The 140,886-nt window shown below is 39.1% G+C and overlaps 10 protein-coding genes across 21 annotated transcripts in view; 3 read left to right on the top strand and 7 right to left on the bottom strand.

The window, feature by feature from the left end:
* SSB (small RNA binding exonuclease protection factor La) overlaps positions 1-10,337 on the bottom strand; it is a 12,610-nt gene extending 2,273 nt beyond the window's left edge. Inside the window, exons 1-9 of one of the 4 annotated variants that reach the window (XM_018072497.1) lie at positions 6,379-6,431; positions 5,600-5,656; positions 3,361-3,435; positions 1,764-1,867; positions 1,420-1,594; positions 1,163-1,270; positions 962-1,062; positions 646-717; positions 519-561 (exon numbers count right to left, since the gene is read on the bottom strand). In XM_018072497.1, the coding sequence (XP_017927986.1) occupies positions 519-561; positions 646-717; positions 962-1,062; positions 1,163-1,270; positions 1,420-1,594; positions 1,764-1,867; positions 3,361-3,426 (669 nt within the window). In that variant the 5' untranslated portion in view covers positions 3,427-3,435; positions 5,600-5,656; positions 6,379-6,431. Of the gene's footprint in view, positions 1-518; positions 562-645; positions 718-961; positions 1,063-1,162; positions 1,271-1,419; positions 1,595-1,763; positions 1,868-3,360; positions 3,436-5,599; positions 5,657-5,959; positions 5,981-6,378; positions 6,432-10,318 lie in introns of those variants that run through there. The other 3 variants (XM_018072500.1, XM_018072498.1, XM_018072502.1) reach the window with 3 other exon arrangements.
* On the bottom strand, positions 6,721-13,025 carry KLHL23 (kelch like family member 23). The gene is made up of 3 exons (XM_018072495.2): positions 11,813-13,025; positions 10,319-10,471; positions 6,721-9,765 (listed from the first exon to the last, which is right to left on the bottom strand). Exons 1-3 carry the CDS (start codon positions 13,023-13,025, stop codon positions 9,455-9,457), a joined length of 1,677 nt encoding a protein of 558 aa, XP_017927984.1. The 3' UTR covers positions 6,721-9,454.
* A 4,257-nt stretch (positions 13,026-17,282) lies between these two features.
* Positions 17,283-27,590, bottom strand: PHOSPHO2 (phosphatase, orphan 2). Of its 5 annotated transcripts, none has more exons than XM_018072505.2 (2): positions 27,551-27,590; positions 17,283-18,577 (listed from the first exon to the last, which is right to left on the bottom strand). In XM_018072505.2, exon 2 carries the CDS (start codon positions 18,573-18,575, stop codon positions 17,850-17,852), a length of 726 nt encoding a protein of 241 aa, XP_017927994.1. In that variant the 5' UTR covers positions 18,576-18,577; positions 27,551-27,590; the 3' UTR covers positions 17,283-17,849. The 5 variants fall into 5 exon arrangements, 4 of the variants coding, with proteins under 4 accessions (XP_017927994.1, XP_029815710.1, XP_017927995.1 ...); XM_029959850.1 differs by lacking the exon at positions 27,551-27,590 and adding an exon at positions 27,256-27,336; XM_018072506.2 differs by lacking the exon at positions 27,551-27,590 and adding an exon at positions 22,281-22,373.
* On the top strand, positions 19,600-25,993 carry CCDC173 (coiled-coil domain containing 173). Its single transcript, XM_018072496.2, is given in 10 exon segments — positions 19,600-19,702; positions 20,546-20,748; positions 21,007-21,180; positions 21,275-21,471; positions 22,396-22,552; positions 23,555-23,694; positions 24,500-24,692; positions 25,015-25,179; positions 25,686-25,884; positions 25,887-25,993. Coding segments are annotated over 10 exon segments (1,545 nt in total). The 5' UTR covers positions 19,600-19,677; the 3' UTR covers positions 25,979-25,993.
* A 1,789-nt stretch (positions 27,591-29,379) lies between the features above and the next one.
* LOC108639648 (coiled-coil domain-containing protein 173-like) lies at positions 29,380-33,050 on the top strand. Its single transcript, XM_018072591.1, has 5 exons — positions 29,380-30,056; positions 30,329-30,521; positions 30,845-31,009; positions 31,690-31,792; positions 32,651-33,050. The coding sequence occupies exons 3-5, from the start codon at positions 30,851-30,853 to the stop codon at positions 32,671-32,673; spliced, it is 285 nt and encodes a 94-aa protein (XP_017928080.1). The 5' UTR covers positions 29,380-30,056; positions 30,329-30,521; positions 30,845-30,850; the 3' UTR covers positions 32,674-33,050.
* A 5,943-nt stretch (positions 33,051-38,993) lies between these two features.
* PPIG (peptidylprolyl isomerase G) lies at positions 38,994-58,864 on the bottom strand. The gene is made up of 13 exons (XM_008931014.3): positions 58,845-58,864; positions 55,949-56,028; positions 55,762-55,836; positions 53,533-53,640; positions 53,181-53,225; positions 51,210-51,297; positions 50,083-50,112; positions 49,850-49,989; positions 43,306-43,510; positions 42,107-42,274; positions 41,507-41,591; positions 40,568-40,704; positions 38,994-40,269 (listed from the first exon to the last, which is right to left on the bottom strand). The coding sequence occupies exons 2-13, from the start codon at positions 56,007-56,009 to the stop codon at positions 39,150-39,152; spliced, it is 2,262 nt and encodes a 753-aa protein (XP_008929262.1). The 5' UTR covers positions 56,010-56,028; positions 58,845-58,864; the 3' UTR covers positions 38,994-39,149.
* A 7,454-nt stretch (positions 58,865-66,318) lies between these two features.
* FASTKD1 (FAST kinase domains 1) lies at positions 66,319-83,802 on the top strand. Of its 5 annotated transcripts, none has more exons than XM_018072551.1 (16): positions 66,319-66,366; positions 67,984-68,064; positions 69,261-69,321; positions 69,697-69,765; positions 70,643-70,768; positions 71,978-72,376; positions 73,499-73,609; positions 74,632-74,763; positions 75,735-76,221; positions 76,985-77,090; positions 77,597-77,725; positions 78,473-78,604; positions 79,585-79,698; positions 79,946-80,087; positions 81,115-81,232; positions 82,196-83,802. In XM_018072551.1, exons 3-16 carry the CDS (start codon positions 69,278-69,280, stop codon positions 82,283-82,285), a joined length of 2,199 nt encoding a protein of 732 aa, XP_017928040.1. In that variant the 5' UTR covers positions 66,319-66,366; positions 67,984-68,064; positions 69,261-69,277; the 3' UTR covers positions 82,286-83,802. The 5 variants fall into 5 exon arrangements, with proteins under 5 accessions (XP_017928040.1, XP_017928036.1, XP_017928037.1 ...); XM_018072547.1 differs by lacking the exon at positions 69,261-69,321 and adding an exon at positions 68,817-68,972; XM_018072548.2 differs by lacking the exons at positions 66,319-66,366; positions 69,261-69,321 and adding exons at positions 67,087-67,219; positions 68,817-68,972.
* A 501-nt stretch (positions 83,803-84,303) lies between these two features.
* Positions 84,304-93,292, bottom strand: KLHL41 (kelch like family member 41). Its single transcript, XM_018072552.2, has 6 exons — positions 92,105-93,292; positions 89,269-89,426; positions 89,072-89,179; positions 88,036-88,221; positions 86,158-86,304; positions 84,304-85,333 (listed from the first exon to the last, which is right to left on the bottom strand). Exons 1-6 carry the CDS (start codon positions 93,212-93,214, stop codon positions 85,222-85,224), a joined length of 1,821 nt encoding a protein of 606 aa, XP_017928041.1. The 5' UTR covers positions 93,215-93,292; the 3' UTR covers positions 84,304-85,221.
* A 737-nt stretch (positions 93,293-94,029) lies between these two features.
* Positions 94,030-104,514, bottom strand: BBS5 (Bardet-Biedl syndrome 5). Its single transcript, XM_029959913.1, has 12 exons — positions 104,377-104,514; positions 103,706-103,811; positions 102,840-102,905; positions 101,984-102,033; positions 101,192-101,319; positions 100,189-100,324; positions 99,119-99,214; positions 98,538-98,600; positions 97,676-97,810; positions 97,485-97,568; positions 95,775-95,798; positions 94,030-95,659 (listed from the first exon to the last, which is right to left on the bottom strand). Exons 1-12 carry the CDS (start codon positions 104,512-104,514, stop codon positions 95,558-95,560), a joined length of 1,128 nt encoding a protein of 375 aa, XP_029815773.1. The 3' UTR covers positions 94,030-95,557.
* Positions 104,515-105,872: 1,358 nt separating this feature from the next.
* COL28A1 (collagen type XXVIII alpha 1 chain) lies at positions 105,873-140,146 on the bottom strand. Its single transcript, XM_018072475.2, has 35 exons — positions 139,990-140,146; positions 138,638-139,206; positions 136,968-136,988; positions 135,451-135,510; positions 134,201-134,254; positions 133,871-133,915; positions 133,011-133,037; positions 132,682-132,726; positions 132,040-132,084; positions 131,325-131,378; positions 130,465-130,533; positions 129,757-129,825; positions 127,966-128,034; positions 125,823-125,891; positions 125,324-125,392; positions 125,164-125,232; positions 123,923-123,991; positions 122,659-122,730; positions 122,014-122,082; positions 121,249-121,320; positions 120,304-120,372; positions 119,831-119,899; positions 118,059-118,127; positions 117,512-117,580; positions 116,695-116,763; positions 115,250-115,318; positions 114,478-114,546; positions 113,624-113,704; positions 112,136-112,171; positions 110,981-111,017; positions 110,296-110,853; positions 109,397-109,638; positions 108,705-108,792; positions 106,962-107,144; positions 105,873-105,916 (listed from the first exon to the last, which is right to left on the bottom strand). Exons 1-35 carry the CDS (start codon positions 140,144-140,146, stop codon positions 105,873-105,875), a joined length of 3,525 nt encoding a protein of 1,174 aa, XP_017927964.2.
* Between the last annotated feature and the right edge of the window lie 740 nt (positions 140,147-140,886).

Below are 140,886 nucleotides of genomic sequence, written 5' to 3'. Positions count from 1 at the left end.
GTGTCCCCCCTCCTTTTTTGAATTTTCTTTGCTTACTAGGATACACTTATGTGGAACTTAGGACTTCTTTTCCATAAGAGAGTTACACTCTTTAAATTCTACAAAACAGTTTTCTGAAGGCTGATACCTTGGGTAGAAAAAATATAATACTGATTAAATTCTTAATTAATCCTTTAAATACTACAAGAGAACAATCATCTCAACGGTGCTTTCAGGATCACATCTGAACCAGTAAACAAGCCTAATAATTTAAATTTAGGACATGAGCCTTCAAACAAAATAAATCTATTGAAAATAAGATCAAACATCATGACAAAACAGTCTTACTGTAGGTTAGTTGGAAAAGCTGAAGTGATTTTCTAGAAAGTGCTCTATGTTATAGAATTTCAGAAAGAATATCCCATGTTAGCTTTACAAAACGTAGATACAGGACCATGTTGTGCATGGATTGAAAATACATACAAAAGCAAGCATTGCATAGTTTCCAGGTATAGAGATTTAAGAAAAGAAACCCATACCATTTCAGCATCTGCTGCTTGTTTCTGTTTCTCTTCTTTTTCCCTGCAGAAAAGTTAAATTAGTTATGAGTCAGTTCAGGTGTGGTCAGGCAAGCAAAATCAGGCACTTCAGTTGATAATGACTTACTGCTTAGCTCTTGCTTTTGCTTCTACTTTGTTTTGTTTCCTTTCTTCATTCTTCTTTGTACAGTACTCCTCCCTTCAATTGAATATAAGCTAAGTTAATATAATTTAAGGTATTCTGTTATAATTACTTTATAAGACAGCAGTAGACAAGAAACCGTTGAAATGATTTTTCCGAGTTGAGGTGCTAGTCTCCAACAGGTACAGCTATCAATACCTGTACAACAGTTTAGAAACTTACACTTCTCAGGTCAAGCCAGGCTCTTGCCTAAATCTACCCTTTACCATTATTAGTTCATATATCAGTTAAGAGGACTTACTTGAAAAGTACTATCAGCTCTGTGTCTTTGTACTTTTGATTTGGTATCTCTGTGAACTTCTTAGCAGATTCAACACTATCAAAAACTGCAAATATTGAGCCCTGTTAAATTGCAAGAGACATTGAATGTTAGAGTAATTGAACAGAATGCTGTCCAGGGAGGATCCCTGCCCCAGGTCTAAATGTTCATTGCAAGAGTTACCTTAAATGTTCTCTGCAATGTTCTCCTCATCTGAATGTTTTCAACTGGACCTTTATCTTCAAGCCATTCTTTGATATCATCAAGAGTAGCATCTAGTGGAAAGCCTTTCTGCAAGATAGCAATGAGCTTCAATTATATTCCACAAACTGACTCAGAAATTACAACCTATTTGGTATGAGTTAATTCAAGCTTTACTCAGATGGCTTTCAGTCAAAGTCATGCAGAACAGCACAGAGTAAAGGAAGAAATTTACTTACAACATATACAGATCTGTTTTTAATTGCAGCCTTATACTGGTCATTTAATTCAGGAAGGGGTTTATTTGGAGATCTTCTGATTTTAGTTTTGTCTTCATTTATTTCCATTAAACCAGTCTTGGATTTTCTTAGTGCTTCTACAATAACACTAAAATCTTTTGAAAGGCGACTTAACCTATTGAGTAAGCAAACACAGGTTATTACAAATACACAGGCAAAGCTGAAGCCAGATGTTAAAACAGTGTTAAAACAGTGTTAAAACAACACCAGGAACACTTGGCTACAAACAGAGATAAGTAGCTAAAAGTTACTTTTCTATCCACATTAATTGTACTTTGTTTTACCTGTTGAATTTGATCATTACTTCTAAAGGTACCCAGCCATCATCTAGTTTGATCTGTTCTTTTAGGAACTTGTCTCTTGGTAGATTGTGATTGCCAAAATAGTACTGCAGAAAAGAAGGGAGAGGAAGAGGAAAAAGAGATTTGTCCTGAAATATTCAGCCTTAAAAGCTCATTTTCATCTGACTGCTTACTGCAGTCGATTGAGACATACCAAAAGTAATTACTCTGAATAATTAAGAATTCTGAAATTATTACTTCCTGCTTTAATGTGATACTTTGCCAAAAGTTAGCTGCAAGATGGAAGCTGTAAAAACAAACAAACACACAATCTCCCCACAGAAACAAAAGCCACAGCAAACCAGTGCTTCATCCAATGAGACTAATGGGGCAAAGGTAGACTGCAGTTTTGTTTAGGAAAGGAATGAAGCTTATTCTGTTAACATCATAAGCATCTATCACCCAGATCAGGCTCTGCAGAGTCAAAAGTCAAATTTGTCACCAACAGATTCAGGTTTTACTCCTTAATGAAGGAATGTACAAGCAAGAATATGGTATTTTCACACTGAAAAATCATATACATAAACTGGACTTTCTAGGTCTCATTCAACAAAACACCAAAAGATTAAAAAATTGTTATTTTAAATTTAATCTTTATTTTTAATTTTATTTAGTTACTGTGTCCTTATTTTGATCTTGTCCAGCATGGGAAGACAATTCAGTTCAAGGCAGACAGGCTAATCAGATTCTTCTGCCATCTAGCAGTCATCTAACTAGTGTCAAATACTTGAAGCCGTAGGATAAGTTGAAATGTTTCCACCAATATCATAGTGCCTTAAAACGTCAGTGCAGGCTTTATAACAATACCTCTCCCTCTAGTGTACCTCAAATTCACATTACTAGAAGTCTAGTTTTGTCAACTACCTTTTCTCAGTCTCTGTGTTTTGTTTGTTATGTATAAATAATGGCTTCATAGGGGATTGGGCATTCATGTGCAGCTATACTTTTATCCTTCAGAAAAACAGTTTTGTTCTAGATGTTAAGTGATGGCCTCAGTTTTTTTGTTGGAGGGTAACCCTCCAAGCCTCTAGAGAGAGAAATAGTTAATCCAAAGCAGGCATGTAAGTTTAGTTGTAATTTTTAGCAATAAATTACAAAGCAGTAAATCACAATAGCAAGTTATGCAATGTGTGAATATTTTGACTGGCACAGATTCTTGAGTAGGAGGATTTTACCCCCCAAAAAATTAAGGCATATAGAATTAAAATTCAACCTTCTCCTATTTGCATAGATAGAATAACCCCAGCAATGTGGTTATAAATTGTTTAATGATACATTCACTTGCTATAACAACTAAAATGCTAGCAAGTGTGGTCTTACAAGCAACTGTAGACAAGTATAACTTACAATTTAAACTACTATTACAACTACCTTAAAGTATTAAATACCTGTCATAGACCTGTGACAGACATTTTTTTATAGAGCTGAAGATTCGAGTCTAACTCACCATAAAGTCAACTTCCCATTAGCCAAGTCCCTGCCAATTAATGCCTCCAAAACCACACCTCAGTCCAGATCCCAAACTATAAATTGAACTTACCTCAATTTGCTGACAGATTTTGCTTTCCAAGATAGACATGTTTTCACCGTTTCCATTTTCAGCCATTTTCACCAGCTGTGTTGAAGAGAATACAGAGCAAAAGCACTTACTGAATAGTACTTTCTACAGACTTATATTCCTGTATATTCCTTATATTCTATATTATAGAGCATTGCATTTCACTGCAGCCTCATCTAAACACAGTAACAGTCAAGTTCTTTAGCCATACATTTATGCCTGTGAAGCAACTATAAACATCACTGCAAACCCCAAGGGCAAACTATGAAACAAGTGGGGAAAAAACCCACAAGTAAAATACTTTGGTTGTTAAGGCACCATTTGGCATTCTGTATTCAAGATAAATTTTAAAAAAAGCTGGCACTTCACAGCTTTATTTATTTACCTTTTTCTAGGCACAGATCCTCAGTTTGTGCCTAAGAGCAGCAACAAAGCTGAGAGCCAAAAACATTTGTTCTTTAAGTCAAATCCAACCTCTCACCACTAGGCAAAACATCAGTAACAAAAACTGTTTAATTCCTACATAGGTATAATGACAAATATTTCTGAAGTTTGTCTCTTGTCTAATCTTTGAAAGTTGACGGAACTTACTGGAGGAAAGAATAAAAATATCTGCATTTATTAATACATCCTAAAAATCTCTAGTTCTTTCCTTTAAAAATCTGTCTTCAGTGGAGTTTTGCTTGAATACTGAATCAAGTATCTTTGATAACAGATAAGATGTTTTACCTTGGAAGCAACTTCTTCACTTAACTGGCAGCAAGGATATAATCCCAGTACATCAGCTGCAGTCACTAAGAAAGCAGCTACTGACCAGAAAATTAACTGGGATCCAAAAATGTCTGTCTAGTTGCTCTTAAGATAAGGATATAAAACGTGAAGACGCCCCTGTCATGGGGAATTATGTTCTTCATCTGAACACCCGCCTGGCACCCCATCTTCTTATTCTAGTAGTTTAATTCCTCAGTCACTGTTCACCCTACTGCATTCTGCAGTGTTTCCATTTCCTCATCTTCCTGATCTGGAAACTGCGTTGCATCCTTGGACTTACTTGTACTTCTTTGGCACTTACAGACTTAAAATATGCACCCCAGTCTCTACTATTGTGCTTCCACCTGTACCTAACACTCTTAATGCTCTTTAAAGCCTGATTTCAGCAAGTGTTAGTTGACAGCGATGTTCAGCATGTGATCCATTTGTCTGTGAAGCACTTTACAAATCCCAGGCCAGAGTACCCAAGCTGACAAATGCAGTTACTTCAGAGATGTCTCACATGAGCCACCCTGACTACAGGAGACTGACAGTTCACCACCACGTTCGGGTGCTGGTACTGTCTAACATTCCCCTGTGCTGTTGTCCCCTACACCCAACTTGTAAGAGAAACCAGTGTTCTTTTTCACATTATACCCAATTTGGTGCAATTTAATGGCAGCCTATGGAGCAGTCACAGCTTTCTCCAAGAGATCAACTAATTGACCACTATCCCAGCCTGCCTCAGCTCAGGTACCAAAATGCCCAGAACCAGCATTTTCACATAAGGCTCAGCTCCAGTGCTAAAAAGAGAAAAAACCCCAAAGCCTACTTCCTTAGCAGTATTTTCAAGGTCAATACCAAAAAGTGTAAAACAACACAAGACCTGACACAGGTCCTTTAGATTAAGTCTTACACCTGGAGAAGTTTTTCTAAAAAGCATCCCTGCAGCTGTGAGTAACAACAAACTGTAGGCAAAACTAAGAAAGACTCAAGCTTGCCATGCATGGAATTCAGTTCAGACAGTGATTAAGCTCTAACCTATTTAGAACAAAAGCAGAAGCAGCCTAATTTAAGAGAAATTCTAGTCTTGTCTGCACATGCTCACTTCAGACTCTTTAGCTCAGTCGTTTGGCACAAGACAACCTCCAGATCAATAGTTTTCAGGTGCTTTGCAGCAGTTAAGACTGATAATAAACTGCACTGAACAGCAATCACAGCCTGAACTGCATGCAAAATCCTACAACATTTTATTGTAAGGGCTTTCTTAGCAGACCACACTAACTTGTTCCTTCTGTGTGCCAACAGTTTGCATCAGTACCACACAAAATGAAAACAAAGTAATGCAAGTAGTCATTAGATTTAAATTACAAGCAAAAAAAGACAGTCAGGCCCTTTAACAAGAAGTTAGATCCCACACTGTATTAGCCAGAGTATCCTACTAGAACTCTCAAGTGGATTTTCATCTTACCAGCCATTTAGTGTCAAGGTCTGGACAAAGCTTAGTTGCAGGCTGGTTCTACCATTACTGTAACAGTGAAAAGCCTTTTTTAAATAAGAAAGTTTCCCCAATAAAGTAACATGGAACTGTTACTCATACCATACCTGTTCAGGAACCCCTGTGTCAGAGGTCGGAGCCTTCTGACAGGATTCTTGCCTCAAAATATAGTTTTTTATTTAAGGTATGGGTTAACTGCTACCACACGTTTTCACAGACGATACTATGGCTTGTGGTTTGTTTTTTGGGGTTTTTTTTTGAGCAGAATTAGAAGTTTCTTATAAGAAGTTTCTTATAAGAAGTAATTAAGTAATTGAAATATGGCCCCCTAACCTGTGCCAGGAGACCATCAGTTTGCTTGATGACACTTTCACACGCCCGCAGCGCCTACGCCCCCCCTTCCGACACCCAGGCCCGGCAGCAGCGGGAGCGCGTCCCTCGGCCCGGGCCGGGCCCCGCGGCGGGAGTGCGGGCCGCCGGCGCCGCCTCACTGGCAGCGCCCCAGCCCCGCAGCGCTTCGGGTAGCGCTGCCGGCGGGGAGGGCCCGGGCGGCTTCCCCGCCCCGCCGGCACGCCAGGCCCGCTCCCGCAACTCCGCCGGAACAGGCGGCACGTGCTCCCCACGCCGGGAACCGCCCTGCCCTCCCGCCCGGCCCGGCCGCCCAAGGCCCGCCGCCAGCCCTGCCCCGGCACGGCCCGGCCCATCGCTTCCTCAGCGGGGCCGGGCTGGGGGGGCCGAGGCCCCGCACGAACCTGCACGTCCGGCCGCGCTCCGGTCCCCGCTCCGCGCTCCAGAGACCGCGAGTCGGCGCCGCGGCCCCAGCAGCCCCGCGGCCCCGCCCGCCCCGCGCGTGCGCCCACTTCCGGGCGGGGGAGGCGCTGCTCGTGCTCCGGCCCCGCGCCGGCCCCGCCCACTCCCGCGCGGCCCTTCCCGCCGGGGGTGCCGATCGTGTGGGGAGGCGGCGCGGGCAGGGCCGGGCAATGCAGGGCCGCGGGAACAGCCCTCAGCGCCCTCCGCGGCCACCCCTCCGGGCGCGCCGGGGGCCTGGTTTTGAGCACTGAACAGAAAAAGTAACTTAAAAGCTTGTATTTGTACAGTGGTAGTATATTTACATTTATTAAATACTGCAAACATTCACTGAAGTACTGAGGATGTACTGTGGACATCTATGGTGCTACAAACACGGCCTTTACAAGTTATTTGATTTCTGTATTAGTTAATTTTCTAGTTTAAAAGTAAAACAATAAAACTGTCTAACGAAATACAGGTCTGATAGCACAATAATTCAGTGTTTACATTCAACTATTATTAAAAACATACCATACAGATGGCTAAAAGATTCCCTGTTCTGAGCTTCCCACCTGCTGTAGGTCGCTGACCAGAAGGCAGAATCCCTATTCCTCTTGCTGAATTCATATTCCTGCCTGTGTCCAAGACCTGATGGCAGCACACCTTGGGATATTCTATGGACATAAGCTAATTTAAAAGAGCACTGTAGATTATTGTGAAAAACGGCGCCAGTTGAAATTTAACCACGAGTCTGAACTTCTTCTGATCTCCATTTATTCTAATGCATTCAAAGTCTCTGAAAAATTAGAATTTATCAGACGTCCTAGGCAGTAATCTCATTGACTTTTGTTTGTGCCAGACCAGCACATGCTCTCCTGGCATGGAAGAACTAAAGGCTTTTTTCCACTTAGCACTGAGGCCAAAAAGCAGCAAATTGCTTACCTGCAGAGTGCCCACAGGGACAAAGCAGATCTAGCTTCCAATGCCTGTGCTCCTGCCCTGGAACAGTACTGTCTTTCACAAAGGAACGCTAAGCATCTAGTTTAGAAGCAGTGGCCAAGTGGACACTGGTGGTTTTGTTTTGTTAGTCCTCACCTTGTTCTTAGATCATTTCCTCAACCCATGAGTGTCAGTGACAGGATATGGGCCAGAATGAACCTCAGGGCCAGCCATAAGCAGCTGTTCTATGCTCATGTTTTTCAACAAACATGAAGCTTCACGGGTACATAATTTGCACTGAAAAATTACATATGTTGAGTTCACTGTGGTTTTGTTCAATACAAAGATCACCTTCATGCTTTTGCAATGTTGTCCTTTACTGCTCTACCTGTCTTTGAACAATTTCTCAGCTGTGAAGATTTCCAGGAGAAACAAATTCATGTTATTTCTTTTGCCCACCTGCCTGGCCAACGCATTTCAAACAGCATTAGAGTTCAATTCCCCACACCGCTTTAAACAAATTACATTGGATCCTTAAATAGCTCCCAGTGGGATGTGTAATGAAGCAAAACACTGAACCCATGCACACATGAGCTTCTGACACAGTTAGGTGACACACAAAGACATCAAAACAAGAACTATATATATACACACCACAGAACTTCACATCAAAGCTCAGAGTTCAGTGCTGCCTGCTACCAGCAGTCAAATGCAAGTCAGAAAAAGCATAAAAATGGGAAAGAACAAAAAAAATGTTGAAAATGCTTATAATCAAGAAAAAGAAATACTATAAACTCAGGGCTTACTTGCTTGGGAAGTTCCTTTCATTGAATCTGATAAATCCAATAAAATCAAAATTTCATTTTAGGTGACAGTGCTGGTGCAGGAAGTTCCCACTACACCCTTCAGCAGCCCTGTGTTGCCCCTGTCTCTCTCACCAATGTCTAATAGCTCTTTTTGCAGTCATTTTATAAGCTGGATTGGGGAACTGATCTGTGCTAAAAAAGCCTCTCTGCTCCCCAAGGCATTTTTTTATTTAAATCACTGCTATCACGCCAATCAGAGTGTGATCCATTTGTCTACAAATCATTTTACAAAAATCTGCTTTCTACACAGAATTTGAAGATCTCGTATTATGTTTTGAGAGAAATAATAAATAAATCAATCTTGTGGACCACTTAGCATTCAATCTCTCCATGAATAACATATTTTGACAAGTTTCTTCAGTTGTCACCTTTGCTCAAGTCACAGTTCAGCACTTTTAGCAAAGATCAAATGGTATTAAACAAAATAGAGAAGTTTGTATCGCAGGGGGACATTAGCAGCTTTCCAATCTCTCTCATTTCATCCTTCCATTCCACACAGACACCTATCTTGAATTTGATATTAAAAAAGAGTTACCAAGTCAAGGCTTTTCTCTGAAAAAAACCAACCAACCAACCAACCAAAAAAACCCTCACAAATATCTGTGCATCAGCCAAAGAGTCCATTGCAAAGCCTTGCAGAGTCTTTTTTCATTTCTTATGGGCAATGTCAAAGTGAGTGTAAGAATGGCAGAGACTACTTTTCTCAAACGCCCTTGTACTTCAGAGCACTGCTCTTCTGGAAAACTAGTGCACACTTTTGGCTTGTGCTCTGAGGCTACTGCCTGACATTTCCTCCCTCATTCCCCATTGGGGCAATGATCCATTTCTATAGCTACCTTCAGAATACAAAGATTTCCTCTGAAGCCCAGTAGCCCTTAGAAATGTAAAGTATTTAGTTTGGCTTTAGTCATCTTAGCACCAGATCATAGTTTCCCACAGTGATTTCCCACAAAAACAAATCTCTTTTTCACAGTAGTTTCTATGTAGCTGCATAAAGTATTATAAGAGAGTCATTTGAGAACTTTCATGACGAAAAATGATTGGACAGAAAAATATATGGAAATCTTGTTACCATGTCTATATTTCTGAGTTGTTCAAAATGAGAAAAAATTATACCTGATTTTCAACAATATGTGCTAAGAGATTGTATCAGACAACTCAGTCATGAGGTAATCAGTACTTTATGAATACTGCATCTGCCATTTGCTGTAACAGCAAGATGAAAATTAAATGTTTACACATTATACACACAGACACAGCCATGTGACCGCATGGCACTGGGAAGACTTCCTACTGCTTCCCATTTATTCAGTTCAGGGTCATATTTCTCAATGCTCTGCAGATACGTTCCTTTTGAATAGGAATATCCTCCTGTTACATAGATGCATCCGTTCATGACCACTGTGCCACACTCCATCCTTCTCTCCATCATGTGAGCCATCTGCTTCCACTCATTTTGCTCTGGGTCATAGCAGTCCGTGATCGTGGTCTGTCCACCCACAAAATAGATCTTGTTTTGTAATGTAATTGAACACAATCCGTATTCTTCAGAAAGAAAAGAATACAGTACAACTCAGCATGATAACCTTAACTTAAAGTGCAACTACATGACAAACACTGGGCACCACTGAGAGCAGCTGAGTTTCTTCACTGGGCTTAGGAGACACCTCAAGTTTCTGCTACACTTAGTAAAAGAAAGCTGAAGGCATTACAGAAGATAAAGACTCGAGCAGCAGTAGTTAGTGAGAATTGCTTAAAAAACTTACTGTTACCAGGTGTAGAACATGGAGAAAACCCTTCTAAAATGAATATAAATTATTTTTGCCAAATGTCTATGAATAGATTTTATAGAAAGTTATATTATTTAATAGAATGTGGACATTCCTTAATTCTGTATTTGTATAGCAATTTCTATACAACAGATGCTTGAAGAAGGTCTTCTCTTTCCCTCTCAGAGTCTGGAAATGGCCCTTGGTGCCCTACAGACATTTCTTTTTTTTAATTAGGAATATGCCAAAAACTCTTAACTGGGCTGAAGAACTCCCAGGTACAAGTCATCAAATCAAGCTCTACATTCGTTACAGAAATTATTATTTACCTGGATGTGGACTTGTGGTGACTATACTCCACTCATTGCTACCTGAATGGTATCTCTGGATTTTATCGTAGGTACAGCTTCCCCTGTACCCATAGTGACCTCCAGTTACGTAGATGGCTTCGTGCAGGGCACAGGCAGTGGCATTTCCAACCCCTGTACACAGTAGGAAAGTTCAGACTGAATGTGAGTAAAACAGACTTGTCAAGACACTTTATCAGTGTAAGTCAAGAACAACAAAATAAAACTGCAGTAACCAATACATATTGCATATAATATGATAGTTCACAGCATTTTTAGGCAGCAATTAAAATCACACTGTCACATTGGTTTTGGAGTAGGGAATTAGGTTCAATATTCCACTAAGTTAAAGAGATGTTAAAAAATCAGTTATATGGGAAGGACAAAGACAATGGGAATTGAGATTGTTCAGTGTCTTTTCTAATAATTTTAGTCGTTCTCATGGTATTACTAATTATGGTATTGTATAAACAAGGACATAAATAGAACGGAGCCAGAATGAACCTCTGTTAAATCTGTCTCTAGAACAACAAAATGAAATAAAACAAGGGGAGAATTGAGCACATCAGATGTTCCATGCAGAAAACTGGACAAAACAACTGCACAGAATATGCAACTGCTTATAATATTAGCATAACATTTCTATTTTTGAAGCAAATAAAAAGAGAATAGCAGCAATATTTGAGGAAAATATACAAACAGTGGAGAAAGTTGTAGAAACATGGTTTTTTTCCTGTTACAGATACCTCCAAAAACTCTATGTAAGTAGTAAAATACTGTGTTGCATCAACTTACACTAAATTATTATAATGAATTGTAAATATTTGCATTAATTTATAAAAATGTATGATGAAACTGATAACTGCTTATCAATTTTATAACAAAATTATACCCTTTAGTTTGGCTATGATTCATATCTTTTTAATACATCACTATTTTGGCTGCTAGAAACAGGTATTAGTGCTTTTCATTATCCTCACACTAATGATTAAACTAAGGATCCTGAACAGATGATACACAGAAATAGAAGGAAACTGCATGCAAGAAGTTCTAAATGATGACACCTTTATAAATGATTGCTCAGAAAATCTCAGTAATCTGGCCTTCCATTAAAATAATACAATCCCTTTATTGGAGGTTGTTCTTTGACCATCTACTGAATCGACTCTAATCCCAGGTGGTTTTCTGATTTCTTTCTATTCTGACAGAAATCTTACTCTGAAAGAAGGCAAAACTATACAAGACTACCACTTGCTTTTCTACCCTAGTGTTCCATGCACAGCCTAGCATAGCGTTTAGATGTTTGCAGTCTTTTGGCTTGTGAAGACCTGAAGCAAAGCCCACCAACATTAACAGGAGATTCCTGTTGACTTCTCTAGAACTTGGATCAAGCTCTAAATGTGTCCATGGCACTTAAAAGTGACAAATACAAAAGGATCAGCACTGGAGGCAGACACCATAAAAAAGTTTACCTACCTTTGATCATGTTTGCAATAGGAAGCCATTTCTGTATTAAAGGATCATAGAACTCAGCTTCTTGCACAGGAGCTCCCTTTCGATACCCCCCCAGCGCGTAGACACAGCCACTCAAGGAAACTGCACAGTGGTAATACCTTGCGTCGAGCATGGGGCAGCCTTCTGTCCACTCATCCCTCTCACTGTTATATATCCACACGGTGTCAAGGGCTTCAATGCTCTCCGTTCTGTAACCTCCTGTCACATATATGTCTGGTCCCAAGCTAGTGACCCCATAGCTCTCTCTGGTGTGATCCGGCATCTCTGTTCCCTGGACCCACGCGTTGGTTAAAGGATCCCAAACATGCACTTCTGATAAGGGGTGCCAATAATATCCTCCAATCACGTACATGGCTGCTGTGGGTCTTCTGGAAAGACTCTTGGGTTTGAGGTCGAGGGCCTTGTATATGAGTGACCTTATCTTACGGCCATTGAGTCGGCATTTTTTTTGTAGGCTTAAAGCTGACTTCAAATACATGTTATCTAAGTCTACTCTGATGCAGTTCAGCAGTTCATAGACGTCTTCAATTCTTTCTTCCACATTGTGTGCAACCCAGTTAACGACAGCTTCAATGGCTGCCTCTTCTTTCCGAACATTGAGATTCTCTCTCGAAAGAATATAAGAGAGCTTCTCCTTGCCAATGTCCAGAAACTCTTCCTGCTTCCACACTTCTTCAAACTGCCATAACAATATCCTCCTGGACTCCTTCTCTAGTTCCGAGCAATCATGATATTCGGCAAAGGAGTGCATCCCTATGCAGTTGTCAGTGTCTAAATGCCTCACCAGAAACTGCTCACAGGCTTTCTTTACTGACACGAACTGGAGCAGGTCTGCAGCCTGGAGTAGGCTTTGGACATTTCTCTTTGTTATCTGGATCTGTGATGTGTATGCATAATTCACGAGGGCTTCCAGTACCGCATGGCTGAGCCCGGGAAGACTGATCTGGTTTTTGGATTTCTCTTTCATATCGGCTGTGAACATGGCTTTGAAATAACTGCTGCAGGCTGCCAGGGCGGCTCTGTGGCAGTGGAAGATGACCCCCGAAGCGCACTGCAGGGTGATGTCGGTGAACAGCCCGTCCAGGTAGAACGCCCGGAACGCCTCCAGGAAGCCGGCGGGATGCCCGGAGTCCTTGTATAGGTACGCGTACTCCTCCTGCGCGACCGCGGCCATCGCCGCGCCCGCAGCTCCGCGCCGCTTTGTCCGCGGTGCTCAGCGCAGCCCGGCCCGCCCGACCCGCCCGGCGCGGCGCTTACGCCCGTGCGGAGCGCGGCCGCGGCCAGGGGCGCTCCCAGCCGCGATGGCCCCGGGATGGCCTTTGGAAGAGCAGCTGCCGGCAAGAGCGGCGGGGGCCGCAGCAGCAGCAGCTCCTATTTTGGTGTCCCGGCCGCCCCCACCCACCCTCCGCACCCCTCCGCACCCCTCCGCACCCCTCCGCGAGGTCGCGGCCCCGACGCCCCGCCCGGCCCCTCCCGCCCCGCTCGCCTCGGGAAAGGTCCGGCCCGAAGCGCTGCCGCCGCCGCCCGAGCGCTCCCACCCCGGGGCAGGGGTTAAAGGCTGTCCGCGCTGGTGACAGACGGCCCGGCCGTATTAGGGACAGGAGCAGATGCCTGGGGAGCGTCACCAGCTCGGTGTCACTCAGCCACACAACAAAGCGAGGGGCCTCGGCTGCCGCTGACAGCGACCTGAAGCCGCCTCTGGTGGAGGCATCCCTCGCTCCCAGGAGCGACACTGGGAAGGGCAGCAAGAACCAGGGGCTCTCCCATTGACTGAGAGCAGGAGTCGAAAGGAGGCGGCCAGAGCTCTCCCCATACACCCGAACCTGGCAGGGTGCAAAGGATAGTCACAATTTTTGCCGACAGACTCCAGCTAGAAGTAAATAATTCAGGAAGAAGGCTATATTGGCTTTTACAACTTCTAAAAATGTGGTTCACAATTTAAGAAGTCTTTCTCTTCTCCACTAGCAAAAGGTTTTCTGCAATGGACACCTTTATTTGAAACACAGCATCCTCTGGGTTCAAGCAGCTGTGGTCCTCCCTCATCTGCAGAAGAGTTTGGATCCAGCCAGGCTCTGCTGGGTTGAAGGGACTGGCAATGGTTTCTCCTACCAAAAGGAGGTGGGTATTTGTTATTGTGCCAGCAATACTCAAAAGGAGAAATTAGGAGAGCTCCTGCTCTACACAGATGAAAAAGCATCATATTTTTCTTTCAATTACTAGTGGTTCTTCCTCCACAATGTCCACCAGAAGCACAAACTAAAGAAATCCAGACAGGAACATGTATGTGGACATACCTCTCTGCCATCCTTCTTCCTGTACTAACTATGCAACAGGACTCAAACTTGCTCCTGGCCTTTATACAGTAACATGAGACAAAAATAAACTCATCCAAACAAACAAAAACCCCCCACAAAACCAAAAAGTACACCTTCACACTTCTTTACCTTCTGTTTCTTCAACCCCTCTTGATGCATCGCTAGCCCAGAGAATTGGAGTTTTGCAGTGTAACCCAGGAATTAGCAACAGTCTCTGCCATGAGACTATTCCTCAGCTACATTACCCCATTTCTTTCTCTGGAGCATTCCCTTGTACAGCCCTAAGTCTGTTTATGCATCCCCACGTCAAGAGATTTGTTTTGCTGTGGTTTTGCATTTTCCATTTCATCAGCTTCCTACAGACAAGCAGGAACTTCTTCCAAGTCTTGGCCATCCTAATAGCACACAATACTAAGTACTCTCCATAGTAGCTGGTGTATGGTGGCAGACCTGTACCATACAGAGTTTCCCAAACACAGATGCCTTCCATTATGCATTTCTTTACATAACATTTTACCCAAGCCATCTCCCTCCCAGACAGCACGTAGATTTAAACTGTCAGCAAGTCTGGAGGTCAGCAACACTTAGTACTGAACATACATCCCCTTCAAGGAGCTTCTCCCTTTCTCGTTTGGCTGGATTACCAGCTCAAACCACCTTCACCTTTTGGAGATACTCATCTCCCCTCCATGATAACCAAATGTGGAAAAATTTGGTAATTGTGATGCTTCAGAAAAGTCCTCTCTTCTCTTTTATTAAGAGGGGGAAGGAAAAACCCAAACAAGACTTGGTTAACAGCTTAATGGTCTGCCTACTGGAATTCAAAAATTTTTTCTGTCTCCAACATGCACTTTGTCTAGCAAATAGCATCAGCTCTACCCTCTACTAGAAGTAATTAGATCATAATTGCTAATATTTCAAGAAGTCTATTTTACTTAATCTGCTCTCAACTCCTGCTTCAGTATTTTCATCAAAACCAGAAAAAGAACCCCTTTTTGAGTGTGAAGATTAATTTCTCACCCAATCTCACTCTCACAACAAACTATGAGATAGGTTCCTTAAGGCCAAAAGAGCAATAATTAACGTAAGTGGCAAAAAAAAGCTGAGTAATTACTGACATACTACTTTTTTGGGTTTTTTAAGTAAGCAGTATCTGAGATCTGTGGACAAACTGAAAGCAAGCTATACCACAACTAAGTTCTAAAATCACAGAAGAGATCAGCACAGAACATGGAACATTCAGTAGTACATCTAGAATTAAAGACACACACAACTGTCCTGCTTTCAGCTGGTATAGAGTTAATTTTCTTCTTAGTAGCTGGTTCACTGCTGTGTTTTGGGTTTACTATGGGAATCATGCTGACAACACACTGATGTTTTGGATGTTGCTAAGTGGCGCTTACCCTAAGTCAAGGACTTTTCAGTTTCCCATGCTCTGCCAGTGAGGAGCTGCAGAAGGAACTGCAGGGAACATGGCCAGGACAGCTGACCCCAAGTGGCCAAAGGGATATTCCATAGCATAGGATGTCACACTCAGTACACAAACTGGGGGGAGTTGGCTGGGAGGGGCCGATCACTGCTTGGGGGTGGGCTGGGCACTGGTCAGCAGGTGGTGAGCAACCGTATTGGGCATCACTTTTTTCTCCTGGACTTCTTTCCTTTATCTCTCCTTTTCATTACAATTATCATAATAATTTAGTACTATATGTAGCAGAATACTGTATTGAATTTTGTTTCAATTATTAAACTGTTCTTATCAAACCACGAGGTTTAATTTTTTCCCCAATTCTCCTCCCCAAAGAGGGGGGCATGGAGTGAGCAAGCCACTCCGCGATACTTAGTTGCCAGCTGGGGTTAAACCACAGCAACAACTTAAAACCCCAAGTAACATACAAAAGTGTCCTATGCAAAAGCCATTACTGTCTTTTGTGTGACCTGTAAATCAGAGAATTTAAACCTGTAAAAACTTGAGACCTACCAGTTCATCAGATATTCTCTTCATGCCCCTGTGCAAGACAATAGGGCAAGATCCCTAATATGAACATCTCAGATACCTATCAAATATCCATCAATAAAGCAAAGCTCCTGAGAACTCAAGTATATTACTCTGGACATCTTGGACAACAGATTGTTCAAAGCAGCCTTCTACAATTCATTAAAATAGGTGAAGCAAAGAAGGAACTATGCAACAGAAATCTTTATTTATATACACTATCAGCCTGAAAATAGGCAAGACCACTCCTAAAAATCATCAATTAATAAAAAAGAAGGTAGTGACAACATCTAGTGTCTGTAAGAAAATGAGAACAATGCTGCACAGAAAACAAAAGAAGACAAATATGGCAACTTCAGGCTGTTGAGTTACACCTCAGACATCGGTAACTGAGATGCTGTGAAACTGGACTAATTTATCAGCTATTAAAGCACTTAAGCTAAAACTGACTTCAGTTTAATAGCAGATGACATCATCCTTCTGAACCTTTTGTGGGACTACAAGAAGAAAAACATTTGGCATGGAAATACGTTATTTGATTTTAAGGAGACTTATTTTTAATATCTTTATAAGCATAGCCAAACTCTTGAGACTCATCACACTGTCAGTGGTGAAGAGACTGAATGTTCACAAATGATTCCTTAAACTATTTAAAGACAGAACAATTCTGTTTAAAAGTTAAAATGGACATAGATGTTTCCTTTCCTTTCCAGAGAGGATTGTACTACAGATATGGATGAGAGTGAATAAGTAAAATCAGTGTAAACATGTATATATACACACCTTTCTGTAGGCCTGTGCATTGCAGCAGAAACCAGGCAAGGAAAAGGCACCCAGCTGACTCAGAGCTGTCGCCATGGATGGTCAAACCCGTGTTAGCTCTACAGAGAGTGGCAGCAGCCACCGTTGGGGCAGTAGCTGGAATGGGAGAGAGACTTTTCTTTAAACAGAACAGCAACATCCTGCCTGCCTGCCAGAAGAGAAAGGGCCTGACTGGCAAAATAAATGAAGGTGTTAGCCAAAGGCTGACACCTACACTTGTGCTCGCTCTCTCCAGGCCCTGACAAGAACAGGTGCCTGATGACACACAGACCAGCAGAATACATGACATAAACTGCACATGTCAGTGATAGCAACTTTTATTGTCTTTACAATACAAGATAATACAAACTATTAAAAAGTCATTTTGTCTGGTAAAATATTTAGTAGATTGAAAATAGAGATGCTTCTTCAGATGAAAGAAGATCACAAGCATACCAAATAATTTACAATCAGATCAAAGAAGTATAAAAGCCAACAGTTCCAGAACCATGCTTCTGTCACCTAATGTTTTTTAAGTAAACAATGTCATTCTTTTTTGCACTAATCCTACTTCTTCCCCCAAGTATGTGGGACAGCAAAGGTCAGTTATATAGTTGGTAAAGGCTTGGTGGGGAGGGAGTAGACTAAGAATAATGACAAGTCCTCTCAAAATCCCCCTCCTCCACTTAGGTTGGAATGTGTACTATGTTAGAAGGCCTTTTTTACTTCACTTTCCTAATATTGCCAAGATTGAACATAAACAGCTTTATACTGTGTTTAAAAAAAGTCAATTCAGATATTAGCCCAAATTTCCAATTTTGTGCTTCTATATACATGCAGTTTTTCTCTCCCAGGAAGTTAATATATCAGTTTACTTTTATCATTTGAATTATTCCTTTATAAGGAGTTTCAGGTAAGACATAATGTCAGTAGCAGATGACCAAACCAGAACAGAACACTGTACAGGACTGAGATCTTGAGCCAGTTGAGAAATCTTTTTCTCCAAGGTATACCCCTGCCTGGGCATAGCAATATCATTCTTCTTCAAAAACATTACTGGACATAAGTCATTCCCACCATCACCAATATACATAATTTGTGTATAACTAACTCCTCGCTCCAACTGTTTATCTAGAAATTCTTTTAAAACTTTCCTTTTGCAAAGGTTTTTTGGGCACTTTGCACAATGGTGAGCATGGAAGTTCTGAACAGTAAGATAGCCAGTACTGCTGAATGCTGCAGGGTTTGTAAACACTTCATCAAAAACCTCATGGAAGTCAGCAGCTTTCAAAATCCAGTCAATAAATACTGTATTAGAATCTGAAACAATAATGCAATCAAACAACTCTTTGTTCTCGCCAATAAACCCCAGAAGATCTACCATTCCCGCAGTGAAAGGAATTGTTGTCATAGTTCTTTTCATTTCATCTTCTTTGACACCATTGTCTCCCAAGTAGGCAAAGACTCTGCCCATATATTCTGTCCAGTGTCCTGGTTGGTAGGAGTTCCTTAATCCATTAGGAAGTTTTCTCTCTGGAGCACATTTCACAATCCAGGTATCACTATTTTCATCTATGATTGTATGGTCAAAATCAAAAACCAACAGCAATTTCATAGCTGTGAGAAAACAAGTTTCCAAAACAAACAAAAAAGAAAATTATTTATATAAACACAAGCACAGTATTCCTAACCTGATCTTGTGCTCAGATGAGAAAAATTCTGCAGGAAAATATCTAAACAAAGTAAACTATTTATGGCCACTACAGCTATGGGAAGTTGTGCTGAAGCTAAAAATGCAGTCTGTAAAGGTCAAAGTTCAGTGTCCAACTTCTGTTTAAAATAGCTACTGTGACAGGATCTGAACTGGTGCTCCAGTTACTAATACTTGCTAACACAGAGTCAATCTTCCCGTACTCACGCACCACCAGTTCGACCACAGGTTCCAAATTTCTCTATCAGCATTTGCCAACGCAAACAAACCGGGATTCTCCTGGCAAAACGCCTCAAGAGGGATTTCAAAAGGAAACGTGTACTCAGCACCTGGAACCACTGCCTTCAACGAGGACGCGCCAAATCAAAGCAGCCCACGGAAAGAAACGCAGCCCTTTGTGAAGCTGAATCTGCTCCCCTCACGGGCAGGTCCCCGGGCCCGCCGCGCAGCCCGTGCCCCGCGCAGGACTCGGGCCGCCCCCTCCCAGCCGCCGCCGGGGCTAAAGCAGCGCAGCTTCGCCGGGGGGAGCACGGCGGCGCCCGAAGGGCTGGGCGAGGGGGGCGGCCGTGCGGGGAAAGGGCAGGGACCCGCGGTGAAGGGCAGCGCCACGCGGGGAGGGAAGGGAGGAGGCCCGCGGGGAAGAGGCAGCGGGGCCGACACCGGGGCCGACACCGGGACCGACACCGGGCCGACACCCGCGGGCCGGCCCCCGCTCCGCCCCCGCGCTTACGCCACCGCGCGCCGCCGGGTCGCCAACGGCCCCGGCGTCCGCGGAAAGGCGGCGGGGCCCGCGGCGGGGCGGGGCGGCGGCCGGCGGGCGGCCCGAGCGCCCGTGAGTGCGGTCCCCCGCGGGCACCGGGACCGGCGGGGGGGCAGCGCACGGCCCCGGGAGGCTGTGGGGGTGCCCAGCGCGACTGCCCCCAAAGCCCCCCCAGCTGTAGACAGCAGGACGGGGCAGTTTCGGCCCAAGAACTGCCTGAACCCAGCGCAGGTCCCGTGAACTCCCATGGCAGCAGCTGGGGAAGAACGAGGTGCCACCTCAGTGCACCTTTACTTTACTTTTGGCAAGGCTGCCTTCACCTGGGACAGGGAGAGAGGCTCACGCCCTATCATGAGACAAACAGATTAGCAACACGGCATCTGGGAAATAGCCTTTGACATCGGTGTCAGTGTAAGAGAAAGCCTCCTTACACCTCGGACACAGCGTGTCAGTCTGCAGCAGATCAGACAAACGGAGAATTTCTACAGGACGCCACTCCATGCAGTGTGCCATTGCCTCCAGAAATGGTGGTGACACTTGAAAGAGCGTTTCAGAAAACCTAGCGATCATCCAGAAAATCTGCCTTTATGTATGCACATGTGTATGTGAGCCTAAAGCAATGAAGAAATGCTAGTCTTGCCAACAAATCAAGAAAATGTTCTATAACTGATCTATTTCAGTAAATACAATGAGCGTGCAGGACAAGAGTAGTAAGGCACAGCCTGTGCTCAAACTGCTGCCTCATTCAGCCAGTGGAATGGCTTTACCAATATTTTCCCTTTCCTTTTGGGAATGGTCCCTCGTCCCTGCTGTTCTCAGAATCATGCCCAAGTACTGCCTGGAAAATGTGAGTTGCTACAAGCCAAACCTGTACATACACACAGACAGGCAAAGTGACATACAAACAGATCAGTCAGTCAGTGCCACAGTCCAAGTACATGCACTGGCCATAGTTAGACTACAGATACAGGTACCCTGTCTTAGCTTTGGGGTATGGGGATGAAGAGAGTAACTTAGTATTGTTACTATGTGAGAATTCAAATTCTGATACACGTTTGAATATTGGATTTTCTGATATCAAGTAGCCTCAGTAATTTTTTTTCCCTCTGCACAGCACCACATCATTTGGAAGAAAATAATGTTCCAGATGGGTATTTCCTTCCAAATGAAGCAGATCTTCGTCAGGTAATTGTATTTCCAAAAGCAGAATGGGAAAGGATTCAGAACAGCACTAAAGAAGCAGCACACATCCTCGATGAGAAGAAAGAACAGGAAGAAATTCACTTAGGCTCCAAAGCTGCTGCCAATGCCACTGTGGTAAGTACAAGATACATTTGTAAACAAGAGTAGTCATTTTCATATATACCAAAACACTCGTAGTAACATTTCTAGCTGTACTCTCTTTGTTTAGCATTTACTTTTGAATATGTATATTAACTAAACTCCATTTAAATATGTTTACTATCTAACATAAACATTTATTTTTTTTAATTAAAGCTAAAATGCAAAATTAAACAAAAAAACACCCCACTACCCAAAATTCAAATGTGATTTCTGATTTTGTCCGCACTACAGAGCCTAGCACAAGAGAAACTTAAAGCCAAAAAATTACGTGAAGAAAGGGAAGAGGAAGAAAGAAAGTTACTTGATTTGGAAGAAGCAAAGTTCCGAGCAGCAAAACGGAAGGAGATTATCGATCATGCAAAAACCTACCTATCCTATCAGAACGACAGAATGAAACAGTTCCACGTTTGTTGACAACTTACAATTTTTAAATTCAAATTGTACTGAATGTCTTTAAAGACTTCTGAACACACAAATTACTTTAAATGTTCTCTTGCAGAGTGCACTTCTACTTACTGAGGTCCTAAAAGAAAGAGATGCTCAAGTTGAATTTCAAAAGTTGAAGTCAGTTGTTAACAAAAAGAAGGAACGTGAAGAAGAGGAACGTCAATTTAAAGAATACATTCTCAGAGAGCAAGAAAAGGAACAGCAGCATTATATGAAGGAGCAAGCACTACGCAAATATCAGCTGGAACAGTAAGTAATAATTAAAAGCAACCCTACTTTATTCTTTACTTAAACTTTTTATCACAAATTTATTCTACAAGGTTTTTACAGAAACCTACTAATAATTTGATTCACAAATGCCACACTTTAAAAGAAAAATTCAAACTGCCACAAAAGATCTTGCCCAAAAGAGAAAAGCTGTTGCCATTTTTAGTTGCCAGCAGTCTGCATGCAAAATCATCTTTGGCAGGCATCAATAGGTTTTAGTCGAATCACTGTTCTAATGCTGTTACTTAAATTTAACTGTGTTTAACTCAGTTTTGGTTCCAGAGAAGGAAAAGGTTAAACCAGAATTTCCATTTGCTCATAACTAGTTTCCACAATGCCCATCAAGAGAACGCATTACTGTCACTTCTTATTCTTGCTCTCAGCTCTTCCAGAAATCTTATGGAGGGGTCCCCAGTGGTATTTATACGACTGACCCTGGTGCTCTGAAAGAAGGAATCAAATTTCCCAAGGCAGGGGAAGGGTTCAAAGTCTGGTCTCACACATTCCAGGCCCAACATATAAATACATAAAACATTACCAGCTTAAGCTGCTGTCTGCGTGCCCAGAAGGAGAAGCACAGGTACGGTGGGTCTCACTGGGGAAATCTTGTCCTCTGAGGATGTTGTAGAGCTACGCCATGAATGCAATGGTTTTAATGAGTCATCCAGCTAAAACTTGTTACCATGAGACTGCAAACTGTGAGCATACCATGTAGCTCATTTCTGGCTAGAGGACCGAGGGCTACCATTACAGACAATCATGCTGTTTTTCACCTCTGACATTCTACCTACCTTCAACTCAAAGTGTCACATTCTTCAGTTTAAGGTACTATGGTTATGCAGAATATATATCTGTTCATTACTTTATGCAGTTCCTAGCCCATTTATTCACCTTTTTCCAATTCAGAATAAAGGAGCACGAGCATCAGGAAGATCTGGCCAAGATAGAAATCAAAAGAGAAGCAGAAGAAATAGAGAGATTGAATCAACTGTACCAACTGGAAATTCAGAGAAAAAAGGAAAAGGAACAGGAGGAAAGAGCTGAACGCCGGAGGCTGTATCATGTAAGCAACAGGAAAGCAGACAGTTCAAAATGCTTGTTTCACCTTGGCTGTAATGGTTGCACTCAGCCCACAAATAAATGGGCCCACTGGCAAGAGTTTGCCAACAGCTTCAGTAACAGGGGATCAAATGCCTCCCCTGCCAGTTGCAGGCCATGTCTTCACTCTGCGCTTTTGAGAAAAGCCTCTTGGAGGCTTTTCTCTTCTTTGTCTGAAGGGACGTTTGCACCTTGTTGGCACGATGTTTTGACTTGTCTGTGATTAAGGATTCGGCTGTAGATATGAAGAAATATTCTTCCTGATTTGAGAACCGGATTTAAGTTTCACATTCCTGCTGTTTTAAGCCCATTTTTCTTTGTTAGAAAGAGGGAATAGCCTGAGACAGAACATATCTTTTTAATTTGACTTTCTGCTTATGATTGGAGATATTTAGAAATTTAGTCAAGACCTGCTGCCTTTTCATTTCATCTTAAACAGCATCTTGCTAAGTACAAACTAGGAAGTGCTTTAGAATGGTTTTGACCAGAATGCAAAAGACAGTTAGTTTTTTACATAAAAGTATAGAAAACTCCTTTTCAGCTATGTTTTGGATTAAGCTCTTAGACTGGGATAGTTTTGGAAGAGATGGGCCAGGAGAAGTATGGTCTGTGTGGCTGTTGGTGGGGGTTGGACAGTCCCATGCCTCCCACTGTCCCACTCTCCCATGTCTGTGAATGGGAGCATGGGATAATGCTCTCTGTATTGCACAGCAATTTGTTTGTGCAATATGCTGGAGAAGCACGTGTTTGATGTTCAGTTCCCCTTCCACTTCCTCACATCTGCTGTCTCCTCTTCATGCATGTTTGAATAGGGAGTAAGTGGAAGTCCTGAAAAGTCTTTCCTCTCTTCTCTCTTGGAAAGAAATATGAGAAGATAGAACAGGGAGTGATCCTTGTCAAGTTGCTACCCTAGGCCCAGATATTCTAAACTTTATCTGTTACATCAGGGACTGTTTTGACCATACAGGAATACATAGCTGACCAGAAAATAATCAAAGCAATAGAGGAACAAAAACAAATGGAAGAAGATGATCGGATCAAAGCTCATTTTAAAGCAAAGCAAACTATTGCCCGGATGAGAAAAACGAAAGAAGCTGAAATGCGTAGGTGGGTACAAAGCTAGAGGATAAACTGTAAATAAACTAAAAATTATACTGTAGACAGAGCTTTCAGACCAATGACGTAACACAATCAACAATTTACTGATAGAGAGAGTATGGAATTCAGGAGAATAAGGAAATTCTTTCACGGGTTCCTTAGTACTAAGTGTGCTAGGGAGCAATCTCTCCACCCTTCAAAGTACAAAGGCTTATGGAAGTACAAAGCTTTACACCAGTGTATTGGGAACAGTGGTTTTCCTGTGTCCTGCCAAGCCTCCAGCCTCCTCAACAATTAAAGACAGTTAAGATCCTTGATGAAAATATTTTTGATTGTAAGCTAAATTTCTCTGAGTCAGATCAAGAAAAATTATTTGACTTCTTAACTAAGCACATATATTAATCAATTACATTGGGTTCTTATTAAGGGGAGATGGTTTATCAATTTAACATTGAAGGTACAACATGATGATACCACTGAGTCAATCTAAGAGTTTCCTTCTCTTCCTGCTTTTATCTAATACTCCCAAAATTTCTCTTATGATGGCAAGGTGCTAGGTGGACTCCTCACTGAGCTCATTATTGTAACAGAAAGCCAGTGTTACATGAATACAGGGAACATTTATTTGCTAAACAAGATAATATTAAAAAAAAACAAACAGGAGGAACGCAAGGAGATCATTGAGTTGGGTGGGTGGGCCAGCCTCTGTGGCAAGAGAAGAGAAGACTAGAAGCAGGATTGCTGAGTTTGGTAGCTTCAGGTAGACCCAGGTGTGTTACCCTGGTATGTTATAGCAGCTCATGTTCTTCTGCAGAAAAACACAGGAACAACAGGACAGAATCGTTAATCAATTAGCTAAACAACTGAGTGAGGCATTAAAGATGGAAGATGATCGACTGGCTAGAGATGCTGCAAAAATAGAAGCTGCAGAAGAAAATAAACGCAAAGAGAAAGAAGCAAGACAGAAGGCTGCCATTGAATCTATTGCTGAATACAGAGCCACTGTGGTAAGAAACCTGGGCTGATCTTACTGCTGCTTACTCCAGCCGAGGAGCGTGGCCCAGATCACAGCTGGCTCTGGTGCCATGCCTCAGCAGGCTTCATCAAGTCCGCTGACATCTTTCCTGGGGTCCCCTCTCCCTTTCCCACTTCCATGTTGGGTGCACATCTGCCAGGGCTGCTGAAAACCCTGGGCTTGGAGACTGGCCAGCCACAATGACAGTGCTTCTCAGAGTGTTGATACAGGGCTGCTTCTGCTGAGAGAGATGACTTTCAGCTTAGCAGGACACCTCCTTTGTTAACTTTTTGTGTGTGTTTTGTAAACTACAGATTAAGATGAAAGAGGAAAAGGAGAGACAGGAAAAAGAAGAGGCTGAAAAAGAACGTGATGTGTTAATGGAAAATGCCCGCATCCACCAGGAAATGGAAAAAGCCAAGAAAGAAGGACGACATGGCACAAACAAGGAAGTACAGAAAATTCAGATCCAGCAAATAGTAAGTAGAGAGCTGTACCCTGTCAACCTTTTCAGAAAGAAACACTCATCTAAACCAACAGCACTAGTTCATGCGGAGAGGAAGAAATGAAGCTTGGTGGGTATTTTGGGTTTTTTTGTTTGTTGGGTGTTGTTTTTCTTTAAATCACGTGTGTTCTGCATATGCTGGTGTTGGAGAGCAGCCTCCTCAGAGCATTGGTGCAAGTCAAGGCTGGTTTGCAATGACAGATCACATCCTGTTCTGTGCCATGATGTTCTACTACTACTCTCCTGTATCTTCTGGGCAGGTCACCAAAGAGCAGTAGCTAATGCTGATGTTCACTCATCTGTTTAATGTACCCTTCTGGGGGCATACGGCAGGGGAGAGAAGTGGGGAGGGATGACAAGTGCCAAGTATCAATTAACAGTGCCACAGATCTCCTGTAAGCTTTTACCCTCCCTATGCTTTACAAGATAGTGATGTTGAAAACAAAATACTAAGCTTTGTTATTCCCTTTTCTTCATCAGGCTGAAAAGCAGGCAAAACGAGAGCAGGAAAAACAAGCAGACTTGGACTATGAAGCTGAGAAAGAAGCTATTGCACGTGGTAAAGAGCGTGAATTTCAGAGCTATGCAAAGCAAGTAATTGAATCAGAGTCCAAGACTACACATCATCTTTACCCTCTTCTCAAAGCATGCAAAGATGGAAGAGGACTGGGACATGGGCCATTTTTCTGAAAAGAGAAGAAATAAATACTACTTTCCAAGCATATGATGTTGCTGGGACCCTGTTATCTTGTTGTAGCTGTAATATCACTTGAGAAGTTAAAAACATGAAATAATATTTAAACTATCCAGCAAGGAAAGGCAGAAGCTGTTTTCAAGTTAAAAAAATACCTTTTTGTACTGTACAGGCAGAGTTAAACTGTAAATGATTTATATCAAATTCAACTATGAATCTCTAAGTTCATTTGGAAAAAAAAACAAAACCTGCCATATAACTGGCTATATTCTCAAAAATCCCCAGCTTATATTTCATGAATGTTAGTTTACTAACTTAAGACAAGAATGCATGTTATATAATTAACTGTCATTGTAACACAAAGAGAAAGAAGCAAAAGCTCACTATTACTGCTATATTTTTAATATTAATTGTTCTAAAAATTCAGTGTCCCAGGTTTTTCAGGTCTGTGATATGAATTCCTAGTGTAAAAGGTCACAGTTTTCTCCAGCCTACTTCCAGTTAAGAATTCCCCATAATAGAAAAGACCAAACCAAAACAACTACAGGGGAAGAAAAAAGAGAACATACGTGAAAGTTAGAATAGCTATGGTATGCAGGTTTTGTAGTATTTTGCAACTACCTCTATAAAACAAATATCATGCTATAAATTAGTTTTATTTCATGAAAATATTAATGTGATTTGTTCACAGCCCTTAAAAGGTCACATAGGAGGCAAACAGATCCCAATATAGCTGTAAATAGCAACTACAAAAGGAGCATGTAAACAGGAGACAACATAGTTGGGCTAGTCTTTCAAAAAGCCTAAGAGTGATTCAATCTACAGTAAATAGATCCGATGTAAATTTGTTTCTCAGATTCCTCAACAGATTTCTCTCTAACACCCAAGCCACTGACACATCCCCCTCCTTAAGCTTAGTTTCTTTGCTGAACTGTTAACATCACTTTCTTGCCTTGGACAGTTAGGCTTTCCAGTAATGACTTCCTCCACAAGTACCCTAGGCTTTAAACCCTATCCTGGTTTCCGCTGGAAACAAAGTCCAAGAAACTTGAAGCTTTGCTGTGTTGCACACAACCTTGTGTTCCAGCCCTGCAGCCGCGAGTCTCTGTTGGCCAGACTACAAAATTATGCAAATCCTAAAAAAACCCCTAAGCCTAAATTAGAAGAGTTTTATACAAAGGACGCTCGCCAATATTTTAGTTTGGAAAATAGGTCTTTTGTGTGTCCTCGAATTTCGGAGTCTGGCTTCCTAAAGCAACAGGCCCTGCAGAAAGCAGGACACTTGGGAAAGATGCGGGGCCACCCCGGAGGCGAGGTCCCTCCTGCAAGCTGAGGACCAAGCAGAACTGGTTTTACCTCCCCTACAGTGTAAAAATCCCCGGGTGCAGCAGTCACCTCCTCGAGGAGTCTCTTCCAGGCAGGGCAAGGGAAGAACTTCTGGAAGGAGAGGGAGGGCCGACCTCCTCACCCAGCTCCCAGGGCCACCAAGGGCCCCCAGCCCGAGCTACAGGCAGGCCTGGCGGGGTGAAGGTGGTGCGAGACGCGGCAGCGCCCGGAGCCCGGCCGGGCCCCATCGCCGCAGCCCCGGCGGGGAGCGGGCGCCGCGGGCCGGAGCACAGGACAGAGGCGGGGGACGTTTCAGCTAGCTTACCGAGGGCAAACGAGTAGCTCACGAGCGGCTTCGGAGAGAGTCCTGCAGCAGGTCGGCCTTGCTTTCCTCCTCCCTCCCTCTCTCCCGACGGAGCGGACGGCGCCGCCGCGCGGCTCCGTGGCGGGCGGGCGGGGGGCGGTGCCGCCCAGGGCCCCTCACGCCGCGCCACCCGCCTGCTCCAGCGCCTGCGGCTGCGCGCTCGGAACGGGGGGGCGCCGCGCCTTTGTGCGGGGCGGGAGAAGGAGCCCCACTCCTCGGGACAGCCGGGGCACCGGTGGGATCCCTCGTTCTCCTCGGCAGTTTCCCGGAGAAGGGAAGGGGCCGACGATGGACCTCGATGGGCCGGACGCCGCCCGCCGGGAGGCAGAGCTGGAGAGCGCGGCCGCTGCTTGAGCCGCCGGGCCGTGGCCCAGGAGCAGCTGGCGCATGTAGTCCGGCGGCGGGGCCCGGGGAGGGGGCGGGTTTGGGTCATAAACTTCCCGCGCCAGCCGCCCGCGCGCGGGCGGGCCCCGGGAGCTGGTTCGGCGCTAAACCCGGGTCGGCGGAGCTGCCCCGCGCGCCCAGCGGTGCCGTACCCAGGGCTGCCTGACTCACTGCTCTCCAACAACGCTGTCACATCATCCTCGATCCGTGGTCAGGCTGAAAATTCGTCACCTCTCCTCACCCTCTGGTTCCTCCGTGACTCTGTTCTCCAGCTTCAGAAACGTCTCTTGCTGTCGTCAGGGGCTATGTCTATCCTAATAAATTAAACAAGACTCTAAATTCTGGCACTGAGACCAAGGGGCAAAATCCTTTGTTATTGCTGCCTCCCCCAGCCCAGAAGCCTTCACATATCTAGCTAGCATGGGCAGCATGGCCATGCCTTGCACAGTGCTGTGGCACTGCTTGGAAGACAGATAGATGGCAAAGGCCCAGGTTGTACAGAGAGCGGGCTAACAATTAAACAGGCTAATCAAATTCAATATAATATTTGAGTCCATATTCTGGTCGTGTTTGCTTTTGCTAGTATAGACCAGCACCCTCTAGGACCAGCACCAGACCAGGACTGAGCTTTGGCCAAAGAATTTGGAGCTAGCTTATAAAAACTGTGATTCTAGTTTTGATCTCTGACATTCTACTTTCACTTCAAAGTATGTTAAAGTACCTGTAGATGTGCAGAATCTGTATCTGTTCATTATTACTTCACACAGTCCGTAGCTTGTTTATTCACTTCCCTTTTCCAATTTAGAATAAAGGAGCACAAGGATCAGGCATATCTGGCCAAGCTAGAAAACAAAAGAGAAGGGGAACAAATACAGAGATTGACCCAATTGTACCAACTGGAAATTCAGAGAGGAAAAGAAAAGGAACAGGAGGAAAAAGTTGAATGGCAGAGGCTGCATCATGTAAGTAACAGGAAAGCAGACAGTCCAAAATGCTTGTTTCACCTTGGCTGTGATGGTTGCACTCAGCCCACAAATCAAGTGGCCTGCAGGCAACAGGGACTGTGCTGGCACCTTCAGCAGTGTGGGATCAAATGCATCCTTTGTGCTTTTCAGAAAGGCCTCTTGGAAGCTGTTATGTGGCACCTGAGCTTTGACTGGTCTACAATGGAAAAAGTCTGCTAGAGACAGCAAGGAGATTGTCCTTGATTTGAGAACTGGATTTAGGTTCCATGTAATTGCTCTGTTTTAAGCCCACTTTTCTTTGTTAGGAAGAGGGAATAGCCTGACTATGACAGTATTTTTTAAACTTGTCTTTCCATTTATGATTGGTGATGTCCTACTTACCATGCCTACTGTTTCCCTGCCTGTGCCTGCTTGAGCAAGGAGACTGAAGTGGAGGTACTGAGATGATTGATTCACATGTGAGAGAGTAAGAGGAGAGAATTCTTGCTAAAACCCTACTTGCTTTTTATCCCCCCATACTCCTCACCCCAAATATACAAATTTTATCCCATTTCCCCCAACCTTGTATATGCAATAAAAGCCATACATACTGCCAAGCTATACAACTGCCATCACAAAATGCTTTGCATTTTGATGGTTCTATGGACTCTTACTGTTTGAGCCCTTCAGAATCTGCACTGTGTGAATGATATATGGGATGGAAATAATACAGTTGGATCTGCTGGGGAAGTAGAGGAAAGAATATAAAGATACTGTGGTTGGGGCTGCAACCACACACTAATTTTGCTTTTGTTGTAGTTTGTCATAAGTAGGTCATGAGAATTCTCTTCCATCTCTGGGTTTCTATCTTCTATAGCTTCTCCACTGATACAAAGAACTCATCATTATAGACGAGGCCTGAAGTCTTTGTTAGAACTTTTTTTCAGTTCATGTTTCCAAAATCTTGTTCTACATGAAAATAAAAGTAGTTTTCCATTTAAACAGGAATATGTAGCTGAACAGAAAGTAATTAAAGCTGAAGAGAAACAAAAAGAAGACAAAGATGATGACTGGATTAAGGCTTATATTAAAGAAATGATGGCTGATCTGGCAAGAGAAAAAGATGCAGATACTAACAGGTGGGTCTAGGGATACAGTTTTCAGTGTTAAGATTCAAACTTGCAATTAAATTATGTTAAAAATGTTACTCTCAATTGTTATATCAGCAAAATCAGAAGTTCGATGCAAGCAATTTTTCTGTAATTCAAACTTGAAGGAGAAAGTGCAGAAAAAATGCCTACCAGTTCCAGCAGGAATTGGTGCTGTTGGGGTGGAGGTGGGGTTGCTAGTGTTGTTAGGACCAGTGCCTCAGGTATCCTGGTGTGTTACAGTAGCTCGTGTTCTCCTGCAGGCTGATGCAGAAGCATACAGACAAAGCTTTTGAAAAACTATCTGCACAGATGAACAAGGCATTTAAGATTGAAGATGATTGCCTTGTGAGAGGAGCTGCAGAGGTAGAAGCTGAATACCAAATGAAAAACTAGGAGAAAGAAGCAAAACAGAAGGCTGCCATTGAATCTATTGCTGAATACAGAGCCACTGTGGTAAGAAACCTGGGCTGATCTTACTGCTGCTTACTCCAGCCGAGGAGCGTGGCCCAGATCACAGCTGGCTCTGGTGCCGTGCCTCAGCAGGCTTCATCAAGTCCGCTGACATCTTTCCTGGGGTCCCCTCTCCCTTTCCCACTTCCATGTTGGGTGCACATCTGCCAGGGCTGCTGAAAACCCTGGGCTTGGAGACTGGCCAGCCACAATGACAGTGCTTCTCAGAGTGTTGATACAGGGCTGCTTCTGCTGAGAGAGATGACTTTCAGCTTAGCAGGACACCTCCTTGGTTAACTTTTTGTGTGTGTTTTGTAAAACTACAGATTAAGATGAAAGAGGAAAAGGAGAGACAGGAAAAAGAAAAGGATGAGAGGGATCGTAATCAGTGGATGACAGAAGACAGCATCTACCAGGAAATGGAAAAAGCCAAGAAACAAAGACAGTGTGATGCAAACATGGAAGTACAGAAAATTCAGATCCAGCAAATGGTAAATAGAAGAGCTGTACCCTGTCAACCCCTTCAGAAAGAAGCATGCTTCTGAACCCATAGTACTAGATCTTGGGTGGGAAAGAGAGAAGCAGCTTGCTGTGGGTGTGATGTGCATGTTTTGTTTGGTTTTTACCTGTATGCACTGCAGCTGCTGATGTTGGAGAGATGACTGACTCTGTATCCATCCATAGCATGGCCCACAAGGGGCTTGTTTGTGGAATGAGGAAGCTGCTGCTCAGAACTTAACAACGATGATGCACATGTTTCAGAGGTTTATGAGCCTCCTCTTAGAGCAGTAGAACAGAAGCCTCTTCCAGGCTGACTTGGCCCTGCTGGTCAGGGAGGACTATTAGCTGCCAGGGCTGCTAATAAGAGATCAACAATGACAGACCACATCCTGTCCTCCTGTGCCATTGTGCCATTTTTTCAACCATGCACTGCTGTCCTCTCATATCTTCTGGGCAGGCCACCAAAAAGCAGCAAATGCTGATGTTCACTCATCTGTTTAATGTACCCTTTTTGTGGGGAGTACATTAGGGGAGAGAAGGGGGAGTGATGATACTTGCAAAGTATCAACTAACACCACTGTAGGTCTCCCATAAGCTTTTACTCTCTCTAAGCTTTACAGGATAGTGATGTTGAGAACAAAATACTAAGTTTTGTTATTCCCTTCTCCAGGCTGAAAAGCAGGCAAAAACCCAGCAGGAACAGCAAGCAGACTTGGATTACGATGCTCAGAAACTGCTTTTCATCAGGATCAAGCATTTTGGAGATAAAGACAGTGAGTAACTGAATCAGTGCCATTACTAATGTAATTTTTATTCTCTTCAAGCATCCAAGGAAGGAACAAGATGTGTCCTAACTAGGACAACTGCAAGAGTAGTGGAATGGATACATATGCAGTATTAAAAAAAGCAATGGGGGGAGCAAGGAAAGATGGTTGATGTAATGCTGTCCATTTTTTTCCTGCCACATGTCTATGAGCCCCCAGCTTGCTCCAGACTGAGCAAACACTTGGCATTGTGCAGGAGTATTAGAGCCTGCTTTGCCCCTCACAGCCCTGCCTAAAGTGCAGGGCCAAGAACTCTCCTCAGGGCCAACACAGACCCTTGTCTTGGTCAGTCCTGCTGCAGTCTGGGCTGCTGCACTCTTTGGACAGCAGAACATGGCTGGGTGGAGCTCACTGACTCTGTACCCATGTCAGTTAGCATGGCCCATTATTCTGTGATGTGAACCAAAGCACAGTAAGTAGGAATAATCAAGAGACTTGTTTCAAAACCTCACTTGTGACCTAAAGTAAAATAGTAACATTTCTGCACTATCAACTAGAAGTCACAGAGAGTTCTCTCCTCTTATCTTGAAGTAATTAATTTTGGAAATTCTATATTAAAAAAGAGACATGACAATTAGCTAGTGACAGTCAGAAAAAAGCAACATGTACTGGAAGAAGCAAGCATTACTGGGCAGACCAGTAAAAATCCAGCAACTGGTACAGTGGACAAGGGCAAAATTAGACTATCTTTGGTAAAGCTTACAGGACAAGTATTTCTGCATTAGTTTCAGTTACAAGCTATCACTGTGTATACAGTTAAGAGTAGCTACTAATTATACACCTAAACTCTGTTTCTTTTTTCTTCAGAAATATATTTGACTACTATCTAAGTATCTACAAAGGAAAAGGAACCTTGCCATTCTCTCCTTCCAAGTTCTATATGCCTGCAAAACCTATCAGTGCCCAATAGCTGAAGCTAACTCTGGAGCAAGTTACAAAACATGCTGTTTGCCAAAACCTGCCTATACTCAACTTCAGCTCAAGAAACAAGTGCCATAGTTCACAACTGTACTTTAACTAGTCTAATTTTATTATGGAACAAAGCAGTAGATTCACTTTTTACAAAGTCAAGAGGTAACAACCACAGGTAAACTATCAGTACTGTACTCCTAGAGTATTGCTGGGCCTCCAGCCTTAGTTCAAACCTTACGTTTTGGCCTAAAAAAAAAAGTCTTACTGAGCAAACAATAAAATTGAGTAAGCTGTTTAAAACATCTGCGTTTTAAAACATCCGTGTTGACTGTGTCTTTTATTCGTGACAGTTTTCTACTCACTTTTACTTAGGAGAACATATTGGAAGGTAGAAATACTATCTTGAGAAGTTGTGGCACTGGCTGAGTCTTTAATCCTTTATGGGAAAGAAATGTCTGCAGTAAGACTGTGTGTATCTAGTACTCCAGCTAAGCTAACTGTAGGGCATGGGAAAAACACTTCCCTGCTTTCTCCTAAACACTCTGCTCTCAGCTTAGCCAGGATGCCAGGCTGACATACTGCTGTAGGTGACTTTTTGATCAAAAGTTGTTCTTCCACTCGGTTCTAAACTGACTGTAAGCTGTTCTACCACTCCATTTACATTCACATCGAACAAGCAGTTCTTCTGTAACTAGTGAAAACTATTCTGCTTCACACACGCACACAGATTTGCATTTGTGCAAGTACAAGATCAAAGCTGGCAACAGGCAGAGTTTGCAATTCAGACACAAGATCAGCTTCACTGCATGGCTGCATTTTTATATGTTACAATATATAGATAGTGAATAGGCTGTCATTTGCCATTCCGTAGTAGAAGCTCTTAATTGCACCTACTATTAACACTGTCATCCAGTTCAACATGGAATAAAAATCTAACTTCACACTTCCAGTAAAAACATACAGATCTTGGTTTAACTGAAGAGGTCCTGACATCAAATCACTATGGCCTGTAAATCTGTACTAACAGTACTGCCACTCAAAAGGCTGGAGATTGGACTCTCAGAAGCACATTTAGCCTGAGATCAGCTCAGCTGGTTACAGCACGGTGCTAATAATGACAAGGTTGTGGTTTGATCCCTGCTTGGGTCAATGATCCTTATGGGTCCCTTCCAACTCAGAATATTCCGTGAATTTGCATGCACTTAGAAGTGAGTATTTCTCTAAATGCAGAAGATGCTAATACTGTGAGAAGCACACGTGGCAGACATGGAATACACTAACAAATATGCAAAAAAGTATTTATTTCTGAGAAGTACTTTAGTGCACAAGTTGTACAATTTGTATCAAGAACTCATTCTCCCAGCTGACAACTGGATCATCTTCCCTGTTAGGGAGTATAAATTACAAAAGACTAAGAATAATTACAAAATACTCTGATAAATGCTACATGCACAATACTGCCAGTATAACCAACAATTATTTTAGCTGAAGGAACCCAGCTATCACCTAGTTCCTCCTACCACTGTTCATAAATTAATATTTCTAAATTTTCCAACCCTTCCAACCATTCTTTTCATTAGCAGCTATGGCTAAAGCCACACACAGACTTCATTTTATAATGGGGATATGTCTAACTTTCTGCCAAAAATAGCAAGTTTCCTTAAGTGCTTTACATGTTGCAAAATTTAAATTCAGAGTTAGGGTGCTGCATTAATTCAGTTTATTTATTTAGTCTTTTTAACGTGTTAGTACTTCTATGAATACAAATATAAATTTTAAACTAATCATACGCATATACAGCAGTTCAAGACCTCTCTTCTGAACATACTCATGTTAACTGCCCTATTAGTTTTATTTGAGCAATGACTTTATGATTAAGGAAAGACACTAATTTAATTCTTTAACAAAATGTACCTTTATGTAGTTTTGCTATCTAAACTCATCACTTTTATTGTATTTTTTACTGCTGTTCCTTTTGTGAAATTTCATACTAAAACTGGAAAACATTTTCACATATCTTAAAAAAAAAGGCAGGTGAAGATTACTTTTGGGTTTTGTGCAACAAAGTTTTGTTAGAACAGTGTTGCTAATTACATGAATTTTTCAAGGGTAAGAAGTAAGAATTATACTAAAAGTACATATGCTGTCAAAATGGAAGGTTAGTTTTATGCTAGGTAACTACAAAACTGTACCAAATTAAAATTTTGCAAAATGCTGAGTTCACAGATTCTTGATATGCATTTTCTTTGATAATTTAGCTAAATACTGCATTAGGAAAATTACTATTTTCAGCAAAAGAAGGAAAGTACATGTAACAGTTATTTACATTTCCATTACATTGACTCTAAAAGTGTGAAGATTAATTTTGTCACTGGTATCCTCCAGTTTAAGTTGAACATTAACAACTACAACAAACCCCCTCACCAAACAAACAAAAAGAAAAAACAATAAAACCCACAAAAAACACCCTAAAACCACAAAAACCAAAAACCCCAAACAAAACAAACAACCCCTCAAAAAGACTTTCGTGGCTGCTGCTTTGATAAAATATAGTACATATATCTTTAGATTTTCTATTAGAAGGAAAGTCCTAAAAGCAGGAATATACATTTTTGTCTATCAGAAAAGCAATAAGTCTACTATGCCCCTAGAGGTGTGTCCAAAAATACTTTATTTGCTTCAATAAATCAACAGTTCCAGAAAAGGCAGCTAAAGGACTGCTTTGTTTGTGTTTACATTAATCTAAAATCCACTTGCCAGACTGACACTATTACAAATCAGACTTTGTTAGGGGATCACTGCAAAGTCTTCAGGGCATATGACAAAGAACACTGCAATAAAAGCCCGTAGTGTGGGATTTCATGTACAAAGCGCAAAGTTTCAGGCTAAAATTCTAACCACCAGATAGAACAGAGGGTTAAAATGTAACCATTGCCTTTTTTCTTTCTAAATAACAACCAACCCAAACAAACAGGGCAACAACTGAAACACTGTGTCTGTGTTAAGGAATTAGCAGACACCAACACATTTTTTACAGGTAATAGTGTCTACACAACCTTAAATTCTATCTACCCTCCTCAGTAAGAATTTCTGCCTCTGAGTTGGTGGCAGTACCCAGAAATTCTAGCATCAAACAGTCTCTTTTTGATGAAGTTTGTAAAGCTACTGCCAATACTAATTTCAGCATTTCGTGTATATACAGGCTGTATGGTATTAGTAAAATGTCGGTATCTATTGTCAGTACAACAGAGAATGCATGTCTAGCCTTTGGAAGTTATTTCAAGCCTGTATGTACACCTAAACACATGCTCACAAAGCTAGTCCAGTAATCCTTGCCCTCATTTTACCTTGTGTCTTAGGGTTCACAAATTCTCTGGAGTAGGATGAGTTCTGGGGTACAGCAGAAAAACTGTATTCTGCAAGTACTACTTTTTTCTGCATTCACAAGGAAAGACCATGAACTTTCCCCCCTGCCCCCCTCTGGTACACTTACATATTGCTTTAAAATACACTTCCAGATCAGTTCTCTGAGGCACTGAGCTAAACTGTGACTACAGCACCAGTGGTTACTGTGAGGCTGAGAACAGGAAAGCTCTGCCATTGAAAGAGGAAACAGCTCAAGGACTGCAAGAGCAGAAGTCAGTGCCTCCTTATCTGGCAGCAAGAACTGACTGGTGCTTGAAGACATCTTGCTGTCCCTGGGATTGTGCTTCGGTCCCACCAAATTTTTAATCAACATTCTCAGTTTCCAGTTTGATAAAGAAATGCATGAATCTGGCAAACCCTCCCTCGTACAAGACTGCAGTTGTGTTTCAGTTTAAACAAAGTGATCAGCACTACACCAATTTACCATCAAATATGATATACAGGCAAGGTATGCACTCATCAAAAGATCAAGTGTATCCCACCATGTGCAATTTAATGTAACCAGCTTTTAAAAAAAACATACATTAGAAACAAGAAAATGAGCTTTGTGCCACCAACTCAGATGAATTTTTGAAGTGCTATGGAAGAATTAGAGTTCCTTTAATTTGTACAAATAATTTTCTGAATTGTAACAAAGAAAAAAGTCCACATGAAAGGGTACAGAAGTGCATATTTTGAAATAACTAGTTACAACTGCAAGCTATAACTGGATATAATCTCCATTTTGAGATTTTAAATTAAAGACTGTTGTTTTGGTTTTTTTTAACAATTTCTATGTATTACTGTATTGCTGACTGCTTGCATTTCCTCCCTTCTACAGCAGTCATTATAGTTGCAGACTGTTTTGTTTGCATGCTTATACGAGCTTTAGTGGTATTGGCAAGAATATTCTCATTAGTGCAAACATACTTTTTCAGCAACAGCTTGTGTCTCAGCTCCATTAAAAATAACGAAAGAACACTGCAAACAGATTTTAAATGAGACTTTGAAGCACATGGCATGCATAGCACAGTATAAATGCACCAAGGAAGGCTTTGTTTGGGCTGCCACACAATTTCCGAAGCTTAACTTCCTACCTTTTTCTTACTACAGTCCCCCAAAATAGGACTACAACTTCTCCAAAGTCCTCCAAAGTTCAGACAGAATAGGTCCACTACACAGGTCTTTGGTTCACTCCTAAGTTCTCTTAAGTAACAGCTGTATCATCCAACCACATGTGGACTTGGGAACATTTTTAAACATTCTGCATAAAATGACCACTCCTCTGCAAAATTCATACTAAAACATAGGGGAAAAGCACTTGATAGCCAAAGCAGCTCCACTAACTATTATGCTAGAAAGTAACTCAACATACTTCTAGTTTTCTTCCTTTAAAAATGCTGCTTAAGTTGTTCATAATCCTCTGTTTTCTTTTGCTTTCAAGACAAAACTTTTTTCCTTTGGAGTAACAACTGCTGGATCACAATGTAAAGCCAAGTTTCAGCAATTCTGCTAATCTGCTGTAAACATACACTGTTTACACACTGATCATAAACTGGCTTATAGAGTGAAAATGTTGACAAGCTCATAACAAAGACAGTAAAAACAAATTATGTCACACGGTGAAAGATTTGGCAAAAATTTCAACTATTACAATATTGTCTTGCTTTGACACAGCTTAACATTAATGCCTGTCACTTCTCTTCAGGATTTTAAAGATTTGCCAGCCTTTGGTGTGAATAGTTCAAAGGACTGGAAGGAGTGTTGGTGTTTGTACCAAATCTCTCCTCCTGTTGGCCCACTGTGTTAAGTCACCACACACCAGCTGCTCTTTGGGGACGCACACACTGGGACACTCCTGCAGCAACACAAGCCAAACTCTTTCTCTTTGACATGAAGGCCTGGTGGTGAAATAGAAACTGGGGTGGGACCTACAGGCAGGAGAGGAAAGCAGAAAAGGGAGGGAATTGGTTTAAGGGACACATGCATGTAGTAGAGAATGAGATGGAATTCACAGTACGGTCTTTAGAATGAAGGGAAACAGGGAGGAAAGCAAATTTCAGTTTAAAAACAAAATAAATATTAAGAGCCTGTCTTAAAACATTACTTGAAATTCCGTTTCAACTATTCCAAAAACCAATACTGGCGAACAGCAATAGTTTTGTCTTAGACTTAAGGAGCAAGAGTTGAAAGGATTTCCTAATTCCTTACTCTAACACCCACTGTAAATTCTGGCAATCTGTTTCCTCTCTGTGGATCCACTAGTCAGCAACTGAGACAGAGTACTCTGAAGCCTCCAAGCTGAATTTTCTGCAGTAGACAAACACAAAAGCATGGAACAGAAAAAGGTTACGGGGAAGAAAGTTACACTGATGAGCATTTAAAAATATTTTTTAGGACAAGCAAATAACTCCCAAACAGATGACTGCCTTACAATATGAATGAATTCTACTATTGGCAGTGACAGAAATACAAACAATGAAGATTTACTTAAATTAAGTCACTTTGTGATTAAAATAAAACTAGCATAATTTACCTCTATAAATAAATTTCCTTAGGATTTATACCTACTGAAATACAGATGCAGCAACACTGGAGCAATGGACACCTTGCAACAGACTCCTAGCTTTAAGATGACATGTAGTATATCTGCAGCTTTCTTCTTCACATATGGAACAAGCCTCTTCACAGGCAGCCATTGCTTGCACTGAACTATGTTCATCAGGTAAAAAATAAATGTGGCATAGAAGTTACCTTTCTAGCTGACAACATATAAGAAGGATACAAATTCAATGAAATACTTAAAACACAGCACACTGTATTACACATATAATTTGTTTTTCATTTCAAGTTTATTAAAACTTTAGCAGTACAAATGATCCAGGTTTTAGATTATCAAAAGACCAAACTGAAGTCTGCATCTTTAAAAAAGGCGTTCCCCAAAATGTCTCTAAAACTTTGAGACGATGGAAACATTAAGTCCACAAACTCATCCATGCCTGTCGTCATCTGTTCCAGGACTTGTTTCATGATCAGACTTTTTATCCTTACTAGGGGCATGATCTCTTTCCTGACTCTTTGATTTTTGGTTTATTTCTTTTTCTGCTGAGGATCTGGTCTTTTCCTTTTCTTTACTGCTGCGTGAATATGACTTTTTTGATTCTCTCTCTTTGCTACTTGGTCTCTTTTTTGAGTCTGGACTTCTATCCTGATCTCTACTAGACTTCTTATCTTTGCTGGATTCAGGACTACTACTTTCACGGCTTTTTGAACGCCTCTTCCTTTGGCTTTCACTATCATTCCTCTTATATGAGCTTCTACTTTCCCTATTTGAATACCTGTCTCTGTTTCTGCTTTGACTTTCATCCCTCTCTGAACTCCTTGAGTCTCTCCTCCTCCTGTTTTCTCTTCCTCTGTATCTATCTGGTGTACCTCTCCTTTCTCTGCTTCTTGATCTTCCTCTTCTTCTTGTTTCCCTATCTCTATTCCTTGAATAGTCTTTACTTCTACTACGATCCCTGTCCCTGCTTCTTGATCTTCCTCTCCTACTCCTATCTCGACTTTTGCTTCGATCCCTTGTTCTGCTGCTGGAACTATGTTTTCCTCTAGCATGCTCACGCTCTTTGCTTCTTGACTTACGTCTCTCCCTGTCTCTGCTCTTCCTATGCTCTTGTTCATTACTTCTTGAGCCTGCCCTTTTACTTCTCTCCTTGCTCCTACTTCTCTCTTTATCTCTCCCTCTAGAATCATAGCGCTTTTCTTTTTCTCGGCCTTTCTCATGGTCTCTCTCTTTGCTTCTTGATCTCATTCTCTTTTCATCATGTCTACTGTGCTTGGAGTCTCTTTCTTTACTTTTTGATTTCTCTCGGCTTTTACTATGGCTTCTAGATTTAGCTCTCTTCTTGGCCTTGCTTTTGTTATGCTTATCATCTTTATCTGAATTCCTTCTTGTCTCCCTGTCTTTGCTGCTGGATTTGTGATCTTTTTTCTTCTCTTTTTCCCCTCTTCGGCTTGGACTTTCAGAAACTTGTCTGTGGTCTGATATTTTTCTCTCTCTTCCTCTTCCTGGGCTCTTTTGATTATCTTTCTTGGTTTCATTTATTTCACTCCTTGGAGAGAGAAAGATAAAGTTTTTTAAACTTTTTAAATCCCCTCCACTCTGAAAAAATTAAATCAGAAGTGAGACAGCCTCACAACTGAAACTGAAATCACATCAGGTCTAACTATGTATTTATAGTAGCAGTAGCATCAGTAAAATCAGACACTGTTAAGTAATAGGATAACCAAGTCAGCACCCTGTTTTTTTTGAAAGTAACTGTAACTGAAAATCCAAGATGACGTATTACTTTTAAATATATATATAAAAAAAAAATTCAGTGCATATATTCCAGAAAGAAATAATCTTACTTGTCCCCTTTTATCCATCTTTCTCCACTAGACACTCTCATTCTTTGAGCTCTTTGCATTTCTTGCCTCCAATGTGGAGGAGTTTCACTGCGTCGGAAACGATCTCTTGACCTGGATCTGGAAGGTGTCCGGTAACGCTTGAAGGCAAAGAGAGGAGACTGGGTGTAAGTTTGAATTTCACATGCTGTGATATCTAAGCAAGATTGTTATCCCTGGCAGTCAGTTCTACATCGCACCTGCCATGACACTTCACGTGTATATACCAAGTTACTAACTTACTGACAAATAAATCTCACGTTCAGCTAAAGCAGGAATACAAAATGTCTGATCAAAAACTACTTTTAAGGTGACTTCTACTTCAAGATTTTTGTAGTTTGATGAGAGGTTTTCTATTGCTTTTAATTACCGCAAATGCAAGTCTCTTTTCCAACAATTAAAATTCTTATCTTTGACAAGCAACACAAAAACAATACTTCAAAATTTCTAAGGATTTTACTAAAAATTTGAGGGATAGAGACTTCAGTTACTAAAAACATTTAATACAAGCAGCACACAGCACATGGCTTCACAATATTAGAAAACCTAGTCTGACTGCTGCCCCCCCAAAAAGAAGAGAAGTCTTCCCCGCATTCCTGGCACTGATGATGTACTGGTTCTGTGTTTACTACAACCCTTTTTGACCTAATTCCAAGAATACCACAGTAAAACAAATAAAGCATTTTTAAGTTTTCCTCTCACCCCCTCCTTCAAAAAGACTCAGTATGCAAACAGGTAATTAATCTAATTTTCCTTCCTGTCTTCCTTCAAGCCTCAGTCCCCAAATCAATTATGCTGCACTTTTTTTTAAATCAACTATCCTAATGAAAAGGGTTACTAACACCAGCAGTGAGGCTGTGCTACCACCTTCTAAATTTTGGAGAACACATTGTAAACATTTACCCTTGGTCCTCTTCCTTTTATTTTCCTTCCAGATCTGGTCACTAACAGTCTCCTCTGGTACATTGACTGGGAATTCGACAGATTACTAAAAATAATTAACAAAGAGTGATATTGTTTATAACAGTAAGAAAGAAGGAAAGAGAAAAATTTTAAAACCTCTTCAGAAAATTAAACTAAATGAAAACACATAATTTTATTTTACTGCAGACAGTAATAAACACACAGTAAAATTTCAGATTTTGTGAGCACAGAATATTTTAGAAAATTTCCACGTTTTCCCATTTTTGAAAGAAGAATAAATTATAGATTCAGATTGGACAGTTCCAATAAATTCTAAATGAAATTGCAATGCATTTTACTTTGCTTTTCTTGAATCAGTCATTATAAATTTTTTATTCACTAAAACCATTTTCAAAGACTAAGCCTTTGTTCTAGGACAAAGACAATAGTTGCCAGTAAAGGGAGAAATCCATTTTTCATCAAGCACTGCTCACAACATGGAACTGCTTAACAGGGAAAAGATTCAACATTAGAGTTCTAAAACAGAAATGTGACCAGACCACTGTCAGCACATAATCAGACTTAAAACAGATATATTACCTTTCTCTTTCCTTTTCTCTGCTTTTCCTCTCTTTTTCTTTGTCGTCTACTTTAGGAGGACTTTTCCTCATCAGGAACCGGTTTTCAGGTACAGGAGGAATTTCTTCAGGACGGACAGTAGATAACGGCTGTGCTTCAGTGTTTTCATCTTCACTTTCACTGGAAGAGCTTTATTTTTGTATAAAAAACATGTAATAATTTGAGTTATGTGGATGAGGGAAGACCTTTCAATCTATTTAAATAATTCAGAAATTCTCTTAATACACAAGGATACCACAAGAATCTCAGAAACAAAGCTATTTCAGAAGCAACTTTTTTTCCCCCTATAATATCTTTGCTCCAAAATATACAACTGCAGTAGATTTCTGACTAACATCTTCTATCTCTGAATTTCAATGGTGCAACACTGAATATACACTTACTATTGAGATACAGCTTTTTCTGTTGGTTTAATTTCTTTTCTTTTAAAAACACAATCAGAAGTAAATTTCAGATTTTACACTAGCATATATAACTGCCTACAGACTATTGTAACTCCAAGCAGTTTACAAACTTAAGTGAAATGAGCTTAGGCTCACAGAAACAGTGTTTAGGCAGCATTGCTCTAAGTGACCATTTCTTAAATTTTACTGCTAGCTTAGAAAGATGTGACTTGCACCAACACAACTTGTATCTCACACTGAACTGTAACAAAACTATCAGATCAAAAAGAACATTCTTGGAAGCAAGAGCGCTTTCTAAGTTTTATTATCTTCCAGCAAAACTGCAAGAATTTTGGCATATCAAATAGAAGAAATGTTAAGAATGTTAATTTATTTATTAATATTTATTAATATTGTTTAATTTTGCTTTTATTTGTGCACACTGAAGTCCCACTGCATATAATTTAAACTGAACTGTACAGAAGCGAATTTAGAGAAACCAGCTATCACCATTCATTTCAAACCAAGCATTTCTGCAATGTTTCAAGCCAAATAAGCCTAGTCCATTCCTTCACTGCATTACAAGCTGCAGCACATACAGAAAGGAAAACTACCCTTTGCCATCATATCAGAAAATTTATGCTTCTATATCGAAACTGACTGCCTCTTAAACTTCAAAAACCTACTTTGCTAGTTTACAGAATACTATTCTGTAGTTATAAGAAAAGGATACTGTATGGTGTACATGTAACAAAACAAAAAAATCTCAATATTGACCTTTTCTTGCTTTTCTTTCTCTTTTTCTTTTCTTTCTTATGTTTCTTGGAATTTTTTTTGTGTTTCTTTTTTCGTTTTTTAGATTTCTCTTCCGAAGCACTCTCAGAATCCGATGAGGAATCAGAAGATGATTCTGAATCACTTGAACTTTCAGAGTCACTGGATGAGGAAGACGACTTGTGTCTTTTCTTTTCTTCTTTCTTGGCTTTAAATAAGAATAGCAAAGATACTTTAATATCAAACACTTCTAAACTAATCTCAGAAAAATCAACTTACCTACTACCTGTCTCAGCTTCTTAGAATTGTGCCATGAGAGACTACTTCATCAAATTATTTAAATTGAAATTATGGAGAAAACACTGTTTCTCCAAAGTATAATAAAGGGTATGTCTAGAAATATGTAACACATTTCCAAAATCTGTATTTATGAAATTTTAAGTATAAAATTTGTACTATCAAGAATATGTAGAGCCATATAAGTTTTCCAATTATGTTTTATACAACATAAGCTATATACAAGAAATTATTTAAAATTTATTTACAAAGTGTTTATAAAAAAATTTCTTTGGCTTCAGCTTTAATCTGAATTCATATAAAATCTACTCAAATCACTAATGAGAAATTCTGAAATAGAAGATAAGTGGCACAGACTAAACTGAGTACTCATTGAATTGAGCTCAGTATCTTATTCTGTCAGGTCTCACATTCAAAATGCAGTGATACATACAGTGGTGAAAGATTTCCTCTTCACAGTGATGCAGAACACCCACTTCCAAAAGAACTGGCTGAGATAAAACAACTGGATTACAACAAGGGGCTTAATTCAGGTAACTGCATCAGATACGTGGTACATATCTCAACAATCCCAAACTCTCTTTTATGGTCGTACTCTTTACGGATACTTTTTTCCCCCACCTTCTAATGTTACTGAATCCCCACAGTGGCAGAGTGGATGAAGTTCAGTCCCATTGCTCTAAATCTCATTCAGTTTTCAGGTTAGCACCACAGACAAGTCATACCTGTATGACTTATACATAGTGTTTTCCATGTGTTTATTCGCAAGTCTCATTTGATACAGACCAACAAAAGCCTGACAACCAACTGAAAAACAACCTCTGTACTTCAGAGAGTACGAGTCTTCCAGGTCATTTCTGGGGGCAGTATAAACTAGCAAGTAGTATTACCAGTTTAGGACAGCTTGCTGATTGAAATTGGCTGGTTCCCATCAGATGTTTTTAGGGCTTCTTGCAAAATGCTTCCAAAAGACAGATCTAATTATATTTCTTACTTCTCTTGTAGGTACAGACCAAGATAATTGCTGTCTTTTCTCAAACTTTTGCTCAACATCCTTATTAAAGCACTATATTTAATAAAAAATATCTGTAATATTTTATATCAGTTTCAGATTGTCTAAATATATATACATTCACAGAATGTAATATGTACATATTTAAAAAAGAAAACCGAACATTTTTCAAATTAATTTCAATCAAAGAAGCCTAGTGTCACACAGGCTGAGTGACAACAAATCAAAAAAGAGAAATCTCACCTGACCTCTAAATACTAAAAATACAGAAAGTATTTAAAAAGTTAAATGTTTCTTGTCTATTCAAACCTTTCAGGTTTGGCCCACTCAAAGGAAAATTATACTGTTTCCTACATGCCTTCAGGTAAAACAATATGTCTCCAAGCTCAATTTCAGAAATGTCTGAATAAGGCATTAATAAATGCAGTGATTTCCTGTATTTTCTCCCTCCTTCATATGTTTCAATTGTGCCAAAAACTATCTGTGACAGTTTTATCTGCATTCTTGTAACAAGTTCAGGTATGTTAAAGTTAATACTTTAAAATGAGTAAGTAATACATAAAAATAGAGGCTGAGCTGAGCAACTACCTCAACAAATATAATGTGTTTCTTAACACGCAGCAAATAACATTAGATGTATTTGAGAAATCATGTGGCAGGTAGGGAGTGAAATGACAAGGGCAAAAAAACCCTCCAAACCTCAAACAAAAGTAAAAAGCCCAGAACTATTTACACAGCAAAGACAGAGTATCCAGTAAGAGAGTTTGGATATACTTTCTGGTGACATCTAACTATCTGGTCCAGCAGCAAATGCTGTTTTGACTACTGAATCAACCTGGTGCTGGCCAATTACAGATCATAACAAATGAGACCAATCCTGCAGCATGAAGGTCATTGAGAAACAGACTTCTATTTACAGTCCAACTGTTCCAGCTCATTACCTTCAGGATCGGGTTTCAACTTATGACCACATCTGAAATAGATATATCACTTCCTACTCCATTCACTGTCACGTACAGCATTTGCCTGACTTTGGGAATTACATGATCATGCTGCACGACACAATCAAGTATTCTCTGCATTTCAGCTTGTTAGGGACTGTAGCAAGTCTTACATTAGCCCCATGAGTTGAAATTAAAAAACTACCTAGCCAGAAAACAGTCGGGTTCAGCCACAAAAGTCAGAACAAATCATGTCATCTTGTAATTCACAGCAGTGACAACCAAATAGTTACCTTATATCAAATCAGATAACCTGTGCTGGATCACAGCAGTCTTCAGAAAAAGGGTGCCTTTATTTCAGGACATTTAGACAGTTATTTTCTCAGGTAATTTTCTCCAGTGTTCAGTTGCCTGCTGTTCAGTGTATCAGATCTTTTTTTCTATTTTGCCTTCATTATTTGACATGAATTCCTGTTACATCTTTCACTCCTTGTTGAAGAATCAACTGTTTCTCACAATGAAAATTATACACATTAGTCAAGTCCTCAGGGTAGGCATTAGGGAACACTACCACACTTGATTCTTGTTGATCAGATGACATGTTCACTGTGAGGAATCCTGTATCCCAAGTGCTTCTGGAATAGATGTCTTTGCAGACAAACAACCTACCACACTGCAACAGCAGAGGAAGGGTTAATAAAAAAAGCCAAAAAAAGCCACCTCCAGCTTCACTTGAAACAGTCAACAGAGTTTGTACCTAGTGGCCAGCTCACTAGGGAAAAAAAAAATCTGGAACAGAGAAGCCTGAAACAACTGTTCACAGCAACCAGCTTGTGCAAAGGGGGCTAACAATGATGTGCGACAAGCCTGCAGAAGAAATGAATGCTCAAGGGTTTGAATGGATAAGTAAAGAGAAAGGGAGGATATGCAAATCAGAAGTCCAGGTAAGACATGACTTGCCAGAATCACCACTTTCTGTGACTGTTCTTATTTCAAAGATATTTCATAATTCCTAAATGAGTAACTTTGTACTCTGTTTCAGTGGTTGATAATTTGTACTGATACTTTCTTTTGTTCTGATAGAATTACCTAATTACAGTATTGTTCCTTGATGAATTATGAATGCAGCCATAATGTGCCTTAATTGCAAAAAGCACACTTCTACAAGCAGTGATTCTATGACATCAACAAAGATCATGAATCAAGCCTAGCACTGCCCTGTGCAGAATCCCCTAGAAAATCAGTTATTGTGAGAAATCTTCATTAGAGGCTCTTGTTAAAAACAGCCCACTGCACAAAGCCATTTTTTTTCAGTTTTGAATCAGAATGTCAGTGCCTGACATTCTTGAAAACGTCAGATATACCTTTGATGAACCAAAGTCATGACCTCAATACAGTCAGGCTTGTTAACTAGGCCCTCTTCTTTGTCACCTGGTATCAAAATCTCACCTGTCCTTAAGAAAATTAATACTACTTTTTTGTTCCACAGTTTTTCCTGTGAAATATATTAGCTTAGCTAGTCTATAATGACCTTTCCAAATACTAGGTTAATACTTTCTTCCTTTTTTTTTTCTAACCAGATCTCAGGATTTTCCCTGGAACTTGAAGATCTTCTAAAAATTATACCACTTGGCCAGAGAGATTCTTCTTTTATAATTTAACTTCTCTCATTCGTTTTCTCTAATTCTTCTAACTTTAAGGAATTAAAAAAAAAAAAAGAAAAACAAAGGAAAATATGACAAACATTTTACTTTTCTAGGTGATCATCCTCTCAAATCCCAGGTAAAAACTTCATACAGGCCTCTGCAATATTGTAGTTGTGACTGCCGTACCATTCAATTCATAGCACCCAGTAAGGCAGCTCAGTCATCATACACTTATCCCTAAATAAATCCAATTCTTATATACAAAGGGACGATTTGCATCATTCATAAAGCACTTCACCTGGCTATTCATCGTGACACCCAAAAATCAGACCACCTTTCCTCAACTTTAACCTAAGAGAAAAACATTCATACCAAGCACCTAACTTCTACTGTGATTCCTTCTGCTAGTGCCACCTTGGCTTTCCTGTTAAACTCAAGTACCAGTTCTATTTTCATTTCATAAAGACCATCTAATTCCTTTCTTTGTGTTGCCTACCAGACAAGTTCATGTAATAAATATTTAAGGCTCCCTTGCTATCCTAATGTACCCTCCCACAGAAATTTCATCATTATAGTTCCCTAACAGGTAACCTCCCTATTCCTTTGTCTTAACAGCAAATTCTTAGAAGCAGTCTCCCCTGGTAACTGCCTCATATTTCACAGAATCCGTTCCCTTTTGCCTCCCATAGTACTGTACTAAAACCAGTTCCACTGTTAGATGACTCTGTGTCAATCATCTTCCATGACACTGATTGTGTCCCAGAAACAGCTCCTTCTATAGAGATTCCCTGGCCTACCTCTATTCACTGACAAGTCCAAGGGCCTCTCCTCTTCCACTTGTGATCTCTGGACAGCAGTTTGGCAAATTTACTTCAGCTGATGGGTTTCAAACTGTTCCTCCTACTTCTGCTGCCCCAGGCCAGCACAGCTCGTCAGTGGTTCCATGTTGTGCATTCAACTAACAGCTCCATCTCTCACAGCAGTGGCTCATTTCCCGCTGCAGGTCCTACACACAGCCTTTCCCTTTCATAAGCAGGATTCTCCATTCACTAGGATTTCCACCATGGTCTGTCACGCAGCATCTTCACCAGGCTGGCTCTGCATTAGTGCCCATCAGGGCCTTTGTCTCACCCCACCCTCAACTCTGCCCTCCAACAGCCTGATCCTGGTGCCTAAGGCTTCTTGTTCTCCAAACACTCCTACTGCCCACCATCACCTAATACTGAGCCTTACAGAGTGGGCTATCCCACTCTATCTTGGCATCAATTTCCCTCCATGGCACACCACGCCAGCTACAGGAACCAGTTGCCAGGAATGCAGCAGGACTGACAAGGACACACACAAATGGGTAGGGTAAGACTGTCAGATCTTTCCAGAAGCCCGTTCTCTTTTAGGAGAAGTAAAAGAGAAAAACCCATTTTTTTGTATTTATTTCATTCACTCTTTTGATGACAAGTACTTCAAAGCCCTGCCTAATGGCTTTAAGTCATCAAACTGCTCAGTGCCATTTAGTCATTCAACTGTTCTAGACTGGACTAAAAAGGGAGTGTGGCAATCCAGTTAAGACATATATAGTGTGTATCTCATCCACCAGCTTCACCCATCCCATATCTGTACTGTTTTATTTTCTAATTACACCACCTGTGCATTTCCCAAGAGATACTATGCTTCTGAGCACTGTCCAGAAAAAACATAATTGTGTCCTCACACACAGGCTGACTTAGAACCTTTGAGAAGTCAGGAGCCATAATACAACTTTGTTTGGAATTCTGAGGTATTGATGAGGTAACTTCAGACTCCAAAGTCATAGTGTCAGATACCACAACATATGATACCACAACAGAACTGTATCAAAAAGTAGGGGAAAACCCCAGGAGCTCCAGTTCGAATGCTTGCATGTTCCTTAGGCCAAACAAGCAATTATTCTTGTGTTGTGCTTCAATATCCTTGGTGCAACCCTGCACAGTATCAACAGAAGGTGCTACAAATGAAATAGCATGATGATCCCCCCCATAGTTCCTACAAAGCAAGCATCCTGGGTTTCCACTAAGGAGATTCTCCCACTGGGACAGCAACATCTTAGATTCTGCTTCTCTTACAAAATAAGGCTCAATCCAAGCTCTCATACCATGTTCAGTTCTGAAACAGCAGAGCAGGCCATCCCTTCCAGAAAGGACAGGTTCTGTCATATTCCTCTTTAAGAATATAGTTTATGGTAAATCAAAGTGTAAGAGCTAAAGAGCCAATTCCAGACTTTTCTAATCTAAGGGCCTGTTTTGAAGATTTACCTTAAAGAAAACTGAAACAAGTTTGCTACCTTCCAAAAAGAGTGTTATGCTTAACACAGCACTCTACTTGCTATGACAAGAGCTTGCCAGCTTTGTACTAAAATTTAGCTAATATAAGAAAATCTAAGACAGGAGAAGCTTCGAAGAAAGCATATATGATTGTTCTTTAGTGTCTTTTGCATCAACAACTTTTAAGGTATTTACAGGACAAACTGCTCTGCAATGTTATTCACCTTTTCACCAATTGCCCCATCATCCATCACAAGTAAGTGTCTAAATACTTTTATAAGTAACCAACATGGAAGAAAATGAGCAAAATTACCTCTCAGTTTGCATCTGTAAAAATGTACAGGTCAACTTTACCTTTGGATTTTGGAATTAACTCTCCACAACTCAGTATGCGTACTTCAGCATATGGTTTACTAGATGCATCTGTTTTCTGGTTTTCTATTTCTCTCACAACTTCCTGACCTGAGATGACTTGTCCAAAAACAACATGATGCCTGAAGAATTTAAATAAAAATAAGAACTCTTAGTACTTAATTTTCTCAAGGTAGTTCCCAAACAAATGTAAGAAGAGGAAAAGAGATACTTACCCATCTAAATGAGGTGTAGGTTTAGTTGTTCTGTTGTTTCCAGATTTTAATTTAAAAGAGAAAAACAAAGCCAGTGTCAGTGAAAAGCAGTCAGCATTTGAAGCCATGTCATCTACACATATGAAGGTGAACATTATTTTGAGTGCACTAATAATATTTAACAAAACAAATATACATCATTCTGTGCACGGTTAAAAGTATTTAACGTCTTCTATATTAAACTACCTATTCAATATTTTGATTAAACATTTTACCGAAAAAAACCACAAAATTGCACATAAATTTTTAGACAGCATTCTCATATAGGATATAACAAGGTTCTACTTATTAACTTATATAAATACTACCAGGAACAGATACAAAAATCCTGTCTCACAGCATGAAAACTGCAAATAACCTTCTACACATCTGAAAAGAATCAGAAAACACAGGAAAAAATAAATATTTGTATGTACAGATTATTCGACACAGAAGTAGAACTAACTTTCTCTCAGCTTTCCCCTCTACTAGCTTTACTACAGATGTCAGTCATGGCAGAGCAGAAAACTGGGATGATTGCAGTAATGATCACGCAGAAATCCCAAAATAAGGGTTAAATCATAGATGACATCCTTAACTCATTATATTAACTAAAGCCATGAAACACGGATAAGAGTGACGTATTTTGAGAATGTTTTAATATTTAAGAAGAGTCGACTGCAATGTATTTTAAGAATTTAAGTTTCAACTATAAATGAAACCGTATTGGAAAGTTATTTCACGACTGAAAAAAAGCCCTCTACTACTTTTGAAAGCTCCCAGAGCTGTTTTGCTTCCTTCCAGACAGCAGTTATTAGTTAAAGTTATAAGAGTTCTACAAGGAGCTAACAGGTTTGCTTTACTGGCCAAGTTAGAACACAGCTACTGAGAACCACCAAGAGCCCTTTTGCACAGACAATAAACACTAAACACAAAAGGGATAAAACCAGACAGGATCCCTAATCGGCACATTGGGTAAATGACTACTTTCATACAACTTTGTGAAACACCATCAACTTTGGTTTTGCATAGCAGCTAGTCTTCAATATTTAAAAGGATTACCTTTACAGCTTACAAATGGCAAACCACACACACATTTCAATACTTACATAAAGAATTGTGAACCATTTGTATCTTTCCCTCGGTTGGCCATTGAAAGGAGAAATTCTTTGTTGTGCTTTACAGCAAAACTTTCATCTAAAGAAAGATTTTTCAGTTACTTTAAATATACCATATATGCTTGGGTAAATGCTATCATCTAAGTAAATTCATCCTTATTAAATAAATCTGCTAGTCACTTAAGTGAGAAGTTGTCTTAAAAATAGATTAAAAAGTATGAATCAGTGGTTTATAGCCTGAGGGGGAAAAAATTTTAGTATTCTTGCTCAAAAGATTTGTCTCCTCAGACCATATAATTCTAAGTTTTTGCTCTTTCTATTTGGCACATACTGCACACTCTTTCTTTGGAGCAGAAGTTGTTTTTTTGGCTGTGCATTAACTCTTAAGAAGCCCCTCAATTTCAGGTATTTTGTTATTTTATTATTTTTTAATACACATGGATATCCAGTTTGACAGCAATCCCAAACAACTTCTGTTTGTCTCTCAGACACACAGATGAATTTGTTAACTTGGCCAGGAAGAAAATCAGTTTAACTTGAACGAATCCTACTTCTTAAGAGCAAATACTTGTCAACAGTTCAAACTAAATCCCAATGAAACTGAAATTTAAGAAGTTCAAAATGTACTCATTACTCTTCATTTAAGACACCTGTAAGAGACAACCATCTCCCTCCTTTCTCAAAACAGCAAAAAGGCTGTTGGGGGATGCAAACTGTTCAGACAGAGCACATTTGTTCAATACTATTTGGAGAGATGCAGCAGGAGCAAGCAAGAAAAATATACCATATTTGTAATGCTATGTTTTTACATCACACTGTCACTGGCCATGAAAGGGACAGTCCCATCCACCCCCCAGTCACTGTACAAAGGCTAACTGGCACAGCATCAGACGTCAGTCTAATCCTATGGTGAGTTGCTTAAGTGAGGCACAAGAGCAAAACTTCCCATGAATTCAGTTTCACACTGTGACCGAGTTGAACAGCCAATTTGCAACTGCCAGAATGTAAGTGAGGGTTGTGCTCATTCTTTCATCTCCCCCAGCCATACATTTCCTCAAACCCTGCTACTACTCATTAGTGTTTGTCCTGACACTTGCCAAATTATTTCATTGGATCCATTCAATAATACAGAAATTTTTTTCCTGCAAAAATCTTTGGGCATTTTAGCAAGCTGAATCAGCTGGCAGTTTTATTGGACAGTGTCAGTGCAAGGTAAGGCCTCCTCCCTCTTTCAGCAGTGGCAAACTGTTGATTACACTCAAGGTCTGATATAAAATTGCACCTGGCCCTACTACAACAGTGAATAATTCTTTCAATTGTGTGCTGCAAGCTTGGACAAGAACCAATGTTAAAGGAAGTGTGTCTGGGAGGAGAGAGGAGCATAACCTCGCCTGCTGGTAGCAGCTGCCCATCATGTAGGCCTAGGTGTAATACAAAAACTGCTCCAAGGAACAGACATGCTCCACTATATTCTGGACAAACACAGGCTGAGAAACACAGCAAGTGCAACGTCTGCAACACTGGCTGAAAAAGAACCACGACTGCGAGAAAACAGATGGCTCTATCATTAATTCATCTTGGGCTTAGAAAAGCAGGGCTTTATGCATTCTTTTAAATAAATATTTGCTTCACGCCTTTCTCCTTTTCACTTGAAAAAAAAAAAGACAATCCCCAACTTTTAGCTAGGTGGTCAAGCCAAAAGTAAATGTTTAAAAAAACAGAAATCTGGCAAGAGGGACAAATACAAAGAAGTTCAGTTTTAATTTTTCATTCATTAAAAAGGTTCATATCTTAAAAGTAAAATAAAATAACAGAAACTGGAGAGTCAAAGGCCTCTAAGGCCAGATGAAAGCTTAAAAAACACCAACAATAGAGTTCAGGTTTACAGAACAGAGACTACAGAATGTAAAAGGTGATTGATTATCATAACATCAAAATAGAGCAGACTGATAAAACTCTTACCTTCAAAAAAGCCACCATAAATGGATTCTCCTCCCCTGCCATTTCCTTGAAAGAGGAAAAGTGACAGTAAAAACAAAGCAGTGATTAAAGAGTCACGTTATGTGGAAGGTGCTTTGTAATACAAAATGTTGATGCAACTGCATCCAAGTCACTGACATTATTCTTCAAGATATGCAAACACGACCAAGATGCATCTTTGTAGTCCAAAAGCAAACTTGGATTTATGCAGAAGAAAGGGAAAAAAGCAGTGATATCAAAGAATAATTAATATAAGTAAATGACACTACAGAGAACTTCTGCAAATGTTTTATTCCATAAGCATTCAAGTTTTCTTCAAAGATTCACGTCATACCTTCACTGAAGTCACCTCCTTGGATCATAAAGTCTTTCACAACCCTGTGAAACAGACAACTTTTGTAATGCAATGGCTTTTGGGTGGACTTTCCTGTACCCTTTTCACCTAAAGGAGAAGAGAATGAACAAAACCAAAAATTACTGTCTATGTCTGTAGAATCTCCACCACAAAAAAGTGCTACATAAGCACTTAATCAAAATCACCTACTAAGCTATGAAAAACTGGCTTGTGAGGCAGACACCTACCTGTCATACCTGTAACTTAAACTGGCATTTAAGAAAGCAGAGCAGAAACTACTTTCTGTCTCTACAGTTATACCAGAACTCCTTACTGACATTAGTATACAACTGCTCTCTTTCATGCAGATTGACTGAAATTAAACATTCAGTTTAGGTTTATTATAAGTGACATTACTCAGAAACATGCATGAAACACTCAGATCTTCAGTTACAACACGGCAAGGTTAAGGTAACATAAAAGCTCGTAACAAAACCAGAGAGGTGGGGGAAGGAGGAGGACTCTGGTTCCCTCCCCTGCTCATGATTAAAAACTGCCATCTTCCCCCCTCACATGAGCTCTGTGCTTAAGCAGACTCTCTGCTTCAGCTACAACATTATCTCCCTTCCCTGCTACCCTCAAATAGACAAGGTCTCTGCTGAGTTAGCAAGATGAATGGCTCATGGTGGGTCCTGTGCATGGTACAGCCAACCTCAAGGTAACAGCAGTCAGTGGGAGATCCCTTCTCAGGGAAGATCTCTTCCTCTCAGTGCTGGCAAACCACTAGACTGTATCTTCCTATAACCTTATCCTGAGCTACTAAATTGGCAGCTTTTGTCAAGGGCAGTTACCTCTGAACTTACTGTAACAGAGTGGTGCCTCCACATGGATTTGTATAGCTAGGAAAAAACCATTTTTGATAGGAACTCTGATAAATGTGAAGTTGTATATGTTCCACTAACTTAGCATATGCCTAACGCAGGTATGCCAGGAAAACATGGAGCTGTTGGACCCTGTTTTACAAAGAGAGCATACACTTCTCAAAATTGTCAGAAAAAAAGATGAGTAAGGAAAACAAATAAAATAAAAAACCTGAATTAATTTGCTGATGATTAGTATCATAATCATTCTGCCCATATATTTTTCTCACTATTCTTACATGTTAAAGCAACAAAACAGTTTGGGATCTGAATTTGATTATAGATGTCAGTAACGAAGTATGAACTTAGTAGTACTTAAGGCAGTAGCAGGGAATAACACCTTTATGCAATAATCTGACTTTTAGGCAGTTGAGAGCAGATCAAGAATGCCATGGTCACGTGCTAACATAGTCACAGCCATCAAAACTCATCACTTTAAAGTTCAGATTTGTTAATAAATTTTGAAAATCTGATTTTGTGCCAGTAAGCCTAATGTCAGATCAGATAATACCTACATTCCTGCAGACACCAGGAATAGTGCACTACATGTTTTAGTAAACTTGATATGAATGTAATTATGCATCTACACCTGATTCAGATCATATTAGTACTGCTGAGTGATTCACTATTAACAGACCCTTGACCCAAAAAATAATAGAGTTGGAAGGAAAGGAAGCAGAAAAAGCTGAAGACAGAAAGCAGGTATGCTATTTATGTATTCACAAAATTATTCTTGTGATAATAAATATAAGTTTTGCTAAACTGTCACAATTTGCAACAAAAGTATGCAATCTACAGGAAAATAATTCTGTTTGGAAATGCTTCCAGGAGAGAACTTGAGTATTTTCTTCAAGAAATAAACTGAATTTCGATAGGAGTGGAAATCACCAGTTTCCATCAAGAAATTAAAATAAAGGAAAAAAACAATTAACGAATACCAGCAATACTTTTCAAATACCTCAAAGTAACATAAGACTGAAAAGTAAGTCTGCATGGTTGACCTCTTACTGGCTACCTTTCAAGACTGGATGATGTTATATAATGTGAACAGTAATATCTGTGCTAGTAACAGAAAATCAGCTTACTGTGCCTGTATTTAAAGTTGGCTAGTACACACTCCCTGCAACACACTAAGCCAAAGCTACAATGGCTTTGATTCCACATCATATGTATATGACAAATCAGCTAAACCAATGCTTAACTTACTTCTTTTTATCTGTAAGAAAACATCAGGAAAAATAACAACCATCAAACCAGATAACATGATATTACATTAAAAATTATAGATTAAATTGTGTAGCCTACAAACCTGTGCAAAGGCAGCGAAAATTTTCACATGTCTTTGGACACACATCTGAAAACAATTCAAAGACCACTCTTCCAGCTAGAAAAAAAAGCACACCATATTTATTATGAAGTTAAATGGTATTTGAATTATTCTTACACATATCTTATATGAATATTATGCTACTAAATGGGTGTTTTCATTTTCTTACCAGGTACATTGTTGATGGCTATGTCAAAAAAGCAACGAGGTCTCTGGACTTTTACTCCCATGGCTTCAGAAATTTAAATACTGTAAGTAATAAAAATAAAATTTAGTTTTTCCTTCAGTGTAGTAAAATTATGGGTAAGTTTCAATGCAGAAGACTTTACAAAGACAACAAAACCTGCAGAAAAGCAAAAAAAAACCCAATCTCCCCCCAAAAAACACCAAAAAGAGAGACAACAAAGGCAAGCATTTTCTAGAATGAAAAGTATTTTTGGTCATTTTCATGTTTTGTAGACCCAAATAAGCAATTTTATTCACATTTGCTGCACTAACATTAAATTTAAACTTGATTGCAATAGTTCAGATGGAGAAATACAAAAGGAAAAGATACTGTAAGGTATGGGGAAGACTTAAGCATTCAATTTTTTAGGAATATATTTTCTGGATTCCTGTCACTGCAGTTACCAGGCTCCTGTTAGGACCCAAACCATTCTAGATGAAAAAAAAACCAAAGGCGTAGCTCTTCCAGAATTGCTGCTAAGTAAAATTATTTTGGCTTTTCCTTGTTTCTTTTTCTTTTATGTAATTGTTTATCTCTTTTGAGACACCATCAATGGTGATATTTAAAAGATGAGCAGATGTGCTGCTTAAGGACCTGGTTTAACAGTGGACTTGGTACTGTTGGGTTTACTGTTTGATTCAATGGTCTTGGGGTCTTTTCCAACCTAAATGATTCTATGATTCTTTATTGAGAATTTTAATGCAACTTTTCCCTTATCTTTGAGTATATAAATCCCTTTATTTTTGTGTAACAAGCTATGTCTTCATTCCATTTGCATCTCTGGCTTTCCAACATTATGTACGTGTATGTTCTTTTCTAAATCCCTATCCTCTCTGAGTTACTTCAGAGTGGAAAAAAAAAAAGCAACGACAGCAAAAGGATCTGTAAGACTGGAGTACCTTTTCCAGAATTTGGAATATAATCCATAAATTTTCAGTTCTAGTTATTTTTTATTGCCAGAAAACATGGCTCAAGTCTAGCTAACACACTGTACACATCTCTCCTAAAGCTTCACTCATAGCTGTACCACAGAACAGCCTTGAAAAATTCAATTGTCACCATCTGTCAACTCTCATCTTATGAAAAAGAGGTTGTAAGAAATCAAGACAGCAGTGTAATCATGCTAGTCTATATTCTCTCTACTTGTGTTGTTATTCCTAACATTTTGCCAAGATTACACAGCAAATATCACAAGAACAATGCAGGACTGATTTAAAGCAAACGCCACTCAGTAGTTAATTATTCATGTGATTTTTAGCAAGACAAGACTTCAAAAAATGCAGAATCTCACTATATATCCTCTAGGTGTGTAACAAGCACATTCATTCACACAAGCCAGATATTTGTCAAAAGCAGCAGGCTTATCTCAGTCTGCTTGGTACTGTCCCTGAATTAGGATTTCTCTCCCATTACAACAAATTTTGTCACCAGGCAGAGAAACAGAGAGACAATGCCTGTAGCTGAGCACTTGGATGTCATCAGGTTAGCAGAAGGCTGACCAGGTCACCACACTGCTGCATGAACTCTGAGGCAGGGCAAGGAAGGTGGCAGTGTGGGCAAGGGAAGGGATGAGACAGGTGGTAGTGGACAGGGACTTTGAGAACTGAGACCAGTCCAAAGGACAGCCATCAACTCACTGTCAGCAGCAGAACAGACTATACAGTTGCATGGGATACTTTTTTCAAGGAAGCCCTTCAGAATAAATAGTACCATAAATATTGTTTGGTGGTAGAACTGATAGTTTCAACTGAACTGAGACATCTAAGGACCAGCAGTACCACAACTGATTGATTGACTGTACCCAAACTCTAGTGCTTGACTGAGAAGTGATTTAATTCCTGGTTTACAAGCAATCTGCTTGAGAAATGTTCAGGTATGCCTTAACATTTATATGCAGTACTTTAGCCAAAATAAATGCCAACTACCTTAATATGTGAAAATTTTTATTTCAAACGTTGATAATGACTAAAACTAAACTGTAAAATAAATATATCTATGTTAGTAAATTTTTAATTTGGTTTTGTAGAGAACAGGATGAGAGAGAGAAATCAGAAATAAAGAATTCTACCCAAAGCCTTATTCCCACCAATTTTCTCAATGTGATATTTCTCTACCTCTACATTGTCTCATGAACAGCGGAACAAATAAAGTTAGCCCATGTTCTAACCATTACCTCCAATGTTCCCTGCACTTTCCCTAAATCCTCCAGTAATATCCCCTAAATACTGGCTGCACTTGATTCCAAATGACAGGAATGTCAACGGGTCAGTATGAAAACCCTGAATGAACAAACACCAGGCCAAGCAAACACACCTCACTCTGGAGCTGATATTGTCTATAAACCAGGCTCAGATAGCAGTGACATTTATCCTACCTGCCTTGCAAGTCAAGGGAGCATTTCCTCTCCAATACACTTAAGTATCCTTTGCGCTGTCAGCTAGATCTTCTCCTGATGCATTACAGGGAATTTAATTTCTATTCATTTCTTCATATTTCAGTATTTAACACCAAACACAATCATCTACATACTGATAATCTGAAACTTGTCTGTATTAAAAGCAAGTACAGGGGAATGTTAAATACCAACAAAGAAAAACATCAAGAAAATACCAAGAATGAAGTCCAAAAATGATGAGTAAAGCTTAGCAGTGCTATATGTCTGATAACAATAGGGCTTAAATGAATTTTGCTATTTATCACTAAAAACTTATTTTCAGTTAAAATGTGGATACTCTTAACCCTCAATATGTTGTGTTTTTTAATTGTGAACTTGGTGGAATTTTACCAGTGAAGGGAATATGAACTTGAAATCAACCCCAGAGATGCTCACTATATGTACATTCAAAAACCAGCTATGCAGAAGGACAATCTTGATCAGTCAGCTTCTTCCTTTTAAAACTCTGTAAGAAAGGATAATGTAACAGCCCAAGTACTATCCTGAAATTTTCAAGCCATTCATCATTCTCAACCACCTTCTGTTTGAGAAGCCTCTTACTCAGTCTAAGTAGAATCTATGACCAAAAAACTCCAAAGCCAACCAACCAACCAACCAGAACACCACTTCAGTAAAACAGGCTTGTTTCTTTAATTTCTGAAAGTATAATTACAGTTCAGGTTAGAGCATATCGGTATTTGTTGACAAATACACCAAAAATACTTCAGCTGCATCCACAACCAACGTTTGACCAACTGTGTCCCTCAGGGTTCACATCCCTTCACACCTCCATCAGCTTCATTATTTTATTTATTTTATTTGCAGGATAAAGCTGGCCAACTCAAGGCCAGGCTGCCAGCAGCTGTTCTCCTTCAAAATTATCTATGTCAGTGGAAAACCATAACTATCCCAAACTGTTCATAAGTGTCCTAGTTAGAACAGCTGGGCCCAGTTCATCGCTGGATGGATGTAACCCAAAACTGTGTATTCTATAGCCTTCCATGCCATTTCCCAGAAACTGCTGTCAATAGACTATTTGCACCCTCTGCCCAGAGCAGCCTGACTCCTCAGGCTATAAACTCGGTGTTAAGAGGCCTTCCAGATAGGAGGATGCTTCTGTCCTCACAGCCTTTGTGGAACTCCCCACCCTGAGGGAAGTACTGAGCATTCCTGCCTGAACTGGAGAATATATAATCTTGGGAGTCTTGGAACTTTTTGAACCACTTGTGGGACCCAGAGGAAGGCTACAGATCACCGCTCTCAACCAAACTGCAGACCACACTCTCAACTAGACTGCAACCACCACTTTTCAACCAGACTGTAACCATCACCCTAGAACGGAATGCAATCACCACTCTTGACCAGAGTGCAACAGCACTCTCACCAACAGGTTTTCCCCTCTCCTTTTCCTTTGGACTCAGGGGGCCCAACAAACACCACTCTGTTCATGCCCCAGGGTGCATATTTGGGTTTTGTGGGTTAAAACCAATTGTTTGTCTGTATAATCATACTTATTGTATTATTTTATTAAATTGTTATTCTGATTTATAATCTCTCTTTTGAGTTGAGTTCATTTCCCCTGCTGGTTTACCTTTAAACCAGCACAATAAGCATCTTTCTGCTAGGGATTATCACTGATATGCACTGACATGCTTAAAAAAAAAAAAACAAAATATCTTGGGGATTTTTTTTTCCAAAATCACCTGTGCTAGCAAGGATCTAGTAATAATACCGTTTAGATATACTAGAACCTTTTGACTGAACAAGCTAGAAAACACTCACAGATGCACAGCAAGTGAAGTATCAATGTGCCATGCATCCCACAAGAGCTGACAGCAAGCAGCAAAACATGACTATTTCCTAGTTTTACAAGGGGAAAAAGCCAACTTTATTTGTAACTCTGCTGAACAGGTCATGGGACTACTTATTTGTTTCAATCCCAGGACAGGACAGAACAGTGAGAAAAGATGTATTTAGTAGGAAAATTATATATTGTGTCCTATTCCTTCCCTTCTTTCCCCGTCATCACCAGTTATTCCAGATTTTTAACTTCTCCTTGACCTTGCTCTTGTATGCACTTCCTTGCATGAACTTACAATTATCTTCTGCACTGGTCTTCATTCCATGTCCAAATGAAGTGAACAATAAAGTGCATAAATTCATATTCCTAGCATTTTGTTTCAGACCATCTACAAATGTAGGAAGACAAAACTATATTGACATATATTTCAAAGATAGAAAGTAGAATCTCCAGAAATATGTTTGTAAGCAAAACTTTGAGTTCAGAAAATGCAAATACACAAAGTGAATACTGAACATATATCACGTTCTTCACGGCTGTGGTTGCAGTCACTTGAAGACAATATAAATCTGGGCTGAAACCAGAACAGAAGGTTCCTACATCCATGTGTTTAGCTTTCATACAAGCTACCTGGCTGCATAAAAACTACCCTTTCTTCCCCACTCCAAGGAAAGATTTGGCAGCAGCATATATCAGCTTAAAGTGATGGCAGAGGCACAGTCTAAAAATGTTGTATGTTCATTCCAGTATGCATTTAACTGGAAATAAATTTATGATTGCAAAATGGGAGACATGAAAATTTGTTCAGAGTTCCATTCCTGGGACAGAGCATCCAGCTGTATTAGGATGATACTGAAGACGTGAACAACAAAAACCCAACCAGCCTAACTCTCAAACTTCATAATTTCCTCAGCACTTTTCCCCAAATGCCACCATCTTTTCCTCTGTACTTCACGATCCAAAACCTCTACATTAGCGGCAATGACATCTGAGGAAATTAAGGGGTTTTTTTTTTTTCATTTTACTAATCAGCAGCACAGGATTTTTGTTGTCAGCATATTTAGAAATAAGGTACTACACTTGAATACATTTCACATTTAGGATGCTGTCTTCATAATCACATGAATGTAACACATCAATAAGAAAAGAAGAAAACATTTGCTTTCTACACAGGTCTATGAAATTTATGCAGGAAGACTTTCCACTCATCACTAGAAATCACACATTATAGGTTTCAACTTGACTGCCCCTTCCAAGAAAAGCCAATCACAAAATGGATTTTCAACATTCCTGCAGGCAAAAAGTGATTGACACCACTTTCCATCAGGCCTCCTTGTCTAGAAAAATGCTACAAGTCTGTTTTGGGTGACTGACATAGTATTTGTTTCCCTCTAAAAAAAGAAGTCAAATTAAGAGACATCTGGCAATATCAAACACTGTCTTCCATGGACAAGAGGCAATAGCCAGCTATCCTTCTAGGGAGACTTAAGAAAATATCATCCTTAGATAGGTCCTGAACACAGCCCTAACACTACCACACTGGTAGCTCATTTATATCACTTTCAGTATGATTTTTTACAGTTATGGACAGGACTTTAGTCTTCTTGTACTAAGGTATAAGGAATGAACACTCAGTTATAACACCTCAGCTGGGAGAGGGTAGGATTCAGCTGAGAAGGCAGTAACATTCTCTTAAACTACTTAAAGAGAAACACAGGTTCCTACCAGAACATCCTCTCTATTTTTCTAGAAAAGAGGTAACTGCAATAAAAAATGTTGAAATATCTAACCACATTCTTATCACTAGCAAGTAAAATCTGAGTTGTCAAGTCTTAGCAGTAATTTTACATTATCTAATTTATGCAGAAGGTATTGTTTTTTTCTCTGTTATGATTTGTGAAAAAATACTGGTGTTTTCTGGCAGGTCTGTGCACAAATAAGTACTTTTTTTTTTTTTTTAGCACAACTTATAAAGTGCTAAGAAAAGGAAAGTTTTTGCATTGTATGAAAGGGGAAAAAAAATTCCACAGGGTGTAATCTCCAAGCCACATAAATCCCAAACTACTTTCAGCAATGGAATCCCTTCCTACCCATTACTGAAGACGACAATAAGGCGAGACAACCATGCAACAGTAGGACATGGTTCTGAATGCTGTTCCTTATTTGTCAACCATAACCACAAAAAGCTTGTTCTATCATCTTTTATTCTCATGTTCTCCTCCCTCCTCTATTTCTCTAGCTCTAGATCTCTTCTATGCCTCATCACACCCTCCTACCTAAACCTCAGTGCATTAGGAGATGGCCAGACTTTCTCCCTGGCACTCACTGACTCTGCTCCTAAATGGAAGATGGTTCCCAAATGCACAAAGCATGGAGGAGTGAACTGGTAGTGGAGAAAACAGGTTACAGCACAGTAAAATCCTCCACTGCAGTACATATTCTTCACTCCAAATTCCCTCATAATCTACAGATTTTCTGAGATGCTCCAAGGGAAAAAAAAATAATCTTCTTTTGATAACAGTTTGAGGAGTGCTAGCTAATTAAAAAAATAGTATTTGTTTCACAGAAGAGGACTGGAAAAATGGGAAGTTTTAATAAGAAATATAGTCCCAAAGGGTGCTCTCAGAGAACTATTGATGCTGGTATCCTTTTTATGCTCCCCTTCAGATCTACTTCGTATAAAGGATATCACAGTATTTCTGAAGTATTTAGAAATCATTTTTAAAAACTGATAAATCAAGCTCTGTGAGTTTAGATAAACTAATGCTTCATAAAGCATGTGCAACTCCCATATTATTATCACAGTTTTATCATGGTAGCACCTAAAAATTTGAGTCATACTGAACCCCAATGCATTAATGATCGGAATAGTGAAACAAAATGGGGGGAAAAAAGAAAAAAAAACTGCAAAACAATCAACCTAGAAACATTTATCACTGTCCAAAGAACAGTCTCTTCTGCAAGCAATATAAAACAAAACCATGAAAAAACCAAACTATTCTCTCAGAAGAAAAGATACAGCTTAGAAAATAGACTTTATGCAAAGAAAATGGTCTCCTGTTTCTTTTAAAACAGCTCTCAGATGATTACTAAAATATAATTAGGTTAACCAGTCAAACATTAGGCAACTACTGGCCAAAGTTACTTTTTTATCATTACTGATAAATTTTGTAATTGTGACTGAACTGAAAGGCAATGTTTAACATTGCAATGAATATTCTGTCCATAGTTTCAAAAAACTATTTCTTTTTCTCCTAAGCCTCTTTCAAAGCCTCCTCAATGCCTCTAAATACAATCATATATACGCAGCACTTTATTTTGGTCATGGCTGCAAACAAAATGAGCCTGAAACTCAATAGTCTCTGAAGCGCCTTAGGAAACCCCTGAAAAAGAGAGGCAGAGGACTCTCCTGCCAGCCAGGGTAGCTCCTGCAGGCTCCACTTCCCCAGGAGAGGCCTGCAGAGGGGAGGAGAACATGTGGCGCGCAGACAGCCCGGTCGGTTCCTTCCCAGTCTAGGGGAGGAGGGACGACTCATTCAAACTCCCGAGCAGCACCCGAGGCCGAGCAGGGCGCTCGCGGCGGGCACAGACGCGCGGCTGGCCGGGCAGCGGGGAGGCACAGCCGGCCTGGCGACCGACCCCGGCGACGCGCGCCAGGCCCCGTCCGCCCTGCCGCTCCCGCCCGCCTGGGCCCCGCTCGCAGCTCCTCACACCCCTTCCCTCCCAGGGCGCCTCCCGGGATGCGCCGCGGCCCTCCCGCCCTCGGGCCCGGGCCGCGGGGCCTTGCGAGGAGAGCTGTGCGCGGAGCCAACGGGCGGGCTGCTGCCCCTCGGCCCGCCCCGAGCGCGGCCGGCCCGGGAGGGCCGGGGCCCACCCGCCGCCGAGACGAGGCTCAGCCCACGGCACCATGACCTCCTCCTCCGCCGCCCGCCCAGCCCCCCGCGCGGCCCGGGCCGCTGTCCCCCCTCGGGCGCGCCCCTGCCCGTGGGCGCGCCGGCCCCGGCGCTGGCGGCACTCACCCGCGGGCCCTTGTCGCCCCGCGCCGCTCAGCGCCGCGCCGCCGCCATTGTTTGAGCCGGTGCGGCACGCTGCGTCAGTGGCGGGCAGGGCGGGAGCGGCGGCCGGGGGCGAACTGCGGCGGGCGGGCGGGGAGCGCGGCGGGAGGGCGGCGGCCCACGGTGCGGGGGTCGCGGTGACGGCACAGCGCTGCCCGGAGGCGGCGGGGGTCGCTCGCAGAAGCGGGAGCGGCGGAGGGGGACGCCCGCCTCCTCGGGCTCGTCAGCGGCGCTCCGCCCCTCCGCCGGCCCCGCCCCCGGGGCCCGGCTGGGCTGGGGCACGGGAAGGGCGGTGAGGCTGGAGCGGCGGCAGCTACGCGGGGCCTTTCCGGCCAAACGTGCTCGGGAACAGGGCTGGTCGTCCCCGCCGGCGCCTCAGCGAGAAGCCCGGGAAATGGAAATGGTAAATTTACCAAGGGTTGGTAAATGAAGCGCCCGGCACGGCGCTGGAAGCGCTCGGGGTTCCTCCAGCAGTGCACCTCGCTAGGGATGGTTAAGAATTAAAATAGGAATTTAGGCCAACTGTGGGGGAAAAAAAGTTACTGATAATCTTACCCCGTATGTCTGTATTGCCATTCAAAGTTAATATCTCTTAAAATAGGGACATGAAAGTTTACAACAATGCATAAAGTTGCAAGCACCTTCAAGATCAACTAAGACCTGTGTGGAAGTAGGTACATCCTTCGCTAGGTTTTAATGCAAACCAGTGGGGAATTGGGTCAATAATCATAGATATAACAGGAGGTAATGGAAGTTACTTGACCGGCTGTTGAGAAAATTCTTGAAACCGGAAAAACTAATGTTCCCTTTATGGACATCGGAAAAAAAAAAAAAACTAAAAGAGAAATTGACCCTTGAGAGTTCTGAAGTCCTGAAGAAGCTGGTGAGTGAACTAGCCTTTTGTATTTTGTTTAGACATTGTTTTATTTTATCCACATGTACTTGACAAGTCAAGAATTCGGCATCTTGTAAATGAAAAATCCATATGATTTGCAGAAGTTGCCTTCATATGAATGTGGAATTGTTTTCCTATGCAGCTGAGGGGTCAGATGCCTTGGAATTCTTATGTGAGTTTGCAGAAGGCCTGAGTTTCCTGAAAGAGATAAATGCCACCCTTTGATATCACCTGACAGCGTTTGGGTCTGTAGACTGTAACTGAGATGATCTGGACATGTTAGCAGAAGGATACAGGAGCTGTTCCAGTTACAAATTCTGGTTACAAATCCAGTTAAAAATTGAACATGCTGTTTTTCTAAAACACTACAGACCTTGTAATTAATAAAATAGGGGCTATTTTGTTAGTTTGAGTGAATTCCATATTCATAAGCATCCAGTATATTAGGAGGTATGTATACAGTCAACAGCAGACAAAAAGTAGAAACCCCAAACCCTTAATACAGACAGCTGCAAAACAGCTGGTCAGAATTGGTCATGGTAACATTCCTGGTTATGATTTTAGATAAAATTTTAGAGCAATCTGAGATTGTTATCATTCGTTCTAAATGTCTCTGTTATTATCAATAGCAGTGAGAAAAGGTCCAGAAAGATGACCTGGAGCTATGTGTATACAACATAAGCAATATGTTGTATATTGCTTATTGCAATATATTTGTGTTCTAGAACTCATACATTTTAAATTAATCTTTGTTGGAAAGCATAAAAATTATATTGTAAAATAAAGTAACATTAATTCCAGTACAACGAAGCCAAACTCTTCAACTTCACCCTTCCTGAACTTCAGTCCCTTTGTGCTTTTTCTAGGGGGAAAGACTTTTTTTTTCCCACTCAGAGCGTGTTATAAAACCATTGTAACGCTGGTTTTATAAATATGACTTCAATAAGCAATACGACCTTGGAACTTTTTAACTATTATTTTTATTTCCTCTGAGAAGTCTAACTGGCTGCACTTTCCCCTTTCTCCCTACGCTTCCCGGCAGCAGCTCCCGGGACACGCCGTGTCCCAGGGCATGCGCACGCTGGCTGACAGTGCAGAGGCACGTGGAGCGCTGCGGCGCGCGCGGGGTGAGCGGCGTTCGCCCGCGGCTCCAGTGCAGGAGGGTCCTGGGGAAGGGTAAGCCGAGAGCTCCTCGGATTGTGTTCTCCGGGGGCGGGGACGTCTCAAAAGTTGCGCCGGTGACCCCGACTCCTTTGCTTTTTTGTTTAACCACGGACCTTGTGCGTTCCGCAGCCCTCGCTGGAACCGGCGCTGACAGCCGCCTGCCGCACGCGCGCCACCCGCCCAGTGCTGCCCCGGTGTGCCGCCCGGTGCGCCCCGTGCCGGCCCGGTGCCGCCCGTTGCCGCCCGGTGCCGCAGGCGCGCAGGGGTTGCGGGCCGGCCCTCAGCGGCCGCCGCCGGCTGTACCCGCGGCCTACCGGAGGCTGGCACCGTGAGAGCGGTGTCAGAGGGCGGAACATGAGTCCAACGCCGCGGGTCGCGCCCCGCCTGCGGGGGGGCAGTGGGACCCTGGCCGCCCTCGCCCCGGCCATCGCCGGCCTGAGGCCTGCGCGGCGTCTTAGCCCTTTGCCACGCTCTTCCTAAACGGTTTTGGGTCAGAATTCCCGCGGGAAGGAAGAAGGCGGCGCGCAGGTGGCAGCGGGCGGTGCGCGGCCCAGGACGGGAGGGGCCGGCGCTGGTCCCCGGGGCCTGCGGGGCTGAGCTGCCCGCGGCAGCGCTCCCGCGGCTTGAGGGGAGTCGGGCAGGCGGGGAAAAACACCCTGTCTGCACGGGACCTGTCTTACGCCTAGTTACTTAAATCTCTGATAGTTCTTATGCCTGGGAGTGGCAGGTGTCCATTTTCCCCTTTGTGGAAGATTTCCTGGCTCACTGTATTTTGTAATACGGTCTTGAAAGTGCTTATTGTGTTTCAACTGTTAGAAAATTATTTTAGAGACTTTCTTGCCCTTTAAATGTATTACACCGTGTGGTAAGTGGAACACCTTAGAAACAGTTATTTAAATATATCCAAATTTCCTGGGTTTAGTCTATGTATTTGTAAGTTTGAAAACATCCAATGTTTTCTATTGATGTACTTTTAAAAGGATATTAGAATTAACTACAATTTAAAATTGTATACAAGTTTGTGGTAAATCACTTGCATCAGCTCAATCACTTCCAGAAAGAGAAAGATTTGGAAACTTCCTGTGGAATGTTTTAGATAGAGATCCTGGTTGCCCATCAATAGGATAGAGGATGTAAGTTCCATTGCAGCTCGAGAACGGGAAAGGACAACTTACCTGGGGGCTTACTTCATCCTAACTTCTTGCAGTTTAGCTTGCCAGCACTGTGGGAACTGAATTATTTGTAAAGGCAACTACAATATGGAACAAATAGAAGCAATAAAAGCAATATCTGAAAAGGAACTATAAAGTAAATCATTATTATAAAAGGTAGTTAATACTTAATATGTAATATCTGGAAAATCTGTACCTTTATTTTTGTGTGCTTTCATTTTGCATAGGGAAGAAAACATTTCATATTATGACAGATCCTAAATTAAAATTACTTCATTTTAGCTTTCCTTGTATCTGCCCCAGTGCCAGCAACAGCAATGTAGTACAATACGCTAAATGATTTTTATGCTCTGAAGTGGATTGTACAGACATCAAAAGAAATCCACCTATATCCAACTTTCTAGAATGATTTCAGTACCTTACATAGACTGCTCAAATAAGGTTTTTTCTTCCTCAGTGTGTGCTGCTGCCACTACCTTGATAACGTTACACTGATGGAATCATGTGAACAGTTGAAGAACATTCAAGTTTGCCAAAGGTATTGATAATTTTTGTTGTTATATCTCCTAAAACAAGACTTCAAGACTTTACCATACTCTCTGAGTTGAGGGAATTTGATGGGTCTTTTTTAGTGTACCATGACATTTATCACCAGTGGTTTGTGTTCCCCAGCTTGGAACCAGTTTTGTAGGTTGTAGAGTATGTAGTTGTTAGCCCTTTGTACAAATTGGCATGTATTCTAAGGAAACAAATTAATACCAAATTTCGATGGATAAGGCTGTAGCTTCCACTATAATTTGGGGAATTAGGTTGCTTTTCTTTTGCACAATGGGTGATTTCAGCTGACGTGTGACTGTTCAATAGTCTGTATTACAAAGGTGGTCAACCTTCCTGACTAAAAGCCATCTTACCTCCTTTTACCACCAATAGTTGTATTTTCTGGCAGTTCTTGGACCCCAGTTTGGCATTATGGAGTGGCTTAGTGAGAACAAACCTCAGTCATGCAGTGCTGGCATGTTAAAAAGTTCAGCTTTGCCTTCTCAGTAGTAGCATGATAGCACATGTGGCTTATAAAGGCAGGTTTCTAAATTTGAAAGCTTACCAAGTGGACTAACTTCATAGCACTTGTGAGCATGTCAGTGTTCATTGTTAGGAGTTTTTCTATGAGAAGATACCAGGCTATAGGTTCTTCTCAAGCTTACCTCACTCAGAACATTATAATGTAGTGACACTGATTTTTACCTGGTTGTTGTGACTGTACTTAACTGCTTTAATATGCTCCCGTTACAGGTACCTCAGAATTGAATTCTTCTTAATACAGTGACCATGTGGGATCAAAGAAAAATGGTCTTCTGTTTTTCAAACACTTGAATTTGTTGTTTGTAACAACATGATTTACTGTGAAAACTGGAAGAAGAGTCTTTCTGGACACTTTAAAGATAGCTGGTAGGCACAGCAAAATGCTTTGTTTGAGGCGGGTTTGCTTGCTTACACTGAGACGTTGCCAAGCTCGGACTCTGTGTAGTGATCTGCTTTTGAGCCAGATAAATAGCTGCACCCATGAAGATGAAGTGTTTAGCCTTGTTGGAAGGAACAAGGCCAGACTTTCTGAAAAGCATGTGGGAATTGCATTCAACATGCTGTGGCAATTGCAAAAGAAGAGGCCGTTTCTCTTAAGGACTACTGACTATGTAAAAAATCACTCCCAGTTTCTTACCCTTTGCGTTTTGGCAGAAAACAAGGTGAAAGACATGGAAGATGAGGCCATAGTGGACACCTTATATAGTATTCTGAGGTAAAGAGCATTAAATTGAATTCCATGTATATATATTTTGTATTTGGTAATAAAAAGAGAGGGAATTTTGACTATAGAACCATACTATAAGGAGACTGCGAGACTGCCCTGCCACAGTTTCCGTAATCCGTGTGTCACAGATGGCGTAATGTCCTGTGCTTCAGTTTTTGAGATGCAGGTAGAACAGATCTGTTTTGCACTCCCAGTAAATATGTTTTATGATTGTTATGAGTTATTAATGCACAAATGTTTATAATCTGTTTGAATGGAGGGAGCGATGGAAAAGTAAAACATGATAAATAATGAAAGGATATATGTCTTATTTCTTTGTAACTATGGGAGCAAGCTTCAAACTATTATGTCTTTCTTTTGAAGGCTCAATGTTGAAGACCATGATTCTCTAGCAGAAGCACTTGTTACAGAAGCATGGAAAAGATTAGAAAGGCAAGTACTGTATTGCTGTGCTTTGTGAAAGGTGTACATTGCAAGCATGATTTGCTTCATGTGAGGTTACACAAGAGTTCTCAAAGAGTATGTATATTTAAAGCATAACATGAGTATTTTTGAAGGTTTTGGAAATTATACATACAGACTTTGGTACACAAATGCATGAGAGATTCAGATGCTGCAACAACAGGGGCCAACATTTAAAGTTTTGAAATATAATGTCTATGGAGATTTATGTGTTCGAAGGAAATTGCAGGTTTTAATATTTACAATTTTATCTCAGTGCTTGCTGTCCAGCTCATAAATGGTTGTTAGAAGCCTGTTCATCTCAATTTAGTGAAAACATTTTGTATTAAAACAGCAACATTTTCCCTTTGTGCATTTTGTTGTTGGTTTCATTGGCTTGGTTTGATTTCTTTTTTTTTTGGGATATTATAATTTTCATTCTGTAACCTCAGGGTAATGGCAGAAGCTAGTGTCAGCCTTGCACCAGCACCACAGAATTGCCTCTTTCATCTTAACATGTGGGGTTTCTTGACAGGTAAATTAATACAGTGTAGCTTGAACACAAAGTGATATTCAGATAATAAATTGCTCACATTCATTTTATTTCACATTTATGTATTTCACATCATTGCTTGAGAACATAATCTTTATTAGGCTGGTCTGGCTAAGTGAAGAACAACTGATTTTCGTAGAGTTCCATATGCACAACATGCTTTAATATTAAACATCTAGGTATTTTGTTTCCTTATTTTGTAATTTGAGTATACCCTTGCTTTTTGTATGACTGTTGAAGTAGATTTTTGTCTTTAGTTATTCCCTAGAAATAAAAGGTAAATATTCTTTCTGTCTGTCTTTAATATCTTGACAGGTTTAGTTTGCCAGCTCTATCTAAATTTACACTGTGCTTATACAAGCAACACAGGCATTTCAATCCCATAATTGGCCAAGTAGCTCATATTGTGGACATGAAGCTGGATTCTATACAGGATGTAAGGTAAGTGTCAGAGTGAAGCTAAGGAGAAGCAATATGTCACAATTACCGTGCTGCCTTTCCTGAACCCTTTCCTTTTTTCCTCAACTGGAGGTTGCTTTTCTTCAGTTTGGAGTTTGTGGGAAAGAAGTGTTTTGTGTTCATGCATTGTTTGACAGGTGAATGCATTTTCCCAATGATTTTACGAAGGATTTCTTTATAACCAATCTAAACAACTAAAACTACTGTTTGATTGTTTAGATAGGTTATAAAGATTTAATTAATTTCCACTGTTCTACTTACAGTAGAATAATATGGTAGACATTTAGAATCAGCTTTGTCCTGATTCTAAATTTAACATGGACTTTTTGATAATTTAGAGGCTATTGACTCACCAGAAGATGTTTTTCTTCCCTGACATTGATAGCTTCTCTACTTTGACATGGATTTAGTTAGCTATTGTGAATAGCAATAAGAAGTTTAAAAGCAATGCTGTGTTTATTTATCTGCGGAGTATTTTTTTTCTAGTCAAGCTGAATTAATGAATTCTCTTGCTAGCATGTCCAGCACATTATCCTAATATTAAAACTACTTAAAACACAGCACTGGTCAAAGAAGTCCAAGCTTCTTTTTTCTTGCCTCTGTTCCCTCTGGGCCACTATAGTGAAGGCTTCTCTTTCTTTTTTTCTGTTTTATACAGCATTAGCAGTGCCAACACTTATTTTTGCAGATGTGAGGATCCTGCCTATGAAACTTATTGAATGGGACTCCATTTCTTTACAGAAGTGACTCTCTCTGTGGTCATAAGTTTTATTCCCTTAGGAAGGGATTCTTTCTTTAGGAGTGACAATGACTCTTCTCCCCATTCTGACACTTGAGAATTGTTTGAGTTTCTTTGGTGTCTATTGAGCATTAAAGATCTTTTTGCAAATTTGAATCAGGCAAATCAGACTCCTGCCTTAGGCAAATGCTTCTGTCGCATGCAGCTTTGTTAGGGATGGCTGAAAAATCCCAATTGTTTCAGAAGTTCACTGAAAGCAGAATTTTTACTGTAGAAGGATAAATGGTTTTTGCTCATCTGTTTTTTCTGCATTAGATCTAAAATTCCTTTTTGTGCAGAAGCCAGCAGCACCTTGACTACCATTCCTTTCTTTGTGTAGTTTATTTAGGAAATCTAAAATTTATTGCTTATTATGTTCAATGTGTAAGTGTAAAATCTTTTGAATTTTTTAGGATCTTGTCAGTTTTGATGGTCGGCATATCTGATGTTATCTCACAGAGTTTTCGAGATCGATTACTACACAAGGCTGAACAGCTGCTGGAAGAAGAGAATGAAGGCCACTTCAACTATGCCAGAAGAATGCTACAGTTTCTTCAAAATGTTAAACTGAAATATCATCCATTGCTAGAAAAATGCAACAGGATTTTCCTTAAAAGTGCCTCCCGTCTTGATATCCACAGTATTAGTAATATTTTTGGACTGTACGAGCAGCTGGGTTTTGACAATGCTGAATTCCGCTTGCTTGCTAATCAGATACTGTCTGAAACTATAGATGATTATTACCATCCTGAAACCTTTGCAAAATTATTTTTTGCTCTTGGGCCTATGGCAGGATCCAGGGTAAGAGAAAGGTAAGTTTATTAATGATTTTTTCTTATTTATGATATAAATTTTCTTGCACAGAAATTAAAAATGTGTTAATGTTTGGAGGAACTTCTGAGCCATCTGTGAGCTGAACCTTAGGTTTCCTGGTTGTAACTTTGTAGCAATGGATGATTTAACTATGAAAACATTGTCAAAGCAGTTTGTTTTGAGACAGTTGCATAGAAAGCTAGATCCAGCAATCAAGTGATATGCAAATGCTGTTATGCAAGACCATCTTGTAGCTGTCTTAGACTACAGCCTTCCTTTCACAGGGGATGGTAGTAAAAAGCTTTCTGTCTTTTCCCTGAGGCATATGTGCAGTGGTATGTGTTGCTTTTTCCTTTTTAAGACTGGCAGTAGCTGAAACAGCCTGAGTCTTGTCCTGTACCAGATTGCTGACATCCTATTCTTCATGAAAGGTCGTCAGCAGGGAACACTTTGACGTTTATTTAGCAATTAGAGTATTATGTTACAGACTTTTTTTTCTTGTGCCACAAAATCCTACTTGGGGTGGTGTTACTCATGGGTCTCTCAAAGTCTGTAGTTTTAGGCAGCATTTGCTTTATTTATTACAATGAGTTGTATTTTCATACTTTCCTTCATGAACATCTGCCTCTATTCAGAGATTTGGATATACTGCAAGCCTATGTTGGTTTTTGCCATAGCTGACTTAGTTCCAAAAGCTTTTCCTAGATTATTTATTTATTTAATTTGTGGTAAACACTGGCTTTTTAACTGCCCCAGAACCACTTCAGTTCATGTTTGATTCTGTTATCTGTAGCTTCCTGATTGATCATGAATTGTTTAATGTCTTAAAGTATCTTCCCTACTTCTTGTCTACTTTTAGAATTGTTGGACTCACTGGTTTCTAGCATCAGAACAATATGCACTGATCCAACACACTCACACCCCTTTACCTGTGCTATACAGATTAGCTGTTTAGAAGAAAAGTCCAGAGAATGAAAGTCTCTAGTTTGAGGGAATTTGTTTTCCTGTATTTCCTGAAGCACTCTTTTGGTTCTTTCCCTCATAGACAAAGAAAATTGCTGCAGTCTTTGCTGGAGATTTTCATCTGTTTTTCATTGGAAAATATGTCTTTTCCCCTTTAGGTTGCTAGTAACTGCAGCATACATGGCAGAAGAATTTAGCAGTCACCAGGTATTGGTGATACTGAAGACAATGAAGAAAATGAAATGCAGAAATTCTCATCTACTTGAAAAGTAATTTTTTTGATACTACTAAGAAGGTGTATTCTCTAGGTAAACTACTTTCATTTAGTGTGGAAAACTGTATAATACCCAGTAAGTGAGGAGTGGAGGCTGTGTCACTTGCACACAAATGCATCTACACTATAAATAATTAGGTAATACAGATTTTAGAATATTGCAGCTTGACCCAGAAGAAATTGAGGAAATTTAGGAATTTCATAGAAAAGCATTTCAGCCCTACCAAGTTAATGTCATATTATATCTGGCTTATTTGCAAATATGTGTTCCCATTTCAGTAAACTTAGCCCCTAACACTTACTGTAAACTCAGAAGAAAAAAGAGAACGTGTCCACGTTTTCTACAGTTGTAAACTGAACATTGTTTATAAGGAGAGGTAATATCTATCATACAATGAAGGGGAAAGCAGCTGTTTTGGGCACAGAAGATGTAGCATTAGATACATCAGAGATGCAGCAGAGTTAAGTACAGGTCCGGAGCAATAACTGGATTGAAGGTAGTTGTATGAACCAAAGAGATCCTTGGAAGAAAAAGGACATACTTGTGTACTATGGATCAAAGGAATACTAAGGGTAAATTCATGCCTTTTCTCCTTGAATCTCACTGTCTGAAGAAGGTCTTAAGGTATTATCTTTTCCTATAAATCTATCCCCCTCTTTGCAGTCTTAGACCAACAGTGAGTGCAGTGGTGCTGAAGCTGGTGTTGCTGTTCTAGTTTTTTCCATTCTTGGTCCACTTTAACTGATTGTGAAATCTGAAACAGAACTTATTAGTGTGAAGTAGCTGATTTGCTGCAATGAGGGTTTTAATTTTGCAGTTCACTAAATGGAGAGAGGCTGCTGTGTCTTTGGGGACCAGGGTCAAAACTGGTGTGGAGAGGAGTGCAGGTGTGTGAAACCCTCCATATGTACGTACTGTGCATCAGAGGACACCCTTTCTTCAATGTGGGATGTTGGAGTTTGCAGTATCTTTTGTATTAGTGTAACACTATGTAATCTTTTTCTCTTTGTATTCAGAATGGCTTCTGTTCTGCACAAACACTTGGAGAGTTATCATGTATTACAGCTGGTGAAGTTAACACAGTACCTGACGGGGTTGCGATGCCGCAATCTGGAGCTGTTTGCCAAACTGAAAATGTTACTATTAGGGTAAGTGTGTATTCTTGGAAATGTAACTATTTAAGTATTAAACAGTTCTCTACCTAAGATTTCAAATTACAAGCTAAGATGTTAAAGTGTTTTGTTTCCATAAAATATGAAGAAGTAACAAACTGTTGGAATATTTGATTCTTTTAAATGCCTAAATCAGAGGATAGGAAGTGATTGTTGTCTTGTTTATAGACCCAACGGTATCTGCTAATAGATATGATACCTTTCAAAAATATTTTTTTACCTCTTATTCCTTTGGTCACTGCAATATTGAAATGACAGGAAATTTTGATTGTTTTTTTATTGGAAGGGCAGGTATTAATGTCGTCTTTGATGTTTGATGGAAGAAGTAATGAAAAATAGGTAGTAAGGATGCCTTGGTTGGGACAAGTGAAAGTGTGAAGCAGAAGTACTTTTTTTTTGATTGAAGAACTGTCCAGTTAATTCTTAGGCTTGTAGAGTTGCAGCAGAAAGGGAAACAGTTTCTGGAATTGCTGGAGAGGAGATCTTCCTTCCATTGCTCAGCCTCTCTAGGAATGTAGTGCCTTGCTGATAATTCCTTCATGTTCCTCAGGCACCTCAGAACCTGGTGCTCCCTAAGACAGAAATCAGAGAAATGACCCAGGCCCAGAAACCCACACACCCTTAACAAATATGGACTTTCTAGCCTTAATAAGGACTTCTGTGTTTATCAGTAACATTTAAAGCCTCTCCAGCTGACTGAGCTGCTCCCTGTCTTCTTCCCTTTTTTCAGTTTTGAATAAATTAGAAGTTAATCTTATTTAAAAAAACATGGCAGTCCCTAGCAGTGTGAATTTCTACCACATCATTAATATTCCACTTATTTTATATTTGATATGCAGCTTTTGACTTCTAAATTAGGATTTTCATGCATGTAGTTTATTTGGGTTTTTAAACACTTACACTTTGTCATTACTGATGGACTATTTTTATTTCCACCTTTCTTCCAGTTATTTAAAGTCTAGTGTGATACCTGCTGATACTGCAGCCATAATTCGTGTTCTGGCCATGCTACCTTCTTTTCAAGTGGAGGAGATGATTACAAACAAAGCAGCAGCAGTTCTGCCTCAGTGCAGTCTCCATCATTTGAATTGCATTGCTACAGCTCTTGTCAAATGGAATCATCATGACCAGTTGCACTGGCAAAACAGTTCTGAGCTATGTGCAAAGCTTCTGCAAAAACTAAATGACTGTGGATTTGAGAGGCTTCAGAAAACCAACAGCTTAAATCTTCTGTTGGAAGAACTTACACATGTGAATGGAGAGTGGTTTGAAGAAGTCCTGAATGAGGAAACTGTGGCCATGTGTCAACGCTTGATAGACCAAATAACATGGACAAATGTATCACCACTGTCTTTTTTTCTCAAAAAAACAAACCACCGTTGTCCTGCCTTATTTGACAGAATAGCTTCTGTGACTGTTGAAAATACAGACAAGGTGTTAGAGCTTTTCTTTCTATCTGCTATGTGAGTTATTCAGTAGAAAAGGAGAGGTTCATGTGTTGATGTGTTTCAGAGCACAGTCCACAGTGTTTCTAAGTTTTCCTCAGTGTACCTGATTTGGAGCTCATCTTTTTTTGTGTTCACTCAAAGCTATTTTGCTTCTATTTATATAAATTTGCACTTACTTCTCATTAGTTTTCATTTCTTACTGTTCAGTCAGTGTTAGGTCAGCCATAACCCTGTGCATTCAACTTTACATTTGACAATCTTAAATTTTTTTTTTAAACTTCTTTATAAATAGCCACATCAGCTGGTGTGTATTTTAACATTACTCATTGTTGTGGGGGTTTCCCCAGTAGCTTGTCTTTTTGGTCAAAATTACTCTTTTTTCTTACTATCTTTTTTTCCTCCTCGTTCTCAGTCTGGTGTTCATATAAATCTTTGATTTTATTCTATTGCAGTTTAGTTTCTTTAAGAGCATTTAATGCAAAATCTTTTTGAAAGGTTCTTTAAGTATATAGAAACACTTGGATCATCTATGTGAAATACATCTTAAGTTTTAGCTGTTGCTGCAGATTCAATTATTTCTGCATTTCATTTTTCAATTGTTTCCTTCTGGAATAGTTGACAAAAAATTAGAAAATAGCTCATCTAGTCTTAAATCTCCCAATTCTGAATGAAGTATAAAACTCTTCTTTATTGTAAAGCAATATTATTATATATTGCAGTGACTTGATTTTGGATGTCTTTTTTTCCAGATCCACCCCTCTGAAATCTATTTTATTCTCTTCCTTTTCTCTGCTTTGAATTATGACAATGAAGAGTTCTTTAAGAGTTGTATCCAACATCTTACTTCTAACTTGAGTAAGTGCATTAGAAAAAGATATTCTGACACCAAATAAATGTCACTGAAAGTTATTATTTTTATCGAATGAAAATAGGAATAGAATGGCACTTTTGTTAAGCAAAGAAAAAGTATGTATGTTACTACTAATATTCTGCCTAGTGGGGTTAAACCATTACAAAGATTCAATGCTGGGTTTCATTTCACCCTTTAAAAATTACTGTTAACAAGGGACTAGCAAAAAAATTTTAGTGTAGTAAAAAGCAAGTGATAATTCTGGTTAATTCACTGTGCTGCTATTGGATAGAATTGTTGTGGTGTTCCCCAAGGAATCGTCATTTGTGAACAGGATACATTTTGTGATCCACCACAAATAAATGGTTTAAGTTGTAGAGGAAGTGTGTAGAAACTTGTATAGTACGTTAAGGGAGAAAATTAGACAATTTGGGAGGCCAGGAGAAGGGCACTGCAAATCCTTTCAACTTTATGTCATGTGTTAATATGTATTTCTGTCTGTTTTTTAAAGGTTATTTTGAAATTTATCAGTTGGTGCTGCTTGGTCACGTTTTGGCAGTGGCTGGGTATTTTCCTCCGATTCTGATAACAACGATATTTAATGTTTCTTTCCTAAGCAAACTGGATGCTCAACTTAAAGGTAGATATCTAACTCTCTGATGAATTTGATTGTGTAGCATAAAATGCAATTATGGACTACCTATGACTTGAGAAGTAGAATTACTCTTTAAATTATTCCATTTTCTAGAAAGACTTCCTTTATATAATCTAGTCATGATTTGAGTACTAAAAGGAAAGGAATGAACAAAAATCTGTGCTTTGTTTTAAAAGTACAGACTTGTATTGCAGATGAGAAAAGGTCATATAAGGCAAATTTTATAGTCACCTTATTGTACTCAGTATATAATAATTCTTCAATTTTGTTGGAAATAAAATTACCTGACTCTGATGTTTATTACTAGAAAGAGTCACAAAGCTCAAGAAATATAGTGGGATTCTTGCCTGCAAGAAATGTGTCCTACCAGTCTCTTCTCTCTAAATAAGAGACAGTTTATTTCGTCCCTCTCTACCTGTACATTGTTCGCTATCAACGTATTGTTGCCATTTTGCCTTCAAGTACTTAATTAAAAGTTAAATGATAGAAGCAATTTTATATCTTCTGTCTTGCTGTTGTTCTTAACATTGAGCAGAACTGTTACTTTTCATTTTTTCCTCAGGGATTTTGAGCACCTTTCTAAAATTCTGCAACATGAATTTTATAAATGCCATAGTGTACACGCTTGCATTTCTAGTAAAGAATTCAGAGGCAGCCATTTAGGTCCATAGGTTGGATTTTTCACATTGCAGTTTACACCTTTGTATGTTTGTTTGTGGTTTTTTTAATCAGTCCTGCCTGATACCCTAAAGCAGAGGGTCTGCTCTCGCCTCATGAAGTTGAACAGAGCAGTCTGTCTGGAATGCCCAGAGTTTCACATCCCTTGGTTTCATGAGCAGTACTGTCAACGTGTCTTTCATAACAGTAAGTAACTTAAGAGAGGAAAACCTGCCCTTGTTTCTAATAGTAGTCTATTTTCAATAATCTACTAGATGTTTCTTCTAAAACTGTCAGGTTGACACTACCACACCACAGAAGATCAGGAAGGTGCAACCCACTCTCTGCTGAGCATGTCTTGGAAAGTGCAACCGCTCAGTAGTGCAACAGAGAGCAAAGCAGTTTTCCTTGTGATAATTAATGTAATAGAGATGGGATTTTTCCTTCTAAGAAATAAAATTTAAATAAACAGAAACAATGTATATGGCATGAAGGATGGAAAGACAGGAGGAGGATCATTAGGGTTGTCTCCTGGAGGATATGGATCACTTTGCTCCCTACTTCACTTACAAGACTGAACGCTTGACTTAAATTTTTCAATAGGAACATTTTTACTGCTTGTTTTTGAACTTGCTCCTGCCTTCTTCCTCAGAAGAATCAAGATCCATCAGGAATGAGAGATAAAGAAGTAGGCTAGTGATCAATGTAGCAGCTGAGATCTTTCAGAATAGTGATAAATTCAGAAAATCCAGCTAATGCATGGAGTATCTATCCTCCACTAATTCACATGGAGAAATCTGCTTTGCTATCCAGAGAACTCAGCTACTTTGTCTCTCAGAGACTGAAGATGTTTTGGAGCAAGGTGTTAATCTGCAACAGACAGAGAAGTGACAGATAGTGTGGTGTGCCCGTAATAAAGGCAAGATGAGTTTTTGTAGCATGTGAATCAGCAATATCCTCGGATGGAAAGTCTGGATTTGAAATTTATGCTCCGCAGCACTTACCTGCTGCCTTCCATCTAAAATATGATCACTTGGTCTCCGAATTATGATGGAATAGCCCAGGGATCTGTGGAAAAGATTTAATTCAATAGCCTGGCTGTCAAAAATGCAATGTCTCAAAGTGCTCTTTTCAGAATTTTGACTGTGGAAGTTTTGATGTATGAATTCTTTGTTTTGTCTTTGTAGGCATGAGCCGAATAAATCCACTGCGACAGCACGTTCACAGAATGCTGACAGAGATCTTAGGAGGGAGCCAGTACTCCAGAATATCTGTTCTCACACCATACTACTATGAAATAGGTGAGAAGTTAATACTCTAAGGATTGTTATTATTACCAAGATTAGAAAGCCTGTGGTCATGTTGCCACAAGATGTTGCAAAGAAGAAATTGTTGTGTAAAATACAGTTTCTAAAAAGTTCTGCATAATATAAATAATGTTGGATATCTCTAATTTTGTCTATCACTTAGTTCTTCTAGAAGTAAACACTGTACAGATCAAATTCTTCCACTTTTGTCAGTAAACAGGTTTGCTGTGTTTTCTGACAGATTTTGAGTGTGTCCTGGATGAAAATAAAAAGCCTCTTTCCTACATGGCTCAGAATATACCTTTGGATGATGTGGGGGGAATACACTTGAGACATGACATCAAAGATGAAGGGAGAAAGGCTCTGCCACCAGGAGCTCAGAGGTTAGTGCATTGAATTCTTGCACGTTAGCTCTCCCAAGCTTCCAAGTTAACATCCAGTTTAGGCCAGGTTTTTGATGCTTATGTCCTAAATATTTGTTGCAACCCTTATGCTATTTATTTTTCAGTTCCTTTTTCCTAAGTCTAATGAGGTTTAGCCTTCCAGGGTGTGGTGGGTCGGCCGCAGCTGCTCCCACACAGTTGCATGCTCATTCCCTTGCAGTGTGATGGGGGACAGAATCTTGAGGGTAAAAGCAAAGAAGAAAACTCCTGGGTTGCAATTAAAACAGTTTAATAAGTGAAGAGAAGAAAGGAAAAATATAAAAGGGGAAAAGAAAACAATTGATGCACATGCAGTCATTCACCACCAGCAGCCCAGTGGCAGAGCAGTGGCTACTTGGGAAAAACTCCCCTCTGTTTTATTGCTGAGCATGATGTTGTATGGTGTGGACTATCACCTTAACCAGTTGAGGTTCCCTCCCATGGAAGGTGTCCCTTCCAGACCTCTTGTCTGTGCAGCCTATATGCACTGTGGGTCCAGAGTGAGAAAGTCTTGATGCTGTGCAAGCAATAGCTGTTCAGCGATAGCCAAAATATTGGTGTGTTGTTAACACTGGTTTGGTCACAAGTTCAAAACACAGCACCAGATGAACCGCCATGAAGAAAAGTACCTCCATCCCAGCCAGATCCAGTATACATTCTTGAAATGTGTTTCATGAGATTGGAATACTCTTTCCCTCCTACCTCTTCAAATGTAAGCTTTGAAAATGCTAGTTAACTGTTTTTACCATTTGAGCAAAAACAGGTGTCAGGAAAAAAATGCTTTTTCTAAATCATGTAAAATTCAAATATCTCTAGATAAATAAGAGGAAAATGTTTTGTCTGGTTTCTGGGAGTTGTTTAATTTTCTTTTTCTGTGAATTGTCAGGTTTATCTTGTCTTGCTGCAGCTTTCAGTATTAAACTAGAAATATCACTACTTGCTATTCAGGTAGGACCTGAAAGCAAATACACGTCTTTGCTGTTTGCAGAATTGCTTTGGAATTTCTTGATTCAAGAGCTTTTAGCAAAGATTATTCACGTCATCTGAAAGGAGAACCTGCAGTGAAAAAACGACACCTGGAAATGCTGGGATACCGAGTAGTTCAGGTGAGCATCCAGCAATACTTTGTCCTTTCAGAGTTGTATCCATAGTGCAAAATGATCCATTTTCCATGCAACAGGTTTAGAGACAGTTTTTATAGTTAAAAGCATCTACTGGGTGAGAGCAATTTTTGTGTTTAGGGAGGAAATTCCAAGCTGTTCTCAAAATGATTTATGGACTTCATAGAACTTGCAAAGAGGCTGAAGCAAAACTGAAGTCAAAAGGTCTCAGTCTTACGTTACTGCAGGCAAACTAGCTATGTCAGTGTAAAGCTATGTGAGTAAAGGAGAACAAGTGAAATGAGAGTTTCAGTTCAAGTCACTCAAGATTTCTACAGTAGAAGATGATTGAACATACCCTCGAGTGGTTTTGAGTGCCAGTTTTGGCAGCTGCCAGATGGGATAGGGATGCTGTTTGTCTGCTGCAGTGATGGCGCTGCGACAGGGAACACCAGTGGCCAGTGATAATTCACAACCATCAGCAATGAAACATTTTGGTAATGGAGGCTCATGAATTTGGAGGCTCCTGTATATTTAATTACTCATCTACCCTAATTTTAGCTAGACTCCTTCTTTTAGCTTAAATTTGGTTGGTTTTCTTGTTTCTTTGAAACAGAATAATCATCTTTTCTCATGTTATACTACTGCTACACTATTCCAGTCTAATAGATTAACATTAAAAACTACAGTGACCTGGGATTTTTCTCTCAATTTGGATTTTTAAAGTGGGAGATGGTGTAATGGAGTTATCACAGCCTATACTGTGTGGGCATCTGTTTTACATTTCTGCAACTATGCTGCTTTTTGGCAACAAACTGACTGTACTTACATAAAGAAGAATCTTACATTGAGAAATGGATCGTCAAATATCTTCAAGTGGAGAACAAGAGATATCAGAGAGCCTTTGCTGTGAATGGTATGTGTCTTACACCAGTGTTAACACTCAGTTTGTATGATTCTGTTCTACAGATTCCTCACTTTGAATGGAATTCTATGGTTCTGTCAACAAAAGGTGAACAGCTAGAATACCTGAGACAGCAGCTGTATGGAATACAGTGATGTCAGACATGCAGTCTAAAGTACTTCTATAAAAACATTTTATGTACCACCAAACGTTTTGTAATCCTGGTATACATAGTTTCAAAAATCTCTTTATCTGTGAGTCAGCTGGACCAAGGCTTGCCACAGGCATCAAGTGTAAAGGCATTGCAAAAGGCAGGTCATAGTGGGCCATGAAGATCCAATAAGGATGCTTAAAATTTCTTATTATCTGGAAGCTATTGTTTAATCACATGAAGCTCTGGCAGTTTTGCTGTAAAATTACATTATCATCTCCTAAATAAATAGTACAGAGGCTTAGCCAGACATAAAACTCTTTAAAGAAAAAGGTGGAAATACTCTTGACTGTGAGAGAAGCGTCAGCAATCTATTGGAAACCACGTCTGTCCTCCAGCATGAGACAGAATGAGCAGCTGGGAATCAAACAGTATCTGTACTCTGAAACCAAGACACTGAAATGCAAATTGACTAAGCATAGGGCTGCTTTTAGAGCCATTCAGTTTCTGTCTCCCAAAACAGAGGCACTGCGGGGGACTGTGCTGGGGGAGGGTGTTGTGTGGCGAGGAGCCTCCAGCTTCTCCTACCCTGTGATGTGGCACATACAAAAGTAGGGCTGAGTCTTCTGGAACACCTCCATATACCTAAAAACCCTGCCAGGGTTTGTGCAGGAGGCACAAGGCACTGAGATGTAGAAGGAAAAAACGGAATAGGCAGCAGAATGTTCATTGTAGAGCAAACTGTAGAGTGGTCATACTTGACAGATCAGCCTGTTTTCAGAGGCAGCCACGTTGCCCACGCTGCCATCATCTCATGACTGCTTGCTCTGCCTGTCCTTCACATACACAATGTGGCTGTGTTTTCTTCCTCATTTAGTAGAAGCAGTAGACATTCTTTTACCACTTCCTTTGAAACCTGGCAGAGGTAAGCAACTGCATTTCTGAATTGGCCATTATGCATCTGCTGTCACTTTTTTTTGTTTTACTATTCAGTAGCAGAAGAAAATATTTTTATTTACTGAATACAAATCAGGACAGGAATGGAAATTCAGGAAAAAACAACAGAACTGATCTAGGCTGCAAGATGAAGAGGAAGAGGGCTTTGAGGAAGTATCATTGAAGGGACAGCCATAGAAAGACTCTATGCACATTCTATTTTGTATAAAATGGAGAAAACAATCATAAATATAGGTTAGTATCTAAGAAGGTGGGCTACATGTCAAAGGGCTGTTGCATGACCCTGTTTCTGTACAGATGGCCTTCACAAAGCAACCTTGGAGTCTAAGAAAGGTGGCAGTGGCTTAAATGTTCAGTCATGGGTGGTCATGTGTTTCAGCTGAACCCTGCTTTTCAGAGTTCTAGCAGTCACTGTGCCAAGCCAGCTATCTTCAGATTATGTATGGATAAAGTTATGAGTATGCACAATGGGAAGAGGATTAAAACTTGCTATGAGTGGGTTCAGAAAGGGCATTGAAGAAAAGCAAACTATAAGAGTATTTCAATAAAATGTGTTGTCTTTGATCCTTTGCAGTCATTGTTTCTAAATTAAATCAGCAAGTGTTAGAGGAGTGATCTAACTGGAGCCAATGAAGAGGTGCTAAGAACAGCAGAAGATTTGGGTACTAAAGGGGTAAACAGAAAAGATTTTCCACAGATTAAGTACTGGCAGACAGTACCATACTGAAATGAGCTATGATGGCTGTGCCTTTGCCATATATTTACTTCTGTCTTTTAGGAAGGCAATGCTAGGGGTCATTTGATAATTGGAATTGCCATTCAGTCAGGTATGGTGGCTTCTTTTCCAGTTTTCCTGCTATGTCAGTTGTAATTAGATTTAGATTTATGAAATTCTTTAGATTATGACACCCTCTTTATTCAATGGAGAAATCCTTTGAGGAGATACTCTACTTAAAGAAAACTGAGTGCTCTGTTTTGGGCAAAGGCTGTACTAAGAAATCTGTGTCCTGTCATTATGGTAGTGATGATGAGCTGATAGCTTAAAAAGACACCATCAAGTGATACTTTTATAATTTTAAAAACAAAGTTTAATTGTTAAAAGTTTTCAATGTCAAAATGCATCAACTCTTTATTAGATGAAAAAGTCCTCTCTGTCATAGGTATTTACTGACTATCAACTCTTCTTGGACTTTTTTATGAATGCTTGTTATCAGCCTCAGATCTCTGAGAAAAACTTCCATAAAATATTTGCTTTGGAAATAAATATAAAAGCATAAAAAAAGTCAAAAATTCTTGTTACTAGAAGCCTAAACATAGTAGGTGAAACATTAGAGCTATTAACCTTGTGAACTTCTCTCTCTTCCCTCAAGTCTGGCTACTAGTACAGCTTTGGCTGAGACTGGCATTTATTAGGCCACATAGTATTAAGCCCCTTTTGTTTTTAACATGCATTTCAATTCAAGGCTAAATTATTTTTTTGAGGGCTGTGATGAAAATATTTCCAAGATATTGCTGAAGAGTGCAGGATTTATATATGCTGCTGAAAGGGGTAATCTGGCTATACAAACTACCAGTTAGAATAAAACTAGCTACCTATTAGTTGTATTTAATTTAACAGTTAATTCATGGGCAATTTTTGGAGGGTAAGCCACCAATATCCTGGATTGTTGGAGTGCATGGAAGTCTAACTGGTTTTATTTGCAATTTCACAGTGTGAAAAATGGAGTCCTTGCCGAAATCTTAATTTATTTTAGTCAATGTTAATTAGAGCTCTTCAGGATTTTAAACACTGGCAAAAATTCAGTGGTTGCTGGTTAACTAGTAAATATCTTAAGATGTGGACAGACAAATGAACTGTTTAATGGTTCCCAGTATAATTAGCACGCTGTTATAAAACTGTACCATTTGGGGACATTTTCATGCAACAAAACCAGAAGAGCCTATTGAAACTCCCTCACCATATCATATCTTCCAGCATTTTGTTTACAGTTTTGATAACTTGAAGAGGTTTAAGCGTGTAGCCAGGCAGGAGGCTCCAGTAGCATATCGGATCTCTTTCAGTATGCCAATCCATTCCTTCTTTTCATCATCATACCTGCATTTAAAAAAATAAGGTTAGAAAATAGCTTCTTAGTTTCATGCTTCAGCACACATTCATGAAAAGGAGGATAGTGCACCTGTTGCAAAGGCTTGTAGCAGCCATGTGCTAAAGGATGCCACAGAAGGCTGCTTTTGTCCTCTGGATCAGAACAGAAAGATGTTCTTGTGCCTGAGTTGTCCTTTTCCTGGTCCCTAAAGCTTGTTGCTGGCTCTGTCATGCTTTAATTACTTGTATAAAGCTTCCTCTTTGTCTTAAGTATCCCTTCTCAATTTCTTCAGATTCTTGCAAATAAAGTTTTTTTTGGGGGGAATCCTTCCTACTGCCAATTAAAACTTCTCAATTTACATTAACAAGTGAAGAGTCTCAGCAGAGATATGATGTTTTATCACTGATACTGTGATTAGGTTAAAAAAATCTAGGAGATAGGGAATTCCGATTCTCTTGGAACAGTTACTCATTTGACTATTAAAACATCAGTATGTACAGGCCACTGTGTACACCTGCTTTTCTGCATAAGAATATCATGAGAATGTTTTTATTGGCAAGGCTAAACCTGCCAAGTGATATGGCAACTTACTCTTTTAAAGAAACTGAAGATAATGACTCATACCAGTCAAATGATTAGTAGGTGGAAGTAGTCATCTGATCCAAGTCTCGTGTTTATTTGATACTTTCTGACAAACTTTTTTATCTGTCAACAAGTGCTTTACAACCTGTGCTATGGATCATTTTCAGAGTTAAACAGAAAAATAACATTAACCTCCAGTGTCTACAAACCTCAGTTTCCACCAGGAAAGTGTGACTAAAATTAAACTTACTTCCATATGTCAGTGACTTCACTAGGTGCAAATTCTTTAGATTCAAGCTGAATCATTGCAAAGCCTCCAATAGCATACAAAGCTCCGCTTAAGGTGACTAAACTGATGGAACTTCTCTCTTGGGGAAATTCAGGCATAACCTCCCATCTAAAGATGAAAAGAAAAACTCAAGTTTAAACATGTGAGAAGTATTGTAAACTGAATGCACTAAGATACTCCTCTGAGTGACACAAATTCAGGAACCAAGGCCACTTGAGTGAATGGTTTAGTAAAAGGAAAAATTTCTGAGATTTATTAGCGGTAAGTTTCAGTGTTTCCATCCCCACAGGGACTTCTGCAGGTCTTAAATGACACAATTACACTGTGATGACATCTTGTCCCAGAGACCACTTCTTACAGATTCCCTGGTGCCATCATCAGTAATATACTTCATACAGATGTATTGTTCCCCAGTTATTCTCATTTTTCCCTCTAGTTTCCAAAATGCATATTTAAGTGGCATTGGCATAATAATTTGAGCTAAAAAAATAATCACTGGTTCTCATTAGTATAATTTCAATTTTTCTGCCAATTCACACCTATGAACATATAAAACACACAAACATCCCACTTCAGGATAATCTCAACATTAAAATTAATAGGCCAATTTTTCTTTCTTGCTTGTGTGACTTGACTGTAAGAAAATAGAATAAACCAAGACAAGAATCTGCAGATTTTTCAGACCATGAGCTGCATATTTCTGAACGACAGAAGAGGAGAATGTGCCAGACATCATGGTAACAAATAACATTCACTTTGCTTTCTATAGAAGTAAAGTTAGAAGTTCCCTCATGGAATTTCTTGTATAATGCACGTTTTGTAATGTTAAATTTTAGAAGCAAGTCTCTTTGGGATAGCATACATTTAAGTTAATGCTTTTGTTATGAGGTTGAAGGCTGCAATGCCACATGTCAGTGAAGACAGCACAGGCAAATGTGTTAATATAGAGCAGAAATGCTTATTAAGATAAAGGTGCATTCAGGACCACTTACAAGTTTGAGCTGTCACAATAGAGTTTTACTGATACTATTTGAAATGAAAGTTTGTAAAGAAGGTGATAGGAAGGAAAAGTAATGAAAGTAACAAAAAAAAGAAAATTAAGATTAGAAAGACATATGCAGAGTGTATAAATGCCTAGAAAATCATAAACATTTGATGGATGCTGACTGCAAAAGATTCTGGCTGTGTAGAAGAGTATTGGAAAGTATATAGACCAAATAAGTGAGCTAATTTCAGGTATGACTTACTCTCTTTTGTCATTACTCTTTCTATATAGTATTTCAGAGCATGCACATACATTTGAAGTCTTCCTGGAGTTTTCATATTAAATAAGTATGTCACTAGTCAGTGGTAAATGGCATTTGCTGTGACAAGGTAAGTGAACAGCAAGACATCACAAGGCCAAGTACCTGAAGGACATTGAGCTGGTCCTCTTCAAGCACCCGATTTCTCTTGCCAGGATTTCACATTTATTGCCAGTGCTATTTGAACTAGACTGCACCGCCCTTGCTCATTCTCCCACTTCTTCCCTATTATGGCACCACACCTGTTTATGTGTCGTGGGGTCAACTAAATTGGGAAAGCAATCAGACTTTAAAAAAAAAAAAGGAGGGTGGTGAGCATGTTTGCAATGTAGCTGTGCTGACAAATGCATGTGGGGCAGGAAAAATGGCCAGAGATGGGCTCTGTAAACTGCTGCTGTTGTTGCTAAAGATGTGATTGTAGACCAAATGTCTCAGTGGGAGTACAGGTACCTGAACACCTTTGTGACTTACTTTGGAGCTTCTAAAGCTTCAATGATAAAACACTTCCTTAAAATAGCTTGAATATTGCACTCACTTATTGGTGGTCAGATCAAAAGCTTCAACAGATGCAGTAAGGCCTTCCTCGGTGACACCACCTGCAATGACAATCTTGCCCTTATGGATCGCCGTTCCAAACATCGAGCGAGGCACTTTCATTGGAGCCAGGTCTCTCCAGTCTCCTTTCTTGGGATTGTACACAAATAGTCTATTAGTGCATTTCCTGGGGAGGAAAAAGAAAACCTGTGATCGTGTCTCATGAAATTTTGGCTTGTTCCAAATGAGACCTAGTTGAGGTAGATTGTGTGGGTTTATGTATAACACCTCTTTCCTCTTGTGCAGATCCTTTCTTGTATCTAATCTGGGAATCCTTGCAATGTCTACAAAGCACTAATCACATCCATAGAACTAAATCAAATGTTAAATGCTGTTTATATTACACAGGACAGCAATTTCACTGTACATTAGAGGAGAAAGACAACATCCTTTCCCAGCATATTGAATTCAGATGCATTTGTGGAGGAATATATGGGAAAGGTTATAAAGGAAAAATTATGCTGGTGTTTTGGCTGATTTGACAAATTTGTATCTTAAAAATCCCCTATACAAACACTTAAAAATTACCACCACATGTTCAGCGTGAGTGAAAACTTTTATTTTGTTAATGTTATACCTATTAAGGTATAACAGGTATCACAGGTCAGAAAACTGGAAAAACTGAGACAGTAATTCCATGGCACCTAGGTATTTCTATCTGAGAGGAAAGAATACTTTCAGTGAGGATCCTCAGAGCTTAGACACACTAACTACTGTGTATCTGCAGTGTAAGTAAAATTTGCCTTGGAAATAAGTATGGTCATTAAAATAACAAGTTGGGATTACAATTAATATGCAATTTAACTTATCACAAACACAATATCCTCCAAACCATAACGTGTTCCCCTCTGCCAGACTTGTCAGCAACCTTAATCAAGAGATGCAAAAAAGGGAAATGCTGATTTCTGAGTGTGAGGACATATAATCTATTAAGGACCAAACAAATAATGTTATAAATTGTCATGAAAGAGACTCACTTATCATCAGTTTTTCCACCAAGACAATATATCAATCCATTGTTTGAGATAGTAGCATGGCCGTATACTTTGATGGGTAGCTTTTTGATCTCTCCCCATTTCATTGCCCTGGAACAAAAAGATCACTGTTAGGCTCTTTCAACTAATAATGGGCCATCTACGTGTCCTCAGTGGGCATAATGAAATGTTAAACATACGTGGGGTCATAGCACAGCACTGAATCCAGCGACTCCTCCGTGCGAAGGTCCTTGCCTGCTATTACATAGATCTTGTCGTCGGACTCTCCCAGCCCGAAGAGACACCTGGCTGATGGCAGTGGAGGAAGGGCAACCCACTCACCAGCGATGCTGTCCAGCTGAAAGAGCATCCGAACAGGGAAGGTTAGGGAAGGCAAAGAGGAAAAATCCACACAATGAATGTTGTTGCACAGAATTTATCTAATTGCGCTCAGTGTCTCTTAACAGCAAATGTGCTTGCCTGAAAAACCTGCCCTTCCCCCAGTGCAGTTTTCCAGCAAAAGCATCCTTAATGATCTTTACTTTTTTCTGAAGGTCTGAGTTGCTTTTAATTATATCACCCCTGCTTCATGGTGCTGAGATGTAGTGGCCAGTGTAGCAGCCAGTGCCACACAGCTCTCTTTGTGTCTGCTCACCTCATAGTTTCTTGGCCTCTTTATTAAGCTCTTCTTCCTTGTTTAAAGGTCCCTCACTCTCAGTTCCCTATCACATGTTGGAAAGTGGTTCTTCTTGCCCAAGGGAGCAGACACTCCTGCCGTTCCACACCTATACATTTAGCTGGTTGTGCTCATCTCTACAATGAGATGCCAGACGTGCTTACGCAGTTTTTCAGGAAATATCACGTGGCAAATGGCACAGATGTTTCTTCTGCAATCCCTAGAGCAACAGAGGTGATGTTTCATCACGAATACCCTCAAGAGCTCACAAGATCTCTGAAGACACAATGAATAAAGACTTCACTCTTAAGCAAAATAGGTAGGCACTGCAGCTCCCTTGGCAATAATATTGATGTCATCCCTACTGAAGTACTCTCATGGCTTTCTTGATTCACATCTGATATGCTGAAAACATCTAAGGAATAGCAGCAGGAGGAGGACAGAAGAAAAAAAAAACTATTTTCCTAGAACTGTGGTGTGCTTTTTTTTTTTATCTGCAAACTGGCAATTGAACCTGAATGATCTCTAACATTCAAAAAGAGGATTTTCTGACTTTAACTGCATGTAGATTTGCTTGATGCTGTACAGGAAGGACAGAAAGCCCGGGTTTAGCTCAGTGACATCCAGAAGTACGTTCCACAGTCAAGGTTTCCATGCTAAAATGCATCTCCCAAATTTGATAGACCACTGCTATTGGACAGAAAGTTTTATTGCAACAGTGAAATGTAGTTCATGGACATGGATTTCCCCAGTAGCTAGATGTGGCTGTGGTAATGAGGAGATATTCTCCTCATTACCACAGATCACAGTTTGCTTAGTGCATCACTCTTGAAGATGACATCTCTGTTGCTGATAGGCCATCAACTAATCACACATTTTCGAGCCAGTGGCAGCCTTGTTTTCTCCTGGGTTGTGAGCTACCAATTACAACACTTTACTGCTGGAGAAATGAAGATCAGAAAGTAAAAATTGTTTTGGCACATTAGTATTTTAGAGAGATCAACAGCCACATGAGTAATGCAGACAAGTATTTTAACTAAAGAGAACAGCAGCAGCAAGCTGCTTAAAGCAGCAAGTTTAAAGATGACAAGCAAACGAACAGGATTTCAGGAAATGGATGTCAACATATAAAGTAGGGTTCTGAAAACTTCATTGATTTTTAGTATCAGTCTTGAAGTTTAGTTTTTCAGAGGCCCCTTTCTAGTAGCCTGAGATTTCGACTATTCAGTTCTGGGTTATAAATACATTCTGACATCAACGTATAATTTATATTAGAAGAATATTTCTGTAACTAGTTTTGCACTTCGGTGATTGGTGTTTTATACCCACATAAGGAAATGAAACAGTGTTAAACCCTCCCCAGCAAACTATGATTTCCTTTTCATTGATATAACAAATGTCTGAAACCAACTATTTCATTGTGTGTGAAATCACAGTGAGCCATGCTCCTCTAAGCAATATTTGCATTTTTTTCATATCTGAAGTCTTTAAAATTCTATCACTGCTTATTACTGTGCTTGATTTCATATTGAAACAGGACTTTTACTCTTTTAGGCCAATGTATCTAAGGATGGGACACATGGCCAGCAGCATATTCCAGAATTCCTCATAAAATAGTTCAAATATCCCCCAAAACATGTAGTTAAACCCACAACAGACTTAGTTTATGGTGTAAGAATGCCAAATTGTATATTTGCTAATTTTCCTGAAATATATTGTGGGGTTACAGTTGGTTTAATCAGGCTTATATTTATACAGATTTACAAAGACATAACATTGAAACTCAGTTGAAACATGGTATTTACTGTACTGACACTGACAGTTTGCCAAGAAAAAAGCCTTCTGTCTCTAAATTATGTATTTGGAATGCCCTTAGGCTTTCAAATGTAGACATGACAAAGGGACTTCTGCTGCTTTAGTGGCAGAAGTTGCACTTAAAATACACACATTACTGCTGTCATACAAGTATTTCAAATGCAAAAAAAGAAAGACATCTCAATAGATCTAAATCAGCTACAGCACTCCAAATTTCATGGAAGTTAACAAAAATACACAAAAGATATTTTACAAAAATATTACTAGACTTATATTTAGGCATCTGTACCATGAAAAATCTGGGCCTTAAACAGTGAAAGCCAGTGCTTAGATAGAATATATTAATCCTTTTAATATTTGAGATGTCACCAGGGGTTGATCTTGAAAAAGAAGATGCAAGTCCCTTGGTTTTGTTTCTCTGAGAGAGGAATAGCTCTCTCTAGATACTTGTCTCCATCACCATACAAAGAGACTAGACAGCTCACTTGGAGAGACTCAGAATAGCTTTCAGTAACCTGTTATTGCAATAATTATAAAGCTTGTACCTGAAAGAAATATGACTGGAAAGGCTGATCCTTGTTCTCCTCTTCCACATATAGTCCTCCAACAATGTAGACCTGATTTTGTTTGGTGACTATGCTGGAATGATTTCTGGGAATCTGTTCTGCCAGGGCTGCAAGGTAGCACTCGTTTTCAAGAGGATCATAAGCTACTGCAGCAGTGTCATTAACCAGAAGAATTAGGTCTTTGACAAACATGCCATGCCTGGGAAGGTCATTTAGGTAGCCAGGCAGTAAATCTTCATCTCCTACATCACCATTCACCTCCCCTTTGGTTGACTTGTCTGTGCTTTTGCTAGAGTCAGGCAGTTTTCCAGCAAAAGCATCCTTAATGATCTTTACTTTTTTCTGAAGGTCTGAGTTGCTTTTAATTATATCATCCTTCTCAACCTGTTCTTTGAAATATTTTTCTGGCATAAGACGAAAACGTATGCAGTCAAAAATTTCCCCCAGGCTCTTTACTCTGTTCTCCTTGTCTGTTCGGACCCATCTCATTACTGCCTCAAATACCAGTTCTTCCTTCTCTACATTTAAGCTGTCAGGTGAAATAATCGAGATAAGTTCGTGTGGGGCAAGCTGCATGAAGTCCTCTTCTTTGCAGATCTGCACAAAATGATCTGAAACAAAATCACGGGCAGAAAAGGCAAGTCTTGGGCAATCAAGCAGAACACCTAATCGAAGGATGGCCAGGCAGTTACCAACAGCAAGCCTCTTCTGAAGGTAGGAGACGCACACAGTGAACACGGAAGGGATCTGAAAGCGGCTGGCCAAAGCAAAAATATCTTGTACGTTAGAATCGTTAAGATCAATACTTGCTGAATAAAGGTATTTGACAATCATATCCAGGATGTTGGGGTCAACATTATCTAGAACTACCTCCTTCTTTTTCTCTTCACTTTGCTCAGATAAGAAATACTCACGAAAATAAGGGCTACATGCCGACAGAATCAATCTGTGGCAAGGCAGGCTTCTGTCACCAGCTTTTAGAGAGCAATCTATAAACTTTTTCTCTTCGAGAAGTTCCTTGAGGCCATCTTGAAGGAGGGTGGATTGGTAAAGTCTGAGCTCTTCAGTGAGTTCCCTTTGGGAATCCATTTCACAAACACTTGGGAAAGGGGAGGGAGTAGAAAGCTTTAGCTCTTGCCTGCCCAAAGGTCTGTCTGTAAAAAAGGCAGACCAATGTGCTTTTTGCCCTGCCTGAAGCCTCTGCAACTTAATCTCGGTAGCTAAATATAGGTACATACCCTTACAGGTCGGAATTTAGGATGGATGGTTTGGAAAAACAGAGCTGCTCTTGCAGCTGTCAAAGACTGAAAGAAGCAACTGTTGCTCTTAGTCACTATGGTCAGGTTTTGCCATCATTCTCTACATTGAATCAATAAGATTATGTGCAATGTAATAAATTATTTGACATGAGTAAGGACAGCAGAATCTGACCCTCAGTGACACAGCTATGAGCAAGACTGTACATATACAAGTTACTAAATATTCTGAAATAGAAATATTATTAATCAAGTTGTCAGTTTTAACTACTGTTCACTTCTTCAGAGTTGCTTAATACGTGTCATTGCTGCAGTCATAAAGATACTAAAATACTCCAGAACTTATAATGAATTGCCTATGCTCTAAGAATATTTTTTTACATAACAATATCTCATATTCAATTTCTTCAGATATTGATAATAGGACCTTGAAATTAATTATGAGCTCCTTCTTAATACCCATTTGGTTGTATTTATTTGTAAACCAAACACTATTGTTTAAACATAAAATATATGTTATTCAGGTAAAGTTCTGCTTTTCAAAATAATTCAAATTAAAGTCTCCACCCATATGGTAAAATGTTCTTTGAATGTAATGGAAATAGGATCAAAATAGAACTATTTGAATACAAGATCTACAACAAGGTATAGCATTATCAAAGTTTATTGAAATAATGACTGCTTTTTAATATAGGTAGTATTCCATTAAAATATATACCTTGAAAGATTTTCTGCAAACACGACAATTCCATTCACACCACAGTTACTTTACTGTAACAGTCAGCTGCTAAAACAACAGCTGAGAGGAGAGCTCATTTGACTTTTTCCATTTATAGCAAACAGCGCAAAGGTCTTATCTCACTAGAAAACGTAACAGCTGTGTCTTCCTTTAAACTATAAATGACTCATTTCTCTATAACACATAACATCATAAAAGGTCTAATGACAGACACAGAAGCTATTTGTTTGTGCGTTTTTTTCTAGATCATTCTTTAAAAAAGTGATTTAGCAAAAACAAACAAACACAAACAACAACTGTATGAGGATATCTGGATTACAATTAAGTACTTGGAATTATATGTGCTGAACATCTAGGAAAATTATGAGACATGAAAGCCTTTATTTGAAACAGTATTGCTTTTTCTTAAAGCTATCAGTAACACAGCACTGCTGCAATGACAGAGCCAATATGCCTAGATACAAAATGTTCAGTGTATGATGATATTTCTGTGTTGCACAACACTAAACAAGCTATGGAAATTTGATTTAGACATAATTTTTATTATGTCTATGGGAAAGTACAGCACTCTATATACCCAAATACCTGAAATACAGCATCAAACTGCACACCTTGCACTGCCCTGTCTCAAAGGGTGTCTCCACGGACAGAGGAAGGGGAGGCTTCCTTTTCTGATGTAGTTCTGGGTAAAATGGCAAACAGTGGCTGTCCTGGCAGCCAATTGTAGGGCAGTTTGTAAACACAGGGGCCATAAAGTTGTAAAAAAAATGGTGGCTACTGGCCATAAAACAGTGGCTGAAACACCATGGAGGACTGTGTTGTCAGGGAAGGGGAGAAACAGGATGGGATGGCTGGTCCTGCCAACCGCAATCCTGAAAACACCTGGAGTTACCAGAGTGTCAAATTCCGCAGCCAGCCAGTCAGAAAGCAGTCTAAAAACATGGCACATGGCATTTTACATCCTGGCAGCTGGAATACAATGGCAGCTGCCATGCCCGCAGTGGGGAAGGGCTCCAGGTGCTGACAGCCTGACAGAGTGGGACTCCCCAGGCCCTCACAGCTGTGGCAGGGGTGCAGGGCTCCGGGGCTGGTGGAGCAGGTGGGGCCTGCAGGGGACAGCACTTCTGCAGCTGCTGGGCCTCACCCCTTGTGCCAGAGGGAGCTTGTCCTCCCCTTCTGACACTGACAGAGACAACAGATAAATGCAAAGCTGTTACATAAACAAGGTTTTTGAATAATCTTTCTTTTACTATATATCATAATATATAATATATTACATATCCTGAGGGCTTATTATATAATATTCACCCACTCTAGCTTTGGCATACTCTTTCTCTGCTATTCTAGTATTTCTAAATTATCTTCTATAGATGTCATAAGCCCAGTAAGAACTGAGAGTCTTTTCCTGCTTAGGAAACAAACACATGCCAATCTAAATCAGGTCATTACTTCCCAGAGTCCTTGGAGTGTGAATCCATCCTTTAGCTTCTCTACTGCAAGTCCTAGTTCCTCTGAAAAAACAGGCTCCCGATCATGTTGCTTTTTTGAATGCATGAGATATGAGAGAAAACAAAATAAAGCAGAAGGTACTTTTTAATTTCATCATCCCATTTTAACAGCATAAATTTGACAGTAAGAAGAAAGATGTTCTTACCTTGTTTTCATCAGCAAAGTAAGCCTGCAAAAGAAAGCAAAAAAGAACTCGCACCCTTGAAAAAAAAAAGAAGCCTAAAAACCAAATCTGCTAATAATTCTTTGGGGTCAAAACTGTATTAAGTCTTCTGCAACAATCAAGTCCTTACAGCTTTTACTTTTGTTTTGTAAACAAGATGACAGTTTATTCTATGTTGAAATAACATACAGAAATGTGCTAACAGGAGTTGGTGATTATGTCATTTTTCATTAAATACCAATCTTGGAATTTTCCATCATAATAAACAAAGATTTCTAAATGGTAACATTTTCATATTACATTTGTTACAGTGACAAACACTTTATAGGGGAGAAAATGTAAATATGAAGACAAACTGACAGCATCCTGGTATTTTCTGCTTCCTGTGCAGCAGCATTCATTATTCAATTTCAAAAACTAGCTTTAAATTTATATCAAAATCAGTTAACATCATACTCAATCTAAGAAATGAACACAGTACAACTGAATTACTAACCAAATTTTTCTACTCAAAGATATGAGAAAGAGATACCATCTTTCCCATCCTGTGTGTGTGGAAATCAACAATCAAACTGTTCAGAATATCAGATCTCTGAAAATATCCACAGCTCTAGAAATCTCTAGACCAGCAGGTTCTAGATCTTATTTACCAAAAGGAGCCCAATCTTGCTTCAGTTGCCCTTGTGGACTGGTGAGGGGCAGGAAAGAAAGCGTCTTCCTGCTCAGCTGGCTCTCAACGCACACAAGACCTTACAGAACAGCGTCAATGTAGCCACTCCTTGGGTCCTGGATGATTTATGTCTCCTACATAACCACTTTCTAATAATTTACAGCCTCTAGTTTTTGTTTGAGAATACATAAAGCACAATTATTTAATCAGGTGACAAAGGCACCAGTAGAGCAAACAGATCTTCACTTAAGGAAGACGTGTGTCTTCAAATATGTTGAAGACTGAATAAAAATGTGCAAAAATTAAAAAAAAAGGCAAAAAGTGAGGAAAGAGGGAAAGGAAAAGACAAGAGCTTCTCTGCGTTAGTAAATGACAGCAAAATTAAAAACAGTGGAAATAAGATTGGTGCTAGCCCTGCTAATTTACCAAATTTCAGAGATTAGTAAGAAAACATGTCAATTGTCAATGTGTCAAGGCTAGTACTTGAAAATATGTGCAGTCTACCTGTACAGTCAATCATGCAGTCAGGTGTTGTTGGGTTGCACAGTAACTTTGGAAATTCTTAAATACTGGGACATACAGTAATACAAAATTATTGCTGCCTTTCTAAAAAACTTTTAAGTTTGAATTTTAGATGAATATCGAGTGTATAGATATCACCATCTATTAATCTGCTCCAAGAGAAGGAAGACTTGTTTTCATATAATGTATCTGATCATATTACACTGCTGACTTTCAAGCTATTCCTGATTTTAATGTGTTGAGAAACTACATAAAACTATTCCTTTAAATATCTACTAGTATTTATTTTGAATAATAGTTTCTTCTAAAGTTAAAAATTCATACAGAGAATAAATTCCTGTAATAATAGGGATATTTAATAAAAGGCACGTAGATGTGTTTAAATATAGAAATTACAGTTGCAGCGTATCTTTAACAGAGGATCACAGCTGTACATTGCTTAAATTTGAATAACCAAGCAAGAATTATTTTATTTTTTTGTTTTCTGTGGAGCTGCTTACCACAAAAGCATCTGTATGTTCATCAGCTTCTATTTCCACATCATCTTGAACCTGCTCCACTGTTACGTCTTCAAGAGGTTGAGGCTACAAATTAAAACACTGTAGTAAGTAAATCCACATATCTAATATGTTTAATACATTTTTATTACTCTTAAGAAAGTGTTGTATCTAATTTTAAATAAATTGAGTACCTTTTCTTCCATTTCATAATCCACTCCAAATATAGGGTTAGCTGAATAAACTTTGTGAAGTGAATTAATCTCTTTCACTGCCTCTTGCAGTTTCTCCACAGGGTCTATTTTAAAACCAAGTACATATCCTCCACTCTATGTAACACAGAAAAAAAGACAACATCTGTTTATTAGTGTTGCTTATTATTTAAAGAACTTTTTCCCTTTGACAGTGATTTCCAGTTTAATGATAGCAATTTTCAGCCTGCTGAAAATACATTATTTTTGTGTTATCTTTTTTCATTCTGCCACTTGGATCATGGATGAAATTAAAGAAATTACAATGTTTCTCTATGAAGTAAAGTAGCTTTTAACTCTTAGCCCATTATATAAAAGGGGAACAAAATTCTTATACAGAAAAACACAAGCAAATAAGGGTGAGACAAATTCAGAAGTGATATTAATGATTTGTTTCGAGCTACTCAGCAGATGGTTAGTCTGTTAGGTCTTGATGTTATTATTAAAGAAGCTTCCAGATACACAGATACAATGAAAAAATATTTAAAAGAGTGGTCTTAATTAAGTATAGAATTAATGAGATCCCAAAGATAATCTTTCAGAAGATGGTGTATTTAACAGTTATTAACTGGTCATGCTGGCCTATTACTGTTTTGCTTAGAGAAACCATAACTCACAATAGCCATACTGACCCTAACACACAGATATTTTAAGCAGTGCAAAGAGAACTTTTTTAAAGTTTTCAAAAGGCCCCACAGAAGGAACACACTAAGTACCTTAAAAGTAGTCCCATAACATTTCAGAATTAGAGAAATATTGTATATAAAAATGTCATCAATAAAAAAAGGCTTTTAAAGCTTCTTACCTGCTGAGAACTCTCTATCACAAGTGCCAAGCCAAACTTTGAGTCTCTCATTTTTATTGAACGCTAATGGTAAAGAGGTAAAAAACTTTCTGTTAAAAAATTCTGTAATTAGTTGATAAATAGCTCTTCTGTTTTGTTTTTTTGTTTTGTTTGGTTTTTTTTTTTTTTTACACTGTACTAGCTACAGTTACTAGTTCTGGAAGCTTGGCTATCAGCATTCCCTCCCATTTACCATTACAAATCTGAACCCCTGAAACCTCAGGGAAAAGTGTTTTATCAGAAGTGGTAACAGTAAATTTCTGAAGATCACATTCACAGATCGTTAATGCCAGTGTATGTAGCATCACAATAAATACTTCAAAAATTTGAAATACAAGCCATTTTCAACATCTGTGCCTGCCCATGAAAGCCCCCAACTGATCTGGACAGAAAAAAAATCTACCCTGTGGTTGATGCTGGTAAGACTAAATTACTCCCTAAATGTGAGATATGAAATATTAATTTTGGTGCACAGGGAGTTTTAACTGAAGACTTGAACAGATACCATTTCATTATGAAAATGGTTGTTTTAAGATACTTACAATTTGTAGATATGGTATGCTGACATTAAAGCTGTCATTCATATTTGCATGCCAAACTATTCTCACATTAGTAATAAAAAACGTTCCCAAATTTCCCTATTAAAGAAAAGGTATGTTAGAACTGCTTTTAAGTACAGAGCCTTTTTTTCCAAACATGATGATTACTGCTATCCATTCAAATACAAGCAAAGTATAACTTCATATTTAATTCAGCAAAAGTCTGATTCTTTCCTACCAAAATCTATTGATTGCAAGGAAGCAAGATCCAATCTTTAAAGGATACAGAACCTGAGTAGTGAAAATAGCTGGGAGTACCTACTACTGCAGCAAAGCAGGATCAAATCACAGCACAGCCAACCTCATGGGAATACATGAAGCATCTGAGAGCATTCTTAACTGTACAGATCTGGAACCGGGGTATAGCGTAAGTATAATGGCATGCGGGTTACACTTGGGTAATTGAGGAGATCTGTGCCAACGGAATGTAGAGGAAAGAACTTTTTAGCTTGTCAGGATGGATCATATTTCCATTCTGGACTAAAACTGCACAGACAGAAATATCAGCTCCTGTTTTGTTTCACGGCTCTGGGAAATACTTTCAACTAACGCCCTGTAAAATAATGTTTCCTATTTTTATCTCAAAGTCTTTATTTTTTCTTGTTTTAAGACAAAGAATCCTATTCCATTATTTTTGATTTCCAGTAATCAAAAGACAATGTAGTCTTAATACAGTTTAGTCAAAGCTGCACGTAAACATACAGATATCAGCAGAGCACTTTGGAAACATTATTTTCTTTCAGGATCCTACACAGCATTAGACTTAAGTTCCTATTTAACAGGAACTTTATATCTAGTTCAATGCATATTAGCCAAGTCATATAGAATTCAGGTTGCCAAAAAGAGACGTTGTTGTACCGAGTAGCAAATATATGGGATCAGTTTCTCTGCAGGCATCAGCTGATGAACTGAATTAAGGGTAATTCCTTTGAGGGTACAAAACCACAATTGCTACATAAAGCTGAAACATTTTAACTTTTCTGTAGTCAATGTAGCCTGATTTTTCACTGTACCTGGTCGCTTGACAAATTCCAAACTCCATTGACTTTATCATATATTTGTTCTTGCGGTAACAATCTCAGTTGCTTGTTTTGAATCAATGCACTTCTCAGCTTCAGATCACGATACATTTTAGAAGTTTCATAAGCTCTGGAAAAAATCAAAAATACACATTACAATTCAGTGGTTTTTATTATCTTTACTCTGTTTTAGCACAGATATGAAATATTGTATATTTCAAACTTTTCTTATCCCCTCATTGCACAGAGGTGAGAGTACTATTAAAACTTAGTCAATATAATCCATTATTTTTCAGCTTTCCTTAATGAAATTAAAGGGAGTTTTAACAACTCTTTTGATCTCCTGTATTGTTCATTTCTATACTGTTTCTTCCTTTTCCTTAAAATAGTTTTCCTTAAGATTGTCATCTCCTAGACTCTATTGCAAAGTATATTCTCTGGGTCCCGTGCTATGCATAGCACAGACATTAAGAATCCTTTATTTTTCAGTGCCGGTTAAGTCACAAACATCCAACATACATATGTCAGTATTCCACAGCTCATAAATGGAAACCTATGGTGATGTATTATACACACATTCATTCAGATGACTTATCTTTAGGTGGGAAGTGTACACTGTTTTGTGGTCAGATAGAGTTCTGACTAGGATTTAACTCTTCCATTACACGGTCTGAAATTATGGGAAATTATTATAGACAGAAATTGTAGGTAGAAAATGCACACTGAAATTAGCTCCTTTATACTTTTATTTGTTCAGATAGTTTATACACACAAGGTGCATAAACTGTGACCAGTAACTGGTATGAATACACATCAGTTTTCATTATGTACAGTTACCTATTAAAATCTGCAATCATTCTCTCCCTTCCTTACAGAGATTGTTCTCTTTTGGCAAAGTTTTCTGAATGTTAAATATGGGCAGTTACATACTGTGTCCATCAGCACTGTAATGCCTGATATCTGATTCACTGATCAAAGACTATTCTAAGTTTGCTACCTGTGTACAGCAATGACTGAAGTGAAGAGTCTGGGACTGCCAGGAACAACATTGGTGAATATGAACTCAAACCGGGTGTTGTTACATTTAGTCAGTATATACAGAGCTTCTGTCTGCCCTCGTAATTTCTGTGAGGAAAAAAAAATAAAATTTTACATTTTGTCCATATAGTAGCTCAACTGTACAAGCAATAAATAATCCTCAGATATTTTCTAAATTTTGTTTTAAATAGTGTATATTCAGGTCTAATCCTGATTCTACCATTGATCTACTGCTGTCTTCAACAGAGCTCAGGTTTTTTTTGAGAAACTAGCAGTTCCACCAATGCTAGGACTAATGAAGTCCTGCTATGCATTTGCAATATCATGACTGAAACAGTATTTTTGGTTTTGTTATCATGTGGCTGCCTAGGGAATCTACATAATCTCCCTGCTGGTCTTGCAGCAAGCCAAACAAATAGTTTTGCAGGTTGTGTATTTGAGAGCTTTCTTGCACAAAATTAGTGCCACTATAGACCTTTGCTAAATTTAGACAAAATAAGCCAACATGTGCTTGACTTATCCAGAGGGAAGAATCATCAGTGTGATTACATGAGTTTTACTCCCTCAGAAAAAACTAAACCACCCTCCTATAGAAAGGTGAAACTCTCAACTTTTAAAAGTCAACTTTCATTACTATTCTGTTACTGTTAGTGCAAGTAAACTTTCAGATTATTGTTGATATACTGCAGTAAGTATAAATAACTAATTACAGCTTGTTTTATTTTTTTAAAAAGTATTTTTTGAAACTTACTGAGTTGGCAGTTCTTGTTGTTATATTTATAACGCAGTTGTAACCGACAGCTTAAAAGTTAGGGGAGAAAAAAACAATTGTTTTGAGAACAAGAAAAATAATAGTCAAAATTACGAAATACAATACTGAATTCTGCAGAACAGCTTTGGTTGCTATTTGTGAGAATTACACCTTGTGGTTGATGGTCTGGGCCCTTATTACAAAACTGAAGACTAATGTAAGCTGGAAAGGACCTTGGGAGGTTATCCAGTCAAAAGCAGGACCAACTCTGTCTGGCTCCTTAGGGTACTGCCTAATCAAGTTTTGACTATTTCCAAAGAAAACGATTCCACACTGAGCACTGGAAATAATTTAGGTACAAAGTAGTTGCATCCTGTCCCTGTTTCAGCACATTAAATTAAATACAAGTAGACTCACTAGCTACTCATACAGTTAAAATTCAGAGCTTACAACAGTAAAATTGGAAAGGCTGGTACTTGTGGGGAATAAATAAGAAAATACAGAATGTGAATAAACAGGTGCCAACAAGAGCTACAAGTAAAGCAACATGTCAAGAAACTCAAACTCTTGGTTCTTTCTAGAAAAACAAATACCACATAGACCAAATGAAAAATATGTCTGAATTACTCTTCAACTTCTGTTCTGAGAAATTAACATTGAATATTGAATATTACTATTTTGCTATGAATTATTATCTCAGTTCCTATGTTATAAATAAATTAATTAGTAACAGTTTATTTCAGACTTTAGAGAGCAACAGAGTGCTTCACTTTTTTACTTTACTATTCTGTACTGGAATCAATATTTTGTGAAGGAATAGCATGCCACCACAAAGGAAACCAGAGATGATACTCACAGAGATTGACTCTGGGCAAGGACAAGGAGCGCCATATGATCCGCAAATTTGTCACAAGCAGTTTACCTGGAGATAAAGGGTGGAGACATTTTAAAATCTGAGTAACTTCTATTAAATTAAATGTTCTGTGAGATATATTTACCTCTAGCTTTGAAACACCAGGATACTCCTTCCCCTTGATAGGAAAAAGAAGAAAAGCACAGAACAACCCACCAGAAAAATCACTAAACACTTTTTTTTTTTTAAATGCTAGGAGAGAAAATCCATCAAGGAACAAATGAAACAACCTCTAATATATACCAATATTCCTCAAAACCAACCCAAGAACAGTTACTGATTTCAATCTACACTCTTATAGTAAAAATGCAGACACACTCAGTGCAGAATTGCTCTGGGGAAGAGAAGGGGAAGGCAGTGAGTTAACTATCACAGCTGCCTTCATGAATAACCTCACCCCTTTATATCATATGCAAATTTACTCCACTCTGTACCCTGTGGAGCAGCACATCCAACCTAGGAAGGGTCATCTCAGCACACTGGCAGCTTTGTGCCCTTGCCCACTACATATTCCTTACTGATTCAGTTTAACCCTGGGAGGGGAAAATTAAGCCTTAAAGAGGATTACAGCAGAAGATCACCACACTGTTTATGGATTATTCTTACAAGGCTTTCAATTCTAAGGAAATTCTGAGACAAGATTATCATCTTCCTATAACTCTGAACAAGAAATCCTATCTGAAAACACTCCAAGACAGATCTGTGCAACAGAGCTTTGATACTGAGTTCAGTGGAAACCTGACAGGCTTCCATGAACCTGCACATGTTAAAAAGTAGAAAGTTTACAATTTCCCTGAGTTTGGAGTTACCTCTGTCTCCATTGTTTCCTTTGGTATCTTCAACAGACTCTAAGCAGTCTATAAGGACCTCTCCAGGTCTCATTTTCATTTGTCTAAAAGAGAAAAAAGAAATTACCTGATGGAAAATAATCCTCCAAAAATAAGGCTATTTCTATTTCCCTACTTCACTTTCTCTGTTTTCTGCTCAGTGCATCATGCAATGAAAAATCCAGGTATGCACAAATACACACAAATCGACTTTATATACTTGCAATGATCATTACATCTCACAGATGAAAAACAGTAATACCTCTACTATTAAATTATAACAGTACATAAATAATTACATAGCAAGTGTGACCAAGCAAAATATGCCCTAAAATAGCGAGAAGGTGTGTGGAAGTGGGAAAGCAAAAAAAAAAAAAACAACTTGCATTCACAGATCTTTTAGATAATAGAGCTTGTTACCTCCTGACGTACTTTTAGGTCATAAGGAGTGGAACTAGGCTCATGAAATAATAGATGCCAGCAAAAGAAAGATTTATAAGGACATGTGAAATGCTCAGAATTTTCCACATAGGATGAGGTTCGATTTTTTTGGTTTTTTGTTTTGGTTTTTTTGTGGAATTTTTTTGTTTGTAGTTTATATTATTACTATTTTGCTTTATTTAACTGGTCTAACCACTTAATTAAATAACAACAGATGTAGTGTAAATTTCTTCTGTATTTTTATCGTATTGTGAAAAACAACCAAAACTCTTCAGTTTGACTGCAGGGCAGAAACGAAATGTGTTATTAGGAGGGGAATTTCGTGAGATACTGCAGAGCCAGCGCCCCATTCCCTGAGTTCAGGATGCCAACGCCACGGCAGGGACATCGAGTCCTGGTAACCAGCGAGCGCCACCGTTCCCTCAGACACATCCACTCGCTTCGAGTCTACTTCCCAGTGCCAGAAAAGCTCGGCTGGGAAAAGCACACCGTTCCCTCAGTCCGAACTTCTGGTTTGTTTGTTTTCTTTGTACACATTGGAAACGGTGACCAGTTCCCACCTCCCAAACTCCCTGGCCGGCCGCTCCGAACGCCCGCCAACGCGCGCGCCCCCCCGCGCCGCCACACGGAGGCAGCTCATCGCCAGGGCATCACGCGGGCCCCACAGAAGTGGCAGGGCGCCTCAACCCGAGGGCACCCGTTGATTGACTGGCCCCGCGGGCGGGCCCGAGGAGCATACGCGGCTGGGCGGGCAGGAACGGGCCGAGGGATGGGCCGGGCCGGGCCGGGCCACGTCACTTGCGGGCGGAAAGATGATCGAAGGCGAAACATCCCTAGTCAATCTCCACAGCTACGTCCAGCACGCCCGCTCATAGGCCCGCCGCGCGCGCCAAACCCATGAAAGCCAACGCGACTGCCCGGCAAACGGAGGCGGAGGGTGGGGGGTGGTTTGTGTCTTCGCAAGCCCCACGCCGGCGGCCGGGATTGAGCTAACAGCGCGCCGCACGTGGGAAGCGCGAGCGTCTCTTGTAACACTGGGCAGCTTCTGCACCCGGCCTCCGCCCCCTTCGGCCCCGCCCCTGTCCCTGCTGAGGCGCTAAAACCTAAATCGCGTGAAGTCCTTGCGTCGTTGGCAAAGTACAGCCTTGGGGGTGTGAGTTTGGTGGTTTTGGTTTAATTTTAAAACAGATGGGATGCGTCGTTTTTAATTTGGAGCGACTTGAGAATTGTATGTAGCCAATTTTAATTGCAGTACCCTACCACTTCAAAATAAACAAATTGCTCGAAATAAGTACGAATTGTAGGAAGAAACTCATCCTTTTGACAGTTCTTTCCCTGGAGCTGGTCCCTGGGTTGGTGAGGAGTCCATTGCACCCATCTGGAAGCTGACACAAACTGGATGAAGTGAAGTGAGTAACAGGTGGGAAGCGCCTGTGCCCTTGCGTGGCCCTGCCGGGACACGGACCAAGGGCTCTGGAAGCAGAAAGGATGGAGAGGGTTTGGCTTGAGGCCAAGCTCCATTTTCGTTGATATGTTTGACGTTACCATTTGCTCAGTGAAAAAGAGAAAAACACAAACCCAACCAAAAGTGATCATCGAGTTTCATATGCAGGAATGCCTAACCTGGGCTGTTGGGGCTTGTTAGGGGCTGTGGCAGAAATCCATTGTCAGAAGCACGAGAAGGTAAGTGCAATGTAATTCAGCTAGGTTAAGTTTTTAGTCCTGTAAAGATACCATTATCCATTTTCTCTCCTGGCAGTAAAACGAGAAATGTTTTATTAGAAACAAGCTTTCAAGTATTTTAAGTAATAGGAAATGCAACATATACATGCAGATGTAAATGTAAAAAGCAATATCACAGTGGCAGCCAATAAACTGTGCTGCATTTTATGTTTTGAACAAAAGTTTAAATAGTTAATTAAGGTAGATGAAAATATTAAAATGCATTTAAAAATTGGGGTTGGCTTTCAGAAGAGAAACACATAACAAGCAGCACTTTAGACATGAACTAACCCAATCTAGTGATGCCAGATATTGCTATATTCACTCATAGAAATCTGTGGATGTCATGGATCTTGCCTAGCTAATGAAAACTGAGGAGAGTTTACTGAAAAAAAGGATTAAAGTAACTGTGATATGGTTAGGAAAGGTGTGTGATTTAGCCACCTCCCTGTCTTGTGACCCAGAGAGCACACAGGCCATAAGTTGATGCATTTGCTGTATTTGTCTGTACGGAGTGGTACTCCACATGTAATTTGGAAATATGCTTGATATATTAAAATATTATTTGTGAGAATGGTTTTGCTTAAAAGAAGTGAAGTCTTCATTGCACAGTTCTTGGCAAATATCAGATTTCTGTAACAGAGAGAAAAGAGATGACATAATTTTAATGACCAACGATTGCTTCCAAAGCCATATATGTCATTTAAAATGAAGTATAGTTAATGATTATACAATGTTAGTATTTAAAGACCTAGGTGAAGGAAGATCAATTGCTATGGCAAATGCTATACTGATCTTAATATAAATTAGTAAAAAAGAATTTTTGTACTCTTGATACTGCTGAAAATTTGCTATTTTGTTACATAAGCACTGCATCATATACTATATGCAAAAAGAATTAAAGTATGCTTGCATAGGTAGACTTTTTTTTAGTTAGTGCACATATGACTTCACAAAGTTAACATTCTATAAATTAGTTGGTTTGATTTTACGTACCAGGCTGGATAATTTATAACAAAGTCAAACAATCAGTAGTTTCAACCTGCTCATTTTTAATGTAGAGATGAATTCCTACCTCCAGAAGAAAATACACAAGCCTCTCTACATTCCTCTTCACTCTCAAAGCGGTTTGCATTTCCATCACAGCCACCGTACCAAAACTGAGCACAAGCATTGGCTTGTTTATCATAATACCATTTTATCATATAAACACGGCACATCCCTTGATCCAACCTTAACTGGCACCGGAGGATACTTTCTAAAATAAAGAAAAAAGAGGAATAGAAACAATTCAGTTTGTAACAGTCAATTGTATTGCATAGATTTTACCTTTTAAACTCCGATTTTTGGTTGTTTTTTTTTCCTGGTAATGTTATACAACAGTTTAAGATTCACTCTTAGTTCTAAAGATGTTAGTATTGAAGGCAAGTTAAAAGTGCATCTTAGTAGGTCGATTAAACTATTCCTTTACTGGCATGGTTCTAGTAATTCCAGAAATAACAGTATTATGGCTCTACATACCAAAAGAGCAAAGAATATGAATACGATAATTTTGAAATCTATTTTTTGAAATCTAATTAAGTGCAACCAGTCTTGTGAGCAACCTGAAATTGTAAGCCTAAGAGCTGTAAGGTAGTTGCATATGCTGTTTTCAAATCATAAGCATGACCATCGTCCTTCTCTGCTGCATGTTAGTTCTTTTTGTGGTTGGAAGAAGAGACATTAAAATAGTGAGAAGAATATAAAACTTTAGTCTTGCTTTTGTAAGATATTTGTGTTACTTATCTAATACAATGGTAGTACTTATGTACATAAGTACTTTACCATTGTAAAGCCTGTTGGTCTAGTGACTCCTACAGATATGCATAAGAGGACTGTGACATACTAATCTAGTCTCACTAATAATACCATTAGATAGAAAGCAATTTTCTGTTAAGTTTAATGTTGTGACACCAATATTTTGTCTTTGTTAACTCGTACCTTGTCACTTTTTTGGGTGGAAAAAAAAAAGTTATTGCCAGGGACCAGATAAGCCATGCCAGTGTTCCCAGGAAGCATGGGAACATGTTTCTATCACTCTTTTCTGTTGCTCCCATCATAACAAACTATTACTGGAACTCAAAATCCCCCAAATGATGAACAAAATACATTTGGACATTTCATGTCCAAAAAATCAATGAAAAGAATCAATCCTTTGAGCAGTCAGCTAATTATCATACTTTTCTTCAAATGACTAAACACAGTTTTTTCCTATTTCTCCTCTCCTCTGAAAGAGAAAGCTATTTTTTCTGTCCAATTCTGAAACCATTATCTTTGTCTTTAATGAAGCCTCCTATCTCCATAGACTGCCCCTTCTTGGCTGACAAATTACCTGCTCACTGGCCCACCTCTCTTTTTGATGCCATTTATGAGCTCCTGTCAGATAACCTTGCTTTTGCCATAAGTGGAGCAGTGGGATTTGGAACTTGGGAAGAAAAAAATGGCAACTAGATCTGTTATAAAATCCTGAAATGGATTCTCTTGCACATCATGGACTCACAAAATCTTCAGAGAGTAGAACAAAATTACTCTGATTTAAAACCTTATTAAAAGTTAGTATCAGGATAAGAGGGAACAAAATGAAAAACTAGTTATGATCTATAACCTGGTCTTGGTGTGAGTCCTGCAGTTGAAAGAGGTGATGTCATCACTTTATTGGATGGTGATTGTTTAGATGGCAATAATGGTACCACAGCTGCAGCTGAAAAGAAACAGAATGAGACGTTGATTTTTGATCAGCCAAAAAAGCAGATGAAGAAATGAATGATGATAAAAATACCTCTAGTGTCTGCTGTTAGGAAGGGTAACTGTTTCTCCTCTTGTTCCTCTTCATAGGCTTCATATACTACCACAGGAGGTAATTTGGTCTGAAATAAGCAGTTGATTTTCTTTGTTTTCCAGATACTGTGAAGTGTTTAAAAATTAACAAGCCCTCCATGACTCAGAGATTTTCTAATGTTATTCCTTTCCATTTAACCTGACTTCAGTGTTAAAAACCAGAATTTTAAATTCACCTGGTTGGTTTACCAGGAAAGTTGTCATACCTAAATATGATATATATATTTTTTTTTAGTTGGCCTTTACAGAATTTTATTTATAAACTTAAAATGATAATCTACAATTGAGTTCAATTCTTAGACTTAATTATAACAGTGTAATTGCTTTTTAATAATGTCGTTTCACACTGTGGCACAAATATTCCTGCATTAAACAAAGGAATGATAATTCTTGTAACAGTATCAGGAATAAACTATAGCAATTATAAATTATATATTATATTATAAATTATAGCCTGCATGCAACATCAGAACTCTTACTTAGAACAACCAGCTCTGAGCATACCATGTTAAAGGAGCTATTACAGTACCTGTCTGGCAGAAAAGTAAGGTGAAGGTTACATACTACCTCAGGCAGCACAGAGGGATATATATTTTAAACTTCTGCTCATTGAAGTCTGCTGAATTTTCATACCGGAGCTAATGGATGAGGAAGATCACCAAGACTCAGAGGACTTTCTACTGTAGATACTCCAGGTGTCTGTGCTGAAAGTGGTTGTCCATTAACATGGTGGTTCTGAAGTGTGTAATATAAAGAACTTGGAGATACTGAATGGAAATATGAACCACTTATACTTGCACCATTTCCATTACGGTTGTATATTAAGGTACCATGTTCATCTTCACAAAATTGGTTTACTAATTTGGACTCCAGAGCTGTTTAAAAAAAAGAAAGTAAAAAACATCATACTGAGAAATTCAATGAATTTTTAAAATATGGGCTATTTATATACGTCAGTAATACACACGTAATCCAGTACTCCTCTGGATTGTTTATATGTCTCTAAGAAGATTATTCCAGACTCTCTGCACTATAGCTTTTTTTGGTCACAAATTTGCCAGCATGTAAGTCCTCTACATGGTACAAAATACAATGAACTTATTTAAAGGTGTTCATCCAAACTTAGTAACAACTACTAGTTGGTTACAGGAAAATAACTTCTTACCTTGCTGATGTGAACAACTAAATGAAAAAGGGAAGTGAACAAGCAGAATTTATGACAATGGGTTTCACTCTGACTTACAGTCCAGCAGATGTGCAATGCATGAGCACTTACTCAGCCTAGAAAACCAGTTTAAGCAGCTGTTTTCCTAGACTGGGTGACATCCCCCTGTTGGCGTGTTGAATCATTGCCCTATAATGTGACCCCTTAAAAGAAGTGAATCTCTATCTCTAGGTTCCTATTACTTTGCACCTTGTAACTAATCCTGATCAGCATCAAAACTTGACATATCCATAAAGATAGTACTGTCCCCCCACCATGCCCCCTTCTGAGAAGCATCAGATACAATGCATAACTTCAGTGAACGCACCTGGAAGGGTGTTAAAGTCATCAATGAGAAACATGTGTTCTGTGTCTGGATCTGAGGCGATCAGATTGAGCTCGCGCACAAACTCGGCCTGTGTCGGATCTGAAGTGTTTACAATTCCTATTGCGTACATTTCGATGTTTGCTGCGTGAGCCTCTCGAACGGCAGTGTCCAGTTTTACAGCTTCTCTCTTGTCTGCTTGGCCATCTGTCAGCACAAGAGCTACTTTCCGCACTCCTGCTCGAGCACCGAGGAATCCTTCCTGGGTTGCTTTACGGATAGCAGTTCCTGTGTAAGTGCCTTCTCCCATGTATTGCATTTTTCTGATTGCTTGCTTAACGTCCTGACGAGTTGTATATTTGTTGAGACCAAATTCTAGTTGAACTTCTAAACTGTATAACACCAGGCCAATTCTAGTAGCATTTCTGCCTACAGTTACTCTGTCTACTAAAGCAGTTACAAAGTCTTTGACAATCTCAAAATTTTCTGGTCCCACACTCTCAGAGCTGTCAATCACAAATACAAGCTCCATAGGAATTTCCTTACATTTAATGCCACAACCTGCAAAGGAAAAATAAAAAAACCCAGATCACAATGACTTGACATGGTATCCTTTTGGAAAGGAGAAGAATGTAAATGTAATAAAGAAAATATAGAACCTGAACGTAAAGATTTCCTGAGTACTTACCACATATCTCTTTAATTAATTTAATTATATCTTCTCTCTGGATATGAAAAGAATTAAATATGAAATTATTTTACAACTTTGCCTCTTTCAGATAATGCATAATATTGACACTAACAAATATTTTGTTTAAAATTAATATTTGTGTCCTACAGGAACTTAGAAAAATCTTACTGTTTAACTTCCAAACCTGACCTTCCAAACAGGGAATGAGTCCCACATTTTACACTGAACTGTTTCATATGCATATAACAATCATTAACTTGACAACACAGAAACATCTTTATCGAAAACAGTTAACTACTGTTATTGTAAAAATGTTTTGTGATTAACTGATTCTCATTAAAACTGAAAATCATTCATATTTTAGTATCTGAATAATGATATCCATTTTAAATGTGTTGGGAGTGGAGAAACAGACCCAACTTTAGGAATTGTATTGCTTGTAGTGAGCTGATGTATGACAGAGCACCCACACAGAATGGAATTGGGAGTTGGAAGCCCTGGTGTATCTGGCCCACTCTGTTACCCAGATTTCATCAGAAAAAAGAAAAAACAGCTGCTGCCTTCGGAGCTGTCTGTTCAGAAAAGTGAGACCTTCTGTGAACAAAGTGTTTCTTGTTATTAGAGAAATCCTTGGTTATATTTTTTTAAGTGCATGACAGGACTCATTTGGCATTGAGTCAGCCTTTCAAATACAACCTTTTGCTACTGCTGCTCAGCTTCCATAAAACTTAGTAGTAGTCACTGACATACTTTTACTGAATTTGGGTCAAGTGCAGTTCAGACTTAGCAGAAATATAATTAAGTTCATAGCATGACAGACCATGACAAGTTTGAAGATCCTTGCTCTTTATACTCTTAAATACTTGTAAAAAATCCTTTCTGCAGCAAGTGTACTCCTGAGTCATCTAAAGCTAACTGTAAAAGAACATATAACAGAAAAATGCCTAAAATTACCAGGAACTTAAAATTCCATTTCAGTAGAAAGTAGATGAGAAAAAATCAGAAATCTTTGAGTGGTTTCATGCTGCAGTATTACTGAGACCACTTCTTGTCAGAAAGCTCCATCCAAAATAATTAACAGGATATGTTTCATCTGATCTAGTATTGTTTATATCTTGCCATAAGGGGATTTAAATAATGGAATTTGCTTACTGTTAGACCTTGCTCTCCCTTTGGTCCAGTTTTGCCCTGTAACAGTGATTGTTAATTCAACATTGCAATTAATTAGTAACATTGTAATTCAGAATATGACTGCATCAATACCATTATTTGAACAATATTTGGCCAATAGGAACTTCGGCTAGAAAAAGTGGTGTTTGTGATACTACCTTGTGCATTCAGTATCTGCAGCCTCCTAAGGTGATGGTGTTATATGGGAATTGGATGACCTCAAGTCTCCCACTCAATCACCGATTGTCAGTTTACATTAGAAAGGGAGAATCTGTGCAAAGCTTTCTTGTCTACCATGTTGTGTTGATTTCCTCTCTCAATAGACTGTGTACCTGCCTGACACCCTGGAATAATGAGAATTCTGCTTCATCATGTGTGAGTTTAATAGGGCCAGTAGCAGGACAAAAATGAATTTTTAAAATATGGACTATTTATATGTTAGTGTATATATATATATATACATGTCACCCCCCCAGCAATGGAGTTTATATATTCCTACTTAATAGTATGCAAATTTCAGAACAGAAGAGCACCACATGGGACCTGCCCATCAGCAGAAGTTTTCATTTTGACTCCCCTCATTGTTCATCAGCTTTGAGGGAAAGTCTGAGCTGTAGTTATTTGCTAGCCATAGAATAGAATTGCATAGTTTTGTCTTGAAACATGGCAGTTGTCCTTCACTGCTCTCCTGGTTTCAGCTGGGATAGAGTTCATTTTCTTCTTAGTAGCTGGTTTAGGGCTGTGTTTTGGGTTTACTATGGGAATCATGCTGACAACACACTGATGTTTTGGATGTTGCTAAGTGGCGCTTACCCTAAGTCAAGGACTTTTCAGTTTCCCATGCTCTGCCAGTGAGGAGCTGCAGAAGGAACTGCAGGGAACATGGCCAGGACAGCTGACCCCAAGTGGCCAAAGGGATATTCCATAGCATAGGATGTCACACTCAGTACACAAACTGGGGGGAGCTGGCTGGGAGGGGCCGATCACTGCTTGGGGGTGGGCTGGGCACTGGTCAGCAGGTGGTGAACAACTGTATTGGGCATCACTTGTTTTTTTCATTATTATGATTATTATTATACTTTGGTTCAATTACTAAACTGTTTTATGTCCACCCATGAGGCTTGTCCTTCTGTATGTGAATTTTATTTTTAGTTTTGTTTTACTTTTTTTATCTTATTCATCCTGCCCCCTAGTGGCCCACAAGGCTAGGGGGTAGGTGACTGAGTGGCTGCACGGTATTTAGTTGCTGGCTGGGGTTAAATCATGACAACTTCCTTAAGAGAGAAACCACATCTGTGGGATAAGTGGGGTATTAATCAAGGAAATGTCTTTTTGCTTTTAAAGTTTTTCATTGTTTCAGTTTCTTAAGTATTTCAGATTATATGTAGTTAAATAGAAAGAAGAACACACAACTCAGCTTTGTTATTACATGGTTTAAGAAAACAGCCATGATAAACCTGAGTTACTCACGGGTTCTCCAGATAAACCAGGGTCACCCACATCACCTTTTTCTCCTTTTTTCCCCTTGTCACCTGTAGCTCCTCGATCTCCCTGTAAAACCATGTTGGTAAGCAGACAGAAAGCATAATTCAGTTTTTATTACACTTTTCAAATTTCTCTCTAGTTGCCTTTGTTGAATTTTCCTTCAGCTTCTGATATGACAGAAATCTTCGTTAGACATCATTTAAATAACTTGGTATTTTGTGACTTTCATTAATAACTTATAGGATTGGCTAAGCATCCTTATGGGAAAAAAAAAGTGAAGCTGTTTGAACAATGAACCATCTCAAACAACTATATGCACACTATAGAGGGGTTTCATGTGATATTACGTGATGGAAATTATTATCAGTGTCTTAGGAAAATAAGATAACAGTAGGGAAATAGAAAAGAAATCCAAGGGTGTCATTGGAATGAATAATGAGAATATCACTCTGAGAAACCTTTTGGCCCAGAAAATTTGGAATTGCAAACAGATGGATTCGTGTGTCCTGGTTTGATTTTTAGTAGACTATGGTATTTTGTACAGCCTTTCTGAGCCAATGTGATTGCATCTAAAAACTGATTCCAATCTAAAGTTCTCTTTTTCTTAACATTGATGTAAAGCCCAAATTTTGCATAGTGGGTGAAAGAAAGGCAGTAATATTAAATCTAATAATAAAATAACTTCTAATAATAATATAATCTTCCAATATCTGGGGTTTTCCCAAATGCCCATTCCCTTTACACAGAATTTATAAGCCTTCAATGAGAGCTGACTGTAATGAGTATTTTCAGTGTGTTCTTTTCCATCTAGGGCATTATCTCTCATTTACATATCATACCTTCTGTCCTAAAAGCCCATCTCCAGGAGGGCCTCGTGGTCCTGGCATTCCTTGAATTCCTTGTTCCCCCTAATGATAATCCAAGTAGTGATATTAACTCTTTGTAATCATTAATCATGCTTTAAGTTTAAATGTTCAAAGAGAAAGTGTTTCAAACTGCATTTTAACAAGTATTTTGAGGCACTTGAGACAATGTAGTAGCTAGCTTATATTTCTCAAATATTTCTTCAGTATAAAGTTATATAATATTGAAAAACCACATTATTGATTTTAATTTTAATTTGTTCCCTCTTTCTATCCCATTTTATTCATTCTCATTCCTTTTTTCTTATTTCTGTCTTTTGAGTGTGTCTCATCTGACTGATGCTTTGGGTAAAAGTGCATGTTATAGGGAAAAATTAATATTACACATAGATTCAGGATGGAGACGCTTTCTCTACCATAGTATTCATATAACTACTTCAGGCTGTCTCCATGGGCATGAGAGCTGAGGAAGAAGAAATGGTATTTTTAATTTCGTAAAGGTATCTTTGATGAAAGTTCCTTCCTTCTCCCTCAACACGTGTGCTTGGGCTGGTTGTTCACAGCACACGTTCTGTATCAGAGCAGAACATACAGATACAGAACATACTTTGTAAGCTCCCATTATCCTTCTCATTTTCTCGCCTGAGGCTCTCTTCATATAAGAAACTATGTGAAATCTCCCTAACACTGTGATGGTCAGACTGACCGCTCAGCACAGGTTAAATATTGGAGACATGAATTAATTTACCTTAGTTCCTTGAATACCTTCACCAGGAGGTCCCAGAGAGCCAGGTGGCCCTGGGCGTCCTATGGTTCCCTAGAGAATATTCAGAATAAAAATACACAATAAATTGTTGTACCACCATGTAATTTCTTGTCCACCCTCTACCAGACATTTCTTTTTATAAGTAGTGAGGATAAGATTGCTCTGTCCGACAAAGACTCATTTCAGCCTTTATCAGATTATTAAAATCCAATTTATACGTCAAAGGAGTCACTTGGCTTAATGATTACTGAACATAAATAACCTTGCTGAGAGATATATACGTTGTGTTGAAGGAAGGATTGTATTGTTGGGATATTGGGGACTGAATTAAGATTTAAGAGAGGATTATTATTGTTTTGTTATCTTTCATCACCATTAAGTAAGACCCATGGGCATACATACTAATGTGGCATTGCAAATAAATACTTGTTGCTAATTCATAAGATAGTTTTCAAAAGAACTCTAGAGAAAATGTTTCCATTCCATATGTTATTCACAGGAAGCAATCAAAACCCACATAGTGAAATATTAATTTCATGCCTATATTGCTATTCCAGTATCCCTGCACGAAATTCTCTTTTTCCTCATTTGTAAGGATACTGTGCACATGCCAGTCCTTGGGACTAGTCCTGGCTGGGAAAGTGCTTCACTACTGCTTTGCTCTGGATGTGGTTTTCATGCCAATGTGAACTGAATCTCTGGGACCAATAAGCCACATTCTGCAGGTAACACATTATTATGTTGCATAATCTTTGCATTTGACTTTGTTGAGTTCCTTTACATTTACATTCTACACCATTTCTTTTGCATTAGTAGACTTCTAAAACTGAGCTGTAGGAGCATAAGAATTTCCAATTTGGGAGGTTTCATAGTGAAAATTGCTTTTTATAGTTACAATTACTTTCAGGCCTTTGTCATGATGTATATTATAACTACAAAAATAATCCTTTTTTTCAAGGATCGATTCCTTATTGGCCATTATATGTTTATTAGGTTGGTATAGTAAAAAAGAAGAATTAATTCTAGAAGAACTCAACAGTATGCCTATAGCTGTAACAGTAGCATGGGCAAGACACACTAAGTGCTTGCCAGGCCATTAATTTTGACCAATGCCAGGTTTGAAGAAACTTTTGCTACTCAGGTGCAGCTAATGCCTGCAGGAGCTAAATGTTTTGTCACTGATCTTCACGCAAGGTTATCGTTTATCATATGCAACTGGAAGAAGGCTATGGTTTATGGCTAGTTACCAGAAACATTTTTGATTTTCTACAAAATAAAGATTATTTGTTGGATTAATTGTTTCTAGTGAAGCGTGAAGACAGAAGACATGTGGATGTCTATGCACTTCTATGCATTTTTATAGTATAGTTTGTTTGTTTGTTTGTTAGAAAAAAGACAAAGGGAGACATAATTGTTAAATCTCTTACTTTTGGTCCTGGCAAACCTTCTCCTGGTGGACCGGGGAGGCCAACTGGTCCTCTAATACCAGGATCACCCTGAAAGGCGATACTTTAAGAGATAAGTAGTGAATACAAAAGTTTAATTTATCTCTAGGATTCCCAGCACCTCTTATACTCAGATGGGACAAAGAGAAGAGAACTATTGAACAACATAGTGCAAGTCCAAACAGTGATAACTCATGAATATGGCAGGCAGGACAAGGAAGTTACTGGGGATAAACAGCTAGTGGTCTAAACATATTCAAGACATGTACAGCCAATTATGCATAGTTACACAGGAATTACAATTCCCGTGTTGAAAACAAAACAAAAAAACCACAAAGATTTTGCTTGCTGTCAGTTGAGTCACACTCTATGTTCAAATTGCCACTGTTCTAGCTTTTTCCTATCAGTGTCTCCAGACAGCTAGGGGTTTGAGGTCAGTGGGAAAAAGATGCATGTCCTTTTGAGAGACATTAAGCATGTTTAAATAGTTGCAGTCAATTCTTCAATTGCCTGTATAATGCCAGTAATCCTGCAATCTGCATCAGGATGAGTTCTGAAGTGAAGCTTGAAGAGCTTCTATGGGATCTATCTTTTATATACTGACAAGGAAGTTAAAGCTGGACTAAATAGGTATTCTGACTGTGATATATAAGTAGGAATTATATCTCCACGAAGTAACATATACATATACATATGCATATACATATACATATACATATACATATACATATACATATACATATACATATACATATACATATACATATGCATTTACTTTTCTAGAAGTTAAGGTCTGTACCTTAGGTCCTGGTAGCCCGACTCCATCTGGGCCTTGTTCACCAGGAATCCCAGGGAGGCCTGGCAAGCCCTGAAATTGTATACACAGACAACATACATTTAATTTACGGTTATATTGACTATGTGCTTTTGTTAACATTTGTATGGTAGTGTCTTGGATATATTGTCTCTTGGTGGGATCACTTTAGTCTACAATTGGTTAAATTTTACTCTTATAAACCAGAAGTGGTGTCAGTGGCATTTGTGTGTGTGTTGAATGCCATGCAGGGGGCTTGCATGTGTTTGAAGACAGAGGAGTCTAACCTGGAAAGACAGTTGCCACAGCCATTCTGCACTGCATAATCAAGAGAAGTGGAGGACAGGGAAGGTCTTGCACTATTTCAGAAGGAGATTTTCCTTCTATGCTGAAATGCATTTCCACAGTTGAGGAGTCTTTTTAGGCCTTTAGACCAACAAATCTTTCCTAGCATGTCAGACACAGAGGCGAATCACTTACGTGTAGCACTTATTTGTTCCCAATTCACATAAAAAAAAATCTATAAACTTACAGGTGGGCCGGGATAACCATCTCCTTTTGGCCCAAAGGGCCCGGGGGGTCCTGGAAGGCCTCGGTCACCCTGATGAAGGCAGGAAAAACCTCTGAGTGAATGCCAATACAGTTGTTAGCAGGAAATTTTCCATGGAAGTGAAACTTCTGTGGCAAATATACTGTAAATTGATTTTATCTGTCTATCTGCTAATGTATTTTACTATGTAAATTATTTTTTTTAGGTTTATTTAATCCTGGATTAAAACAGTACCAGCTCAGGATTTACAGGAGCATTCACTTCTATGAAACTAATTTTAGTATTTTTCAAGAGCTCTGTCTGTTGTAATTTGTGGCCTACATATAAGAAGAAATTCTGTTAGTTGCATTCCCCATATTTTTATCATAATTTTATCATAATTTGTTCTAGAATTGTATTTTCCTATAATGCTATGGAACCTCATTAAAACTTCTAACAGGAGCTTCCTATGGGAGATGTATAATTAAGCTTCTTTCATGGATGCAGATGGCTGGATTATTCAGGAACAAATTTACCAAGAAAACTAAAAGGACTTTAACCCTCCCAACCACACTGGATGGTGCAGTGAACTGCTCAGTTAGAGTTGAATGGATGATCAAGATTGTGTTTGTCCCTGTAGCTACACAAAATGTGGGCATGCAGAAATAACGCAAAAATAATTTAAAAAAATCAGATTGTAAAAGGCTTTCCCCTGTACAGCTTAGTGCAGATGTGTGTCTGAGAATGAAGGAACAGCAAAACCACTCATGCTGACAAAGACAGCAAAAAGTGAAGAACATAGTCACAGAAACAGGCAGTGTCACCCAGCTGAAAGAGCCTTGAGGACTCAAGGCTGAGGGAGAGAGACTTGCAGCTCTGAGCAAAGGGCTTGCTTCCTGTTGATTGATTCTTGTTGGATCCCCAGAAATGGGACAACATGCAATTCTCTGAATTAGCTGGACTATACCAGAAAAGTACGTGACTCCATCATCATAATCTCCTCCTGATGAAAATAAATGTAAGGATCTTGAAAACCTCTGACTGATCAAAAAGGGATAGAGATTGTTACACGCTTCTCATGCTTCTCTTACTATGTTCAGTTCACTCAAAGAACAAAAGTACTGTCAAATTCAATAAGAAAAAAAGGGGGGGGGCAAGCAGGATCCAGTATATTTTGAGAAACACAGGTTTATATGTCCTGAGTTTCTTGGTGTTCAAACAAAATCATTCCTGGAATGAAGAGTGGATTATGAAACTCAAATCTAGGTACCACTGAGGCAATACTAGAAAAGTGCTAGAGAGAGATTTGTAGCTACTTGTTCATGTTCTTCTTGCACTACTTAAGGTATTTCTTCTCACAGTACCAGTTTGGCCCATGTCCTGAGACCTTTTTGGAGTCTATAGATTACCATGTGTCAAAATTAGGAATGAAGCAAAGGAGCCTGGATGAGAAAAATTAACTGTACTTGACATGTAGGCTGTTGTAAGCACAGTTAACAGGTGTCCTCTCTGCATTCACTTCTAATCAATTAGAAACAGTCATTCTTCTCCTGGTTCTCTGCCATCTGAAAGCTTCTGATTCACAGAATCTGGAAGATTGACCATCCATGTTTTTCTGGCTCTGCAAATCCTTATACTCTAACAGAGTTGTAGGACACATTTGTTAAGAACTGTGAAACACTTGGCCATCCTAGGAGATTTTTGTTGCTTTACTGAAATCCTCCTGGCTTATTTTACAGTTCTATCAGAAACTAGTTTAACAATTTAGAAACTACCTTTGGCCCAGGAAGTCCCAAACCTGGTTCTCCAATTGGTCCAGCAAGACCAGGTAACCCAATGTCACCCTGCAATGAAGAAAATAAATACTCCTGTTACGTATTTTATTAAACTCCAATCACAGGCTGGTTTTCTGATATACAAATTTATATATATCAAACATAATAGCTAATTTTATTTATTGCTACTGCAAGCATTAAAACCCAAAAGCAGAATAAAGAAAGTATTTTGATATCCAAGGTTATTCAAAATAAAGCAATCAACAAAAGTAGGCCATACCTCAACCTGCCATACAGTTAATACGAGAGCACTGTGGTAACTAGACTGGATATAATCCATAACTCTATTCATAGGAAAGAAGAAGTTTTAGTTGACCTTCTGAGGCTGAAATGGTTTCAACAAGTATTAGCATAGCCTACTTCAGTTTTCACCCTGTGTTTATAGGCACTGGGAGCTGGAATCTGGATGTTACCTTTGGCCCAGGCACAGCTCTTCCAGGAGGGCCTGGCATTCCAAGACGTCCTGGTGCACCAGGCTCTCCCTGCAGTGAAGGAAGGAGAGAAAAACCAATGGATTTTTCTGAAAGTGAGCATGACCATCTCATATAGAAAGCATTTATGCAATAATTTACAATATTCCATTAAAATTCTGTTAGAATTTCTAATATGCAATTCTACATGGAATATCTGTGGAATATGTTTGAGAACTGATAACAAGCATACTTCTGTTTTCTCAATGGAAATGAGATCCTTCTGACTGCACAAACAGATGCTATTAGAAGTCCCTTTCTTAGTATATTTGAGACTTAGTCATACAGCACTCAAGACTTCCTGCCCAGCTCTGTAGGTATACTGAAAACATGTATACTTTTCTGTTAGAGTAGATTTTTTTGAAAATAGTCCTTTCAGTGTACTTTTTTACCTCTTTTACCTTTTATGTGGAAATACTCTTGTGTGTATAAGTAGCAAAGGACTTACTAAGAAACTGGAGGAGAAACCTAGAGTAGCTCTTCTCTCACTTTCAGTGAGAACTGAGTATTTTAATGGAAACTCCAAATTCATAAAAGAATATCAGCTATGAGTCAGTGTAAGGGAAAATAAAGTCCTGTCACATATGTATATTCCATACACAATACTGTCTTCCCAAATATTTCAGTATAAAAATACCAGTAGATACCTTAACTTTTTGTAAACCAACAGGGAAGCAATGTGGTAAAGGCAAAGTTTTTTAAAAAATGCTTCTAGCTGTTTAAGGGATCATGGTGTGTCTTGCTAAGAGAAGCGTTAGCTGGACTTTTTTTTTATTATTATTATTATTTAATGAAGCAAGTTCATTCTGGAACAGTTGTTTCTGAGATCTGGAACAAAGCACAGCTTTAGGAGGCTATTTTACACACAAAACATAGTAATAAACTCACTTTAGCTCCAGGAGGTCCAGGCACTCCTGCTGGTCCTGTTAATCCACGTATTCCTCTCTGACCTTGATCTCCCTACAGAAATGGAGAAGACATGTCACACATACTAAATAATATTAATTATTATTATTATTATTATAAGAATGTGCTAACTGGAATTAACTGTAAATGTCAGTGAAAGATATCAAAGATCTATCTTGTAGGTGGTGCACATGAGCTGTTCCTATTGCCTTCATTGGCAAGTCAGTTAATTCTGCTCAGTAATTGTCCAGTTTTGGATTGGTACAGCTACAACTACATAGATTTAATCCAAAATGAAATTAACTAACTTACCAGTGAATACTGTGGAAAAAAAGACAACCCAAAAGGAATCTTAAAGATTGAATCCTTGCAGCTGAAAACTAAGTTATTACATTAAAAAGATACTATCTAAGAAAAATTATCAAACCAGGAAAATATAATTCACTTGGTAGTACTTTTTTTTTTGATTCTAAGGCAAATAGGGCCAATCAATTGATCACGATGCCCTGTCTGATTGACCAGCTTGCACTTCCAGGAAGAAAAAGCTGAGAATAGTGTAAAGTTTGTAAAGGGAAAGCTGGTATTCAAGAGGATTATTAAGCTGTAATAATTACAACAAAAATAAAACTGTGAGTCCAGAATAGTATTTTTTTGTTATTTATATTAGACAAAAAAAGCCAAGGCTTTGACAAACTTATTCTTGGAACATTACAATATCGTGTGACATCTTTAGTAAGACATTCTTACCTTTTCCCCCTGTATTCCAATCCCTGGAGCACCTTCAGGACCTCTAAGACCAGGTAACCCTGGTTCACCCTTGAATAGAAAAATCAAGGGAGTATTTCATAGCATTGCATAGACATGGTGCAAGATCAAGTCTGTATTCCCTTGAATAAGTTCATTAAAATCATAGACCTTTTAGAGTCAATGACAAAACTCCCACTGATGTCAACTGGGTTCAGGATTTTCTTCCCACATTCACAAGCATGCAGTATAAAACTCCAGGTGGAATGCATGAAGTAGCCTTAGTGATGGCTGAACACTTTGATTATATAATCTTAAATACTGGCGTTTCTGATTCTAGGAAAATAACGTGATCAGAAGGCCAGAAAGGTTTCCCATAGCCATTTTAGTGGTTTTCCTTCTGAGTTGCAGGGCATTTAGTGGATTTTAAAAAGCCAAAACCTGTAAACAATGTAAGACAATGCCCCACCCCCAAAAAAGTAGAGAAAGCAAAGTTTACCCTAAAAAAGTATATTCGAAAGAGAATTCTTTTCACTGAAAAAGTGTGGTGCTTTTCCACTCTCTCTTCTAGGTCCAGGTATCAGCACAGGGAGAGCAGCAGGAATACTTGGAGGGAAGCAGGTAGACTGCAGACAGAGATGAACCAACCTTTTGTCCAGGGGCTCCATCTTCTCCTGGAAGACCAGGCAGACCTGCCAGTCCTGAAGGCCCTGGCTCACCCTAACATCAATAAAAAGTAAATCCTTCTATTAAATTCAGACTTGGTACTAATCTTTCTCTGACTTGAGGAAATCTATTTAATTTTTTTTCTAATGATTTAAATGTATTTATAGCACATATTTATGCATATGACCCCATATCTTGACTTTTTTATAAAGACAGCTCTCATTACCTGGTGCTTTCCTACCATCTCATTGTTTGAACTGTGCACTTTATCTGTGCAATTAAAATTCTTAGCTGTTAATGCTCCAGGTCAAACATAATGCCATCATATCATTAAATGGCAGCATTTATCAGATAGAACTGACTGTGACATGATTGACATCTTACTGGTGAATATCAGTGCAAATCTGTTGATGGCATGGAATTGTCTTGGGCCTATTTATGTAAGATTCAAGAGCCTGACCTGGCTTTAGGTGAAATGGGATCATTTGGGGTCAAATGGGTTCAATCAGCATTACTGTATTTTGTGAAATTAAAGAAAGAAGTGGAATAATTTCTTTTCTTTTCCAACCCCTGTCCCAAATCTGTAACAAACAAGAGCAAAACCACGACCGCCCTGTGCCTTTCTACTATCACGAAAGTACTTTTTCATCTATTCCCATATTTTATGTTAATCTGGCTGTTAATGACATAGGGACTGGTTACTATCTTGGTCACTTCAGCACTAAGATAATCTGGTTACAGCTTCCTCTCCTCTTAGCAACTGTGCTTTCCGTCTGTCAGCACAGCTTGTTTCTTGTGAGGATGTAGCTGCTGCTCTGTTTCCATCATATTCTGGTTGAAAAGGGAAGGAGCAGCACAATAACCACTATTCAGTGCTTTTTTTCACCTCTCTGGCTATAGTGTAGCTTACACTTGGGACTGTAAAATCTGCCAGCTGTTTCATATTCTGGATGGTTTTCTGGACAGAGCTGTAGGTGAGCTGTGTGCAGCACCGACTTGAGCATGGGTCAGGCATGTGGAAATTTCTCTAGTCACCATAAATCTTACTACTTTGTACAGAAGTGGTATATTTAAATGTTCCCATATGTAGAGGTTATTGAAAGTCTGGCTTAAAAATTTAAAAGACTAAGACTCTAGATTTTATTTCTAAACCTATTTTAGTGTCTACAGAAAGGATACTCAGGAAACACAAATTTATAATCTGAATAAATAAATAGATAAAATAATTCCTCTATTAACAATGTACCTTAGAACCAGGTTCTCCAATACCTCTTTCTCCTGGCACTCCAGTCTCTCCAGGCAAGCCTTGTTCACCCTTAAGTAGATATTAGTTTTTGACAGATTATTATGGAAAAGTATCAAAGCATACGCTTCGTTGCTTACATATAAAGGAAGATTAGTATGATATTGTCTTTAGTATGCTGTGTTAAACCCTTGGTCACAAAGGTTGGGAATCTGCCACATATTTTGAGCTGTCACCAAAGAGTCATTGTTGGAAATTATAAAAGCTGTAAATCTATAGTTATATGTCACTGGGAATCTTTCCTTCCAAAGTAGCTGATATTTCAGGAGCATATCTAGCTTCCACAGATAATTCATTCTTCTCTTTCTTTTTACCAGTGATAAAGCATATCCCTGCACAATCACTTTAAATGTAAGAGGTGACATCTGCTGCTGCAAAGTTCTTTACCTTTTATGGACACTTCTCTGACTTACACCTCTGGTTCCTTTATACCATGCTTTAATAGCCTTCAGTCATTCAGAACTTTATTTGTCATGTCTTTCAGGAAATCCGTTTAAATCTCAATTCCAAACACTTCTAGGGTGATGTGTTTCATTAACAGTTCTGTATTTTGCAAATCTGTCAAGGCTAAATTATTCTAACGCTTTTCCTCCAGCAAAGGTAATCTTCATTACACCTTGGACCATTTTTAACGTCTAGACACAGTAAATGCACAAATTCAACAGTGAGACAACAGTCAGCAGAAGCAACAAGGAAGGCAGCCAGTCTCTAAGGTATCTATGTATGTATTTTTCTGACATGAAAACAGTACAGTGAGGATAAACATGATATTGAAATTTTGGTGTTCCTCTCTGTTAAGTGCAATTACTTTTCGGAACTGTTTCCCTGCACCTGCACGTGATTTGATGAAACTGCAAGTTCAAGGCAGACAACGCTCTAAAAGGAAATGTACTGGATGAAGTGCAGCTCACTGTCTGGTATGTGGTACCTCACAGGTTCTGTGTTGACTCAAGCCCAAACTGAAATAGATAGCTGTGGCATCAATTTACAAAGGCTTTTCACTAGAGTTGTATCTGCTGTACAGTTTTATAATATTAATAAAGAAAATAATCTGCATCTACGTCAATATTTAGATTGCTGTTCAGCACTTTAACATGGATAAAGATAGAGATAGACCATTTCTTAATCATGAAACATAACAGTAAAAACAGCACAGTAGCTTTTACTTCAGAAAATTCCCTAACCTTTGGTCCAGGTAGTCCCTGTCCTGGTAGCCCTCTAGAGCCAGGTGGTCCTTTTGGGCCTTCTACTCCCTGAGAAGATTAGTTAAGTAATTATTAAAAATAAAATAGTTTCTGTTACTATACATTTAAGTATGAGGTGAGGGGGAAGTGAAAATTGCACCTTCTCTCCTTGAATTCCAATTCCAGGTAATCCAACTGGTCCAGGTAAACCAGGAGGACCAAATTCACCCTGGCAAAAAAAGTACAATTGCTTAGTTGTGAAAAGATACAGAAACAATCTGGGACAACTCCCATGCTAGTTGACTTAACCTCTCTTGAAGTCAGTGAAGTTGGGGAATCTGATCTTTCATTTTTCATATATGCATTTATTTTGTGCTAGTTCAGCTGCAAACAACTGCTAGTCTCTTTTTCCCTTTTTAAACCTAAATTTTCCCACAGAATCAGATGCTTTTTCTAACATCTGTTTTAATACGAAGAAATATTAAAATAGGTTTGGAGAATTTATTGGACAAAAATGTCAACAAAATACCATATTATCCAGGGTCTTTTGTGGGTTCCTTGCCTCATTACGCCTTTTGCAGTGACTATCAATCCCATATTCCCTGTATTATGTAGATTTATTGGCATTTCATTAATCCCCTGGTGTATTCCTTGCTCACCTTTTCACCTTTTATGCTGATGCCTGGAAGTCCACGAGGGCCTTTTGGTCCATCAAAACCACGGTCGCCCTACATGAAAAAATAATATGTTGTTAACTGTGTCACTAGAGACAGTGCTTATTCTGTCATCATGAAAACCAAAATGAGAACCAGAAAGCAGCTCCTGAATCTGTGTTCCAGAGGTGATCCTTTCAAATGAGTTTTTTCTGCAGTTTGAAATTTCTGATGAAAGAGCTGAGCAAGCTTCTTTTTATCTTTCTGCCCATCTCAATTGCTTAAAGTCCTGTTTTGCTTCCTCTCAAATCAATGGCAAAACCAGAACTGATTTAAATGTTCACAGAGCTGAGTATTGAGACTAACTGAAAACTGAATTCTGCTGATTTGTCTCATGGGTTAATCTCATTAAAGTGTGGCAAGGAGGATCTGGCTCTCCCTAAGCATTTTGCCAGATTGAAGACCAGGCCAACAGTATTGTTGTAGAAGTCTATTTGTAAATGTCATTGTCTTTCTAACTGTTTGTTTACAAAGCAGTGGTCTTGGGAAAGTGCAAGTTACTAATAAGGATGCAAATATTGTGATTTCTTGTACTTATGTTAATAAAACATGTAAAGGCAGATGTTAGCTTGTATAAATTGTCACAGAATCACCGAGACATCAAAGTTATGCTCCAGATGGGTCTTTTCTATCCCCAGTAACCAATTCCATTGTTTTAACTTTGACTAAAATACATTATGTGGATTTCTGTTTTAAATTCTTTACTCCTGATGCTTTAGAACATCTGCCTTCATTATCCTTCTTACCAAACTGTGGGCTTGTAGTAAAGACACTGTGAAGAAAGCAACTGTAAATTTGCTTAGATTAACAAATCACCTGTTTAAAATGTGTTTAAAACCAGAAAGCTGACATGCTTGGCAGCCATAAATAGGATTAGAGATACAGACTCTGTTGATACATGCTTGGCTCCAGGTCAGACTTGGCAGTAAAAAGTAATTCATTTTTTATAGAACCAAGAGTTTCAATAGTGCTGGCAGAATTCCACTTTGATTATTTTATTCTGTCTGTCTATCTCAATTGCTTAATAGTTTTGGTTAGATTATGCACTTGTCTGTACTTGTTCCCACTGTGTCTTGCTGCTGTGCTTTACTTATTAGTTGTAGTGTTTCTTCCCACATAAATTGATGTTTCAGTGGCAATGGAGTGATTTTAAAGTGCATTTTCTTCAAATTGTTTTTTTTTGGTTTTTTAATTCATGAGATCTGCTAAGCAAATACAAGCCACCAACAATGAGGTTAAATGATTTATATAATTCATCATAAAATACACACTGGATGTTTGAAGATATTATGTTGCTAGCAGCAGTTAAATTTAAACCTAGCTGACTACAATATTGTGCTAAGCAGAAATCCTAAGATTTTGGTAAAGGGACAGTTGGGCTCTGCATCTGTGAAACAATTTTTTGTTGTTTTCCCAACCACAATTGCCTTGGTGCATACATAAAAATGAGCAAACTGTTCAGCTGCTTATTTAGCTTGTGTACAAGCTGTGTCACTTCATTATTGTAACCAAAGGCTGAAGTGACAAACTCGGCCTGGGAACTGGTTTTCACTGAGCAGCAAAAGGATCTTCTAGTGAATCCATCCATGCAGGTACAACTACTACTGCTATTACTTCCACTGGATCTGAAAATTAGTAAGAGCAGCTTTCTTTTGCCACAAACTGAATTCAGACTTCTGCTAAAATGCATAAGCTGGTGGCTGAGGTATGTAATAAGCTTAGAAGCCTGTCTTAGAAAAAAGCAACAACAAAATGCTAAATTCTTCATCTAGAAACAATTTTATAGTATTTTATTTATGCTCAAGGCTGTTTTAAAATTATAGCTGGAACTCATTCCATGCTTAGATCCTACAAATCAAGCATCAGGGGAATTAAATATCGGCTTTCCAGGCCCCAAAGGCTAGCTGTGCCTACAAGTCATGTTTGGACCAAGTGAATTCCATGAAAATATATTGGGTTGTTTGATGCCAAATTTTAATGTTAATTTACAAGGTACTTTTCTCAGATTCCTGTGCCTGCAATGGACTTGTTTTGGCGTGCACTCATTGAATGGTGCTGCTCTGGTCTGAAAATCCTTTGACTGCTGTACCTTCGCTCCTGGAAGCCCTTCTCCTGGTGTACCTCTTTCTCCTTGAACTCCTTGTGGTCCTTGAGGCCCCTGTTAACACAAGTTTAAAATGACCTAGAATACGTATTAATCACTCAAATGAACAGCAGTGTGTTCTATGTCATTGTCAATTATAAGCACATGTTCAAATGTTGGTGTAGTGATATTCTGTTGAAAATAATACAGTAATACTCTATTCCCAGTGAATAAGTGATGAGCTTTCAGGCCTGCAGCAATAACAATATTTTTCTGGTTACCAATGAATCACAGGTTATGTAGCTGAAATTTCTATTCCTTGTACTTTTGAATCTTCACTCCCTAAACTTCTGTTTTAGAAATTCTTACTAATCCTTATTAATGCATCAGTATAATCATGAGAGATGGAGAACCAGATTAAAGCCCAGAATAGTGCTGAGGGAGACAAGGGTGTAGAGTTATTTGATTGTAATTGGCAGAGAGAGTAATAGCATGCCCTTCTCTTTTTGAAAGCAGATCTGGAAGGGCACAAGGAACAAATAAGACAACCAAAACATTTCACTAAATGCAAGTCCAAAATCTGTGCATATTTAGCCTGCTTCACTGTGTTTTCCAGCATCTGGGTTTTGTGTGTTTTTTTCTCTGATTTATTCCTTGAGGTGACACACACACCACAGAATGCTGGTAGATTTGGCTTTGCATAGCCTAAATACACTTCTGCACAGAGCTTTAGAATTATTCCTAGTTCTTAGGTAAAGATAATTACACTGCATTCAGCCATAAGAGAAACTTCTTCTGAAGCAAATAAATTTTAAAGTAAATTAAAGAAACATCCTTAGGATATTTTTTTAAAAAATCAATCTTTTGTTATAGCAGTACAGCTTTTGTGGTTAGCAAAGATTCACATCACAGGCACCTCTTCCCCCAAGAAGTGGTTCTTTGCTCTGTGGTGTTATTGAAGAGACTTTGCAAGCACTTTGACTGTCACCACTGGCCTGATTCATACTACTCTTTTCCTTGGGCTCTTCAGCAAGAACTTGCTCCTCTCCAGTAGTGTATTTTCAGCAGGGTTGAGATCAGTCAGTTCAGCTACCAAACAATCTTTCTCTTTTTCACGGGAGCACCTCTTTTGAAATTATTATTACAGATCTTTCCTTGTCACTGGGGAAAAGCTACTTGTGAAAAAAACTGGACAAACTTTCCCTCCTGGTTGCATTAGAAGTCTTTCATCCAGGTGATGGAAAATGCTGAACTGTATTTAAATCAGTAAAACGTGCTGCTTGCCATTTAGAAAAAAAAGACCATAAAATTTATGCTCTGATTTTCTGAATTACCACAAAGAGGTTGAGTTTACAACTACCAGCAGGAGGAACGGGAGGAAAAGAGGGAAGAGACTTCAGAGCCAAACCTACTATAAATTCTGAAGTTCTCCCCCTGAAAGCCATGCTGGTGTTAACGTTCTAGTGGTACTGAAAAGCAGTCAACTTTGAAGTTATCACTTAGGGATTTGAATCTGTCAGGCGACAGATTTTTTAAAGTATTTATGTGATTTTGCATAAGATGTTGGTTTTTTCATAGCTGCTTTGGAAGCAAAGATAATTAGAAAAGTTAATAAATTGGAAACATTTCCAGGTTATTGTGGGAAATGACAGTCAGACAATGTAGTATGTATGACAGTGAGAAACAGTGGAAGAAGGGAAAGAGATGGTATCATTTAACACACATTTTTACAGGGAAGCATAGAGAATTTTCCCTTTCTGTCCTGCTTCCTTCTCACCAAATAAAAGACAGACATACCATAAATCCTGGCTCACCAACTCCAGGTGGCCCAATGGGGCCTGGTCTTCCTGTCAAACCGGTGTCACCCTTCAAACAAAGACGTATTTTGAATATGCTTGATTTAGGTACTTTTATGTGTGCAGCATATAACTCATCAGGCATTCTGTGCTTGAAATACTAAATGTAGTAGAATACAGGAATGGCAGAGAAAATCTGAGTGTCCTCATAATCATCCAACATGCAAGGCCGAATAGACATTGAACTGGTGTAGTTTCACAGCATACATTTCTATGCATTTAAGAAAAGACAATGTTGAATCTAAACAGTTAATTATTCCCATCATATTCCCAGTCAAGAAATCAGTATTTCTATCATAGAGTTTTTGTTCTCTCTATGCCAGCCATCTAGACCAACAAGCCTGTTTTGCACAGAATAACTTCTGTTTAAGACTATGAATGTGTTTTTACTCAGCCATACTCTGCTTGGATTGAGTTATGTCAAGCATAACAGCTACTGTAAAAAAGTCCTTTAAAATACATACTTAAAATTTACTTCTTTTGTTCCAAACAGTTTTGATCAACATACAAAACACCTTTCCAGTACCACAAAAACAGCATTTAGGGATTTGAAGCTTCTCATGTATCACCAAGTCTGTTATCTCAGCTCTCTTGATCTTTGTTCTTATCCCACAGTACATGCAATACAGAAGATGAGAGATGCTTGTACCTTTGGGCCTGGCAGTCCTATTCCAGTCTCTCCAGGCAAGCCAGGTGGCCCAGGGAGACCTCTTTCACCCTTTCAAAGAATGGAAAAGAAACAATTCTGCTTACAAATTGGTGTCCAGGAGAATCAGTTTAACTCAGTTTGTGGGTTAACTTTTGTGTATCCTGAATTTCAGCCCATGGGAATTCTATTCCACAGTACTTCATCTGTTCAGTGCTTTCAATGCTTCAAAATTCCCTTGATTAAGAGCATAATTTACCCTATTCAAAGTGATAACAGATTAAATAAAAGGTAAAAATTTCATTTCATGTGGGATATAAAAGTTTTGACCCCCAACTGTTCTACGCACCACTGTTGACCAGCAGGTGCTCTACATATGGTGCAAAGATGACATCAAGAGACATAACAAATGATGTCTTTTATATACTTATTTTCAAGTTTTTCTCTACAAAAATATTCCTTTTTAGCTACAGAATTCTTCTTGAGAATGTACAGTTTCAAGGGAAAACTTGATTTGAGATGCCAAACAGAATTCCTGTTTGGCATTTAGGGAAAAAAAACTTATTAATTTAAAATCTGAAGAAATGCAATGCTGAGTAATATTCTGTGATGCCAGCATATTTTAACTGTTCATAAGTGTGGTTTGGAGTGTGATTTAGACCTGAATTCAATTCAAAGAGCAAATTAATACCTTTCTTAGGAACCTTGTAGAATACAAAAAATATCTGATTTGCTATCCGTGTCACATTAAATTCCATCTACTACAAGAAGGGTATAGAGTATAAAGATAAAATCATTACTGTTATGAGGCTATATTAATACCTTTTAGCATTAATAAAGAGAAGAAATAATGCCGTTCTTGCCTTTGATCCTTGCAGGCCTTCAGGCCCTTGATCTCCAGGTTGTCCTTGTGGACCCTGTTAAAACAGGAGTGGTTTTAATGAGATTTTTCATGCTTTCATAACAATGGCATCTTGAAAAACCAATCTGTAATTTGCTGTACTCTGCATGATAATAAGAATTTCAGACATTTCAGAACTGAAGCTTTGCTTTCTGATGCCTGTATAGATTGAGTACTCAGCTCAGTTGGAGCTGGGTCTGGTAATCAAGGGAGAGGATTTGGCTCTCCCTTTATTTGAATACAGTTAAAGGTAATCTACAGTCAAGATTTACTGAAACACCTATGATGGGCTAAGCTTCGTGGCCTTCAGTCCAAGAGTTTTGGGATGACAAGAGACAAATGAGTTTCTGTGTACTTCTTGAGATAGTGAAATAGTTAAGGCACTAAACAGGAAATGAGTGATTTTGTTTTTTATGGAACTGTATTTGCTGTAATCTTTGAGACCATGAATTATAAGGATGATTTATTTATCTAGACTGCTTTTCCAAATTCTTGTTAATTTTGCTATTTAAGAATATAGATTTTGGGTGCCTTGAACTCAGCAACTCAAAGATTCCATGACATTTGTGGTATGGTATTATTTCAGAGCTTTGAATTCAGAGAACTAGGAATAGTTTCTTTTTTTGTTTGTTTGGAGAGGTTTTTGTCTGTGTAAATGTTTGTAGGGTTTTTTTTACCTGTAGGCCTCTTATTCCTCTTTGGCCTACTGGACCTTCAGGACCCTAAAAGATAAGTGAAAAAAATGATATATTTATGTATATATAGATTTCATCAAAACCACTTTTAGATAACTTTTTACTAAGCTATCTTATTTAGATATCTTTACATTAAAATAAAAACTAAATTTAAGAGAAGCTCAGTAGCCAGAAAGTATTAAATATTTTTTAAATGGACTGGTAATCAAAATAGAGAGTAAAAATGAACAGAGTTTATTATCAAGGACTGGTAATCCAGGATTAAACTCTGGTTGTTTCATTTAAAATATTTACAGCAATTATACATTGAAAAGACTGAAGTTTGAAACATTAATTGCATTATTAGCTCTCTTTCCTTTTGCTTACTACTTCAAGCCTTCTGCCTCTGTTAAAGTAGAGTTTTACCATTGTTATAAACATGAAAATGTAGGAAGAGCTGAGGAGGTTACTGAAAATGGTGTCCTTGCTCACTTCATATTTTAAAACTGTCAGCTGTTAATTTCCCTCAGCCTTAGAATTCATATATGCCTTAAATCTCTCACCATGATTGTTATTCAGAGAATTGTAGTTGTTCTGTGATTTAACTGTGTTTTCTGAAAGCATAACAACTTTGTGGCTACTTACTCTGTCTCCTTTTATTCCTGGGATTCCACATTCACCTCTTTCACCCTGGAAAGGAATAGGAATAAATATTTATGAGGTATATTGGCATATCATCCTCATTCTCTGGGTGCTTTAGTTGAAAACCTAGCTGTTATTCTATTCATGACATATTATAGCAATTGTGTTTTAATTTCATTGAGGAAGAGTCCCATCTTCTATTACAGCTTGTGCAGCAGCTGCTAAGATGATGTTATTGTTCATTACTAGTATTTATAGGAAATATGGCACTATACATAATAAATAATTATAACATCAAATATGTAAGTATAAGATCTGACTAAAAGAAGTACCTTCTCTCCTTTATATCCAGATTTCCCCTGAAAAAAAATAAAGCAAAGCAGGTTGTGAAAATATATAATCTAAATGTAAGAGTGTGAGTATTGGCTCCATTAACATTCTACTCTCTCCGGAAAAACAGCATTTCAAGTAGAAAAGATGATCTCCGATAAGCACGGCAATATGATTTGAAGCACTGCGCTTGCTGGTCCTGGTAGAGGCTGTTGTATGAGTGAACAAATCTTATGAAAGAGTCATTTTTGACTGGGATTTTAGTGATGTAAAAGCAGATCAAGTAGAGCTCATATTTCCGTCTTAGTAAGAAACACGATAAAATAAGAAAGCAAGAAAAAAATCACCAATTAAAAAGGATATACTGAGTAAATTAGAAAACAAAGCAGAGTGATTCATATGTGAATGACTTCTGTATTAAGCACTAAGAGACTGGTCCTACAGTTAGTTCCTATGCATATTTCATTCAACTTTTTCATTGCTATTATACACATTGCTGTTATATATCTTTATTTGCCAAATGAGAAATTTAACCCAGAATGATGCAGGCAGAGAGTCGATTTCTGTAATGTTCTTAAATTAATGTATCAGAGCATTTCACGCTTTTTAGGAGGGACTATGGATTATCAGAGAGTATTTTCTAAATCACACTTACAAGAAGAAATTATTACTTTTCATTAAACAATGAGAATGTTTTCAGTTCTTCTTGTGTTAATGAATCTTCAGTTCGTAAACCAGAATTGAAATTTGCTGTTATAATTAAACAAAACAAAACAAAACAAAACAAAAGTGGTGTTTTGCCTTAAAGGAACACTGTTTATTGCACTGCTCATTGGAGAATAAGGGAAAAAAACTTTTTTACCTCTATTCCATCTCGTCCTGGGATTCCATTAAGACCTGGCTCCCCCTATGAACAATCCAAAATTAAGATCAGTGAAATAAGGGAAATCAGGATTGTCCTGATTGTCTGAGTAGATATCTCAATATCTACAGAGATGCAATAGAGAGAGCACACCAGCTTTTATGTGTTAGATATAAGCTTTTAATTTGTAAAGAATACTCATCTTTACAACAGCAAAAGGGGGTAAATGAAGTTTAAGAAATTCACAGGTGGAAAGGACATAGGCAATGTTAGGATAATCTTTCCATATTAATAAAGGACCAAATCTTTCTCCTAAATCTGAAAAATCACCTTTGCTCCTTTCAGGCCTGGAGCTCCGTCGTCCCCAGTGCGACCCTTTTTACCCTGGAAACAAAATAAGATTCTTATAATATATGTTGGTAAAATAATTTTGTTTTACAATATATATGCTATTTTTTTGTATTTAGGATATTTGCTTCCAATAGATTTTTAAAAATCTCTGTATTTACCATAACCTTGAAATTGAATTTCTGGGAACAGCAGGACCAACTCAACAGGCAGCCATTTTTCTCTTTTGTCTTTGTTGTAAACAAAAATTGTTCAGATCTCCTCTGAAGAAAAAAGGGGATTAGATGTTTTTGTAGCTACCCAGCTTGCTAAGTGGGTGTTTTGTTTTCTTCTGAACCCTTTGAGCTGTATGCTTCTGTGTAAGAGGTACCTGCACTCTCCAACTAAAGAAAGCAAATAATAACCCAAACAAAACTACTGTTTACACATAGTAGAGGCTACATTTGCAATTTAAATGTGCTTTACTCTGCAGCATAAAACCAGTATGTATTTCTGTTTATGTATGTACAGGATGTTCAGGTGAAAAGGATGAGGGTGGGCAAATCTAGGGTTCTTTTCAAACTCTGACACTGTCCCTTCACCTTGAGCAAGGGCTGTAAGGTACTCTGGTGCTTTAGTTCAATGTTAGGGATATAATATCAGATCACTCAGTTATTTTTGAGATACAAACCCTGCAGTTTAGGTCACTAAACCTTGTATGAAGCAATCCCCTAGATTTGCTTAGGGGTTCTATTTGTAAGACTATTCTGAAAGAAATCTAGCCCATCTTACCCTTTTTACAAGTCTCTTGTCTCAGTTGCCATTCACTTAATGGCTCTCTCTCTTGCTTTCAGAGAACTTTTTGGATATTAATGTTTGATTTGGGGCTCGTTAGATCCAGCTGCTCTTGTCTGATTGCAACAGGTGAGTTATTGTTCCACACAGGAAAGTCGTTCCTTTCTGCCTCTTATACTGCTGTGGCTAAAAGCAGAGCCTCACCACACCACACTGTTCTTTTCTCAGAGGGAGTGTCCCATGGCATTCTCAGGTCTCTCTCTACATTTCCTACTAGTGTGACATTTCCTACTAGCGTGACATTTCCATGCAATTTAACTATGGAGGACTACATATTGAACCTTGAACTTTTGCTTTCTCAGGATTTGGGTTCACATAATTTCTTTTAAAAATTCCAACAATTAGTAAATCTTGATTTATACTCTATATCAGTTATTTGAGAAATGACAGCTACTTACAGCAGGGCCAGGAAGGCCTCTTTCTCCCTTCTCACAGTTACATGTGGCAACCTGGGGACACTTTGAATGAAAATAGTAGAAATCACCATATTTTAACAGAAGAGATAGAAAACACACGGGCATCTCCCTTAAGTTACTGTATGGCTAGTCTGAGTACACCAGTAATGACCAGAAATTATATTTACATGTTTTACAGAAATCTTTTAATTGTCAGTGAACACTCATCCAGACTGTGGCCTCCTACATTCCATCCAAAAATTTGTATCATTCCCATTCCTGAAATTTCAGTCATTTCAATAATGGCTTTACCTCCAAAGTCTTCACAAGGTCAGTTCATAAGTAATCTGTGTCTGTTTTGATTTGTTTTGATTACTAAGTACTGTAGAGATAGCCAAGACAATGGGGTAAGAAAACATCTTACATTCCTTTTCTGTTTAACTCCACTATACGTAGAATAGATCATAGTTTAGCTCTATAAACAAATACATATATATATAAACATATACATGTATGGATGTATACTTTTATTTAGTTAATGCAATTCATTATAACATTTTATAATCTTTCTTTCTTTTCTGTCATCTCTACCATCATGTGTCCCAGTCATGTATTCCTGTGATTTTTAAGATATTTCTGAAATTTAAAAAGCATTACATAATACAGAATTATTACAGATACTGGAGTTATTTTGGAAGGAGAGATAAAGAATGTTGTTTTTATTTTTGGTTTAGTTATTTATTAAGCCTCCACTCATCTTGGAGATGTCTAGAAGTGAAGGGTTTAAATATAATTCTTGTCTGAATATCCCAAACAATATGCTTTCCAAGGCTAACATTGAATGTCACTGACAGAGAAAAATTAAGGTGTCAGAGGAAATGAGTGAAAAATAAAATGTTTCAAGAGAACACTCATAATATTTAGCAGTTTGCTTGAGCCGCTCATGAGAAGAGTTTTTGTCTGAGATAACTGTACCTTAAATAGCACTAGCATCTTTAAAAGGAAAGCTAACTTTATTCCCCTCAAAATGCCAGCCAGACCTACTAAAGCCTGCAGTCAGGGTGACACAGTGTGGACAAACTGGTAAAATGCAGTGGTGGAGCTTTGAGTTCTCCTATTTTAAACTCTATTACATAGGAAGAGGATTAAGGGCTAGAAGTACACTACATTCAGCTGTGTCTCATGTTTTCTTTTCCACTGAGTCTGTTAGATGAAATGCCAAGATGTTAACCTGAATACTAACATATCGTTCTTTTTTAACTTGGAAAATTCATTAGGATAGCAAATTACATCGGTAATGTGTAAATTAGTGATTAGTAAATACATTAGTAAATTACATTAGGGTAGCAAATTAAAGTTCTGTCCTGCAAATACAAAAACATTTAACTTGAAGGCAATCCCATTAGACTCAGTACTTAACGAACTTCCTGAGCTATCACTTTTCTTGAATTATGTTACCATATAATTGTGAATATCTATATTAAGCAGTAGTTCTGTATGGGAAGAGAAAAAGTACTTACCCCTTCCTCAGACAGATCTTTCTGTAAAAGACAGATATTGAAAACAACATTAGAAACTTAGAGTCATAATCCAGCTTTACAGAAAGTACACTGAAAGATGTGAAAACAAATTGCTTCAGCAACTAGTTAATTAAATTATTCGATTACATAATGACTAACATTAATTAAACTTTAATTTCTGGGAAACATTCTAGCAATCTCTTCATTCTAAAAAATAATTTCAATATTTTAAATTCTTGTTATAAATTGTTGACTGAAATCACTGACTCTCTTTGTCCAGCCATAATTTACTAAAATTACAGTGATAAACAGGTTAGCTAGGTATATGGGAACAGTGCACTCACAAACTACATTGTTTCCAAAGTGCCAAATAGCAGCAGTTCTCTCGTAGGAGTGGAGGATATGTACTCTACACTTGAGAAAATCAGCAGCTCTTCCATTGATACTCTTAGGTGCACACAACATGAGAACAGTAAGAACACCTTAGAAAAGATTTGACTTTGACAGTGATCACATTAGTTATCATCATTGGGTTAGCTGTTATTTTTTAGAAGATCTCCAGAGAAACACCCAGTCCTCCAACTTTTCACAACTAATGTAGTCTCTTGAGAGAACATAAATGTGTTGATATGCAGCAATGGAATACAGGTCTCAAAAATTCTCATGCATGCCCATGTAATTCTGACAAAGCCATTATTTAAACCAAACTTCTCAAAAGAAGGCACCTGAGGATGCCTGCCTGTTTGGAAGAGGTAACATAAAATGTGTTTATTCACTTGAGAGGTGGTTGCTGTGACACAGAAAGCAGTGGTAGTACCAGAGAGGATGGGAAGGGTGATGTGCAGTGAAACCAATGCAAAGGCACAGGCTGTCAAAGTGAAGGGCAGGCAGGCAGGAAAACCAGCTTAGCTGCCTGCTCTAGGCCTCTGTGAGAGCACTTAGGGGTCCGTTTCACTGCAGGAGTCTCCTGGGTGTTATTCATATTTCTAGTTTATATCTCTGTGCATGCTCAGAACAGGACTCCATCCACTGCTTGTGGCACCAGGGTTATTGGCTAGACTATGGCTCTGTTTTCCATACTTGGCAGAAAATGGCTTTTATAAATGAAGTCTAAATAGAGAAGAAAGGCATACAAACAAAACTTCAATCTCAATTTGCTTATCTCCTCTTCATTATGTGGTAGGTTTTCCATGGAAATTTAAAGATGGCTATCACCAAGTTCAGATTTTATCTAAATTGAGCTATCTCCATGGTCTACAAATTTATTTTCGCTTCTGTGAGAGTTGTATCTTTTTCTGATACAAAAGGCAGTGTCATTTTCCTACTTACTACAGAAGAAAGCCCCAGGATGTAAAAAAACTTGACTGCTTTTTTTAAGAAAGGAGGTTTGAAATACCTTGCTTAGGAGGAAAACAGAGATAAAAATAATGTCACAACAGCTCTCTTTAAATCTAATTCAGTTTCCAAAATCAAGTATTTTGGCTGACAAGGTCTGAATGGTGGGGAGAGAAACAAAACCTGTGCTTTGGCACAGTGATCTTATTAAGTGGGCCACTTTAACATGTAAAAAGTACAGGTTTCTTGAATAGCATAAACATTTCAAAATATTGGAAATAAGAAAATTTTTACATATGTTCCTAAAACTATTTCAATTTCTTTCTAATACATACCATTTCTTTGAGAACCTTCTCCACAGTTTCTTTCTCTTGGAGGTTGAAAACAAACCTGGATGCTGGGACACTGGCCAGGAGCCGGAGCTTGGCAGCATTGCTAATTTCCTCAGCCATTCTGGTCATTCCCATTATGAAAAATATAATTCCGTGGTGTTTAGCATCAGCTGTAGCTGCAAAAATATCTGGGTTTCTTGGATGGTCCACTCCATCGGTGAAAAGCACGGCTACTTTCACACTACCTGAAGTGCCTTCAGTCATGTAGAGTTGTGTAAGATTAGTTATAGCATAAGTTGTGTAGGTGCCATGACCTATGTAGGTGATGGGAGCAATGTGGGATTTGAATGCTTCAGGACCTTTCCAGTCATGAAAGGTTTGCTCTATGGAAACAGTGCTGCTGTACTGAAGTAAGGCCATTCTCCAGCTAAGGGTACGTCCAGAACTAAGCTGTAGTCTTTTCATTCTGTCTACTGTTTGCAGTACAAATTTTTTCTGCTGTTCATGATTATAGTCCTTAGCATTTTCAGAGCTGTCCAGTAAAAAAGAAATTTCCAGAATGCAGTCTTCATCTAGAATAAATAGGTATGTAGGTGAGTGGAGTGACTTCATACTAAATGTCATCTACCCTTACATGTATTTTAGGTTTCTAAAGTGGGAGTGCAATTATAGAAAGTTTTGACAATATCCGTGATCACAAGTGTGAGCCCTTCATGAAAACAGAGCATATAGAGGCTGAGGAATTTGCTCCAGAACAGATGCCCCAAGGAATAAAAAACTGAAGGTGAGTTGATGTCATGAATTATGAAATGAGGAATATTGTAGTGGTTTTTGACTTTCATTCTGTCCTCTTGCCTGGTATTTCATTGAATATCCTACCAGCATGAGGACTGGGAAGGTGGGAGTTGTATACAGGAAAATGATACTTACTGAATAAGACACTGGAATGTGCTTTGACAGAGCTGGATTTTGTCCCTGGTACTGACACTCACATTCAGTGACATAAAAATTTCCAAAAGCAGGATCTGTAGCACATTACTTTTCTGAATGACTGATGACATTACTTCTATAAAAATACAGTTCTATGGCTATTATTATTCTTGTGACAGTAAGAGGCTATCGGCCATATCATAAAAAACACAGAAGTGATCTCCTTTTCTGAAGTACACAAAAGGGGAGGGAAAAGATGGGAGTAAAAAGAAAGAAGTGCAAAAATAAGGCATGTGCAAATGTAGGATGAGGCAAACCTGGCTGATTATGAACAGTACCATAGATGGCAAATTAGCCATATAGCACAGAATGCAAATAAATCAGGGTAAAAGACCCCACACCAGTTTTAAAATTACAATATTCACCTTGATCACTTGGGCTGGGATATTTCTTTACAGTATTTGACATAATGTGTTCAGGTTTTGATCTTTTCAGTCCATATCTTCTTTCTTCCCTGAGATTTTCTGCTAAAGTCTCATGGTGTTCAAGTATCCACAAAAGCCAGGAGAATCTGAGAAACATCATTTGTTTGGTTTCTGTTTCCTAAACAACACAAATAATAATACAGAAGTACAGCAGTACAAGGACAATAAAACATTATTAAATTTTGATTCAACAGGTTGCTTAGTAGTCTGTATTTTAAACTATAGTCCCTAAGAACAAGCTGATTTTAATTTCTTTGGGTGAAATCTTCTCAAAAGCATGTAATAAATAATAAACAGACATACTGGAGTGATTTTCAAGCATAGTGCATATAGTTCTGGCACTCAACAAACTGGAGATAGACATTTTACAAACACACTTCAGTTCTCTCTCACTGCCTGGTGGTGTTTGTACAACTAGAAGTTCTCAGAAACCTTAGTTGTGGCTGTACCCATGTGGATGCACTATAAACACAAACTGTAATTCACAGGGGTGTTTTTTATAAACCTGCTTTTTCTAGAGGAAAAACGTGGAGAGAAGGAGGTACAAAGGCAAAGCTGAGTTTTTCCCTGTTCTCTTTACTTAACAACTGAGGGTCATGCATATGTCTCCTTGCTATCACAGCCCCCCTGGCCTCACCAGTCCTACAGAGGAACAGTCATGGCCTGAGGATCTGTAAAGGCATGAATGTACCTGCTGTGCATCCCTGGGGACATGGCGTCCCAGAGTGCTGAGCCCAGGCTCCACAGCTGCCTATTGCTAGGACTTCTTCCTTCTGCAGGGACCAGAGCTGTTTGTCCTGGTCTCACAGAGACACCTGGAGCAGCTCACAGTCTGCT

Source organism: Manacus vitellinus, unplaced genomic scaffold (assembly GCF_001715985.3).
Source record: "Manacus vitellinus isolate BGI_N305 unplaced genomic scaffold, ASM171598v3 scaffold_22_pilon, whole genome shotgun sequence".
Taxonomy (NCBI): domain Eukaryota; kingdom Metazoa; phylum Chordata; class Aves; order Passeriformes; family Pipridae; genus Manacus; species Manacus vitellinus.
This window is presented reverse-complemented; position numbering and strand designations above follow the sequence as displayed.

What these genes read in the sequence shown, in the direction of transcription:
- KLHL23 (XM_018072495.2), bottom strand. Translation starts at nt 13,025, where the DNA reads ATGGCCGCGGTCGCGCAGGAGGAGTACGCGTACCTATACAAGGACTCC. An exon ending in TATTGCAAACATGATCAAAG is followed by an intron (nt 10,472 to 11,812) that starts GTAGGTAAACTT and finishes TACTGTGTACAG; the next exon opens with GGGTTGGAAATGCCACTGCC. An exon ending in CACCACAAGTCCACATCCAG is followed by an intron (nt 9,766 to 10,318) that starts GTAAATAATAAT and finishes TTCTTTCTGAAG; the next exon opens with AATACGGATTGTGTTCAATT.
- PHOSPHO2 (XM_018072503.2), bottom strand. Translation starts at nt 18,922, where the DNA reads ATGCTGATAGAGAAATTTGGAACCTGTGGTCGAACTGGTG. An exon ending in AACCTGTGGTCGAACTGGTG is followed by an intron (nt 18,578 to 18,882) that starts GTGCGTGAGTAC and finishes GTTTTCTCACAG; the next exon opens with CTATGAAATTGCTGTTGGTT.
- LOC108639648 (XM_018072591.1), top strand. Translation starts at nt 30,851, where the DNA reads ATGAAAGAGGAAAAGGAGAGACAGGAAAAAGAAAAGGATGAGAGGGAT. An exon ending in AAATTCAGATCCAGCAAATG is followed by an intron (nt 31,010 to 31,689) that starts GTAAATAGAAGA and finishes TCCCTTCTCCAG; the next exon opens with GCTGAAAAGCAGGCAAAAAC. An exon ending in GCATTTTGGAGATAAAGACA is followed by an intron (nt 31,793 to 32,650) that starts GTGAGTAACTGA and finishes TTTTTTCTTCAG; the next exon opens with AAATATATTTGACTACTATC.
- PPIG (XM_008931014.3), bottom strand. Translation starts at nt 56,009, where the DNA reads ATGGGAGTAAAAGTCCAGAGACCTCGTTGCTTTTTTGACATAGCCATC. An exon ending in TTTTCGCTGCCTTTGCACAG is followed by an intron (nt 53,641 to 55,761) that starts GTTTGTAGGCTA and finishes CTTCTCCTTTAG; the next exon opens with GTGAAAAGGGTACAGGAAAG. An exon ending in AGAAAGAAAAGCAAGAAAAG is followed by an intron (nt 42,275 to 43,305) that starts GTCAATATTGAG and finishes ACAAAAATAAAG; the next exon opens with CTCTTCCAGTGAAAGTGAAG.
- FASTKD1 (XM_018072546.1), top strand. Translation starts at nt 68,987, where the DNA reads ATGCTTTGTTTGAGGCGGGTTTGCTTGCTTACACTGAGACGTTGCCAA. An exon ending in ACCTTATATAGTATTCTGAG is followed by an intron (nt 69,322 to 69,696) that starts GTAAAGAGCATT and finishes TTTCTTTTGAAG; the next exon opens with GCTCAATGTTGAAGACCATG. An exon ending in TGGGATACCGAGTAGTTCAG is followed by an intron (nt 81,233 to 82,195) that starts GTGAGCATCCAG and finishes TCTGTTCTACAG; the next exon opens with ATTCCTCACTTTGAATGGAA.
- KLHL41 (XM_018072552.2), bottom strand. Translation starts at nt 93,214, where the DNA reads ATGGATTCCCAAAGGGAACTCACTGAAGAGCTCAGACTTTACCAATCC. An exon ending in GTGCTGTGCTATGACCCCAC is followed by an intron (nt 89,180 to 89,268) that starts GTATGTTTAACA and finishes TTTTTGTTCCAG; the next exon opens with GGCAATGAAATGGGGAGAGA. An exon ending in GAAGTCACTGACATATGGAA is followed by an intron (nt 85,334 to 86,157) that starts GTAAGTTTAATT and finishes TTTTAAATGCAG; the next exon opens with GTATGATGATGAAAAGAAGG.
- BBS5 (XM_029959913.1), bottom strand. Translation starts at nt 104,514, where the DNA reads ATGGGGCGCTGGCTCTGCAGTATCTCACGAAATTCCCCTCCTAATAAC. An exon ending in CTTGCCCAGAGTCAATCTCT is followed by an intron (nt 102,034 to 102,839) that starts GTGAGTATCATC and finishes CTAACTTTTAAG; the next exon opens with CTGTCGGTTACAACTGCGTT. An exon ending in GGAATTTGTCAAGCGACCAG is followed by an intron (nt 99,215 to 100,188) that starts GTACAGTGAAAA and finishes TTTCTTTAATAG; the next exon opens with GGAAATTTGGGAACGTTTTT.
- COL28A1 (XM_018072475.2), bottom strand. Translation starts at nt 140,146, where the DNA reads ATGTTTCTCAGATTCTCCTGGCTTTTGTGGATACTTGAACACCATGAG. An exon ending in TCCCAGCCCAAGTGATCAAG is followed by an intron (nt 139,207 to 139,989) that starts GTGAATATTGTA and finishes TATTTATTCTAG; the next exon opens with ATGAAGACTGCATTCTGGAA. An exon ending in CTGGATATAAAGGAGAGAAG is followed by an intron (nt 132,727 to 133,010) that starts GTACTTCTTTTA and finishes ATTCCTTTCCAG; the next exon opens with GGTGAAAGAGGTGAATGTGG.